The following is a 126,047-nucleotide window of genomic DNA, read 5'->3' on the forward strand; positions in this document are numbered from 1 at the left end:
CCCTGTGCTATGCGGCTGCTTCCCACTAGCTATCTACTTTACATTTGGTAGTGTTTATATGTCAATGCTACTCTCTCACTTCGTCCCAGCTTCCCCTTCCCCTTCCCCACGTCCTCAAGTCCATTTTCTACATCTGCATCTTTATTCCCGTCCTGCCCCTAGCTCCTTCAGAACCATTTTTTTTAGATTCCATATATATGACATATGTTTCTTGCTTAAGGAGTTTTCATAAGAACTCTTGCTATCCTTAGCACTTTAAAATTAAGAGGGAAAAAAAGTATCCTTCTTAATCACATCCATCTACTAATTACCTAAACTATGCAACATTCATGGGTTTGGCCTGGTTTCATTTTTCTCTATATGCCACTGATCCCATCTTTGGCAGGAAAAAGACCCTGCATTTCTAGAGGCAGCACAACTAATTATACTAGTTTATCTCCTGTTACCTTATCAAACAAATAACCAAAACGAAAATGATACTATGCTAGAAAAGAACAAAAACACAACGTCCTCAATTTTATTTGCCAATCAACAGGACCTACAGAGCCACACAGCACAGATGGACCAATTTCTGCCTCTGTGAATTTTAAACTGCCTTTTACAACATTTCTCTGGTTCTGATGAGCCAGGTTCCACAATATGTCGGCTCGTGAAATTCAAGCAACTGTGCCTTCCTGTAAGCTCCTTCACTCAGCCTCAGCCATAAACTGCACATTGCCTATAAAAGAAACATGAAGTTATTCCAAACTGCCACGCACAGCAGAAACAGCATACAAATGTGTATGGGACGCCTGCAAGTGTTTTTGCTCCTACAGGATGCCCAGAGACCACGGGCCTGCAGCGTCATCCTGAGGGACACAGCACGCGCTGCTGTGACTCTAAGGAGTGCCAGAGAGGGAACCGCACTCACACGTCGTGACACCTGTGAGAAATGGAGCACATCCTCCTCTGTCCTCTGCAGTTGAGAAGGACACATGGTGAGGGGACCTGGTACACATACCCGTGCACATTGTTTAAAGAACTCCAAGCAGCTGCATGTGCTCTGATCTATGAGGCCCTTGTCATGATACTGAAAAACTGGACTCCTGAGCTTATAGCCAAAGGACCCAGAACAATGTAAGGAGAGGTTTTCCCACCAACCACGTGTATGCATTGTAATATATACCTTCCTAACATCAAGTTTATAATATTTCAGAAAACAATAGTTGTAGCACACCAATGATTCTTGTGACTTTCTTTACTCAAAAATAAAAGAGGCACAAAAATACAGAACTAAAATGTCCAATATCATCTGAAATAGCAGGTTCACCGAAAGATTTAAAGGTAAACTTGAACTGGGTTGGGGGGGGATTAATTATAATTATTAGAGAGTGAATGAATTGTTTTTCAAGAAAGGTATCTCAGGAAAACGCTGACCAACGGGGTAGGCGGTTATTCAACCTTCCACTTTTAGGGGGGAACCGACAGGTCTCAGGGTCTCCTGGGCAGCAGGAGCCGCTCTGAGAAGGCCCTCTTCCGGATGCAGCTGACGTGGGTCTTCACAGAAAAATGGACCCTTTCTCAGGCTCACCTCTGGCAAGATTAACCAACCACCCACAAGCACGTTCACTTCCAGGAGCAATCAGATAGATACATCTCAATACACAGCCATCTCTAGGCATCACATTTGCTATCTGTAACACATGGCACACGGCTGGTGGCTTTAGAAGACAAAGTGGGGACCCAGGGAGAAGATGCCGGCGCTGAGCACCCCTACGCATCACGCTCCAGAGTGCGCAGGTCCTCCAGGAGCTCCTGGGCCACGGCCTGCAGGTGAGGGTTGCGGCTCTTGGCCATGGCCAGAATGCGCTGCAGGGGCAGGGAACTCCGGAACTCCGAGGCCAACCTGGAGAAGACTTCTGGCTCCAGAACCACAGACTGGACAAGGCGCAGCACGTGAAGACACACCTCTGTGTCTGCATCTAGAGGGGAAGAGGTAACACTTCTGGTTAGAATAAAATCTTCTACAGGGACCTTGGGGCAGAATCCACCCCTCAGGGGTTCTTGGCCTCTCTGAACGATGAATGTGACAGTTTAGTAAACTATGAGCTGACCCCAAACAGTGCCACTTCTTTTTTTTTTTTTTTAAACATCTTTATTGAAGTATAATTGCTTCACAGTGGTGTGTTAGTTTCTGCTTTATAACAAAGTGAATCAGCTACACATATACACACGTTCCCATATCTCCTCCCTCCCGCATCTCCCTCCCTCCCACCCTCCCCATCCCACCCCCCCAGGCGGTCACAAAGCACTGAGCTGATCTCCCTGTGCTATGCGGCTGCTTCCCACTAGCTATCTATTTTACATTTGGTAGTGTATATATGTCCATGACACTCTCTCACCCTGTCACATCTCACCCCTCCCCCTCCCCATATCCTCAAGTCCATTCTTTAGTATGTCTGTGTCTTTATTCCCATCTTGCCACTAGGTTCTTCATGACATTTTTTTTTCCTTAGATTCCATATATATGTGTTAGCATACTGTATTTGTTTTTCTCTTTCTGACTTACTTCACTCTGTATGACAGACTCTAACTCCATCCACCTCATTACAAATACCTCCATTTCATTTCTTTTTATGGCTGAGTAATATTCCATTGTATATATGTGCCACATCTTCTTTATCCATTCATCTGTCGATGGACATTTAGGTTGCTTCCATGTCCTGGCTATTGTAAATAGAGCTGCAATGAACATTTTGGTACATGACTCTTTTTGACCTACGGTTTTCTCAGGGTATATGCCCAGTAGTGGGATTGCTGGGTCATATGGTAGTTCTATTTTTAGTTTTTTAAGGAACCTCCATACTGTTCTCCATAGTGGCTGTATCAATTTACATTCCCACCAACAGTGCAAGAGTGTTCCCTTTTCTCCACACCCTCTCCAGCATTTATTGTTTCTAGATTTTTTGATGATGGCCATTCTGACCGGTGTGAGATGATACCTCATTGTAGTTTTGATTTGCATTTCTCTAATGATTAATGATGTTGAGCATTCTTTCATGTGTCTGTTGGCCATCTGTATATCTTCTTTGGAGAAATGTCTATTTAGGTCTTCTGCCCATTTTTGGATTGGGTTGTTTGTTTTTTTGTTATTGAGCTGCATGAGCTGCTTGTAAATCTTGGAGATTAATCCTTTGTCAGTTGCTTCATTTGCAAATATTTTCTCCCATTCTGAGGGTTGTCTTTTGGTCTTGTTTATGGTTTCCTTTGCTGTGCAAAAGCTTTTAAGTTTCATTAGGCCCCATTTGTTTATTTGTGTTTTTATTTCCATTTCTCTAGGAGCTGGGTCAAAAAGGATCTTGCTGTGATTTATGTCATAGAGTGTTCTACCTATGTTTTCCTCTAAGAGTTTGATAGTGTCTGGCTTTACACTTAGGTCTTTAATCCATTTTGAGTTTATTTTTGTGTATGGTGTCAGGGAGTGTTCTAATTTCATACTTTTACATGTACCTGTCCAATTTTCCCAGCACCACTTATTGAAGAGGCTGTCTTTTCTCCACTGTATATGCTTGCCTCCTTTATCAAAGATAAGGTGACCATATGTGCGTGGGTTTATCTCTGGGCTTTCTATCCTGTTCCATTGATCTATATTTCTGTTTTTGTGCCAGTACCAAACTGTCTTGATTACTGTAGCTTTGTAATATAGTCTGAAGTCAGGGAGCCTGATTCCTCCAGCTCCATTTTTCGTTCTCAAGATTGCTTTGGCTATTCGGGGTCTTTTGTGTCTCCATAAAAATTGTGAAATTTTTTGTTCTAGTTCTGTGAAAAATGCCTGTGGTAGTTTGATAGGGATTGCATTGAATCTGTAGATTGCTTTGGGTAGTAGAGTCATTTTCACAATGTTGATTCTTCCAATCCAAGAACATGGTATATCTCTCCATCTATTTGTATCATCTTTAATTTCTTTCATCAGTGTCCTATAATTTTCTGCATACAGGTCTTTTGTCTCCTTAGGTAGGTTTATTCCTAGATATTTTATTCTTTTTGTTGCAATGGTAAACGGGAGTGTTTTCTTAATTTCACTTTCAGATTTTTCATCATTAGTATATAGGAATGCAAGAGATTTCTGTGCATTAATTTTGTATCCTGCTACTTTACCAAATTCATTGATTAGCTCTAGTAGTTTTCTGGTGGCAGTTTTAGGATTCTCTATGTATAGTATCATGTCATTTGCAAACAGTGACAGCTTTACTTCTTCTTTTCCGATTTGGATTCCTTTTATTTCTTTTTCTTCTCTGATTGCTGTGGCTAACACTTCCAAAACTATGTTGAATAATAGTGGTGAGAGTGGGCAACCTTGTCTTGTTCCTGATCTTAGTGGAAATGGTTTCAGTTTTTTACCATTGAGAATGATGTTGGCTGTGGCTTTGTCATATATGGCCTTTATTATGTTGAGGGAAGTTCCCTCTATGCCTACTTTCTGCAGGGCTTTTATCATAAATGGGTGTTGAATTTTGTCGAAAGCTTTCTCTGCATCTATTGAGATGATCATATGGTTTTTCTCCTTCAATTTGTTAATATGATGTATCACGTTGATTGATTTGCGTATATTGAAGAATCCTTGCATTCCTGGAATAAACCCCTCTTGATCATGGTGTATAATCCTTTTAATGTGCTGTTGGATTCTGTTTGCGAGTATTTTGTTGAGGATTTTTGCATCTATGTTCATCAGTGATATTGGCCTGTAGTTTTCTTTCTTTGTGACATCTTTGTCTGGTTTTGGTATCAGGGTGATGGTGGCCTCGTAGAATGAGTTGGGGAGTGTTCCTTCCTCTGCAATATTTTGGAAGAGTTTGAGAAGGATAGGTGTTAGCTCTTCTCTAAATGTTTGATAGAATTCGCCTGTGAAGCCATCTGGTCCTGGGCTTTTGTTTGTTGGAAGATTTTTAATCACAGTTTCAATTTCAGTGCTTGTGATTGGTCTGTTCATATTTTCTATTTCTTCCTGGTTCAGTCTCGGTAGGTTGTGCATTTCTAAGAATCTGTCCATTTCTTCCAGGTTGTCCATTTTATTGGCATAGAGTTGCTTGTAGTAATCTCTCATGATCCTTTGTATTTCTGCAGTGTCAGTGGTTACTTCTCCTTTTTCATTTCTAATTCTATTGATTTGAGTCTTTTCCCTTTTTCTCTTGGTGAGTCTGGCTAATGGTTTATCAATTTTGTTTATCTTCTCAAAGAACCAGCTTTTAGTTTCATTGATTTTTGCTATTGTTTCCTTCATTTCTTTTTCATTTATTTCTGATCTGATCTTTATGATTTCTTTCCTTCTGCTAGCTTTGGGGTTTTTTTGTTCTTCTTTCTCTAATTGCTTTAGGTGCAAGGTTAAGTTGTTTATTCGAGATGTTTCCTGTTTCTTGATGTAGGCTTGTATTGCTATAAACTTCCCTCTTAGCACTGCTTTTGCTGCATCCCATAGGTTTTGGGTTGTCGTGTCTCCATTGTCATTTGTTTCTAGGTATTTTTTGATTTCCCCTTTGATTTCTTCAGTGATCACTTCGTTATTAAGTAGTGTATTGTGTAGCCTCCATGTGTTTGTATTTTTTACACATCTTTTCCTGTAATTGATATCTAGTCTCATAGCGTTGTGGTCGGAAAAGATACTTGATACGATTTCAATTTTCTTAAATTTACCAAGGCTTGATTTGTGACCCAAGATATGATCTATCCTGGAGAATGTTCCATGAGCACTTGAGAAAAATGTGTATTCTGTTGTTTTTGGGTGGAATGTCCTATAAATATCAATTAAGTCCATCTTGTTTAATGTATCATTTAAAGCTTGTGTTTCCTTATTTATTTTCATTTTGGATGATCTGTCCATTGGTGAAAGTGGGGTGTTAAGGTCCCCTACTATTATTGTGTTACTGTCGATTTCCCCTTTTATGGCTGTTAGTATTTGCCTTATGTATTGAGGTGCTCCTATGTTGGGTGCATAAATATTTACAATTGTTATACCTTCCTCTTGGATCGATTCCTTGATCATTATATAGTGTCCTTCTTTGTCTCTTGTAATAGTCTTTATTTTAAAGTCTATTTTGTCTGATATGAGAATTGCTACTCCAGCTTTCTTTTGATTTCCATTTGCATGGAATATCTTTTTCCATCCCCTCACTTTCAGTCTGTATGTGTCTCTAGGTCTGAAGTGGGTCTCTTGTAGACAGCATATATATGGGTCTTGCTTTTGTATCCATTCAGCCAGTCTGTGTCTTTTGGTGGGAGCATTTAGTCCATTTACATTTAAGGTAATTATCGATATGTATGTTCCTATTCCCATTTTCTTAAATATTTTGTGTTTGTTATTGTAGGTGTTTTCCTTCTCTTGTGTTTCTTGCCTAGAGAAGTTCCTTTAGCATTTGTTGTAAAGCTGGTTTGGTGGTGCTGAACTCTCTCAGCTTTTGCTTGTCTGTAAAGGTTTTAATTTCTCCATCAAATCTGAATGAGATCCCTGCTGGGTAGAGTAACCTTGGTTGTAGGTTTTTCTCCTTCATGACTTTAAGTATATCCTGCCACTCCCTTCTGGCTTGCAGAGTTTCTGCTGAAAGATCAGCTGTTAACCTTATGGGGATTCCCTTGTGTGTTATTTGTTGTTTTTCCCTTGCTGCTTTTAATATGTTTTCTTTATGTTTAATTTTTGATAGTTTGATTAATATGTGTCTTGGCGTGTTTCTCCTTGGATTTATCCTGTATGGGACTCTCTGTGCTTCCAGGACTTGATTAACTATTTCCTTTCCCATATTAGGGAAGTTTTCAACTATAATCTCTTCAAATATTTTCTCAGTCCCTTTCTTTTTCTCTTCTTCTTCTGGGACCCCTATAATTCGAATGTTGGTGCGTTTAATGTTGTCCCAGAGGTCTCTGAGACTGTCCTCAGTTCTTTTCTCTTTATCCTGCTCTGCAGTAGTTATTTCCACTATTTTATCTTCCAGGTCACTTATCCGTTCTTCTGCCTCAGTTATTCTGCTATTGATCCCGTCTAGAGTATTTTTAATTTCATTTATTGTGTTTTTCATCGTTGCTTGGTTCCTCTTTAGTTCTTCTACATCCTTGTTAAATGTTTCTTGCATTTTGTCTATTCTATTTCCAAGATTTTGGATCATCTTTACTATCATTATTCTGAATTCTTTCTCAGGTAGACTGCCTATTTCCTCTTCATTTGTTAGGTCTGGTGTGTTTTGACCCTGCTCCTTCACCTGCTGTGTGGTTTTTTTGTCTTCTCATTTTGCTTATCTTACTGTGTTTGGGGTCTCCTTTTCACAGGCTGCAGGTTCATAGTTCCCGTTGTTTTTGGTATCTGTCCCCAGTGGCTAAGGTTGGTTCAGTGGGTTGTGTAGGCTTCCTGGTGGAGGGGACTAGTGCCTGTGTTCTGGTGGATGAGGTTGGATCTTGTCTTTCTGGTGGGCACGTCCACGTCTGGTGGTGTGTTTTGGGGTGTCTGTGGCCTTATTATGATTTTAGGCAGCCTCTCTGCTAATGGATGGGGCTGTGTTCCTGTCTTGCTAGTTGTTTGGCATAGGGTGTCCAGCACCGTAGCTTGCTGGTCGTTGAGTGAAGCTGGGTCTTGATGTTGAGATGGAGATCTCTGATAGATTTTCGCCGTTTGGTATTACGTGGAGCTGGGAGGTCTCTTGTGGACCAGTGTCCTGAAGTTGGCTCTCCCACCTCAGAGACAAAAGCCCTGATGCCTGGCTGGAGCACCAAGAGCCTTTCATCCACACGGCTCAGAATAAAGGGGAGAAAAAAATAGAAAGAAAGAAAGAGGATAAAATAAAATAAAATAAAGCTATTATAATAAAAAATAAGAAAAAAAATTATTAAGAATAAATGTATTCAGAAAAAAAATTCTTTTTTAATTTTTAAAAATAGATTTATTAATTTTTTATAGTAAAAAATAATAAAAAATTTATTAAGAAAAAAAATTTTTTAATATAAAAAATATGAAAAAACTTATTAAAAAATTTTTTTAATTTCTAAAAAAAGAAAATAAGGAAAAAATTATTAAGAAAACATTTATTAGGAAAAAAAAATTTTTTTAAGTAAAAACAAAACAAAACAAACAAACAAACAAAAAAACACAGACAGACCTAACCCTAGGACTAATGGTGAAAGCAAAGCTATACAGACAAAATCTCACCCAGAAGCATACACATATACACTCACAAAAAAAGGAAAAGGGGAAAAATTAATATATCCTGCTCCCAAAGTCCACGTCTTGAATTTGGGATGATTCGTTGTCTATTCAGGTATTCAGCAGATGCAGGCACATCAAGTTGTTTGTGGAGCTTTAATCCGCTGCTTCTGAGGCTGCATGGAGAGATTTCCCTTTCTCTTCTTTGTTTGCACAGCTCCCGGGGTTCAGCTTTGGATCTGGCCCCGCCTCTGCGTGTAGGTCGCCTGAGGGCGTCTGTTCTTCGCTCACACAGAACGGGGTTAAAGGAGCAGCTGATTCGGGGGCTCTGGCTCACTCAGGCGGGGGGAGGGAGCGGTACGGAGGAGGCGGGGCGAGCCTGCGGCGGCAGAGGCCGGCGTGACATTGCAGCAGCCCAAGGTGCGCCGTGCGTTCTCCCGGGGAAGTTGTCCCCGGATCACGGGACCCTGGCCGTGGCGGGCTGCACAGGCTCCCAGGAGGGGCGGTGTGGAGAGTGACCTGTGCTCGCACACAGGCTTCTTGGTGGCGGCAGCAGCAGCCTTAGCGTCTCCTGCCCGTCTCTGGGGTCCGCGCTGATAGCCGCGGCTCGCGCCCGTCTCTGGAGTTCGTTTAGGCGGCGCTCTGAATCCCCTCTCCTTGCGCGCCGCGAAACAAAGAGGCAAGAAGAAGTCTCTTGCCTCTTCGGCAGCTGCAGACTTTTTCCCGGACTCCCTCCCGGCTAGCACCGAAGCCCGAGCCTCAGCTCCCAGCCTCCGCCCGCCCCGGCGGGTGAGCAGACAAGCCTCTTGGGCTGGTGAGTGCTGCTCGGCGCCGAGCCTCCGTGCGGGAATCTCTCCGCTTTGCCCTCCGCACCCCTGTGGCTGCACTCTCCTCCGTGGCTCCGAAGCTTCCCCCCTCCGCCACCCGCAGTCTCCGCCCGCGAAGGGGCTTCCTAGTGTGTGGACACCTTTCCTCCTTCACAGCTCCCTCCCACTGGTGCAGGTCCCGTCCCTATTCTTTTGTCTCTGTTATTTCTTTTTTCTTTTGCCCTACCCAAGTACGTGGGGATTTTCTTGCCTTTTGGGAGGTCTGACGTCTTCTGCCAGCGTTCAGTGGGTGTTCTGTAGGAGCAGTTCCACGTGTAGATGTATTTCTACTGTATCTGTGGGAAGGAAGGTGATCTCCACGTCTTACTCTTCCGCCATCTTGCCCCTCCTCCAGTGCCACTTCTTGATGCAAAAGCTTAGCTCATACGAGGAGCATGACAATGTCACCCCCTAGTAACATTCCACCTTCCAATGTTACAATCACATAACTTTAAAATGCTCAACTAAAAATACGAGGGCTTTTCATGTAGTTTTCTGTAATTCTGCCCAGTCATAAGATTGTTTTAAGAGGTATTACTTCATTTTCACTCCACGTGCAGCAAAGCCCTGAGAGACCACATACAGATATGGCATCTCTTCAGGCCACTGAGTTCCGCAAAGTCACAGCTGCAACACTCAAAGTGAATTCCGTTTTTCCGTGTGAATGCTCTCTGGAGTTACAGAACCTGGCAGCCCTGCATATACTGTAGCAACCACTAAAAAGCAGCTGGACTGAAACAACAGCCCAACACAAGTTATAACCTTTAACCACCGGGGATCCAATTCTCCTCACCATGTCTCTCTACTGGGAGCCTTTAACATGCCACTGATTCTTGATTAGATATTGTAATTGGAACCAGACTCAAAATCAGTACCTCCTTCTTAGCACTACACTTTAAAAACCTTTTAAGAAGTAAGTGGACTGAGAGAGTAGACTGAGCAAACCCTCAGTGGGAACTGCCACAGCACCAAGGCCCCGGAGCCCCTCCCCGCTGAGCGAGAGCCGCCAGGGCTCAGGGAAGACTGCTGTGCTGGGAAGCGGAAAACAAGCCTGCCCTACCCGGGCCCAGACCGTTGAAGCGCTCCTATCTGGGGAAGGGGAAGGAAACTTGCTCTGGCACAAGAACTGCCAAAGACACAGGCAGAGCGGCTGCCACAGGGAGGAGGACAGGATCACGGGGAAGGCGCCACTCAGATGCAGGTGGATGGGAGCCGAACCAAAACAACAGAGAACTCCCCTGCGTCCTCCAGCGGCCCAGCAAACACCCAGCGGCCAACAAAAGCAGTCTACAGCAGCAGCGGGAGGGGCAATAGGATGGAAGGAGACCCCTCCGAGGCACAGACCCAGAGGAAAGGCCCGCAGCTGGGGGTGGAGGCTGACAAAGGACTCTGGCAACTCAGTCCTCACCCGCAGCACAACGAAGGAGAAGACTGGAAACCAGCGGCACAGAGGTCACCACAGAGACAAAACCCACACCAGCCCAACGCCCACACCGACAGCCCTGCAGAACAGGAGGTGTAAACACTCTCTATGTACCTCATTCTCTCCTGCAGAGGTTGGTGCACTGCGGCCCAAGGGCCAAATCCAGCCCAGGACCTGTTTCTGCACAGGCTGTGAGCTAAGGTTGGTTCTTACATTTTAAAGAGTTATCTTAAAAGAAAACAAAACAGAAGACTAATATGCAACAGAAACCACAAATGACGCTCAAAGCTCAAAGTATTTAATAGCTAGCTCATTACAGGAAAAGTTTGCTGACCTCTGCTCTACTGCCCTCCACACAATGTCCAACACTCAATCAGTAATTACAATGACAAAGCAAGGGAAACAAAACCCCACTGCAGTAATAAAGTAATCAGCAGAGCCAGACTCAGAGATAACCCAGATTTAGAAACAATTAGAAAAGGAATCTGAAATAAATATGATTAATAGATGGGAAAGCACTGTTTTAGGGTTCTTTCAGTATACCTGGAGCAGTACAATATTATTTAAAGATTTTTAATGTTTCAATTGAAAATCTTTAACTGTGATTAATTAATTAATATAATTAATTAATCACAGTTAATTAAAGATTGTATTGTAAACCCTAGGAAAAATACTAAAAAGAGTTTTTAAAATGTAAATGATAAGCCAACAGTGCAGATAAAATAGAACATTAAATACTCAATCCAACAGCGGACAAAAAAGAGGAAAAAAGAAACAACTAGAAATATTTCTGTATTTCTAGATACATTAGATGAAAACTGTATAAACACATTGATTAAAAGACAGAGAATGCACAAAACATCAAGACCCAAATATACATTGTCGACAAGACACCCAAGATAAATATAAAGACATAGGTTAAAAATAAAAGAATAAAAAACATGCCATGCAAACACTGATTAAAAGAAGTCTGCAGAGCCTATATTATTATCAGACAAGTGGACTTCAGAACAAAAAATATTACCATGGATAAGGAGGGATTATAATTGTATAATTATAATTATAATTGTATAATTATAAAGAAGTCAATGCATCAAAAAGACATGACAGTCTTAATTAGGTAGGTACCTAACAACAGAGTTTCAAGAGAAACAAAGCACAATATGCTAGAAATCCAAGTGCAAATAAATTCACAATCAGAGGTTGGAAACTTTAATACTTTTATTTCCATTACTGATTTTAAAAAAGAAAGAAAATCAGTGAAGATACAGAATCCCTGAACAACACTATCAACCAACTTGACCAAATATACATTCAAAAGGATTCAAAGTACATTCTGTGACCACAAGGAATTAAGTTAGAAATCACAGAAATACATAATAAATAACAGAAATACAAAATAAATAACAGAAAAATATGCGAAAAAATCTCCAAATATTTGGAAATAAAACAACACACTTCTAAATAATGTATGGATCAAGAAGGAAGTCATAAGGAAAACTAGGAAATACTTTGAATGAAATGAAAATGGAAACACAGTATCATAATTTATAGATGCAGTTAAATCACTGCTTATCAGGGGAAATTATAGCACTGAATGCTCATACTGGAAAAGAACAAAGGTCTCGAATTAGTTACCTTAGCTTTCATCTTAAAAAAAAAAAAGAAAAAATCAAACCCAAAACATGCCAAAGGAAGGTAATAATAAAGAGCAGAAATCAATACAAATGAGGACAAATAAAACACAACTGGGGAAAAAACAGTAAACCCAAAAAGTGACCCTGTTTAAAAAAAATCTATAAAATTGATAAAACTCTAGCCAGGCTAAACAAGGAAAGGGGGAAGGAAGAAAAGACAGACACAGATTACAAATTTGGGGAATGAAAGAGGAGAAATCACTATAGAACCTACAGATATTAAAGGAATAATAAGGGAATATTATGAACAAATTTGTGCCCATAAATTTTGCAACTTGGATGGAATGGACAAACTGCTTGGAAGACAGAAACTACTAAGATTCATTCAAAAAAAGAATCTCTGGAGCAGGGGACATTAGGAACAATTGAAGATGGAGGTTCTGTCTGGAAAACACATTGGATTAAGCTAAAACATACCCACAAATTCTAAGATGCTCCTTCTTCCCCTTCTCCGTTTCTAGAGTTGGATGAGTCTTCTCTGGGCAATCTGAGCAACCCAAGAGGAAACATCTAAAGATACTGACCTGTGGGTTCCCAGTGAATGGCTGAGAATGGCTGAGCCAGCTCACACTACAGTGAAGTTCACAAGCCCCACTCACATGCTCAGGGCTTCCAATCGGCATTATAAATCCCACCCTTAAACACAAGCAAAAAACGATGTATTACCAGACACCTGAGAAGAAGATAATTATCATTTTCAACAAAAACAAAAGGAGGGCAAAAGAAAGACTATGCAATGAGAAGAAAACTTTTTTTAAACTTTATTAATCTGCTACTCAAGGAGATTTTTTTAAAAGTTGTATTATCCATTAAGCAAGAATGGGATGCTATTTTTTTAATTCCAAAAAAAAAAAAAGGCAGCTGGAAATTAAGTGCATGATAGTAGAGATGAAGACTTCAATAGGCAGTATGGAAAATAAAGTAGAGGAAATCTCTCAAAAGTGGTACAAAAGACAAAGGGATGCAAACACTTCCAAAAAAACTGAGGAGGAGGGAATGTCTCCTAACTGATTTTATGAAGCCTATATTACCCTGATACCAAAACCAGGCAAGGACAACACAAAAAAGAAAACTGCAAGCCAATATTCTCTGATAAACACAGATGCAAAAATCCTCTATAAAATATTAACAAACTAAATACAAAAAATACATTAAAAGGATCATACACCACGATCAAGTGGGATTTATTCCAGGGATGCAAGAATGGTGTAACATCTGCAAATCAATCAATGTGTTACATGACATTAATAAAATGAAAGGTACAAATCATATGATCATCTCAGTAGATGCAGAAAAAGCACTTGACAAGATTCAACATTAACTTATGATAATAACTCTCAATAAAATGGGTAGAGAAGGAACATAAATCAACATAACAAAGGCTTACGACAAACCCATAGCTAACATCATACTCACTGGTGAAAAACCGAAAGCTATCCCTCTCTGAGATCAGGAAAAAGACAAGGATGCCCACTCTCACCACTCTTATTCAACATACTATTGGAAGTCCTAGCCAGAGCAATTAGGCAAGTAAAAGAAAATAAAAGGCATCCAGTTTGGAAAGGAAGAAGTAAAACTGTCACTGTTTGCAGACAACATGATTTTATATAGAGAAAACCCTAAAGATGCCACCAAAAAAAAAAAAAAATACTGTTAGAAATAATAAATATAGTAAAGTTCCAGAGTATAAAATCAATATTAAAAGATCTGTTGGGTGTCTTTACACTAAGAACAAACTATCAGAAAGAAAAATTAAGAAAACAATCCCATCTGCAATTGCAACAAAAAGAATAAAATACCTAGAAATAAATTTAACCAAGGAGATGAAAGACCTGTCCACTGAAAACTATAAGACACTGTTGAAAGAAACTGAAGAAGACACAAAGAAGTGGAAAGATATCCCATGCTCATGGATTGGAATGTTATACATTGTTAAAATGTCCATATGACCTAAAGCAATTCCTATCGAAATTCCAATGACATTTTTCACATTAATAGAACAATCCTAAAACTTATATGGAAACACAAAAGACCCTGAATAGCTAAAGCAATCCTGAGAAAAGGAAAAAATCTGGAAGTATCACATTCCCTGATTTCAAATTATGTTACAAAGCTATAGTAATCACAACAGTATGGTTTGGGCAGAAAATCAATGGATAGATAGACCAATGGAACAGAATTGAGAGCCCAGAAATAAACCCACACATAATATGGAAAATTAATTTACAACAAAGGAGCAAAAAACATAAAATGGAGAAAGGATAGCCTCTTCAATAAGTAGCGTTAGGAAAACTGGACAGCCATATGCAAAAGAATGAAACTAGACCACTATCTCACCCAACACACAACAATCAATTCAAAATGGCTTAAAGATTTGAATGTAAGACCTCAAACCACAAAACTCCTAGAAAAAAAAAAAACACAGTACATTCTTTGACATTGGCCTTAGCAATATCTTTCTGAATATGTCTCCTCAGGCAAAAGGAACAAAAGCAAAAATAAACAAATGGGACTACATCAAACTGAAAACTTATGCATAGCAAAGGAAACCATCAACAAAAAGAAAAGGCAACCAACCAAATGGAGAAGATATTTGCAAAGCATATATCTGATAAGTGGTTAATATCCAACATATATAAAGAACTCATACAACTGAATATAACACACATACTCACACACATAAAAACCTGATTTAAAAATAGGCAGAGGAGCTGAACAGACATTTTTCCAAAGAAGACATACAGATGGCCAATAGGCACATGAAAAGATGTTCAACGTCACTAATTATTAGGGAAATGCAAATCAAAACCAAAATGAGATACCACCTCGTGCCTGTTAGAATGGTTATTATCAAAAGGGCAAGAAGTAAGTGTTGGTGAGGATATAGAGAAAAGTAACTCTCATGTACTGTTGGTGGGAATATAAACTGGTGCAGCCACTCTGGAAAACAGTATGGAGGTTCCTCAAAAAATTAAGAATAGAACTACCAAATGACCCAGCTAGTCCACTCCTAGGTATTTATCCAAAAAATAGGAAAACACTAATTTGAAAAGATATCTGAACTCCTATGTTCATCACAGAATTATTTACATTAGCCAAGATATGGAAACCTAAGTGTCCATTGACAGATGAATGGATAAATAAGATGTGGTGTGTGTGTGTGTGTGTGTATATATATATACACACATACATATATATATATATAATATATGTGTGTATATATAAATATACACACACACACACAATGGAATACTACCCAACCATAAAAAAAGATGAAATCTTGCCATTTGAGACAATATAGATGGACTTTAGGGTATTATGCTAAGTGAAATAAGTCAGACAAAGACAAATACTGTACAATTTCTCTCATATGTGCAATTTTTTAAATGAACAAACCAAACCAAACAAAAACAAACACATAGATACAGAGAACAGAGTAGTGGTTACCAGAGGGGAAGTGGGTGGGGAAGAGAAAAATGGGTAAAGAGGGTCAACTGTATGGTGACAGATGGAAACTAAACTTTTGGTGGTGGGCACGCTGTAGTGTATGCAGAAGTCAAAATATAAATTTGTACACGTGAAACATATAATGTTATAAACCCATAAAAAATAAATAACTAAATCTCTTTTAGAGAAAAAAATTCCTATTGGCATTTTTTCCAGTGTTTGTCCTTTTTAAAAAAAATATAAAGAATTTTTTTTATTGAGGTATAGTTGATTTACAATATTAGTTTCAGGTGTACAACATAGTGATTCAAATTTTTATAGATTATACTCCATTTAAAGTTATTATAAAATATTGGCTATATTCTCTGTGATGTTAAATATATCCTTGTAGCTTATTTATTTTATACATAGTAGTTTGTACCTTTTAAACTCTACACCTATCTTGCCCCTAACCTGCCCCTCTCCCCACAAGCAACCACTATTCTTTTCTATATATCTGTGAGTCTGTTTCTGTTTTGCTATATTCATTCATTTGTTGTACTTTTTAGACTCCACATATAAGTGATAAAACAGTATTTGTCTTTCTCTGTCTGACTTACTTCACTAAGCATAATGCCCTCCAGGTCCGTCCATGTTTTTGCAAATGGCTAAATTTCATTCCATTGTGTGTATGTGTATGTGTGTGTGTGTGTGTATATATATATATATATATATATATATATATATATATATATATATATATATACACCCCACATCTTCGTTATCCATTCATCTGTCGATGGACATTTACATTGCTTCCATATCTTGGCTACTGTAAATAATGATGCTATGAACATTGGGATGCATATATCTTTTTGAATTAGTGTTTTTGTTTTCTTCAGATATATACTCAGGAGCGGAATGGCTGGATCATGGGCTGGTTCTATTGGGTTGGCCAGAAAGTTCATTTGTTTGTTTGAACGAACTTTCTGGCCAACCCAATATCTTTAGCTTTGAGGTACCTCCATACTGTTTTCCACAGTGGCTGCATCAATTTATATTCCCAGCAAGCATACAAGAATTCCCCTTTCTCCACATCCCCACCAACATCTGTTATTTGTGGTCTTTTTGATAATAGCTATTCTGACAGGTGTGAGGTGATAGCTCATTGTGGTTTGGTTTGTACTTCTCTGATGATTAGCAATGCTGAGCATCTTTGCATGGGCCTACTGGCCATCTGTATGTCTTCTTTGGAAAAATGTCTATTCAGGTCTTCTGCCCATTTTTTAATTGGGTTCTTTGTGTTTTGATATTGAGTTGTATGAGCTGTTTATATATTTTGGATTTAATTCCTTATTAGTCATATCATTTGCAAATATTTTCTCCCATTCAATAGGTTGTCTTTTCATTTTGTCAACAGTTTCCTTTGCTGAGCAAAAGCTTTTAAGTTTAATTAGGTACCATTCGGGGTTTTTTTGCTTTTGTTTCCTTTGCCTTATGAGACAGATCCAAAAAAATATTACTATTATTTATGTCAAAGAGAGTTCTGCCTATGTTTTCTTCAAGGAGTTTTATGGTTTCCAGTCTTACATTTAGGTTTTTAACCCATTTTGAGTTTATTTTTGTATATGGTATAAGAAAATATTCTAATTTCATTCTTTTACATGTAGCTGTCCAGTTTTCCCAGCACTACTTATTGAAGAGATTGTCTTTTCCCCATTGTATATTCTTGCTTCCTTTGTCATAGATAAATTGACCATAAGTGTGTGGCTTCACTTCTGAGTTCTCTATTCTGTTCCATTGATGTGTCTCTTTTTGTGCCAGTACCATACTGTTTTGATTACAGTAGATTTGTAATATAGTCTGAAGTCAGGGAGTATGATTCCTCCAGCTCCATTCTTCTTTCTCAAGATTGTTTTGGCTATTTAGGGTCTTTCTGTTTCCATACAAATTTTAAAATTATTTGTTCTAGTTCTGTGAAAAATGCCATCGGCAATTTTGATGGGGATTGCACTGAATCTGTACCTTGCCTTGGGTAGCATGGAAATTTTAACAATATTAATTCTTCCAATCCATTAACATGGTATATGTTGCTTTCAAAATTCAGAAATAAAAAGTAATTCTAACCTGGAATTCTATACCCAGCCAAACTCTGACTATTATAGGTGAGGTAAAATAAAGACATTTCAGACATAAGATATCTTAGAAATTTTGTCTCCTCAATTATACTTCAAAAACAAACAAACTCATAGAAAAAGATCAGATTTGTGGTTACCAGAGGCAGGGAGTACAGGAAGGGGGAACTGGATGAAGGTGGTCAAAAGTACAAATGTCCAGTTATAGGATAAATAAGTTCTAGGGATATAATGTACAACATGATAAGTATAATTTATACTGCTGTATGCTATATATGGAAGTTAAGAGAGAAATTCCTAAGAGTTCTCATCGTAAGGAAAAATTTTTTTTTTCTATTTCTTTAATTTTATATCTGTACGAGATGATGGATGTTCACTACACTTACTGTAATCATTTCATGATGGAGGTAAGTCAAATCATTATGCTGTACACCTTAAACTTATACAGCGTTGTATGTCAACTACATCTTAATAAAACTGGAATAAAATTTTTTAATTAAAAAAATAAAATAAAACCACAATAAAATAGAGCTTCCCTGGTGGCGCAGTGGTTAAGAATCCGCCTGCTAATGCAGGGAACACAGGTTTGAGACCTGGTCTGGGAAGATCCCACATGCCGTGGAGCAACTAAGCCCATGCGCCACAACTACTGAGCCTGCGCTCTAGAGCCCATGAGCCACAACTACTGAGCCCACGTGCCACAACTACTGAAGCCTGTGCGCCTAGAGCCCATGCTCCGCAACAAGAGAAGCCACTGCAATGAGAAGCCCACGCACCGCAATGAAGAGTAGCCCCTGCTCACCACAACTAGAGAAAGCCCGTGCACAGCAACGAAGACCCAATGCAGCCTAAAATAAATAAATTTACAAAGAAAAAAAAACCCACAATAAAATAACCCCCATCAGACTGGCTAAGGTGAAGAAGGCTGACAGTAGCAGGGGTGGTGAGAATGGAAAGGAGCCAGAAGGCTAACATGCTGTCGGTCAAATTTACACTGGGTACAACCATCTTGGAAAACAGCCCTGCACAAGCTATAGAGTTGAAGACACACACTTCCATAGATCAAAACTTCCATTATTTTTTAAAAAATATGTATTTATTTTATTTATCTGTTTTCCTTATTGTTTTGGCTGCGTCGGGTCTTAGTTGCGGCCTGCGGGACCTTTCCTTATGGCGCACAGCCTCTTCTTTGCGGCACTCGGGCTTCTCTCTAGTTGTGGCGTGTGGGTTTTCTCTCTCTAGTTGTGGTGCGTGGGCCCCAGGGCACATGGGTTCTGTAGTTGTAGCATGCAGACTCCGGAGCATGTGGGCTCTGTAGTTTGTGGCACGCAGGCTCTCTCGTTGAGGCACGCAAGCTCAGTAGTTGTGGCGTGCGGGCTTAGGGGTCCCGCGGCACGTGGGATCTTAGTTCCCCAACCAGGGATCAAACCCGTGTCCCCTGCATTGGAAGGTGGATTCTTTACCACTGGACCACCAAGGAAGTCCTGAAACTTCCATTTTTTTAAGTAGACACCCAACAGGAAAATATGCATGTTTACCATAGATAGGCACAAGAATTTTTGGTGCAGCATTATTTGTAAAACCCCCAAACCTGAAACAAGTGTCCAATCCAAATGGTAAATGGATAAACTCATATAATGAAATATTATACAGCAGTAGTTCTCAACCGGGGTGGGGCACTTAGCCCTGCAGGGAACATGTTTGGTTGTCACAACTGGGGGCGGGGGTGCTACAGGCACCTAGTGGCGATACGGCAATGAACAGGCAACAGCACCAGGAACCTACAAACAAAACATAAATGAGGACGCCGACACAAAACATGAGACTCCACTGACGTCACGTTCAATGGAGGAGGGAGCAGTAGGGGTCAGGAGGGATAAAGGGATCCCAGCGTGCTGGCGACTTCCCACTCCTCAGCCTGGGCGGTTTTAATAAGTGCTCCTCGCAACAATTCTCTCAGCTTGGCCTGTACGTTTTGTGTACTTTTCTCTAAATATGTTACACTTGTTAAACTTATTTTGATAAAGGAAGGAAGAGAAAGAGGAAGAAAGGGGAGAAGGCAAGGAGGGGGAGAGAAAGAAAAATAACAACTTGCCAAAGTCAATCCAGAGACGCTCTTCCCAGGCCCCCCAACTCCTGCGGTCCACCCCGCCTACCCACTCGGGCCCACACGGATCTCTCTCCTCCCTGGACCCCTGCTCTGCTGGGAGTGCCACTGCCTGGCTCAGGTCCCAGCCTGACCACTTGATCCCTGGGTGGCATTAGTAGTGACCTCACAGGGCCGGCAAGGGGATGATATAGTTAAATGCATGTAACAAGCGCAGGATAAGGCCTGGCACAGAGCAAGCACTCAGAAAGGTTAGTTACATCAGCATCTCATCAAGTACTCTGTACCATCTCAAATTAGTTCTTTTAAGTCTTGCCTTCTGTGATGGTCAATTCTATGTGTCAAATTGACTAGGCTAAGAGATGCCCAGAGCTGGCAAAACATTATTTCTGAGTGTGTCTGTAAGGGTTTCCTTGGAAGAAATCAGCATTTGAATCCACAGACCAAGTAAAGAAGATCACTCTCACCAGTGTGGGTGGCATCAACAATTCACTGAAGGCCTGAATAGAACAAAAAGGCAGAGGAAGGGTGAATTTGCTCTGTCTGCTTGAGTGGGACGTCCACCTTCTCCTGCCCTTGGACATGGCGCTGCTGGTTCTTGGGCCTTTGGACTTGGGACTGAACTACAGCACTGGCTTTCCTGGTTCTCTGGCTTGCAGACAGCAGATCATGGGACTTCTCGGCCTCCATATAAATCTCCTCATATCTATTGATCTATCCATCCTACTGGTTCCATTGCTCTGGAGAACCCTAATACATGTTCCCTGCAAATTTCAAGTTCTTGAACATGGGAGACAAGGCAGTAACCCTCACAGACCCAGAGCCAGTGCTATGCGCACCCCAGATGCTCACCGGGAGTCTCTGCAGACTGGCGGATACTGCACCTGAGTACCCAGCACATGTGCTGTGCAAAGCTTGCTGGTCCGCAGATGCACCTGCATCACAATGAGTCCCACTGTATACAAAGTGCATCCAGTTTCCCAGGCAGGCAGGAGAGCCGTGGTTCATACCCTGCAGAGGGGCCTCTGCTCCTGGGAGCATGGCCCAGACTGACTGTGTATTAGACCCAAGTCTGACCGTGGACAGATTCTGAAAAGAAATAAGGCCAAACATGCCTTCAAAGTAAGCTACACACCACGCAGCAGCTCAGCCAGCCAAGAAATGAAATACTTACTTGGTTTTCCTTTGTTGCTTGTAGGCCTTGTTTCCTTAAGTTAAAGAAATAGGTGCCTTGAATATTAAACTATTAGGTACAAATATCTCTCAGGTCACCAGTGTCATCAACTAAAATCTAAGTAGGAGTAACTCAATTCGTGCCGTGTACGCTACTTGTCCCAAGTGACAAGTGAGCATTTTACAAACTCTTCTACTGTTTCACGTCCTCTATGAATCCTTCCGGCCGTCCCTGCGCTGCCCCCCCAGCAGTGACATCAGCTGGTGACATCCCTCAGTGCTCACAGCACCACCGGCCTTCACCTAAATGCAAACGTATGCAACTCGCAAGAGAAACGACACTGAGGATTTCTCTGCAATTACTTCTCTGTGGTAAAGGAGGAATTCACTGGATAAAGGAAAAAATCCCATCAAAATTAAACAAAATCCATCTTCACAAATCAACCAAAACTTATTCTCTGGTTCTCTAACCAGGAGATAGCTATTGAGCCTTAACCGTGAAGACAGATCAGATTCATGACATTTAATATCGCCACAGAAGCCTCATCCTGAAACAGTATTTGAGCCCCTTTAGCACTCTAACATAAACCAGCGAGCAAACACCTTTCCTCCTGGCGGCGTCTCAGCACCCTCCAGCTGCAGCGCCCTCCTGCCGCCGGGCTCCCCCAGCGCCTGAGCTCTGGAGCCCAGCACCTTGCCCTGTCTTCCCGCAGACAGCGGATGAGAGACAAGCCTACAGGCCTGGGGAGCCTGGGGAAATGAGCAGTCATCTGGACGAGCGAGCAAGGAAACAGGGAGGGCGAGCGCGCTTTGGCTTGTTTGGAGTAAACTATAAGAAGAGAGCTTGATAAGACATCAATTTCAAGGTGACTACAAAAGGTTTGACCATAGAATCTTGTTAAATTACAAGAACAATTAAAATATAATTTGATTTTTAATTCCTCTCCAGGAAAATCCAATCTACTGAATGCAACAAAACCAAACAGAAGGAAACTGGTCCCTCCGTCAGTATAGTTCAACATGGCAGGAGAGGCTGGGGGTCAGCAGCTGCCCACTCCCTGGCTCCAAGAGCTGGCTCTGCCTCCCAGACAGGGCATCTCCAGGGCACTTCAGAGCAAGGAGAGGAACCATTCTACCAAGTTCCAGAACTCTCACAACCCAGAGCCTGCTCTCCACCGAAGCAGTCAGCTGGGAGGGCTTCAGCTTCGTTCCAGAAATACCGTCATTGTTCAGAAGGTTTCTGGAACGCCTCCTGGAATTGCCTTCAGAGCCAATCTGTGAGCCACTCCCAAACATCGGTGTCACCGCCTTAGACGCCGACGCCACATCCGCGTAAGGACTCTGACGCCCGCTGTGCACTGAGTCAGGCCGCACTGACCTGGCCGCTCATCGCGAGCCCTGCTGAGGAGCCGCTGACGACCCAGCCTCAGGCTCCCCCCGAGCGGCCCCCAGCCGGGCCCTCTCCCCTCCTGGCCTGCAGGCTCCCCCGACTGCAGCTCGGCTGCTCAGGGGCGTGTGACGCAGTCGCTCCGGGCTCACGACCTTCAGGGACCTCGAGGACACCACGTCCTCTGGGTTCTCCCCCCTCGTCCCGTTTCCGTCGTGCTCCCTCAGCGTCTCCTTCGCTTCCTCCTCCTCTTCCTCCTGCACTGAAGACGCCGGAGCGGCCCAGGCCCGTCCTCAGAGCCCTGTCACTCCCGGAATGATGCGGTCCACTGCTAGGGCCACACGTGCTTCCCACACCATGACAGCTCACAGAGTGGTCTCCAGCCCCAGCCTCTGCGTGAACTCGGTTCAGAAACCCAACCATGCACTTCCGCACCCCCCTTGGAAGGTCAAACAGGCATCTCGAATTTCACGTGCACCAAACTACTGGTTCCTCCCCGAGTCCTGCTAATAGCACCACCAGGGACCCAGCTACTCAGCCCCAAACTCAAGCATCACCTCGGCCCGCCCTCCCTCATATCCCCCTCCCCTCCAAATGGACCCTGAATCCGCGCACGTCAATCACCGCCGCTGCTGCTGCTACCCGCAGCCGCCACACCCTCCCACCCACACCCTGCACCTTCCCCCCAGGCCCCGGCCCCAGCCACGGCAGCCAGATGGAGCCCTGTGACCGCCCCTCAGACCAGGGCTGCCCTGCTCTGCCTTCACAGCCCACTCCAGGCCCCAGGGAACCCGGCCCGACGGGCTCCCTGACCTCCTTCCTGACACTCCCCTGCACCTCTCCACCACACCGCCGCTTCACCCCTACATTCTCACGGCCATGGCCACCGCAGGGCCTTCCCACTGCCCCTCCTCAGCCGGGGATGCTCTGTTCGCAGAACTCTGATGGCTTGTCCCCCACTTCACTCAGGTCTGCACTCACACGCCCACAGAACAGCCCCACCTTGTGCCTCGAGGCCCTCACACCACCCCATCTTTATTTGTATTACACGATCTCCGCCATCCTGCTGGTTGTCAAGTCTTTCACCTGAATATAAGTTCCACAAGGGAAGAGCTCTGTCTTGTTCACTTCTGAACCTCCAGTTCTTAGGGCAGGCTCGGCGCTCAAGGAACACCTGTAAAATATGAGCTTCCCGAGTGCTCCAAGCTGCAGTGCACCCTGCCCGTGGCGCCAGCCACCAGCGGGGCAGGTAAAGCACTGAACCACCAGGGGGGCAGGTAAAGCCCCCAGCTCAGCAGCAGAGTCTGCAGAGGGGATGCCAAGCCCCATCAGTGTACTTTGTGGGAGACAAAAGAAATACGACCTCTAGTCTCTACTCTCTCAACTACTCTGGGATTTTTTTCAATAAAATAGTTCCAGGCCATTAACAAGCAATAGATTAGAAAGTACACATATGAGTCTGTTTGTAATATCCACCATGAGACCCTAAAGAAGGAATGATCAGTCTTGGGGGTGGGACATCTGGAAAGGCTCCCTAGAGAGTGGTTTCTAGTTGGATTTTAAAGATCTGGGAACGTAATGTGTCTAATCATTTATCACATTCCTAATTTCTTCTTTCCAAAATCATGTTATAACTTCAACCTCTACCAATTAAAACTCCCTCCAAATGGATGTGAGCATCTTGGCTTCTTCCATCAGCTCATCTGTTTCTGGATCACACTCCAACACAGATTCCTCATTTCCCTCTTTCCAAAATCACTTCTCAACTTTCTCGACACAATACTTTAGACAACAGATCACACACAGAGGGAAGTGGAAAAAGGGTTACTTAGCCCAGCTAGGAATTTGCTCCTTTTCTAAAATATACTTGCACGGCAGATGGGCCAGCTCTGACACATACGCAGAGCCTGAATCACAACCGAATTAGTCCCACTTCAACACATGTCAAAAGACATGAAAATAAGCAGATGTTAGTAACCGTAACAGCAATACCACTGGAAAACAGACTTCTCAAAATGGTATATAATCTATTAAATGGAGGCCACACAGAATTTTCACATTTCAAATTAAATGTAGGTTTAAATCATAAAGCCAGCATAGCCCAGGAGAAAACACACAAGCTCAGGGTTTGGAGTCAGAGGGCCAGGATATGAACACCAAATATGGTACCTTCCGAACTGCCCGGCCTTGGCAAGTAAGGATTTCACATTCTCTGAGCCTTGGTTTCCTGGTCAGTAAATCAGGACACACACCACATCAAAGGGTTTGAGAGAATGCATTAGAGAACGCACGTAAGCACGTGCTGGCTAGAGTAAGGGCTCAGTACGCGTAGCTGCTGGAACTTTGACCGGCTGCTGCGCTTCCTTCAGCCATGAGGAATATCTCACACCTATGGCCTGACAGAATTTAGGCATCTTATCTGAAAGATCTTTCCAAGAGTTACCTTTTGGGTTATTTTTCTGGAAAGATTAGTTTATGGGCAGTAAGTTTTAAACATACGGGTTTGTGCCAGCAGCTGTCTCTGTTTCCTGTGATGAGGCAGTGCGGGGAGAAGCGGTGGCAAGGACGTGAAGAGGACGCTGTGAGCTGGACGCCCAGACAGGCTGCTCCTAAGTACTTCTTGAGGAGCAGGATGGCCACAAGCCCACGGGAGAACATAAAGCTACCGAATTCCCTCATGTTGTAGTTTTCTTCGATGAACTTTTGCCCTCACACAAAGAGGAAAAAATATTGAAAGGAAAAAAAAAAGCAAAAAGCACCAGTGACCGGTGGAACAATATCAAGCTTGTTACTGGAGTCCTAGAAGGGGAGGAGGGGGAAGACATAAAAACATTTTGAAGATATAATGGCCTAAAATATTCAAATTTGAGGTAAACCACAAACCTACGGATCCAAGAAGGTAAAGGCACATCATAATCAAATGTCTGAAAACCAGTGATAAAGAGAAATTCTTAGAAGCAACAAGAGGGGAAAAACAACATGAGGTAGAAAGAAAAGGTAAGAATGACAGCAGACTCCTGGTTAGAAACCATGTGGACCAGAGAACAGGGGGCAACATCTTTAAAGTAATGAAACCTCAAGTCCCATACCCAGCAAAAATATCTTCCAAAAATAATGGTGAGTAAACACTTTGTAAGACAAACAGAAACTGAGAGAATTCTACACCAGCAGACCTTCACCCCAAGAAATGTTAACGTGATACCAGGTGGAAACTGAGATCTACACAAAGGAACGAGAGCACCAGAAACAGTAAACCATGGACCTTTTTCTTCATATCTTTTCAATCTCTTTAAAAGGTAGCTGTTTAAAGCAATAATAATAAAAATGTATTTTGAGGTTTTCAACATACACATGACAATTGTAAGAGAATGGAAAGGGGAAAAAGAAGTCTACTGCTGTAAGCTTCTTACACTACACATGAGTGGTATTTTGAGTGGACTATGATAAGTTAAATATGTATATCTTATACCCTAGAGTAACCACTAAAAGAAATATTTTTTTAAAAAGAGAAATAGCGGCTTCCCTGGTGGCGCAGTGGTTGAGAATCTGCCTGCCAATGCAGGGGACACGGGTTTGAGCCCTGGTCTGGAAAGATCCCACATGCCGTGGAGCAACTGGGTCCGTGAGCCACAACTACTGAGCCTGCACGTCTGGAGCCCCTGCTCCGCAACAGGAGAGGCCGCGACAGTGAGAGGCCCGCGCACCGCGATGAAGAGTGGCCCCCGCTCGCCACAACTAGAGAAAGCCCTCGCACAGAAACGAAGACCCAACACAGCCAAAAATAAATAAATAAATTTTAAAAATTTCACCCCCAAAATGAATTTAAAAAAAAAACAAAAGAGAAATAGCTAATAAGCCAATAATGGAGATAAAATGGAATCACACAATAATACTAAATTCATCCAAAAAAAGAAGGGTGAAAAAGAACAAGGAATAGATATGACAAGTAAAAAACAAATAGCAAGATGACACTTAAACCCATAGAAATTAATAATTACATTAAATATAAATTATCTAAATACTACAATTAAAAAAGCAGAGATTTTCAGATTAATTTTAAACATGCTGTTTACAAGAAATCCACATTAAATATAAAGACACAGGTAGGTAAAAGGATGGAAATATATTTTTTAACATTTTATATATAAGTATATTTTATATATGTATATTTTACATATGTATTAAAATATACTAACACTAATCAAAAGAAAGATGCAGTGGCTATACTGACCTCAAGCAAAGCAGAATTCAGAGGAAGGATTATTACCAGGGATGAGGAAGGACATTTTGTAATGATTAAAAAAAAGTCAATCTATTAAGAGGACATAACAATTCTAAATGTTTATGCACTTAATAATAGAGCTTCAAAACCCATGCAGTGAAAACTGACAGACTGAAAGGAAAAATAAATCCACAGTGATGGTCAAAGATTTCAATATCCCTCTCTTGATAACTGATAGAACAAACAGAAAATCAGTAAGGATACAGAAAATCAGTAAGGATACAGAAGACCTGAACAACATTATCAACCAACTTGAAAGTACTGACAGTTAAAGAACACACTACTCCAAAACAATAAAATACACAATCTTTTTCAAGTGCAGTGGAACACTGACAAGAGAGACCACACTTGGCGCTATACAACCAGTCTCAGTAAACTTAAATGGACTGGAATCTGCCACAGTATGTTCTCTGACCACAGCGGAATTAAATTAGAAATCAAAACCGGAAATATACCTAGAAAATCTCCAAATATTTGGAAATTAAACGTCACCTTAGATTAGAACATGTGCCATACAACAAACATATTAAAGAATCAGGTGGCATCACAATCCCCAGTAGTTAGAAACACTTCACATGCTACATCACGTTCTGTACTGTTACTCAGGCATAATAGATTTTTCGTATATACTCAAAACATACAGATGTATAAGCATTCTCTTCATTGCCAATTATCCAGGGGTCCTCAAGAGGCCACCCAGATACACCTGCAGACCCCAGAAGGCCCACGAGGTCCTGTAGGCCGCACCCCGACGCTCTGGCCTCCTCCGTCACTGCCTCTCCCTCCCGCGGGCTCACTCCTCTCCTATCCCCACCCCTACACAGCTGCTGGGGTGCTCCCTCCACCTTTCCACCCCTAGCCCTCCAGCACAGTTTCTGTCCCCACAACTCTACTGAGTGTGCTTTCCCGAGGACTCCAGGGACATCTGGACACTGGATCTAATGGCCCTACTCAGACTCTCGAAGGATGCCCTGGCCCAGCTCTCTCCCTTCCCTAGGGCAACCCTACATCCATCACCAACCCTGCTCTCCCCAACTACAGCCGAACAGAGAGGACACGTTAAGGCTCCGCCTTCCTCACCTCACTTCTTGCGCCAGGAGCCTACTTGGTAATCAGTAAGCGCTCAATAACATCTAGAGAATGAATGAATGAATCCATGAGCGAGAGACTGTCGGGTGAGCGTGCACCTGCCACACCCCTGCAGGGGGAGCCAAAAAACCAGGGTTCGATCGGGGTTCCCCCACTTGCTAGCACTGTGACTACAGAAAAAAACACTATCTGGTGTCACGTTTTTCCCCCAGGTGACTGATGGGGTGAATACGGCCCGCTCCACACGTGGCTGTGAGGGTGAGTCCCATGTGCAGTGGGCCCGCAGCTCCATAAACTGGCTGTGCAGGCCACGGCCCAGAGGACACGGGGCTCCCCCAAGGACTTGTAAACAACGCTGCCCTCTCAGAGTGAAATGAGGAAAACCCACACACTTGGAATGTACAGATTAGGAACCTAAGTGAAAACATATTAACAGAGAGTCGTGGACCTTGCTGCAGCCTCCAGAGGACAGACCCAAATTCCCTCCCAAATCTGACAAATGCCGATGGGGCTCTGATCTAACTGCAGGTGACGGCCGGGTATCAGGCAGGGAACAGGACGTGACACCTCCGCCCTCAGAGGGCACAGACAGTGTGACAGTCGTGGCAGGCACCCTGGGAGGTGGACGGTGGGAATGGAGGGGCTGGCCAGGCTCAAGCGTGGCAGGAGCTGGCAGAGAGGCAGGGTGAGGGGGGCGCTGAGGACCGTGTAGACCATGGGCCCCTCTCCGGAGCCGAGCGCCGCCGAGGGACGGGGGACCCCGAGGGTTCTCGGCTGATCTGCGTCCATGCTCTGCACATCCTTCCCTCTGTTCTTACGCCCAGGGCAGCTCTGTGACACATAGTTTGGCTTGCTAAGGACTCAGAAATCAGGACGAAGGCGCTCTGGGTGGGGACAAGAGCATCCCAGCCACTAGCCAGGAGCGCCCCGAGGTCCAGTACTCCACTAGCTCCCTGCTCTGCAGACCCTGTTCCTGTGAGTGAGCATGACCAGAGGCGGCCCTCAGTATCCAGCACATCCTGGGCCCTGAAAGAGGGGGGAGGCCCAGACCGCGGGCCCAGCTGGTCTCTCAGCTGACGGGCTCCAGCAAGCCTTCCCCTGGAAAACAGCAAGGTCACTCACCAGGCCCTTTCAACCCGTGATCCTATCTAGCACTTAAATTCCATACAAACCAACAACCATGCTCTTGCCCCATACCTGCTGACTCTTCTGAAGGCACCCAGCAAATCTACAAGTTGGGCGTTTATCTTGCAAGCAACGGTTCTTACCATCTTTTTTTGAGTTAAAAAACCCTCTTCAAATTCTGATAAAAGCTGTGAATTAATCCTCCCCAACACCAACACACACACACACACATACACACCCCCCCCTCGGAGGAAGCTGGCAGTCTGCTGGACAGATCTCCTTGCTGGGAGACGGATGCCTTCCTTGGGCCTGCCGGCAAAGGGCCCAATCAGAGCTGTTCCGCCTTCTCTCCTGCTTAGGGAGTGGCTAAGGGGGCAGCAGGATGAGCCGGCAGACACGCAGAGTTCCGGGCACCCCCTCTGCTCCTTCTCTCCTCCCGGGCCTGGGGAGCCCACAGGTGTGCATGGGACGGTCCAAGTGCAGGAGCCACAGGAGGACTTCGCTCCCCTTCCTCATTTCTAATCAAGTTCCCATGGTGCTTTTAAAATAGGCTATTCATATTTTCTTTCTGATTTAAAAATCAGACTCAAAATATTTGAACCTCCAGGGTTTGGCAGTTTTCAAATGTTACAGTGTTTATATCACAATGCTGGTAACAGGCCATCAGCCACTGACAAAGTTCACAGCATATGAAGATACAAAGCTTCGTTCAGACCCACGGGTACCTCATCCTTCTAGGTGCTAGAGAACCACCTCTCTACCCTGAAAATAAGAGCAACTTCTTTCAAAGCCCGCGTGTTTCCACGGAGAAGCCATAAACCTGCCGCAAGGATTCCATCGTTCACCTGGGCTCTCAGGCTCCCTTCAGGAGTCAAGAAAACACTGGATCTCTCCAGCCGTGAGGTGGGAGGAGCTGAACCCCAGCTGCTGCAGGACCAAGTGTAGCACTGGCCACCCGGTGCAGGTCTGACTCTTTCCAGAAGGAGATAACGATAAAAACAACTTACATCTGACGAGCAGTTCACCCCTTACTCAGTGCTTTCACACCCAGTACTGCCTCTTTACTTTGGGACAACATCTCTTCACCGTCTGCTGTCAAGTCAGCCTGCCAAAGTCAGATGTCCTTCCTCCCTGACTCAGGAGGATGGAGTGGACTGCTAGAGCCCCGCCGCAGAATAAGAAAACTCCTTAAGGAGCTTTCTTCCTACTTGTGGTGAAGAGTGGCCAAGATTGGGGCCCATTGAAAGGCAGTGGCAGGTCCTAAGGATATTCAAATCCGAACTCAAAAGTCACTTTCAGGTCCCCATGTGCAATTATGCGTAAGGAGACCAACCTCAGACAGAGCCACTGCCCTCCTGGGTCCAGAGCTCAGTGACTTAAATTTCCAAGTGGAGAAGCAGTGAAGGTTTTGCTGTTCGTTCTACGCCTTTGTGACCATCCACAGCATTAAACTCGCATTCTAAAGCACCACATTCCTAGCTGCGTGGCCTCAGAGAACCCTACGCTTCCATAAGCCTTAGCATCTTTGTGTATAAAATATACCTGCTGTAAAGACTACACAAAGCACAGTAAGCACAGACTTTGGTCCAGTGGCCGTCACGTAGCAAGTGCACAGAGAACGTGCTGTACCCATGTGCTCCACTGCTGTTCACCACAGAAGCACCGTGGGTGTGGGCCCTGGATTAAAAATAAGCCAGTCACATATATTTGACAAAACAGTACATAGAAGGCAACCCTCCACTATCACGTCTCACAGATGAAAACCCTGCCTCGGTGAGGCTGAACCTTTTAAAGAATGGTATAATTATAATCTGTCTTCCTAAGAATTAAGTACTCTGTGCACAGCCTTGAAAATTAAACATGTAAGTTACTTCTTTGGCTGAGGTTTTAAATTCCATGAAGTAAAGTGAAACATGGCTAACTCCATTTAAAAAAAAAAAACCAACTTTCACTGAACATTATTTGAGGCCAAAATAATGCTTTTAATTATCCTGATGACATCCCCAGTTCCCAATTTTCACTTATTATTAAAAATGTGTTCAGCTGAACCATGTGAAACTGTCATTTTTATAGGCGCAAAATGGACAAACACTGGCAATTCCACGTGGCTCAGGCTAGCCCCAGCCCCGCGCACTGTGCCGGTGCCCTATGCCCATGGATGGACTAACTGAATCCCTGTAACCGCCCCGAAGCAGATGCCACTGTCACCATTTTACAGGTGAAGAGTGGGAGCAGAGGCTGGTCAACGAATGTGCTCAAGATCAACAACTAACAAGTAGGATGTGCACCCCTAACCTACGACCGGCACTTCTGAACCACATGCAAAGAACTCTGCTAAATCTTCACATTTTGTCAAGAAGAGCAAAGCAGGTACGCTGATGCTGGCAGGGTACACTTTCAAGGCAATGCAGATGTTACCTCCGACTATCACACCTTCTTTGTATCCCTTCATTCTGCGTATCGAGAAACTTGGAACTGATTTAGGAAATTCTACTGAATTTTACTACAGAAACAGTGAGTCAGAATACTTAGCAGAAAATACAAAACTACAACTCAAACTGGCTTAAGCACTAATAACATTGATGATGTCATTTCGAGTCCATTATAGAGCTGGGTTCACTGGCTCAATCATGCCATCGAAGACCTGGGTCCGCCTTCCCCCCACTCCACGCTACACAGCGTCACTGTAAGGCTGGCGCACTCAGTCACAGGGAGGCGCAAGCAGCATGCCGGGCTACGTGCTTCCCTGTTCACGTCCGGTGAGGGAAAAGCCTCTCCACCCTCCTTGGGGTCTGGACGGGCCTAACTTAGCTCAGGCATCCACTTCCGGACCAGTGACCGTGGGCAGAAGGAGGCCCCGCACTGAGTGGAGTGAGCCCTGAACCCTAAGCCAGTCACTGGCACGATGACAGCACTGCCATGACTGCCTCAGACCACTAACCCTCAACCCTGTCTTTCGCATCAGAGTCACCGAGAAGGTGTGAAAACCTCGACATCTGGGTCCCGCTCCCAATCAGTTAAATTACAGCCTCTATGGATGGGGACCCAAGCTTGAATATTAGGGCACAGGTAGGTTTGTGCGTGTGTATGTTCTCCTTTTTTTCCCACAAAAGCCCCTACTGGAGTTTAGAATCTCTTTCCCGGGGTCATACGGTCCATGAAAGGGAGAGTGAAGCCCTGAGTAACAGATACGAGCGACACGACATGGGGTGCTGGATAAGTCATGCACAGTGTCCAGAATATACAGACACAACCAGAGAAATCATGGGAGAAAGGCAAAGTGGCTCCGACCCCAAGTGCTACAGGCTCAGGAACTGCATCACTCTCAGCACTGCGTAGTGCACAGTTTCACATCTTGTAAAACAGGGGCAATAATCTTTGAGTGCTATGATTTGATCCAACTGTAAGAGATGACTCAAGAACCCTGTGCCTTGCACGTAACGTAAGCAGAGCTCTAATGGGCACCTTCCCATGCTAAATGGGGGGACGGGTCCCTGCCTTCTGTGCTGTTCCTGAGCTGAAGTCACGGTGGCCTCCTGGTGCCCTGGCATTGGCCCCTGCTCTGCAGAAGCCTCTGTGGCCTGGTGGACATTCTGGCTGGGAGGGTAATGCAGGCAAGATTAGAAGATGCTCTGGTCGTGTACCTTCATGTTCTAGCCAGGCTCTCTCCTGGAGCCATATGACCTTGGGACATGCAAGTTTTTCTCTATAATTTTAGCACTTAAAATGTTACATTTGTGTCCACAAAATATAGCCCAGCAAATATATAATAAACACTAACTTCCCAATTTTCATCTTCTAAAGGCTTTCTTTTGATTCCTGAATAAACTGGCTTCCAAGATGTTACGTAACTCGTGTTATCAGTAGAGTGTGTTCACCGCTGGAACGTTTACAAATCATATGGGAAATTTCATTAGCTGAGGTTGAATAATCTTATGAAGAACAATAATCCTAAGCATTGGATCTTCCATCAGTGAATTAGTGAAAAATACTTAATGATGTCTTTTCTTAAAGAATAATGCAGAATTCATATAGAAAGAATGATTATAAAAACTATTCTAATATTAGCAGACTATATGAAAACAAACCACCAAAAATGAAGCAAGTATCACATTTTAGTAACCTACTTTTATGCCAGAAAAGAACTCACCATTTAAAGATGAACTGCAAGAGAAAATAACTCCTTGTCCAAGAAAATGTTATGGTCACAGTGTGTTGTAAAGTAAGATATATTAATTCTTGGGGGTTTTTGTTGTTTTTTGTTGTTGTTGTTTTTTGGCCAAGCACTCGTCATGCAGGATTCTTAGTTCCCTGACCAGGGATGGAACCCGCGCCCCCTGCAGTGGAAGCGCAGAGTCTTAACCACTGGCCCGCCAGGGAAGTCCCTAATTCTTATTTTTAATTATTTCCTTTCTATTTGAAATTCAAAACCTGAAAATTAGGACCTGATTACCCTTAATACCCTTAATACCAACACACGAAGCCCCCCTTTCACTAACAAACTCCCGCCCAAGCAGCATTACCCTCACTACTGCTCTCCTTTCCCCATCCTCTCCTTCAATCTCCTTTGTCCTTAATTCTGTACTCTACAGAAAATCTTTTCAAAGATCACCAAAGCCTTTTCTCCATTCCTGTTTTCTTGATCTTCAACATATATCTGACACTATTAGACTCCTTTCTTCACAAATGACTATTTTCTCCTTTTTTTAAATTTATAAACCATTTCCATTTACTGTTACACTAAATTCTCATGGCCTCCCTTTGAGGAAAGCAGAGACACATTTGCAGTTCTACTCTGTAGATGACAAGCCTGATTGTCATATAATCTAAAGGACTCGCCCAGAACCACAAACCAGGAAACTGCCAGAGAGGGGCTAGGCCCACCTCTGCCCTCGGCCTGCCTCTCCTCACTCCAGGCTCCCGGAGACCCCTCCTCGGGGCTCAGGCCTCTCCGCATGGCCCTGGGGGAGCCAGCTCTGCTGCATGACAGTCTCCACACTCCCAGTCCTCTGTTTTGTTACTTCTCTAATAATGACTCCCAAACCCATGCCTCTGGCCTATCACATGAACTCCAAGCTTCTCATCTCCAATGACCTGTTGGATAGTTCCCTTCGGATATTTTCTTTTTTTTACTGTTACCCCGAACGGAGCATGTCCCACACCAAACTCATCTTTCCATATAAACTACCTCTCCTTTCTAAATTGTGACCATGAATTAATTATACCTCTATCAGACTAGAGTAAATTTTCGATTGTTCTCAGCTTGTTGGATTTGACATATGTAAGCCAAATGTTTTCTGACATCCTTCAGGATACGAAGTAGTCATCTGACCACTCAATTCTATCAACAGCTAAAAATCAAACATTTAGACTGTGTTTCTGGTTAAAATTGTTACATAAGGTTTGATTAATCAAAGAGAACAGGCCCCACAATATCCTGTGGGGAGGTTGACTTCTTTGTCCTACTGGACCTGAAGGCCAAGTGTCAAGTCAATAATATTTGAGAGTTTTCCATGTTTTTTTTTTTTTAAAGACAAATACCACACCTGTTGCACTGACAATCTGAACACTGGGCTAATGCAAAGTATTAGGAGAAATATTTAACCAACATAATAAAAGTTATATTGAAAATCTTTGTAAATAACCATCTTAAATGTTTTGCTTTTTGATCACATGGTTACCATCATTGTTCACGTAATAAAGATGTAGCTTACTAGAATCATAACCCTTGCAAGGCCACCTATTTGGGCTAACAGAAATGCTGAAGATACGTAACTAAACTTTCACCAGCATGCAAACCTCTCAGCCTTTCTCTGTGCATATGACCCAAATATATATAACCAAATGCCAAATATTCTCTGTGATATAACCAAAGTCCAAATAAGAGCGTTGCATCTCTGTGTGAGATGATGGACAGCTGCACACAAACTGAAGTGTTTCATTCATTCATTGGAGATGTGTTTTTGAGCACCTCCTACATGTTACAGGTGCTTGGGATCACCTGTGAGCCAAACGAGATCCCTGCCCTCTTGGAGCTTTCATTCCCGTGTGGAAGAGAGACAATAAACAACAAGCAAACCAACCAGGGGAATTACACAGTATGTCAAAAGGTGACTGGTGCCACGGGAAAAGAGAAAGTGACACCACAGTGGGGTAGGGAGGTGTGAGTTAGAGGACGGAGGTACTGAAAGGAAAAGGAAAGGAAAATGATGAAAGGAAAATGATGAAAGGAAATGATGATGCTTAAACTAACTGAAAGGAAAATGATGCTTAAACTAACTTTAGAAAAACGAGAGGAGCTATTCACAGAAGCTGCTGGAGTAACTCAAAATTTGAGAAAAAGCTAAACAACCAAGCTTTGGGAAGGGCAGGGCGAAGCCAACTGCAAACTGGAGGCTCCCTCTTTGCGTCCCTGTGTCAGCACTCTGACCTGGCTTCAGTGACCAACAGCACAGATCAACTTCCCCCAGGTGGCCAGCCACACAGCCACAGGCAGCTCTGGATCACACCCAATGGTTCTATGGCCCAGACTGGGAAAAATACTCCTCTTCAGCAGCTCCAGCCAGAACACTCCCGGAGGACGACTGTGGTCTGGCTCAGGCCACGTGCCCTTCGCTGAGATCGTCGCCATGGCACCACCAGGCCCCACGCTGACCAGTGGTCAGGGCAGAAGGCAGGAGCATGCCAAGCAGACCTAAGCAACAGCCCCACAGAAACTGAGTCAAGCCCGGGGTCCCAGCACGCCACCAACAGTGAACCTGGGGACCCCACCTCTGCCTAGGCTGGTGACCAACCTGAGGAGTGTACAGAACAGGAGGAGCGTCCAGGCAATGTTGGGCCAGAGGTGGCCACTAGCTTCTTGCAGGTCGTGGCAAAAAGACCCAGACGCTTGGGCAAAGTGGTGGGGATTCAGAAGATCCTCAGAGACCCAGTCAGGGCTCAGTTCAGTGAAGAATTGGAAAGCAAATCCAGAACAGAGGCAGGAGCCCACGGGGAAAGCTAGAGAATGCATGAATGGCCTGAGGGAAACCGGACACCGTCTCCTAACAGACGGAGCAGCGCAGGGCGGCTCCTGCAGCGGGTGGAATGCAGACCACGGCCAAGGGCAAGGGGAGAGGCAGGCTTTCAGGCAGGCTTTCGACAACAGGAATTGTGTGGAAACCTAAGATCTGGTTCCAAACAAAAGGAAACGTACGGTCTAGTTGGATATGACTGATATTTATGAAACAAGATACCAAGAAAATGTTAAATTAATATGTCTCTAAGTAAAATGGGAAACCAAAGGAGACAGGACTTGACGTGGGCTAGAGCAGCAGCAGAAAGCTCCTAAGAGGCATGACCCAAGCTGAGCCTGCAGAGACAGCAGAACAGCAAGGGTGGACCGAATGCGGCGGTGTTCAAAGTCGTTGGGTTTGATGACTTTGGATGCCTCATATAAGGGGGATGGTGCAGTATTTGTCTTTTGGTGACTGGCTTATTTCACTCAGCTACCTCGATGTCCTCGAGGTTCAACCACGTTGTGGCAGGTGTCAAACCGTCCTTCCTTTTTAAGGCTGAAAAATACTCCACTGTACGTACAGACCACAGTTTCTTTATCCATTCATCTGTCGATGGACATTTAGGTTGATTCCTTATCTTGGCTATTGTGAATAATGCTGCAGTAAATATGGGTATGCAAATATCTCTTCAAGATCCTTTTTTCAATTCTTTTTGGATATGTACCCAGGGATGGGATAAAATCTTTCACTCTTACTAGAAGTCTTTTAAAACAACAGTTTCAACAGAGAGCGCCTCTGAAACACCAGCCTTACCCATGAATCATACTGAGCCCATGGCAAGGTGGCCTCCACCAATAACCCTGGATTGGAGTTATGCATTGGGGTCATTTTCTCCTAGCCTTAAGAACTTCCTTTCTTGTAAAGAAAGTCTGCTAGCAATAAAATCTCTCAGTCTTTGCTTATCCAGGAATGTATTTTGCCTTCATTTTGAAGACTAGTTTAGCTGGACACAGAATTCTTGGTAGGCGGTCTTTTCTTTCAGAACTTTGGACACATCATCCCTCCACTTTAGAACCACTGTTTCTGAAGAGCAGTGAGCTGTCAATCTGTGGTTTCCTTGTACGTGTTTCACTGATTCCGAAATGTTCTCTTGGTCCTAAGTTTTAACAGTGTGACTGTGACACGTCTACATGTAGATCTTTGTGTTTATCCTACTTGAATTTCACATATCTTCTTGGATGTATGGATTGTTTTTCATCAAAGTTGGGATGTTTTCAGATGTTCTCTTTTCAAATATTTTTTCTGCCCCTTTCTCTCAAGTATTTCCTTCAGGGGCTCATACTGTGCTTATGTTGGCATGCTTGATGATGTCCCAGAGGTCTCTGAGCTTTGTTCATTTTCCGTCATTCTTTTTTGTTTCTGTTGTTCAGACCAGATAATCTCTACCTAGCGTTAAGTTTGCTGATTCTTCCTACCAGCTCAAATCTGCTGTTGAGCCTGCCCAGAGTTATTTCCATTTCTTAAGTTCTTATGTAGATGTTCAGCTCATTCATTTTTCTGCTTTCTTCTTTAAATTGATAAACTTTCTACTAAATACTGATTTAAATGCATTTCACCATTTTTGATATGTAATATTTTCATTATGCAGTTCAAAACATCTGATTTCTATTATGAGTTCTTCTTTTACTCATGGGCTACTTAATTTCTACATGCAGGATTTTACTAATTCTCTTTTTGTTATTAATTTCCCCCTTCACTGTACTGTGGTCAAAGGAGATATCCTATACGACTCTTATCATCTGAAATGTGAGACTTGCTTCAAACCCCAGGAAATGATCACTGTCATAAGTTGTCCACGTGTAACTGAGACAAGTGTACAGTTGGAGTCTTCTACGCATCCAGTGGGGCAGATTGGTTAACTGTGTTTTTCAAACCATTCATATCCTTATTGAGTGTTTGTTCTGTTTTAGTTATCAAGTATTGAGTGAAGTGGGTTAAAATGTCCCTGATCATGGGGGATTTATGAATTCCTTCTTATACTGTTTTTAGTTGTTTCATTTTTGAGACTATATTAGGAAGTGTTTATATAAGTTCAAAATGTTATATCCTGGTGATACAGAATCTGGTGATGAGAATCTGCCTAGTATGTTTTCCTTTTATTCTCAACCTTTATGTATTCTTACGTTTTAAGTGAATCTCTTATAAACAACATATAACTGGATGATTATTTTAAATCCAGTCTGACATTACTATCTCTTAACTGGGTTATTTGGTCCATTTATAGTTGTAACTGTACATATTTTTGGATTTATTGCTTCCATCTTATTTTTTCATTTTTGCTCTCTTTCTTGCCATCTTTTGAATTATTTTTCACATTGCATTTTATCCTGTATTAACGTTATAGGCATATGGTCTACTTCTATTATCTCCACGTGATCCTAGAAATTTTCACCTGCATACTATCAAGGTCTGAAATTAGCCACTATCTCGGCTCTCAGTTTTGAACAGGGCTGGACCTCACAATGCCGCCGCTCTTCCTATCCTCCTCCCAGTGCACATGCTATTACTCTGCTCTTGGTATTCTACTGTTTGGGTTTTCTGTTCGTCAGTGTTTATTTTGACTTATTGATACATATGCTACCGTCTCTGATCATTGTTCTCACTTGCATCTCACACTTTCCATCTGAGATCAAGCTCCTCCTGAAGTGTATGTATATATATATATATATATATATATATATACACACACCCTTTAGAAGCTCCTACTGGGAAAGTCTATTGGTGACAGACTCTCTCAGTTCTTGTTTGTCTGAAATGTCTTTATTTCACCCTTGCTCTGAAAGCTATTTGTTGGCGGGGGGGAAGAAGCATACAAATTCGTGTTCACAGTTATTTTCTCTCCGTGCTAAGATACTGCACTGTTGCTGGGAAGGGGTCAACTGTCAGTCTACGTGTCTATCCTTTGAAGGTATACATCTTTTCTGTCTGCCTGCTTCTCAGATCTCCTCTCTGTAATGTTCTGGTTTTCATTACAATGTGTCTTGGTGCAGATTCCTTGCCCTTCATCCTGCTTACAGTCAGGTGGACTTCTCAGATTCAGTGTAAACAAGGGGGGGGAGCTTCTCAGTCATTACCTCCTCGAACGCTGCTTCTGTCTCACCCACTCTCCCCTCCCTTCCCAGAACGCTGATGCGTGTGCTCAGTCTCTCCTCTGTGTCTCTTGCCCACTCCAATTTTCCATCTCTGCCTCTCTGTGCTTCACTCTGGATAATTTCTTCAGAACTGTCTGCATCAATCTAATTATCTCTTCAACTATGTCTAATCTGCTGTTAAAGCTGTCTAATAAATTTATAATTGCAATCATTATATTGTTCACTTCCAGAAATATTATTTGACCCTTTTTCAGATCTGCCCAGTCACTTTCACAATCTCTCACTCTTTACTCATATATTAATCCCTTCTTCTATTTCTTTAAACACAGTAAACATACTTATTTTATATTGATTTGATAACTCATAGATCTGAAATCTTCTTTAGGGTCTATGTCATGTTATTTCACTAATGATACTTCCCATGCTTTTTGTAATTTTTAATATGTGAGCTCTGACTCTTGGAACCTTATCTGTATGAACTGGTTGGAGTCAAAGAATCCTCCAGAAAGGATGTGCATTGTTCTCTAAACGAGGACCGCCTGGGTGGTTTGAATTCAGGCTTCGAAGCTGCGTGAAAACCAGTCTACAGTGATTAATTCTCAGAGGACATTTTTCCTCCACTACAACCTATGGTTATTCTCAGAAGAGATTTTCCCCCACTGTGTTCAGTCCCTAAGGTCAAACAGGCCACCTTCCTGTAGTCTCCAAGGGCCGGAAGAGTACCTTCAGTCTACCCTGACAATGCTGCTAAGTACCGTTGGGAGTCCCCTACCCGGCTACTCATTTAGGGTGGTAACTGAGCTTTGTTTCCTGTCCCCACACCCTGTTAGGACACGGAAACTAAAGGTCATCTTGACAAATGCCTTCAGAACAGGAGTTAGCTCAGGTCTCTGTTAACCTCTCTGGCATCTCACTTTCACTTGGCTTTTGTGCTCTGGGTATAATCACTATTTTTCTAGCTCAGAGGAGGACTTTTAAAGTGTTTTTTATATCTCACCAGACATTTTGACTGTTTTCAGTAAGGAGACTTGTCCAGGACCTATGCCATCATACCCCTGCCTCCCAATTCCTGGTCTACAAGGATGGACTGACGGGAGATCTGCAGGAGGTGACTTGAAGTTTTTAAACAGAAGATGAGGGAGGCTCAAAACCTGGTGGTAGTGGTAGACTGTGGTCAGGTTATGGATGCATTTTGAAAGCAGGGCCATCAGAATTTCCTTACAGACTGCACGTGGGTGTCAGAGAAGAAGGAGACAAGAATCACTCCAAGGTCCTTACAGGCCTGAGAAACTGGGAAAATAGAGTTACCATCAACTAAGACTGGGAAGGCCGTGGGTAGAGTTAAATGGAGGAAGATTAGGAATTTAGTCTGAACACACTGAGTTTGAATGTCTATTAGATGTCCATGTGGAGATGTCAAGTAGATAGTCAGATATATGAGTCTGGAGTTCAGGAGAGAGGTCTGGGCTAAAGATATTAATACAAATTGGGTAGAACTATCAATGTTTCATATTACTTAGATAAACCAAATAAATGTAAGATGGGAAGCAAATGCCTATATGTCTGTTCAACATTGTAAATATGAGTAGGAAATGCAGCACTAAAAAGTTACAGGTGTGATCTTAACACCAGTTTGCATTAACGGTTACATAACATATGGCCGTCCTCCCAAAACGCTCTGTCCTCATCAGCTATTTGCTAGAGTTCCATGCCAGTTCTTTGGCTTAAGAGGAATGTGAAGAATTTGGAGAAAGCCTGGGAAAAAGCCAGCCACACAGTTGAATAAAGGGAAGGAACATGAAACCCAGCAAAGGTTAAAGGAAATGAGATTATTTAGTCAGGGATGATTAACAGCAACTGGTCCTGTACTCTGGATCAAAGAAGTCCGGATACTTGAAAGCAACCTGCCACCTTTAGGTCAAAGGAATTAAAAGGAAATGAGCTTTCATAGTGGCCTAAAAGATTTAGATTATAAATAAACAGCGAAACTAACACCTCTTTAGCACCTACTATGTTAGGTATTGGCCCAGGCACTACTGCATTTTGATATACAGAAGACCCTTGAGGTAGAAATCCCCATTTTGCAGAGCAGAAAAGAGGGATCCCAAAAGGTAAGTTCCCAAGTAGACAAGCTGTAATTTCAGTCTGGGTCTAATGAATCCAAAGTCCATATTCTTTAAAACACATCAAATTTCCTAACATGAAAACTGACAAATATAGGAACCAATTACTGAAAGAAGTAATGGAATCTTTTTTCCTAAATCTTTTAAAAGTTAAGAGAGATTCTTATTTTCTAGTATATTTTCATAAAGCAGATCTACCTAGAAGCAAAGAAGAATAAGCCAGTTTTAAAATTCTCTTAGTCCTAAGCAGTTATGACGGTCTAGAATTATGAAAACAATCACACCACCACTGCCAGGCACCAAGATGCACATACTTTTTTCAGAGAACTATTTTTGTTTCTATTTTCCTATTCTATAATAAAATATATATTCACCTTGCTAAAAGACACACCAAATTCTATAACAAATTTCAATTTTTAAGTTAAATTAATTCCATAGATAAATCAGGGGACAAACATGCTGGGCTTGATAGACCTTGTCTTTATTTGACTGTGATAGCAAATAACATCAAGTATGATGACCTTTCAAAAGATTTATTAGGCTTTGGGCTGTGCACACTGTCAAAAGAACCAGTAACTGTCTTCATAAGCAAGAAAGCCTGGTGGCCCCGGGGCAAAAAGTGGCATTAAGGCAACTTCACCCCAGCCCCCACCGTACAGGACCCAAAGTTCAAGCAGGAACAATCCACCCTGGTCAAAGCGCGCCATCCCTGGTGAGGGTCAGGAACCGATACTCTTGGGTTGCTGGCAACCTAGAGAGCTGCCTAAATTAAAATGAAACTGTAAGGACTGCCACTCGGCCCTGGAACATTTCTGGAGCACCAGAGCTAGAAAAGGCCCTAGAGAACATTCAGCCTAAGGCCCGCTTTTTACGCAAAAGTAAACAACTGGCAAAAGGTGCTGGAGGATCGCTGGCTGCAAGCTAGCAGAGAGGGGCGTGAGGTTTCAGGACATCTATCTCTAAGTCTGAGCCACGCCACACCAGGACACAAGGAAAGGAGAGAGGTCATCGGGAACTAAGCATCCATCTCAGAGGCACTTCCTGCGGAGCGGAGGTCCACAGAGTGGCTGGGAGAAGAGACCTGGAACCCAACTGCCCGGACTTCCACCCAGAAGCTGTATGACCTCGAGGAAGTCACTTCACCCCTACGTGCTCCAGTTTCCTCATATATAAAACATAAATTGTAATATTTGCCTTATAAGGGTATTTAGGGAAGTAAATCTGTAAATACACATCGCCTGGCACTCCAGGAGTGTTAGGGACCCTTATTTAATTATCCTCACCCTCTCCCCACCCCCACCCCTGCCGACTGACACCATCTGCTTGCACGTGGCCCACAGCGACCAGCCGGGATAGCTACCCACCTCTAGCCCGAGACCCACCTCTGATTCCATGGGTTCCTTGGCTCACGTTCTCAAGAGAATAAAGCTGTCTGGTCAAATATCCAACCCTAGTGGGTAGGAGGCCTCCTAAAATACAAACACAGCCCTCTCGGCCACCTCCTTACAGCTTTGGAAGATCTGGGGTTTTACCCTACTTGCAAGTTAATAAGCCAGCATGTGAGAGTCTCACGGATGCTGGCAGGAGAGACAAGACCCCTGTGTCCAAGGTAAAGAACAGTATTCCTCCACGGCAACAGCCATATCCAGAGGGTCAGCACAGTTCAATGAGACCCAATTCCACAGGGCCAGGCATATGCCATGGGTTGCATTACAGAAGAGAAACCCCAAGCTCAGGGAACCCAAATCGTTCATAATGGGAGTAATCCTGCCAGACCTTTTCCCCAGAGGGAAGCATTATCCCTATTGCATGAGTGTAAACAAACCCACCCTTTGTTCTGGAGAGAGACAGTATCTCTACCTTCATGGGTATTTACTACATAAGCAGCCTTGAAAAGATAACCAGAAACAAAGGAGGTCAGTTCCTCTGCTCTCCCAACAATATCTAAATAAATGGACATACATATACTATTTCATTGACTGGAAGACTCAGTATTGCTAAAATGTCAATTCTCCCCAAGATGAACTGTTGATTCAACACAATCCTAATAAAAATCCCAACAGGATTTTTTGTTGTTGTTAGAAAGTGACAAGCTGATCCTCAAATTCGTATGGAAATGCAAAGGACTTAGAAAGAGTCAAAACAACTATGAAAAATAGGAACAAAGTTGGAGGATTTACACTACCTGACTTTAAGATTTATTATAAAGTATGGTATTGGCATAATGCTACAAAAATGGATCCACAGAACAAACGAATAGAGTCCAAAAACTACACCCTCTCATATAATGTCATTTGATTTTCAACAAAGGTCCAAGGGCAATTCTGTGGAGAAAGGAGAGTCTTCCAAACAAATGGTGTTAGATCAACTAGGTGGCTTTATGCAAAAAAAACAAAAAAACAAAAAACAACTTTGGGTCATACCACTCAACATATATAAATATTAACTCAAAATGGATCACAGACCTAAATGTAAAATGCAAAACTATAAAACTAATAGAAGAAAACACATTTTAAAAATCCGTGTGGCAAAAATTTCTATACCAAAAGCATGATTCATAGAAGAAAAAGAACAATAAATTAAACCTCACCAAAAAAATTAAGAACTTCTGTTCTTTAAAGATGCTCTTAAGAGAATGAAAAGACAAGCAACAAACTGAGAGCAATTATTTGCAAACTACATATCTGACAAAGGATTTGTAGGCAGAATATACAAAGAACCTCAATAGTCAATTGAAACAACCCAATTTTTTTTTATACAGCAGGTTCTTATTAGTCATCCATTTTATACACATCAGTGTATACATGTCAATCCCAATCGCCCAATTCATCCCACCACCACCCCCACCCCCACCGCTTTCCCCCCTTGGTGTCCATACGTTTGTTCTCTACATTTGTGTCTCTATTTCTGCCCTGCAAACCGGTTCATCTGTACCATTTTTCTAGGTTCCACATATATGCGTTAATATTCGATATTTGTTTTTCTCCTTCTGACTTACTTCACTCTATATGACAGTCTCTAGATTCATCCACGTCTCTACAAATGACCCAATTTTGTTCCTTTTTATGGCTGAGTAATAACCCAATTTTTTTTAATGGGCAAAAAGGTGTGAACAGACATTTAATCATAGAAGATATATGGATGGGCAAATAAACACAGGAAAAAATGCTCAACATCATTAGTCATAACATAAATGCAAATTAAGACCAAAGTGAGTGAGGTATATCACACCCCTCCCAGAATATCTAAAATTAAGAAGAAGGACCATGCCGAACACTGACGAGGATATGCACAAGCAAGGCGGTAACTCTCTGCCGGGCGGGGGCTGGGGGTGCAAAGCAGGGCCGCCACTTTGCAGCACAGCCTGGCAGTGCCACAAAAACACCTACTACGCGAGCCAGACAGTCCACTCCCAGGTGCTGACCCAAGAGAAATGAAAGCCGGTGTCCAGGCAAAAACATACAAGAATGTTCACAGCAGCTTTATTTATAAGACCCAAAACCTGGAGACAACCCAAATGTCCATCAACAGCTGAATACATAAAGCAATTGCAGTCTCTCCACATAACAGAATACTATTTAGTAATAAAAAGGAATCAACTATTAATACACACAGTATGGATAGATCTCAAAATAATTATGCTGAGTGAAAGAAGAGAGGCAAAAAAGAATACACAGTGCATGTTCCATTTATATAAACCTGTAGAAAATGAAAACTAACCTGTAATACAGAAAGGAGGCAAGTGATTTTCTGGGAAGAGGGGAACAGAGGGACGGGAAGGAGGGACCCAAGAAGCCCAAGGTACCTCTCGAGAGTGACAGGTATGCTCATTATCTTGATTGTGATGATGATTTTACAGGTGTATAACTTACATCAAAACTTATCAGTCGTTTGCCTTAAATGTGTGCAGTTTATTGCATGTCAATTATACCTCAAAAAACCTGTTACAAAAAATAAGCATTTACTACCAAATGGAACTGAAGCTCAAAAATAGAGATTGATCTGAATTACAAAAAAATAAGGAAAGGTAATTTTTTTGCACACTTGAATGAAGTATGTTCCTACTGAAGACATGGTATTAAAAAGTATGATGAACAGGATTTCCCTGGTGGCACAGTGGTTAAGAATCTGCCTGCCAATGTAGGGGACACGGGTTCGATCCCTGGTCCGGGAAGATCCCACATGCCGCGGAGCAACTAAGCCCATGAGCCCCAACTACTGAGCCTACGCTCTAGAACCCGTGAGCCACAACTACTGAGCCTGCGTGCCACAACTACTGAAGCCCGTGAGCCACAACTACTGAGCCCGCGCGCCTAGAGCCCGTGCTCCGCAACAAGAGAAGCCACCACAATAAGAAGCCCGTGCACCACAACGAAGAGTAGCCCCTGCTCGCCACAACTAGAGAAAGCCCGCATGCAGCAATGAAGACCCAACGCAGCCAAAAATAAACAAATTTATTTTAAAAAAAAGTATGATGAACAGATTGGGACAAAATTTTAGGTTAAATTGGTGGTTAGGGAGAAAAGCAGGAGAAACAGTAAAGACAGCTTTTTATTCCAAAGAAAACAAAAAAAACACATCAGATGGATAGATAGATAGACAGATGGAACTTCAGAGCTGCAATCTCTCAGATTTCTTTTTTCCCCACGTTGCTTAACGACGGGATTTCCCTATACCTGATGTTCAGAGCCACAGACAACATACATAGTGCTGTATCGTTCACAGTGAAAGGGACAGGTTAATGCCACTTACTAGCTGTTTTATTAGATAATTTTTCTTTGTGTCACAGAATCATAACTAAATTGAAAGCAATACTTCAGAAACAGAACTAGAAATAACTTAGCATACCAGTGAGTTTTCTATAATTTGAAATCTTTTTTTCGGAAGGCATGAGAACACCTTGGGATGACCAACCCTCATCTCTAATACTTTACGACCTCCTCCCGCCACAGGGGAACAGGTGTATAAGGAGACGCACAGGTAAAGCCCCTCCTTACCGCTCAGAAGCCACCACAACAAAGGGATGAATCCTGGACTCTCACTAATGTACTTCAAGCCTTTCAAATTGATGCTCACGTTGTACAGGGACATCAGCATTAACCTGAAATGTAAAAGAAAATGGTGTTGACACGCTGGCCCCTCCACACTGCAGCACCCTAAATATATCTCCTGGTTCATAGGACCTTAACATATTTAGGGGTGCCCTCACACTTCAGATGTCCAAGTCTAACACAATCTGGATGACAGGTATAGTAAGCAGAAGTATGTGAAATAATATTTGTCTCTGTGAGGCTACCTGAAAATGGGAAACTTCAGCAATACTGCCACATAACACCACCTCTTATAAGCTCACATAATCAAGAGACACATATGCAAAATGGGCACAGGAAACCTCAAAACCAAATTTATTGAGTAATCTCTTTTAGTACCAATCCTGCATTTATATACAGATAACCCTCCATTCATAAGTATACTATACTCTAAAAGTTCAATTCACTGTTTAAAATCCTACCTTTCATTCAATGAATGCTACCGATGATGTCTGGGTGGCCAGGTCAGGCCATACAATCCTGTTTAATCCACAGCAAAGGGATGAAGAGCACCACAATCCAACCATCCCTAACAACCAACAATCCTACAGACCTGGAGTTAAATAGGGTTTTACAAGTGGTCTTGGGAACTGACCACAACTAGTAATACAGAGTCAAATATTATTAAAAACTGGAAAACTATAGGACTGGTTTCTGATAATACTGCTGAATACAGAGACCCCCAAAACTTCATACTGTACAGTAATAGAAAAGGCTACACAAATATTTTGCAAAGTCTTGAAAAAAAATGAATGACCTTGCAAGAAATGAAGGGAAAACATCTCTAATCAGGAACTTAGTGAGAGCTCAAATTCAGAAAGGTGAGCCCTAAAGATGACAGATTCCAGAGACACAGAATGTCAGCGTTAGTGCCTTTGTGCAGAGGGACAGAAAGAAAAGCCTCAGACCAACACAGGACAGGACTTCAGAGCACAGACCCCTTCAGAAAGCCAGGAAAGAGTGAACTGTCAAGCTTGGCATGAATGCATACTTTTTGTATGGCCTGAAAATCCACAAGCCAATAATTTTAATAAGAAAGTAGACCTGGGATGGGAGCTTCTCCAGCCACCCGGCCACAAGAAACATTCTCTTAAAGGAAAGGACCCTCAACTGGGTCCTCAAAGAATTCTCACAAATACAGTGCTAACAATTTTAAGTTCATAATAAAAATCACAAAACACATGAAAAATAAGACCTTAAAGTAACAGCACAAAGAACCAATGACAGAGCCAGCATAAAAAAAATTATCAGATACAAGTATCAATTACCAAATAGAAAACAGCTATGTTTAATAGGTATAAATAATTCAAAAAAGAAATTTAAAACATCATCAATGAGCTACTGAGTATTATAAATAACCAGGCAACTCAAAAAAGAACCTAGTAGAACTTACAAGAATGAAAACTTTAATAATCAAACTGTAAAACTCAAGGGTAACTGACACCTGGGAAAGGAGAAATACTAAACAGAAAAGAGCTAAAGAAGGGCTTCCCTGGTGGCGCAGTGGTTAAGAATCCGCCTGCCAATGCAGGGGACACGGGTTCGAGCCCTGGTCCACGAAGATCTCACATGCCGCGGAGCAACTAAGCCCGTGCACCACAACTACTGAGCCTGCGCTCTAGAGCCCACAAGCCACAACTACGGAGCCTACATGCCACAACTACTGAGCCCACAAGCCACAACTCCTGAAGCCCAGGCGCTTATAGCCCATGCTCTGCAACAAGAGAAGCCACCGCAATGAGAAGCCCACGCACCGCAAAGAAGGGTAGCCCCCGCTCACCGCAACTAGAGAAAGCCCGCGCGCAGCAACGAAGACCCAATGCAGCCAAAAAAGAATAAATTAAATAAACTTTTTAAAAAGAGAGCTAAAGAAATTGCAGCAAATGGAGCAAAGCTAGGGAGGAGGAAGCCCAGAAAGGCAGGTGCCAGACAAGGGGAGCACTAGCGAGCATGCAGAATCTGCCCAGGCTGCGGCCGGCTCTGACCTGGCCACTGGACGAGGCAGACACTAAGGAGCCCAGTGGAGAGTGAGAGGAAACCACGGAACGAGGCACAGATTTGGCACTGACCACCTCAGGGGAGCCAGGGTTTAGGAGTCAGGAAGAGCTAACTGCCTGTTAGGACAAACACCAGTTCTCTTCAGGAAAAGGTACCAGAGCCCAGAGCCCACAGCCCATCTCCTGCAGTGTCCTATGTGTGCACAACCGAACATTTAACCAGCAGGGCCGGCCAGGGTGAGGAGAGCAAGGCGCTTGCTTTGGTTGCAAATGTAAGGGGTGCCAAAAAAGCTTAGTAACCAAGGTTTTTAAAATATATTGTAATGCAACTTTTTAAAATCAGAACTACTGCAAAAATTCCATAATAAGCAATATATCAAAATTTAAAATCAAGATGGGATCAGTAACAGTACCATGCCAAGACATATTAGAGCCTGAGGCAAAAGGAAAATCAGTAATAGCGATTCAGTCCATTAAGAAGGGATCAATTAAATTATGGTACACGCATACATGCATGCCATGAAAAATGTTTATTACAGTTTTCTGTTAAAATAGCTGGTTTCCCCACTAAGCTTTGTTTGTCGAAAGCAAGCTCCACGGCTGATTTGTCTTTACAGACACATAGGCTGGTACAGTACCTGGGACATGAGAAGCGCTCGGGTTCAATATGGAAAGCGAACCAGCTCCCAGCGACTGAGAGCCTCAGCAGGGCAGCGTGCGGAGACGGTCTGTCTCTCCTCCTATTTCCATGGGCATTTTCAAAGTCAAGGCAATGCTACCGTCCAAGAAGATAACACCAGACTAGCACCCTTGAGAACAGTAATGCCCAGGCCTCAAATTACGATTTTCAACCTCCCCACAGGCCACAAAATGAGCCAAAATTACAAATGTTTTCAAGTTTTCCTGACAATTTTTACACATATCCAAAATCTATGCACTAGTAACCATTTAATGAGTTATTAAGGGATGTTCAAATGTCATATTCATGAGGAAACTTCAACACATTAACTAGAATTTTCTGAGATCTCTAATCCAGGATCTCAAGAAGAGAAAAGTTCAGATCACCAACACAGATAGTTGGAATTCCTTAAAATTCAATGTATTTCCTATGCTGCTTTCAGGCTACAACAGCAGGAGTGAGTCACTGCAACAGAGATCGCCTGGTCCACAGAGCCTAAAATATTCTATGTGGCCCTTTAGAGGAAAGCTTGCCAACCCCTGCTTTAGAGAATGAAAAGAAAATAAGCCAATCTTCTCTAGATCTTAAAAGGCAAAGTTAATATCTGGGTGATAACTGACATATGGGGCAAACTCCAGATAATATGTCTAGCTGAAATTCTTCATTGACTGCTGTTTAACTTTGAGATGGCAAAAACACAAACTGACAAATGTCTCTAAAATTTCATATTTGGTCACAATCAGCCAACCTTAAGAAGCTAAAATGAGGGACTTCCCTGGTGGTCCAATGGGTAAGACTCTGCGCTCCCAATGCAGGGGGCCCGGGTTTGATCCCTGGTCGGGAAACTAGATCCCACATGCTGCAACTAAGATCCCGTGTGCCACAACTAAAACCCGGCACAGCCAAAATAAATAAATATTAAAAAAAAAAAAAAGCTAAAATGGAACAAAAGTAATTGCCACGGCCATGGTGCCACCTGACTTCATGTTACTGCCAGGCTACATCTTTCGGAAGACCAGACACTCCTCCAAGGTCACACCACGACTTAGCAAACAACAAACCCTGAACCACTTCCTGTTTCTTATGCAAATGCTTTCTATTCCAACATTTCTACTCCAACCAAAAGTACTCTGTAAATAATATATCAAAGTTCCAACTGTCAGGTCAAAAGAGACCGCCCATTCAATTCACTCTTCTGCTACTTCAGTATTAAAAGGAAATGTCATTTCCCAAACTACTGTAGTACTAGGAGTCATTTTTTTCTTCCAATGACAAAAAAAGTAGGTAAATTCTGCTTCCTACCATGAACCTAAGCAGAAGATACATTATAAATGGATTAATGGGCTGCAAAAGAGTGATTTCCCCATCTCTGCAGTCTTGAGAATTTTAGAGGCATCTGACATTGATAACAAAAGGACTGAAAGCAATGCTAAAATAAAGATAGTAGTAAACTTAAAATGCTACGAAAGTAACTCTCCTTGAATAGACAAGGCCCTCTCTCCACCTAGATACACGAGGCCTGCGCCTGGAAGCTGAGCTGGCTCTCCTGGTGGGAAGTCAGAAAGCCCTCCAGACAGTCTGAAGTCCAAGGCTGAGGCACTCAAAGTAAAGGTGATGCAAGTGAGCTACCTTATTCTTCATTGTAAAAGAAATTATAACTTGTAACCTAGAAGCAACAAAGAATAAACACACCCAGTACTTCAAAACAAACCAACAATAAAAATAAACCAAAAGGCATGACTTGTGATGTCTACTGGCCTGAAACAAAACCCACAAATCAGTCATCCAAAACTGACTAAAATCTAAAGTAGCCAAATTAGCACCATCAAGTAATTTTAAGGAACAAAGAGTAATAAAATTCTTAGAGAAGACTGCGCATGTTACATGAGAAAGAAGCAATTGGCAGAGCAATACAGGCAGACACTTCAGACCAAATGACGGACAGCAACTCGCAGTTAGAGGCCCATCGATTTTTAAAGAGGATACAGTAACCGACTAGTGAACATGCTTGTTTTAGACTCGAGCCCCCTCCCCAGTCAAGGCAGAGCTTAAAAATCTGTGGCCTATACCAAACGTAATCCTAATCAAGTACCTTAGATTAATTTTTATCCACTACTTAACAGAGAAGACACACAAAAAGGCAGAACAACACGACACCCACCTCCCTGGTTAAGAAAGAAACCTCCTCACCAGAGTCAAATCCCCTTCGTGAACTCCACCTGAACTCGGACTTCAGGCGGGTGGGAACCACCATCCTCGTTTGCTGCGGGAGAGAGGCGTGCATCTCCACATGCCTTTCCGGCAGATGCACAGAGCCTGACGATCCTGCTCGCCGCTTGTATCAGCAGCGCCTACCGCAGTGACCTTCCCCACCACCGTGAGACGCCTGTCCGTGTTGGTTTGTATAGCTCGAATGTATTTTCACTGATGTGTCCCAACCTACTGATCACAACTTACTTCTCTATTCTCCAGCTGACAGAGGTTTAGGTCAGTTCCTAGTGTGTGCTATAACAAACACAGCTGCTATGAGGCTTCTGCACACGTGTCCTGGGGTTTATGGGTAGAACTTTCCCTGGAGTAAGTATGCAGAAGTGGGTTACCTGTCCCAGGCCTGTGTCAATAAGGACTGGTAAAATCATAATGAAGGATGGGCAATGAGACAAAGTTAATGAGAAAGTTAAGTGCAAAAGAAAACAGGGAGAATTTAAAAGTCTGGAAGTAATCCTAATTCCTGAAATCCAGATCTCCGATGAGAAACAAAAATTGTGTTTGTCCAGCTCTTACCGAGTGTCAAGGGGAACGGCAACACCAGTGTCACATGACAGCAGTGGGGAAACAAGCCACAACCAGGAGTTTCTGAGGGTCCATCGTACCAGGCTCAAGGCCAGCATGACACCTGGTGGCCCTCGGAATCCCAAGGTCAGCGTGCAACCCCAGCACAGCACAGAAGCTGCCTGTACCAGACGTTGTGTGTGCCAGGCTGACACCCCATGGTTGGAGGTGGAAGGAGAAGGACCGATGCTGGTGAGGACGGGGAATCTCTGGACACTTCACGCCCGAGTGCTGGCTAAGTAAGAAGAAATGCACAGAGAAGAGGTGGACAAGAGCCCCTGCCAGGCAGCACTGACCTCCCCAGCCTTGGCAGACAGAGCCTGGTCTAGGGCCGGCCTGGGGTTGCCCACAGTTCTATCAAGTGGCCATATGGAGCAGACACCTGAGAGGCTGATGTGAATGTTAAAAATTATCAACAGAGAACACAGACCTGGTTGGTGTAGCAAGAAGGTCAACCCCTTGGAGGTATGGAAGCCAAGGCTTAAAAGACACACCACCACAGCAAGCAGCGACCCAGCCCTCCTGCTGGCAACAAAAAGCACCGTGAGAGGCCCTCAGGGCCAGCTGGTGTCTCACCACCAGATGTTGGAAGTTTCTAGATTTGGAGAGTTTAAAAAGGGTCTTCCAAAAAAAAAGGCAGATAAACTGGAGCTATCGAGAAATTAAATGGCCTGAGAAGATGTAACCCTGAAAGAACTCACAGAGACCAAGTCACAATGTCCCACTTGTCACCAAAGAAGTGGCCCTGGGGCCCCTCGGTAGAATCAAGTCTGTTATAAGGGGCCACTAACCCCAAGGGCCCACGGGGACTTCAAGGGAAGCAAAAGGAACAGGGCAACATAAGCCAGCCCTTCATTCCAGGAAAATGTGTCATGTCGTGGAAAATCCAAAGCCACCCAAATCCTAGCAGAGCTGGCAAATGCTCTGATATGGACCCTAGGGCGCTGCTGAAGGTGATCACAGCACAACTGGGAGAAAGTCAGCTGAAAAGGAGCCAGTGGGAGGGAGAACTTGGAAATGCCGAAGCAAGAGATGACAACTAATAGAGCAAAATCCCAGAGGGCAACTAATCAAAAGCACAGCTAATCAAAACTAGAGTTGGAAACCCCAAAAGGCCCCATGAGAGAAGAAAGTGAGGGTGAGAGGGTGTAAACAAGTGAGGCAGTGAGATGAGAAACCTCAGGCCCACAGCCCTCGGTTCTCCCTGGGGAGCAGGAAGGAAAGCTACCTGCTGGGATAACTGCCCCCGCCCCACAGAGGACCTAAGAACAGCGCAGTGGCTGGCGTCACAGAGAGAGTCTGAGTCTGACCCAGCCACTGTGGAGATTAAAGTGGCCCTGATAAGGATGCAGAGAAGGGTTCCAGGGGGACTCAGGACCAGGCGAGGGTGAAACGGCATGACTCTGTGCGTTTGAAACCTTCTCCTCAAGCATCACCACAACCAGGAAGGGAGAAGGTGGATGGCTGGTCCAGGGTCAGAGCATCAGGAGGTGGCGGTGAGGGACGCAGGTTAGCTGGGCGGAGGGGAGGCCGTGGAGGAAAGGGAAGCAGGGAGCAGCAGGTGTCTGAGCGAGGCTCGGGGAGTGGTGGGAGGAGGGAGCTGAGCAAGAGAGTACATGTCCAAGGACCACGGCGGGGCCACCACCTCAGAGGCTGGAGATCACGTGATGATAAACCCAGGGCCCTCTGTATGCTATTGTAATAATGAATGTGTGTCACAATGTACCTGTCCAAATCCACTGAATGGACAACACCAAGAGTAAACTCTCAGGTAAACTATGGTCTTTGGGTGACTGTGACGTGCCAAAGTAGGTTCACCCTCGGTAAACAATGCACCATTCTGGTGAGTGATGGTGATAACAGGGAAAGCTACGCATGGGGGGCGGGGGGAGAGGGGTATATGGGAAATCTTTGCATCTTCCTCTCAATTTTGTTGTGAAGCTAAAACTGCTCTAAATAATTATTTTTAAAAATCCCCATCTCTGGGTCTGAGGCACCCAAGCTGCTGAAAATAAGCAGCCTTTGATCATGAAGGTGGCAAGGAAAGCAAAATCCCCAAGAAAAAGGCAAACTACAATCAAGGGGTGGAGAGGCCAAAAAGAAAAGGAAGTTTGCTTGTAGTACAAGAAGGGTCCTAGTTCCGGAGGACTCAAGGCTGGACATTAGCAGCGATGGAGAAAGTGGGTAAACAGTGTGCATATCAGAAGGTGGCCACAGAGAACGGAGCGGCAAGACCTGCCTCAGGCCGCTTTGCACAGGGATCCCAAGAGGGGTCTGAGGCTGACAGCCCGCACACAGCTGTGCTCGGGGGTCAGATGGAAGACTGTCAAGTAAGCAAGTAAATGTCTCTGCAGGTGGATTGGGAAGAAGACCAGAATTTTAAGAACCACCAAACCAACAGTTTACCACTCAGCCCCCAAACCCAGGGTGGCCCTGACCCACACAGAGAGAGACATAAAACACCCTGGTCACATTAAGTTGCCTGGTCAAGGCAGTGAGACTCTGCAGATGCAATTAACGTTACTAATCAGCTGGCACTGAGTTAATCAAAAGGGAGTTTATCCAGTTATGCCAAATATAAACCCGTGACCCCATCAAAAACAGAGAGTTGTCTCTGGCGGGTAAAAGAAGAGGAAATCCAAGAGGTTCTGAAGTGTAAGAAAGGTTCGGCGAGCTGTTGTGACTTGAAGATGGGGTGAGGTTACGTGATAAGGAATTCAGTCAGCCCTGGAAGCTAAACGCGGCCCCGCCTGACAGCCAGCAAGGAAACAGGGACCAGAGTCCTATCAACACAGGGAATTGGATTCTTCCAGGAACCTGGATGCACATGGAAGAGATTCTTGTGCAGAGCCTCTGGAAAGGAGCCCTGCCTGGACAACCCCTGATTTGGGCCACTTGAGACACTGTAGGGAACCCAACCAAGCCCACTCAGACCTCTGACCTTGAAGTAGGTGTTGTTTCAGCCAATAAGTTTGTGGTAATTTGTTAAACACCAGTGGAAAATAAGTCCGGATTCTGGCTCCTGGAAGTGGGGTGCTGTCAAAACCATGACCTATTCTAAGTTCACCCTGAAGTTCACCCATGATAGCATTTGGGACTCAGTGATTGCCCTAAGGCGGGAACATTCCTTTTGTTTATATTATTTTCCTAAAATAGTACTGAATAGAGAGTGTATCCCTTAATTCTCCGGGAAATTTGTTTCTTCTATTTTTTAGAACTATAGCCAAATTAAGTGCATTTGCTTGAAAAAGGGGCCCAATCAGCAAATTCTAACTACTATGTAAATAAACATGAACTTTTAAATATTATCCACCGTACACTTTGAGTTTGGTGCACTGTCCCGGCTTCAAGTCTCCCAGAAGCTGCAGTATGGTGTCCAAGAGCACCCGACTCGAGTTAACCAGGAATTCACGACCACTTGCTATGGCAGCTACATCTGCAACATAAAGATGAAACAAAGCGTCAAAAGTCTGTCCAAGATAGAGGATGTGTTGCTGTTTTTCTCCTAGCAGACCTAATGAACACACAGAATAGTTATCCACAGAGCTGACAGCCCAGATAGGGTAACTGACAACCACAGCAGTTACTAAAACGGTGAGTGACGTCCGCTGTGATTAGCAAATGCCTCGGTAGTGGTACAGAGCACTGGGTCTAAATATGTCTGCAGCCTGACCACAGCACAGCAAGTGGACACCAGGCTCCAGAATACTGGATTAAACAGCTATGGGCAGTCAGGGTCCAAACAGAAGGCAGGGGCTGATTACTTTATCTGGGACCAAGGACACTAAAATCCTCTTTCAACCCTGGGAGTGAAATCCTAATGACTCTAAACCAGAATACCAAACTGAAATCATGAGGTCAAGAGAGAATACAAAAACTGATTCCAAAAAGAAATTTTTCTAAACCGTACATCCTGCTGTGGGTCAGCAAGTATCACGTTTCTTCATGCTTGAGGCCCCACAGAACCAGCGTGGGGACCAGACCAAGTCACTACACGGGCTCCCTTGGACACCGCTGCAGATAACGCTGGCTCCATCACATTCCCAAATACCTGTGAGGACACGTCAGTGGTCCAGAATATTTACGTATGTGTCGGTAAGATTTTTCTTTAGCTAGGTCTAACAATAAAGCATGATTCAAAGTGACTACAATTCCCAACCCAAATGAGCCGGCCAGGGTGGAGACGAGCAGGGCAGCAGCAGCCTTGTTCTCCTGACTTCAGTGGAAATGCTTCTAGTAATTCACATTTAAGTGTGGTGTCTACCGGATGATTCCAGCAGAGACCCTCTACAAGTTTAAGGAAGTGTTTTCTATTTTTAGTTTGCTAATAACTATCGAGAATGGAAGATGAATTTTATCACTGATTTGTTCTGCTTTGATTAACGGTAACCTAATGGCACAATATAAAATTTCATCTATGCTACCAAAACAACTTTATGGAATCAGATCCCGGACATTCCTATTTATTTTTGTTTATCTGAGCTGAGGAGGATCAAAAGAGATATATTAAAGTTTCCTAAACCTAACACATTTTATTTTCCCATTTCTGCTTGTCCTTCCAGCACTTTTTGCCTCTTTCCTTGCATTGGTGCTATTTGGTATATAATTTCATGACAGCTATAACTTTACTGAAGACAGGACCCTTAACTGATACAAATGTAACCTTCTGTGTTCAATGAATTTGAACCTGGTGACTCTATTTTCTACCATATGAAACACTCTAGTTTTACTAAAGAAATACTTGGGGGGAAATGAAGCATTTGGCATCATAAACTCAAAGTCATTTTAAGGTAGTTTATTGGGGAAGACATTCTTCATGTTAAGACTACATACAGGAACCCCCCAGGAAAACATACATTCTAGCTACATACTTTAGTAGTTTCCAGAGACGACATCCCAGCAAACCACGGCTCTGGTCTGCAGACCTTGGGTTGCTCCTGCCCTAAGACTCAAGTGTGACCAGCAGAAAGCAGCGCAGCTGCTGCGTGACTTTCCAGGCAAGACAGAAAGAGCCTGGCAGCTTCCACCTCCATCTCTCGCCACTTGCTCTAGGAGCCCTGGATCGCTAGGAAAGAAATCTGACTCTCCTGAGGCTGCCGTGATGCAGACTACAGAAAAAGCACACAGTGGGAGAAGCCTGGGACTACACTAGGATAGGAAGATGTCCCACTGGCCCCCAGCTGTTCCATCCCTCAGCAATCTGAGTCACCCCAGCTGAGGCCCCAGACAGCAGAGCAGCAGCAAATCCTCCCTGCCAAGCCCTGAGAAAGCTGCAGGTTCCCGAGCAAAATAAATGACTACTGTTGTTTAAAGACAAAGTTTGGGGGCAGTTTGTTACCCAGCAACAGATAACAGGAACATCACTAATACATCACTGAAGGAAAAAAGTACACTGTATCAGAGCAGGCAACAACACCCAACAAAACACAACAAATTTACTGGTAAATGAAGTCCCCTATCATGTATCCAGTATTATAATAGCAAATGCCAATGCTACATTCCAAGCAAACTATGAAGTAAAATAAACGTGAATAAATTCCTGCTCAGATAGCTCCAGTATTTGTCAGTCTGTCTGGGATGCTTATGAGTCAACCATAGGACTACAAAGGATTGCTGGTTTAATTTTCTGTTAAAATGTACTTTTTTTTTCTAGGTTCATTTTTCTTTAAAGTTTATAAATATTTCTAGAAGTTACCATAGTAATTATATAATTTAAGAAATGAAACTAGTGTGAATTATGTATGCTGATAAAAAATATAAAGAGTTGAGACATATTATGTCTGATATTTTTGCTTCAGGTTGTAATAATTCTGTCTTATTTTCGACAATAGAAATAATAATAAGGTACTGGCATAATGACAGTCATACAGATCAATGGTAGAATTGAGAGACCAGAAATAAACACTCAAATTTATGATCAACTGATTTTCAAGAAGGGGATCAGGACAACTGAATGCAGAAAGGATAAAAGAATAATCTTTTTAACAAATGGTGCTGGGACAACTGAATACTCACATGCAAAGAAATAAAAACTGGACCCCTACCTCACACCATACATAAAAATTAACTCAAAATGGATCAAAGACCTAAATGTATGAGCTAAAATTATAAAACTCTTAGAAGAAAACACAGGAGTAAATCTTCATGTCCTTGAATTAGACAATGGTTTCTTAGATATGACAACAAAAACACAGCAAGTAAAGAAAAAACACACTGGATATCATCAAAAATTAAAACTTTTTTGCTTCAAAAGACACTATCAAGAAAGTGAAAAGACAACCACAGAATGAGAAAAGTTTTGCAAATCATATGCCTGATAAGGGACTGGTATCTAGAATATACAAAGAACTCTTATAACTCAATAATAAAAAAACAAATGACAATTTTTTTAACATCTTTATTGGAGTATAATTGCTTTACAATGGTGTGTTAGTTTTTGCTTTATAACAAAGTGAATCAGTTATACATATACATATGTCCCCATATCTCTTCCCTCTTGCATCTCCCTCCCTCCCACCCTCCCTATCCCACCCCTCTAGGTGGTCACAAAGCACTGAGCTGATCTCCCTGTGCTGTGACTGCTTCCCACTAGCTATCTATTTTATGTTTGGTAGTGTATATATGTCCATGCCACTCTCTCACTTTGTCACAGCTTACCCTTCCCCCTCCCCATATCCTCAAGTCCATTCTCTATGTCTGTGTCTTTATTCCTGTCCTGCCCCTAGGTTCTTCATGACCATTTTTTTTCCCCTTAGATTCCATATATATGTGTTAGCATACGGTATTTGTTTTTCTCTTTCTGACTTACTTCACTCTGTATGACAGACTCTAGGTCCATCCACCTCACTACAAATAACTCAGTTTCGTTTCTTTTTATGGCTGAGTAATATTCCATTGTATATATGTGCCACATCTTCTTTCTCCATTCATCTGTTGATGGACACTTAGGTTGCTTCCATGTCGTGGCTATTGTAAATAGAGCTGCAATGAACATTTTGGTACATGACTCTTTTTGAATTACGGTTTTCTCAGGGTATATGCCCAGTAGTGGGATTGCTGGGTCGTATGGTAGTTCTATTTTTAGTTTTTTAAGGAACCTCCATAGTGTTCTCCATAGTGGCTGTATCAGACAATTTTTTTTTCTTTTTATTTGGTTGCACTGGGTCTTAGTTGCACCTCGCGGGCTCCTTAGTTGCGGCTCACCAGCTCCTTAGTTGTGGCATGAGAACTCTTAGTTGCAGCATGCATGTGGGATCTAGTTCCCTCACCAGGAATTGAACCCAGGCCCCCTGCATTGGGAGCAGGGAGTCTTACCCACTGCACCACCAGGGAAGTCCCTCAAATGACTTAATTTTGAAATGGGCAAAGGACTTGAATAGACATTTTTCCAAAGAAGATACACAAATGGGCAATGAATACATGAAAAGATGCTCAATGTCATTAGCCATCAGGGATATGCAAATCAAAACCATGACAAAGTACTACTTCGTACCCACTAGGGATGGCTATAACCAAAAAAATAATTTTAAAGTGTTGGCAAGTATGTGGAGAAACCTCATGCATTGCTGGTGAGAATGTAAAATGGTGCAGCCACTGTCAAAAAATGGTCTGATAGTTCCTCAAATGCTAAAAGTCATATCATATGACCCAGCAATTCCACTCCTAGCTGTATATCCAAGAGAAATGAAAACATATATCTACACAAAAACTTTTACACAAATTTTCACAGCATCATTATTCATAATAACCAAAAGTAGAAACAACCCAAATGTCCATTGATTGATGAATGGATAAATGTGGTATAGCCAAACAATGGAACATTATTCAGCCATAGAAAGGAATGAAGTACTGGTACATGTTATGACATGGATACCTTGTAAACACTATGCTAAATGAAAGAAGCCAGTCACAAAGGACCCCATGTTATATGGTCCCATTATATGAAATGTCCAGCACAGGCAAATCTATAGAGACAAAAAGTAGATTGGCTGCCTAAAGCTAGAAGAATGGCAGGATTGGGGAATGATGGCTGAGGTTAGCAGGGCTTCTCTTTGGGTGATGAAAATGTTTAAAAATTGATTGTGGAGATGGATGCACAATTACATGAATGTACTAAAGCCATCAAATTATATACTTTAAGTTGGCAAACTGTATGGTATATTTTTATCTCAATAAAGCTGTTAAAAAGTAAATATAGTAATAATAACAGTGGGGATATGATTGTCATGTTCAGTGGATTACTCAGTCTCTACTGCTCATTCTGGACCTGTTCTCTATAAACCACTCATCTGAAGCACTAACGCTACATCACATTTTTTGAAAGAAACATAAGAAAGTTTCCTCTATGAATACTGTGACTCTGATTTACTGTTTGGTTTTTGTTTCTTTGCATTTGCTGTGGTACTTTCTTATCAAGTCAATTATTTGGCTGTCAGGGTGGGGAGTGGGCCAAAGGCCATGGGTAATCTCAATCTGGAAACTGCCTCTGTACACTATGTCTGGAAACCCCCTTAGAGCTGGAGGGAATGCCCAGTCCCACTGGGAAGTGGCTCCCAGAATCCAGTTTCTCTCCCACTTGAGGGATCTGGCTTCTGTGGTGAGAAGTCAGGCTAGAGAGAAACACCCTGTAACCTGAGGGCCAGCTGAGAGGGGTGAGTCGACTGTCCTTCCCTGCTCGCTGCTGTCAGTCTGCAGTGTCAACATGACTCCTGGGAAATGTTCCCATACCTCCTACGACCTCCTCGCGCTTTCACCTGCCAAACCTGCCTCACCGGGCTGGATAAGTTTCCACCGTGGAGTGAGCACGCTCTGACTGTTAGGACGCCCAGTCACAGAAAACTCAAGGGCAAGGCCTATGGTGACAGAGTGCCACTGCCAGCCAAACGCTATCACCTGCTGACCCACCATGACGGAAGCAGCTCCAAGCAGAACCCCCAACTTTCCTACGGCTCATCTACAAGCATAGTTCCTGTTCTTTCAATCTGTTCACATTCTTTCCCTTAACATGCAACTGCACCCTCAGGAAAGAAAGACTCCCAGCATCTTTCTTTTCTCCCAACCTGTAACTGTGACTCTGAGACCATTATCAGAAAGATACTCCTCCCTTCTCTGGGACACAGCCCCTGCAAAGTTTAATGGACAGATGTTTATTTTGTAAATGGAACAGATAAAGAAAAGGCACTACAGAAGGATAATTTTTAGAAGTCCCAGAAAATTCTCCTATACACAAATTATAGCCTCTCTAAATATTATTTGCCCATACTATGTATGATTCAAGAAATAACCAAAAAATTAACTATAGTCCCAGAATCCCTATCAGTAAAAGGTTCTATGGACAGAGTTAAACAATTGGGGTAAAAGCCAAAAGACTCCAGATGATTCTTCTCATCTTTACCTCATCTTCTCTAGAGCTGAAGCCATGGAAGGCCATAGGCCACCAATGACCAGCTTAATAGAAAAAGGACTAGTAATTCCTTGTACCAGCCCCACAACCGCTTAATGCTACCTGTTTAAAAAAACTCTAATGGTTGAGGATATGGATTTGTCCAAAATCTGTGAACAATTCCTCTTCTCTGTCCTGCCTGGAGCCACTTCTTTACAGGAACAGATTAATGCTCAGGTCTCTTTAGTGTCACATTCTATAAAATTGGCCAATTTACTTGCCTTCACCTAGAAAAATCAACAATTCACCCTGAAAGTTATGTCCCCAGGGATTCACTGAAGTTCTATCCTACTTCTCTCAAGTCTTAATCCCAGATCTTAAGGATACAATGGAGCTCTTTGTGAGGTCCTTCTGATCCAACACATACATAACCTCCTCTTACATTCCATTAGTCTGGAAAACTCTAAGGCTGACTGTGTTTATCTCCTCACTGAGCTAGATAAAAGGGACATGAGCTTCCAAAGAAACACTCCAATTCCACAAAACAACAGCTCATTATCTGGGCCACACTCTGTCAACTGAAGGAAGGACATTATCTAAGGAAAGATTACACAGTAACTCAAATTATCCAAGACAAACCACTGAAAGACGATTAAGAGAATTTCTGTGATTAACTGGATATTGTAGACAACAGATACCAAATTCTCCTGAATTAGCAAGACCGTTATATGACTAGACTAAATCAAACATGTCAGAAGCATGCCCAGGGGACAGAGAAACCAAAACAGCCTTCAGCAATCTCAAAATCTCTCTCAACAATTACCTCTAATATCCAGGAGTATCATAAACCTTTCTGTCTATGTACATGACGGGTTAAGGTGGTGCTCTAGGGCAGTAGTCTCAAAGTGGCAAGGGAGGATGATTTTGCCCCCAGGAGACAACTGGCAACATCTGGAGACATTCTCAGTTGTCACACCTGGGGGTTGCTTCTGGCCTCTAACGGGTAGAGTCTAGGGATGTTTCTGAACTCCTACAATGCACAGAACACTCTCCATAACAGAGAATTCTACTGCCAAAGCTGAGAAGCACTGCTCTAGGGACATTAGCTCAATGACATGGCACACACCAAAGACCCACTGCCGCTCAGAGCCTGTCACCTGATCCAGGAGGCAAGGCTCACGGCCCCCTTTTCTCAAAGCAGCCACACAAGTCCAGGGCTGGGGCAGACCTTAATCATCATCTGGGGTCTAAGACTCTTTCCTCAGAAGATGAACCTGAGGGTCACAGAGTCAAGAACACAGGGCCGGTCAGTTGCAGAAGCAGAACTGGACACTGGGCCTCAATCCCACCCACCCACCACACTGCTCCCCTGAGGTGGAGGAGCCAGGAGCACTGCTGCTCACTGACCCAGGGTGCTCTGCTGTCAACTCTGTGGGACTGTTACGTCCACAAAAGATAAGCTGGATCCAGTCCTGCCATAAATTATCAACAATCAAGAAGTAATCTGGGGGAGTTCCCTGGCGGTCCAGTGGTTAGGACTCGGTGCTTTCACTGCCAGGGTCTGGGTTCCATCCTGGTGGGGGAACTAAGATCCTGCAAGCCACGCAGTGTGGCAAAAAAGAAAAAAAAAAAAAAAAAAAAGGTAATTTTGATTCTGTAATCGTTACCTAACATCGTTTGAATGAATAAACCCAGAATTAAGAGGCAAGGAGTGCAATTATGACTTTCAAATAGTCAAAAAGTAGTTCGAAAAATAAGTTTTCCACTTGCAAGCTAAGCAAGTTAATCTTCACAGGGCTGTGATAATAATTTACCATCTTCTTTTAAGTTCTATATTTGTCCACTTATAAAAGTTGTTGGAGGGACTTCCCTCGTGGCACAGTGGCTAAGAATCCGCCTGCCAATGCAGGGGACACGGGTTCGAGCCCTGGTCTGGGAAGATCCCACATGCCGTGGAGCAACTAAGCCCATGCGCCACAACTACTGAGCCTGCGCTCTAAAGCCCGCGAGCCACAACTACTGAGCCTGCGTGCCACAACTACTGAAGCCCGTGCGCCACAACTACTGAGCCTGCGTGCCACAACTACTGAAGCCCGTGCGCCTACAGCCCAAGCTCTGCAACAAGAGAAGCCACCACAATGAGAAGCCCGCGCACCACAACGCAGAGCAGACCCCACTCGCCACAACTAGAGAAAGCCTGCATGCAGCAATGAAGACCCAACAACAAAGACCCAATGCAGCCATAAATAAATAAATAAATTTATTTTTTTACAAAAGAGTGGTTGGAAACAATCGCACCCCCATGTCAAACAAGACCTTGGTTTACAATGTGTTACCACTTCACCATAGCTCAGTAACATTCACAACAATGTGTAAGGTAGTCAGAGCAGGTATTACTATTCCACTTTGCAGATAAGGAAAATAAAGTCCAGACAATTTACATCCTGGGAAGTGGACTAGCTGGGCCTGAAAATCCAGACACTTTATACTATTTTAATCTATTATTAAGAACAGTGACTATGGATGAGTAAGAAATTTCATAATTTCAATGTTTAAACAAATCCTTGACATCCAGTTTTTGCTTAGGATACAGTAAACTGAAAAGAGCTACACCTCCATTCTTTAAAAGGGGCAGGTTAGATAATTCAAAAAATCACAACTTATCTCGAACACATCAGAGTTGAGGCTGAAGGTCAACCAACTGATATGAAAAATAAGAAAAGGCAGGTGCTACAAGGAGAGCTGTGAGGCAAGCACTTGCTCACCTGGGGCAGGCACTGGATGCCAGATAAGCCAGCCAGAAAAATCAGCTAAAAGGTGTAGGAAATTGCCAGACGAGCGGCTGCCTGGGGCTGCTGGTGGGCAGAGGGGTCGGCTACAAAAGGAAGGGGTAGGGCAGATGGGGAGATGAGGCGGAGGTAGTGGAACTGTTCCATGTCTTCACTGTGGTGGTGACATGACTGCATGCATTTGTCAAAACTCACAGGACTGCAAAAAGGTGAGAAAAAAACTGTAATGGGTGAGTTTACTGTAGGTAAACTTTGAAGAAGAATCGTTGTTTTAGAAGGCAGAGGATCTATCTGACAGCTAACCAAGGTGTCTGCTGTACTGCCTGCTCCCCGCGGGACAGAGTCTTGGTATCTGACACACATAAGGCCCCAATGCCTCTGGAGAGCAGCACCAGCGTAGTGCGTAATCATCCCGTACGATTCACCAGCATGTAAGGGGAACGTGGACATGCCCACGACCAGGCAAGGAAAAACAAAGCCAGGTTGAGCTTGTCTGCTGGGCAACAGGTTGGCAATTCAAGCAGCTCAAACTCACAACTCAGCAGAATGAAAAGTCACATACATCATAGACCTCTGAGGTCACTTGCAAATAGCAGAAAATCTAACCATCAAATCTGCAAATACCTTCCGCTAAAAAAGAGACCTTAAAGGAATATTAAAAGGTGGAGCAGTGCAAGCCTCCACCAGCTGAAGGCGCTATGATGAAAGTGCCTATTGCCGTCCTCCAGCAGATAAAATGCCGGGCTAAATCAGGACTGGCCTGAACACCATCCGGGTCTCAACGTCTGCCCCAGAAGAATATCACCAATTTCTAAGGGATTATGAAGAAATCATCTACATGAGATCTACTTCGTGAGGATTTCAGTAGATGAAGAAATGTAACATTTCCCCTCTCATTAACAGCAGAGAACAGCATAGCATACAGCAGAGATGAAAAAGCAATGTAAAAAAATAAGTCATAGCTCTATATTTAACTATTTCATTGACTTTAGAACAAAAAGCCTTAATACTCCCTAGTATATACCACCTCCTACTATATGAAGATATTAGTATTAATTATATAGACGTCTGGCTTTATCCTTTATAGCAGTTTTGCCATAGAATTCTATCTAACTATAATCTTTGGGAAAAATTTACTAAAGAGACAATTTAGCGTTTTGGAATTCTTTAGTTACAACACCAAAACAACAGCAAGAGTTTAACTTAAGCTCTGCTTAAGGCTTTCACTTTAGCTAGACATTAGGAAATGATGATGATTCCAAATAACAAGTAGCTAAACTTACAGTTTTGACTTCTGTCAACGTAGAGAACTGAACAGAACATGCAAACTCTTCCTGTGCTCCCTAAGACTACTCGTTCTTACTCACTGACACTTATCAGAATCACCTGGAGTGATATTCCACAACACACACCTGGTCCCTACCCCCAATTTACTGAGTCAGATTCTCCAGGGCATGAGCCTATTTGAAAAGTTCCTGAGAGGTGTTTATGCACACACACCCCGACTGTGATCACTGCTCTGGAACTCACTTCTGAAAGTCACTACGTTTGAAGAGAATTACTCACTTGTTACGATTCCAGCCAAAGCAAAAACAAACTGATTTTCATCAGAATCCAGCTCCTTGACATCCCCATCCAGTGACTTCACAAAACTCTCCATTGTTTGACCAGTGATGTTGAAAAACTTCAAAGCTTTATCCTGAAAGTTCAGAAATGGAAATGTCACACCCTTTCACAAATACCAGTAGGAAAACACTTTCAAAGTGCAGGACACAGAGGGAAGACTCTGGTTTTAATTACAGAAGCCATGTTCTTAAATCTATTCCCTCATTAAAACTTCCCAATGAAAAGATGAGAAAAAAGAAGTAGTTCGGGGCATGTAGAAGAATTACCCTGAAGACTGATATAGTAAAATACATGAGGGAAACAGTTCAAATTTATACAATGATAGAAGTACTGGGTTGAATTCACCCAAAAATATACTAGAAATATACTAGAAAAATATATTCTCTATTCTAGGCATGAAACCAGAGGTTTTCAAACCTTTGGCAGGAATTGTTTTTCAAATAAAATCTTAACTGAAACCGCAACATGTAAAATACAGCAACAGGCCCATCTGACAGTTTCAGTCTTCATTACTCGGCAAAAAGAGTTTCCAAGTTCGCAGAACCTTGAAAGCGCTTCCTTGGCGGGGGCAGGGTTCTAAGGAATAGTTTGAAAACCAATGCATTTACACGTCACAAGGGAACTGCATGGGGTGATATAAATATCCTAAGACTGGATTATAAGGATGATTACACACCTCCAAAAATTAGCTAGAAAACACTAAGTTGTACACTTACAAAAAAATGAATTTTATGACACGTAAGTTATACCAAGAAAGCTCAAGAAACTTTAAAATACATTTAGTCCCTCCACTGTTTTTATTTCTGCAAATGATGAGTAACATACTACTGGCCTCCCGCCAACCATCCGCCCTTGACGGATGGTTTGCCATTCAGGACCACTCGATTCTCCCAGAGTCAGATAACAGTCCTCCCGGGCTCCTTCTGTCCTCTCCGCCATGGAGACCACCCTGTCACGAGTCCTGCCTCACCCACACAGCTCTCCCACCCCCTATTCTACTGGGGGGCGGCCTTCCATGTAGTCTTCCTGGCCAGTCTCCACACCCACAACCCCACCCTCCCTCCATCCTCACTGTCAGGTTGAGCTGCCCAAATTCCCCTCCTGTCCTATCACTTTTTCACTCAAGAAGCCTTAAGGAATCCCGTCCTAGCACCCACTGGACAAATCATCAACCACACTGACCCTCCACCCTGTGTCAGATGACCCACACACTGTCCCTATGTCTCACTCCAGGTCTCTGACTGCTCTACTTCTCCTCTCCTGAGGGACCCTCTTCACTTCCTGCCACTGCTGCCTCTGCAAGTTAATCAAGGTTCATTTAAAATCTCTCTTCCTCTGTGAAGTTCTTTGATGTCTGTGTGCACGCACATGCTATTAAATATAACATATAACATTCAGGCAATTGAATATTATATTACCCCTGGAATAACATACGTAAAAGCACTTTAAACTTTGTTAAATGCATATAATGTCAAGTAATAATACTGAAGTGGAACTATCTCCACAAACACCATACAGATTCTGGGAGAGAAGGGATCTTATTTCATTCATTTTACATATCCCCCGGAGACCAGTTACAGTGGGCCCTACACAGATGGTATTCCAAAACTATCTGATGAACAAAAGAAATGGATTTAGTCTGTAGGCGCCTTAACAGATGCACTGTGTCCTCTAAGTTACACAAGCACTAATCAACAATGTCCAGACAGCCCGCGGGCGTGCTTACTCCTCCCAGAATGGCTTTGACCACTTCCTCACTGCTGGAGACACCCCACAAAATGGTACAGGCTGCTGCGCCCATTTCTGTACAGTACTCTGCCTGCTGCAAGAGTTGCTGCTTTGCTTCATTCAGCTGCTGTCGAAGAGCCAGTTTCTCCTGAAATCAAAACAAAATAAGATCAGAAAAATGGACAGCATTCAACCTCAAAATACCTCTATTGTGTTTCCTCTTTCAAAGATATTTTTAAAAAAAAGAAATCCACACAGAATAGAGTAAACAGTTGGCAAATGTAAACTAGCCCTTAGAGAGGCATAATGCATAATTTTTTTAAAAACTTCAGAGGCAAAAATAACAGCCACAGAAAAGAACATACTACCGCATTAGCGTTTATAAATACCACCAAAGACTTGAATTCATCTTCTTTAAGTAAGCTGGACAGTGAGGCATCTCGGGTCCCGGGTGGCTATACCCAGGGCAGCACCGCCTAGGACACCCGAAGAAAGTAACACGCTAGCACAGCAGTCCCCACATAGAGCAGTATTCCTAAAAAAGGCGCCGGCCGCCGCCAAGTGGCTCACTCCACTATAAAAGCGCCACGTGACACAGCCAAGACCAGGCAGGGAAGACGGGAGCAGAGGCAGGAGAGGAGTGAGAAGGAAGGGCCTCCCTGGCGTGCCCTGAACCAGCAAGCTAAGCAGCAGCGTAACAAGAAGACGGAGGCCAGGCAAGATCTCTCAGCCTCCCCCAGCACTGGGCTCCTGAAGCCAGGGCTCCTAACAAGTGAACTGTCCCCCTCATGTCACCTCTGACCACACAAGCACTCCTAAAGGTTCACCTTCAGGTGGGTCTTGGGTGATGTGGGGCTTCCTGCCCGCCCCAACTGTCAACACCAGTTTCACTATTCCTTGTTACCTGAAGTTCCCTTAAAAGATGAGAGCATTTCCTTACTTAATAATAGGTAAACTCAAAAATACAAAAACCTGGTACCTCCCTGGTGGCGCAGTGGTTGAGGGTCTGCCTGCCAATGCAGGGGACATGAGTTCAAGCCCTGGTCTGGGAAGATCCCACATGCCACGGAGCAGCTGGGCCCGTGAGCCACAACTACTGAGCTTGCGCGTCTGGAGCCTGTGGTCCGCGACAGGTGAGGCCGCGGTGGTGAGAGGCCCGCGCACCGCGATGAAGAGTGGCCCCCGCTTGCCACAACTAGAGAAAGCCCTCACACAGAAACGAGGACCCAACACAGCCATAAATAAATAAATAAAATTAAATTAAAAAAAAAAAAAAAAATACAAAAACCTGGTACCTCCCTGGTGGCGCAGTGGTTAAGAATCTGCCTGCCAATGCAGGGGACCCGCGTTCAAGCCCTGGTCCGGGAAGATCCCACATACCGCAGAGCAGCTAAGCCCGTGCGCCACAACTAGTGAGCCTGTGCTCTAGAGCCCGCCAGCCACAACTACTGAGCCCTCGTGCCACAACTACTGAGCCCGCGTACCTAGAGCCCGTGCTCCACAACGAGAAGCCACCGCAATAAGCCCGCGCACCGCAAAGAAGAGTAGCCCCCACTCGCCGCAACTAGAGAAAGCCTGCACGCAGCGACGAAGACCCAATGCAGTCAAAAATAAATAAACTAATTTTTAAAAAAAGAAAGAGCTATCCCTCTCCTGCAACCGTGCCTATGGCCTTAAAAAAAAAAAAAATACAAAAACCTAACTACATTTATACCGAAGTATAATTAGCTCAATAGCCCACAAAGTTAAAGCATGTGAGATGTTTTAGCTTTTTCTTCTAGAGAGGTGAGTGCAGGACAATTAAAGTAGAGGGGACTTTTCGCCTAGTGGTGAAAAGGGAGCAGCAGACCACAAATCGAACTTTGTTGACTTTGTAACTTGGCCTAGGGTGGCATTCATATCTACCTGGCGACAATGCATTTGGTAATCAGAGCTTCAAACACCTTCATAAATATAATCACAATTACTTTAGGAGAAAAATGGTCACTGAGCCTACGACACATGCTAAAACTGCTTTACATGATTTATTAACTCTGGGTTTTTAATATCTGGCTTCATCACAACAGTTGCCTAGATTCCTAGATTTGCGCTTCAGCCACTCAAGCCGAGGTGACATATGCAAAAACTGTATCACAGCATTTCCTTCAGAATTCTGGCTTTTCTCACAGTTGAAGCAGGCTGCATTCTGATTAGTCTGGTTACGGTGGCTCTTCTCTAAGATCAACAAGAACTGTTGAGAGTGACCGTCAGAACTGTCTTCTATGGTCACATTTGGTGGTTACAGGCAGATATGCCCTGACACAGGGCTGCACAAACAGTACAATGATATCAAGAGGAACTCAAAGAAAATAATTCCATTCACAATAACACCAAAAATGAGAAAATACTTAGGAACAAATTTAAGAAAATTAGTTCAAGCCCTGTACAGCAAAAACTACAAAGCATTATTGAGAAAAAGTAAAGATCCAAATAAATGGAAAGATATACCATGTTCAAGGGTTGGAAGATTCAATATTGTTAAGAGGGTAATTTTCCCCAAACTGATCTACGGATTCAACACAATCCCTATCAAAATTTCAGCAGGCTTATTTGCACAAAGTGATCATCTGATTCTAAAATTCATATGGAAATGCAAAAAAAAAAAGTTTGAAAAAGAAAAGCAATGTTAGAGGACTAACACCACCTGATTTAAAAAAACAAAACAAAACAAAATAAATCTACAGAAATCAAACCACTGTGGTAATGGCATAAGGATAAACGTATAGATCAATGAAACACTGACACATATGGCAATTGATTTTTTAAAAGCTGCCAAGGCAATTCAATGGAAAAAGTAGTATTTTCAACAAATGATGCTGAAACAACTGGATATTCATACGTGAAAAAAAAAAAAACTCAAAATGAATCACAGACCTAAATGTAAAATTTCTAGAAGAAAACCTCTGTGACCTTGCATTAGGCAAATGTTTATTAGATATCACAACAAAATCATACCATTAAAAAATTATAAATAGATGGGAATTCCCTGGTGGTCCTGTGGTTAGGACTCAGTGCTTTCACTGCCAGGGTCTGGGAACTAAGATCCCGCAAGCAGCACAGTACAGCCAAAAAAAAAAAAAAATCATAAATTGAACTTCATCAAAATTTAAAACTTTTACTCTTCAAAAGACACGAGTAAGAAGGTAGAAAGACAAGCCATGGACTAAAAGAAAATATTTCTATATCTAAAAAAAAGACTTGTATGAAGAATATATAAAGAACTCTTACAACACAAAAATAAGACAAATTAAATTAAATTAAAAATAGGCGGGACTTCCCTGGTGGCGCAGTGGTTAAGAATCCGCCTGCCAATGCAGGGAACACAGGTTTAAGCCCTGGTCTGGGAAGATCCCACATGCCGCGGAGCAACTAAGCCCATGTACCACAACTATTGAGCCTGTGGTCTAGAGCCTGCAAGCCACAACTCCTGAGCCCTCATGCCACAACTACTGAAGCCCAGACGCCTAGAGCCCGTGCTTTGCAACAAGCCACCACAATGAGTAGCCCCCACTCGCTGCAACTAGAGAAAGCCTGCATGCAGCAACGAAGACCCAACTCAGACAAAGAAAATTTTTTTAAAAAGGCAAAAGATTTAAATACACATTTAACCAAAGAAAATATATGAATGGATAATAAACACATGAAAAAATGTTCAAGAAAATTAGTCATGAGGAAAATGCAAATTAAAACCACAATGAGATACCATTACATCCACTAAAATGGCTAAAATCTAAAAGACCAAAAATACCATGGACAATCATAGGCGAAAAAAGTAAAAGAAAAGAAAAAGAAAAAAATGTGCCTCAATGTTAAGCTCACATCTTATACAAAAATTAACTCAAAACGAATCATAAACAAAATACATAAAAATATAAAACTGTTAGGAAAAAAAAACAGGAGAAAATCTTTGGGACCTAGGGTTAGGTGAAAAGTTCTTAGACATAACACAAAAAGTACAATCCATGAAAACAAAAATCAACAAGTTGAACTTCATCCAAATTTAAAACTTCTGCTCTGTGAAAGATCCCGTGAGGAAGAAGAAAAGACGAGCTACACACTGGGAGAAAATATCTGCAAACCATATATCCAATAAAGGACTTTTATCTAGAATATATTAAGAACACTTTAAATTTAACAGTTAAAAAAAATCCAACTAGAAAATGGGCAAAAGACACAAACAGATATTGCACAGGAGAGAATATATAGACAACAAATAAGTACATGAAAAGATGTTCAACATCATTAGCCAACAGGGAAATGCGAATCACTACAACACATCTATCAGAACAGCTAAAATAAAAAATAGTGAGAACACCATATGCTAATTAGGGTGTGGAGGAAGTGAATCACTCATGCTTTGCTGGTGAGAATGTAAAAGGGTACAGCCACTCTGGAAAACAATTTGGTAATTTCTTACAAAACTAAACATGCACTTGACATGGAACCTGGCAATCGCACTCTAGGGCATTTATCCCAGAGTAATGAAAACATATATTCACACCAAAACCTATACACACATGTTCACAATAGCAAAAAATAAAAAAATTTAAAAAAATAAAGGAAACAACCCAAATGTCCTTCAATGGGAAAATATTTAAACTGCGGTATTTCCATACCCTGGGATGCTATGCAGCAATCAAAAGCAGCAAACTATTAATACATGCAACAGCTTGGAAGGGTCTGAGTGAAAAAAGTCAATATCAAAAGGTTATAGGCGGAATTATCCCATTTCTATGGCATTCTTGAAATAAGAGAATTAGACAGATACCGTGTGGCAACTATGTACGTCAGTGGCTGCCAGGAGGCAAGCGTGGGGAAGCGGCTGGGCATGGGTGCACCGGGGTAGCGCGACGGGGTCTCTGTGGTGATGCAACGGTGCTGTATGTTGAGTGCGGAGGTGAGTTCATGGATCTACACATGATAAAACTGCACAGAACTATGCTCACACACATAAGTAAGTGCAGGCAAAACTGGTGAACTTCAAACAAGTCTAGGTAAAACTGGTGAAACCTGCACAAGCACTGTGGATGGCACCGATGTCAGTCTCCTGGTTTCCCTACACTGTAGCTGTGAAAGCTATTTACCACTGGAGGAAACTGGGTAAAGGGTATTGGGCTTCCCTGGACTTTCTGCAACTTTCTGTGAATCTATAATTATTTCAAAAAATGTCTTAACTAAAACACAAACTGGTTTGGGTGACAGTTGTACAATTGTATAAATCTAGTAAAAATTATCAGACTAGACTTTTACAACAGATGAATTTTATGGTATACAAAATACACCTCAATAAAGCTATATTTTAAAAAGAAACAATAATCAAACTCTGATATATCTACCTAAAGCGAATACTCATACATAACAGGGTAGCAAGCACAAAATTTTAAAGATTCCTTTAAAATCTTTGTGTAGTTCATTTCTTTCTTTTTTTTTTTAAATTTATTTATTTATTTATTTTATAGCTGTGTTAGGTCTTCGTTTCTGTGCGAGGGCTTTCTCTAGTTGTGGCAAGCGGAGGCCACTCTTCATCGCGGTGCGCGGGCCTCTCACTATCGCAGCCTCTCCCGTTGCGGAGCACAGGCTCCAGACATGCAGGCTCAGTAATTGTGGCTCACGGGCCCAGTCGCTCCGCGGCATGTGGGATCTTCCCAGACCAGGGCTCGAACCCGTGTCCCCGGCATTGGCAGGCAGATTCTCAACCACCGCGCCACCAGGGAAGCCCTGTAGTTCATTTCTGATTATAACTGAACTATACTATCAGTTAATTTTTCTTTAAAAACTTTCCTGAAATAATATACAATGTTTGCAACAACTTCCCATTTATCATCACAAATGCAGCAACTCTTTCCTAACAAATTAAAAATATAGATAATGAAAAAACAGCAGTCCATATTTAAGTTGGTTTACTGACTATGAAAGATGCTGCCCTAAGAAAACACAGAGAGGATGAAGCCATAGGTAAGCCGGGGAAACACGGCTCCTTGGAGAGAAGGCTGCGACTCTGCCCGTTGTCTGAAACAAGTCCACGCGCGCAGGAAAGCCGGCCAGGCACTAAATGCTGTGCCAGCAGAGACGCTGTGGAAGGCCTCAGCTAACCCTACGGTAGCAGCACAGTCCTTCAAATAGAAATTCAGACATCCTCCAACAGCTTCACTGGCGCTTTCTTCTCTTGAGTTCAAAGGCTGCTGTTGCCAGGACTCTCCCGGCCCACCCCTTAGATCACAACAAGGCCCAACTAGGCCCAAACTGACCCCGTTCGACTGTCACTGAGGAAACACCTCAACGGAGGGCACGAACCAAGCTTTTCTTGTCCCAGTGACGAACCTCTAGAGGGTTAGGCGCTGCTTCTCACCCAGCATCTCCTTTGTAATTTTGAGTCCACACTTTGTTTTCTGATCTTTCCTTACATGCTGGATTCAGTGATGTCTGCCTTCTCCTTAATGACTTTTACCCCAGCTGAAGTACTTACTAGCAATACTGTAATTTAGTATCTAGCCCTGGATTCTTTCCTAGTTCCTCAACTCTAAAATAAGCTTCCAGAGTCCAGCCTCACGATCTGTACAGACCTGGGCAGAAAAGGCCACAGAAAAGGGAACTGCCAGTTCCCTACAGCAGGAAGAGACAGGGCCTTGTCACAGCAAACTTGCAGGGGCTCCAACCTGTATTAAATTGGCGGGACTATTAAGCAGGAGACTTAACTGGAAATAGGTAATGGTTTAACCTAAAATATTCCCACATTTTAACTAAGGTCAAAGTGTCTGGGCAATAACATGCTGATGATCTGACACTACTTTACCACAGCCATTTCTTCCTCTATCCTGGCATTTTCCCTGAATGGCTTATTTTTAAGCATTACATCTAAAATGCCAGCCAAACATGCATTTTTTCCTATGCTTATCAATTTAAAAAAATAGGATATCTAAGATTCTGCCCAATTTAGGCTTCAACCTTAACAAGAATGTCTTGGCATTTTAAGGAGTACAGAACCAATGGATTGCATTGGTCACATTTATCAAATTCCTTCTTGCCTGCTGGTCAACTTCCTTCAGACAATGAAACTTTTAGGTCCAGACAAATTAACCATGCGTCCATCTTAATATATCATGATCTGAATAGAACATGACTGAGCTAGAATTTCAGCTTTCAATGTGTGACACTCAACCTAACTCAGTTTCGAGACTAAAACCCTTTCCCTGGTCTTCTCTACTTGCTCGGTATTAAAGTCTACACAGTCCATTTCTCCATCAGTCTGGAAAGACGTTGTTGAGCCCTCTTTTTCAAGGAGAAAAACTACCATGGCTTCCAGTTCTTTGATGAAACCTCAGATGCATGGCCTTCTGGCCAAGTGTCTGCGATTTCATATTGCTGGAGCATTCACTGTATCTCTGGGAGCTGCAGCTTTCTATAAGTTTGCTGTGGCTGAACCAAGAAAGAAGGCATATGCAGATTTCTACAGAATTTATGATTCCATAAAAGATTTTGAGGCGATGAGGAAAGCTACTGTCTTTCAGAGTGCAAAATGATTTTGGAAATGTAAAGAATGTCTTTGGGTTGATTTCCATGGCAGTTTGTCACTTACCTGTGTTCCTAAACTATGAAACTAAGAACTATGAATATCTGGGCTAAGGAATAGTTTTTCTTGATAAATAAACAATTAACAAATACGTGGGGGAAAAATAAAGGCTATACAAAATCCACCAGTTTTGGAAAACCTCCACTGTAGCCACAAACCTTCAGAATTCCTCCACATGAGGAGGTAGCACGACACAAAGCTTAGCACGCGGCAGTGGGACCTGGGACCAGCCTCCTCACACTCCTGCAGGCTAACACACATGCTGATCCAGCTGTGCTGGGAGAAACAAGTGAGATGCATGGACAGCTGCTGACCACCTGCCAGCACACAGTTAACAACACATCCTAGCTTCTGTCACTAGTACTATTACTACTTTACTCTTCAAAAATAAAAATTCATTCAAGCTCCAAATTTCAGCAGAAGTGGCAGAAGAGTTCTAGTTTTATAGAAGAGGAAATAATTTATTCCATGCAAAAAAATGTATAATTTTTAAGAAATATTATTAGTCTCCCCAAATGTTAAAATGAAATATAATTGATTATTTCTAAAATATCAGTAAATGATGTGCAAAGTTGATTACAAATATTTCTATTTAATATATCTATCTCTGATTATAAATCATTGTACGCATGATTTTTTCAAGATTATTATGAGTTTTAATAACTTGGATCGGGCTTTTAGACACTGAATTAACAGTAAGTGACTATTAAAAGGCACCAAGTAAATAATCCCCCACATTAAATGGTTGTAAATTCAAACGATCAACTATTTTCCAACCCATTCGGGATAAATACATGTAAAAATGCAATGTCTTAAAAAAAAAAAAAAAAAATGCAATGTCTTGAGGCTTAAGGGCTGGAGTGTGGCCTGCACCGCTTTGTGGTCACGGCCACAGAGCTGGCACTTTACACGGACCCTGTGAGCATCATACCTTCTTCTCGCTCACGCTGTCCTCTTGCACAGACTCCAGGCGGGCTTTGAAGTGCTCACAATCCATTCTCAGTTGCTCTAACTCTTGCTCTTTCCTTTCCAGGTCTAGAAGAGACATAAGAATACTCAGTATTTCAAATCACTAATCTCTCCTAAGCATCCATTTTGCTTAATCTTCTCTTAGGAAAACCTGATTTCTTAGATAGGATTATTCACATAACACCAGTCCTTGAATAACCAATATTCTAAAAGTCCTGCTTTTTAAGTTTTTGTCAGTTTTTTGCCCATGGCAGAAAGCACCTTTTTGTTTTCTGTTTTCTGTTTTTAAGACTTCATTTTACTGCCAGACTTGCACTCAAGGTTTTAAGAAAGCATGTTATTTAAAGGATTGAAGGCAGGGCTGAGCAGCCGACTGTCTCATGGCACAGACTTGTATCTGCTCCATAAAAAGCAGAAGGCAGCTCAGTGAGGAGACGGTGCCAGTCGGGCTGATTCACAAAGCTCGCCTCACCACGGGCAGACGGACTGCACAGGAACAGCTGCCGCCGCAGTCAATGGAGAAGCGAAAGCAGCGGCAATGGAGACAAGAGGTGGCCACAGTGAAAGATGGGAGGTAGGGAACGCTCCCGCTCCACCACATTCGTTCAGGTGAGGATTCAAAGGGCCAACAAAAGTCCCAAAAGACATCCATGTTAATAAATCTGAAATCAACCGTACTGTCAACTCTAAATAAAAAATATTATGCTACAGAAATACTGACATTCAAAACGCAAAGAAACAGGTACTTTAAAGTTTTAAGTGCCTTGACTTCAAGGACTAAGATATCATCAGTTTTAATGCTAACATATACCAAGATTTGAGGGGGGGCTTGTGCTCAGAGCTACTGGTGTAACTTCTTAATTAAAGTAGCACTGCTTGGGGGCAGTGACTCTCAAAACTTTCCTGTGCATCAGAATCCCCTGGAAGGCATGTCCAAGCACAGCCTGCCGGGCCCCATCCTCAGTTTCGGACTCTGAAGTAGGCCTGAGAATCTGCATTTCTAACAAGTCCCAGTGAGGCTGATACCGCTGGCCTGGGAACAGACTTTGAGAGTGACTGCTTCAGGGCAACAGCCATATCTCTCACCACCAACAAAATGAGATCAGCACACAGCCAGCAAGAGCAAACAGCGGAGCCCGGCCCCAGGGGTGTAGAACAGCGGGAAGTGGAGGGCAGTACAAGGCAGCCTGCCCTGAGGGCGCCGCATCGGGCAGCCCCGAGAAGCAGCTCCCAGACACTGCCTCCGACGGACAGAAGAGAAGGGGTGTGGCTTTATGACCTGGGGGTCTGGGACGGCAAGGAAAGCCCAGACGAGACACTGGCAGTGAGGGGCGGGGATCTGTGCCAAGAACAATGCAGGCATTCCAAAAGCTCTGGAACAATAAAGAGAGTCCTACATTTTCTAGAGACCCTTTGCCCTAGAAGGGAGATTAAAACCTAAAGCTAAATATTCAGTTAACGATTGTGAAACAGCTGGCAAAGCTTCTCTTAAAACGGGTTTCTTAGAAACTGGGGTGGGATGTATTATGCCACAACATGACTTTCACTGGAATTCTTTATTTTGTCCCACTAATCCTGGCCACCCAAGAAACCAACTATATCAATCAAGTGCTTACTTTGAAAAATACATATCTGCCTTTTGTAACGATGTTAAAGGAAAACATATAGTTATGAATGACATGTGAACTGCAAATGGTCACAGACAAAAAGAAAAATGAACAAAAACTGAGATAAAATCATTGGTGGCGTAAAACTTTTTCTTTGCAGTTAATTTTTAATTCTTCTCTTCTATTACTACACTGTATATTACTCAAACATGGTAAAGAAGACAGGAAATTACATGGCTCACGTGTAAAAATATGTAGGAATTAATTATGACCACCCAAAAGACTCACTATGGTAATTTCATAATCTCTCACTCTATAGAGCTGCTTATGACCTTACTGTAAGTTAACATAACAAAGGGACGGGGTTAAACCATCCCACTCTACCCCCCAGAATTCAAAGGCAGTATCAGGGTGGTCAACCCACCCACCCCAGGCTCTCCGGGAGGCAGCTGGTGGCTTTGTGCTGAACAAGGCCACCGCCTTGTGGCGAGAGGGGAGCACTGCCACCACCTTCCTGCATTTTCACCTTGGCCCACACGGCATGCCTGCCGCCTCAAACGCGAGGGCAGGGATCTTCACGTGTTCTGATGCATCTCACGAGCCTAGAACAGTACACGGCACCGAGCAGGCACTTTATAAATACTTGTCACGTAAATGAATTTCACTTCTTTATACAGCCAGAGCTAATCCTTGGATAAAGAAAAAAACTCAGCTATTCTGATTATATGTCTTATTCTTCTACAAGAGGATATATTGCTTCTGCAATTTTTTAAAAAAATCAGGGACAGAAATAATACATATATAGTACATTATACATGGTCAAGACATTACCTTACCCAGACTCAGTATTAGAACGAGGAAGAGGATGCCACCCAGCCTAGATTGTATTTCACCTGCTAAGCTTTAGCATTCAAAATGAAGGAGAAATCTGAGTAAAAGGGTGGCCTAGACAGACTATCAGTATATAGAAACAACCTAAATCACAGGCCATTTCAACATCTATATATCTTCTGAAACTTAGAATCCTTTTTTGATAGCTTTAATAACATGGAATGACTATCAACTTATTCACAGGAAGGGTACAGAGAGCCATAAATGAAAAGCGGGGTGACTAAAACCCAGCTAAAGAAATTTAAAGTATAAAAAAAGGGATCGATTTCTCCTACCCTTTACCACCTGGCATGTTTATAATACATTATTAATTGTAATATTTAATAAATTATCAGATATTTCATGTAATAAGAAAAAAGAAAATATTTGTTTTTAATCAAAATAGCTCAGTAAAGAGTCTCAAATCCAAAATAAGGGCTTTTTAATAGCCATCAACTTTTACATTCTTCTCACTAATAGGTTTAGAAAAGAATTTAGAATTAGCTACTGATGGAATCCATCTTTACTATGAGCTGAGATTTGGAGGGTATGTTAGTTTCCTAGATCTGCCATAACAAAGTACCACAAACTGGGTGGCTTAGAACAGAAATGTATTCTCTCATCTTTCTGGAGGCTACAGTGTGAAATCAAGCTGTTGGCAAGGACATGCTCCCTCTGAAATCTGTGGATGAAGGATCCTTCCCCGTCTCTTCCACCTTCTGGTGGCCCCAGACGTCCCTGGGCTTGCAGCAGTGTAACCCCAACCTGCCTCTGCCTTTGTCTGGCCTCCTCCCTGTCTCTTCACATTATTTTCCCTCCGTGTACTTCTGTCTCTGTGTCCAAATTTCCTCTTTTAAGAAGGATACCAGTCACATTGGATTAGGGCCCACCCTAAAGACCTCATTTTAACTTAATCGGCCTGTCAAAAAATATAAGTTGAAAAAGTGAAAAGATAAGAATATTCCGGGATTCATTTAAACACACAAAAAAACCTCAGTTAAAGAGTTTAAATGCATTTCCAGCCAAACGACACTTTAATTAGCTGTCAAATTTTTAAAACAAACCAAAGGGAGTGGGGGAGGAGAGTTGGAACCAGAATATGGAAATAGAATTTTTTTTTTCCTGCGCTGCCAAAAATCTGCTTCGTTTTCTAACGTAAAGGCCACTGGAGCACTCTTTCATAAGAGGAAGAAAACGTGTGACTAATAGGAATCTGTCCTATGCTGGCACCGTCAATGTACTTGGCACTACGTTTTCACACCTCCACGTTGGAGCTCCTCAGCCTGCCCGTGAATTATCAAGGAAAAGGATATGATCTTATCCTTTTTATATCCCGTCACCTAGCAGAGCTTGACACATACCAGGCATACAGTGAATACCTACCTGACTGATTTTCAACTGAGTTCTATCGCAGAAAACTAAGATCAACCTTGCTGAACTCAAACGAATTCTGTTAAAGTTATTTCCCAAACCAAAGAGTCAGGGACTTCCGCTTTTCACTGACTGGCATAAAATACAACATTAACAACTGGGTGGTTGGTAGTGATCTGTCCAAGTAGCGTATGTCTCCACCCCTCCACCCGGCTACCTTTCTGCCCCTCAGTCCGCTAAGCCCCCAGCAGTAGTCCATCTTCTCCTTTCCCAGTCCCCAGCATTCTGGACAGTCTCCACGCGCCCTTCAGATCCACTCTCCAACCTGCTCTGTCCCGAGAGGTAAGAGGTTGAACTCAACCTCCATAGCGACCGGTTCCCTTGCCTGTTGGATTTGGACAGTGGGTCCCCACAGGAAACAAGGACAGGAGGCAGGGTGGGACATCGACTTCCCCACTACATTACCCCTGCCAGGCTCAAGCAGCAGCGGTTTCCTCCTCCGAGCTGAGGCATGGTCCTGCCCAGCACCCACCCTCCTGCCAGTCTGGCCGCTCGCTGGCAGGCCACGGCGCCCCACTCTTCCAGGTTCTGGGCCTTCGCCTCCCTTGTGCTGGTTCCCCAAACCCTGCCCACCTTGGTCTGTCATCTCTTCATGATATGCTCTGTTTACCCCTTCTGTTTCCTGCCAGGAGCTGGACTGGATACACTCTGGTATTTATTATCTCATATGGGCCACAATAAACCTTTGGTCAAATTAAATAATATCTTCTTGGCACTCACTCTTTAATGATTATCCCACTCTCTAATGATTCTCTCTCTAGTTCATGTTTCTTCTTTCTTTTTCCTTTTTTTGGTGGCCGCACCACTCGGCTCGTGGGATCTTAGTTCCCCAACCAGGGATCGAACCCGCGCCCTCAGCAGTGAAAGCGCGGAGTCCTAACCACTGGACCGCCAGGGAAGTCCCTAGTTCATATTTCTATGGGCCAGAATAATTCTTCTCTGAGCTGAAACAGAGGTCCCCCTCTCTTCTCATTAATATCAAACTCTTGGGAAATTAATCTCAAAACACCCCACAAATGCTTTAGAAATCACGTAGTGCAGTGCTTTTCAAACCCCACTGCTAAGAACCTCAGGGATGCTTATGGTTCTGTAAACATTTAATTAGTATTTCCATTTTACAATATGTTTTTCACTGTTTTATTTGGAAATAATTTCAAACTTACAAAATGTTGCATGAATAAAAATAATACAACGAATACCCACATACCCTTTACCCACACTTACGTACTGTTTAACATTTCACCACATTTGCTCATCATTTGGACCATACACAAGCATACACACAGTACATTTTTTCAGCCAGTTTAGGGTAAGTTACATATATCATGGTCCTTTACTTCTAAATACTTCAGCGAACATTTTCCAAGAATAGGGATAATGTCTTAGTTACCCAGTATACACAGTTGTCAACCTCAGAAAAATTAACATACCTTTACCTAATCTACCATGGATATTAGAATTTTGTCAAATGATCTAAAATTGCCCTTTACAGCATTTTCTTCCTTCAAGGTACAGCATCTAGTCTAGGATCAGGTATTGCATTTAATTGTCATGTATCTTTAGTCTCCATTAATTTGGAACATCTCCATAGCGTGTCCTTTCTGTATGACATCACAATACATTTTTAACAATTTAAAAGTCATAACAACATACATGGAAGAACCATTTCCAGCTAGCATGGTGATGTAGCAGATCAATCTTCCCCCCCCAAGAATAAGTAGGAAAGCAGAATGTGAACAAACCAGAAAAAAGTTGTTTCAAGGTACTTGAGAGCCAAGACCTAGAGAAGAGGGAAATGCACTGACGTGAGCAAGCCCAACCTTCCAGCCCACTCTTCCCCAAGGCATCTGCATACGCAAAAGCAGCACAGGCGAAGAGGCAGCGACGACGCTGAGCAGAGCATCTCCCACGGAGTACAGAGCTACTAGGCAGCCGAGCCCTGGGGCAGGCCGTGATCCTGCAGGAGGTGGAAGCTCAGGGAAAGCGCAGAGGGGCTGCAGAGGGAGGCAGGCGGGCCGTGAGTGGAGAGAGGCCAGGAGGCCAGGCAGAGCTGTCATCAACCTCATGGCGCTGGAGAGGTCAGAACAGAAGGTCAGGGCACTTCCCTGGTGCTCCAGCGGGTAAGACTCTGCGCGCCCAGTGCAGGGGGCCTGGGTTTGATCCCTGGCCGGGGAACTAGATCCCGCACGCATGCCGCAACTGAGAGTACGCATACTGCAACTAAGACCTGGTGCAGCCAAATAAATAAATGATAAATAAATAAATATTTTAAAAAAAGAAAAGAAAAAGAAAAAAAAACTGAAGGCCAGGCAGGACCCGCCTAGATGGAAGGACTCTGGGAAATGACTCAAGCTCTCAGTTAGACCCCCTTGAAGAACTAAAACCCTAAGAGGGAGAATGAACTAGAAACAGGCCAGCTCGAACTAAGACTGAAACCAGCCGTGAACCAGCTCAATCCCTAACTGGATTTAGGTGAACTACTCTGACTCCATTCTAACTGACTGAGAGAAGCCAGGGGGAAAAAGTCCTTGCTGGAGAAAAATATCAACATCCAGAGCCTCTACACACTTCATTTTTTAAAATCCATTAATCAATTAAAAAAATTACCAGAACTACCAACAGGAAAAACAGACAATACAAGCAGATCAACAGGTGATCCAGACAATGGATTTATCAGACTTAGACTTTGAAATAACTGTGACCAATACGTTCCAGAAATAGACAACAAGAGAGTTTCACCAGGGAGCAAGAATAAAAAACAACCTCGTAGAAAATGAACACAAAAACTAATAAATACTAGTATTTAAAAAAAATTTTTAAATAAATAACAGAGCTGATAAAGAATTGAGAATCAGACCCACATAAAACTAGCTACTATGACAAAAGACACTGTAGCACAGGAGGGAAAGACTGCCTTTTCAATAAATGGCACTGGGTCAGTTGGCCACAGATGGCTAGTGGCTATTTTTAAAACAGACATAGACAGCATAGATCATACAACACCTTCATCACCACACAAGGTTCTACTGGACTATGCTCACAGAGGTAAGGTGCTGCTGTACAGATTTCAAATTACACAAAGTAACTTTTTTTCTCTGCTAAAAACCGAGTCAAATATCTCTCCAGTATATCATGGCTGCACTTCTTTGTATTCACTGCTGATATGCGCTCTACTAACATTTAAGTATATTTATTTAAACAAATAAATTTTTTAAGTTAAAACTAATGTTGCAGATTTTAAAATGTCAGTAATGACACTGTAGTTTATGTTTGGCGTCAACATGTAAAATTAAATAATTCCAACGCCTCTGAGACTCTGAGCGAATATCTGACAGACTGCCACTAAGGTGGCAAGTTGTTTTTAAATTATATCATTTAACATCTCAAATGCAACGTAATTCATTTGGAAAGTGTTTTCTATAAGACAATGAAAGTTTAAATGGGCTGAGTGGCTTTGCCATCATCTCTCTCCAAAATGAACACCTGCCAACCAAGAAAGGCAAGAAATTCTTAGACTTGGTGACTTAATTGCGAAACAAAAATATCTGACCCCTCTGATTTCAAGCTTCAAGATCAGTTTAATTGAAACCTGTCCTCATGTTGAAAGGTGAGCTGTTTAAAACATTTCTCATTTGCAATTCCTTATCTCTGGGATTTGTCTTTTTCTTGCTACTTAACAACCACAAATGAAAATAGAAACTGGACACTGAGGATGGTACTGCAACCGTCTTCCAAAATGTCTAATGTTAAATTTTTGTTTTCATCAAAACACCTTCACTGGGGACTTCCCTGGTGGCACAGTGGGTAAGAATCCGCCTGCCAATACAGGGGACACAGGTTCAAGCCCTGGTCCGGGAAGATCCCACGTGCCACGGAGCAACTAAGCCCGTGCGCCACAGCTACTGAGCCTGAGCTCTAGAGCCCGCGAGCCACAACTACTGAGCCCACGTGCCACAACTACTGAAGCCCGCACGCCTAGAGCCCGTGCTCCGCAACAAGAGAAGCCACCGCAATGAGAAGCCCGCGCACCGCAATGAAGAGTGGCCCCCGCTCACAACTAGAGAAAGCCCGCGCGCGGCAGCAAAGACCCAACACAGCCAAAAATAAATAAATAAATTTTTAAAAAAACACCTTCATTGTACCCACTGATTTTAAAAGTAAATGTTATAAAACTGAATTTTTAAAATAATTATGCAGAAAATACAACTTTCATTTATTTTACATATTGAACAACCATATACTATATAAAATTTTATTTTTTTGAAAAAAGCAGGATTCTCCCAGTTTAAAACAAATTCGTGCCATGCGCTGATGTAGTAATAACTCCTTCACTGTTGGAAGAATGTGCACCAGAAGGGATGAGAGAAAAGGGGGGTGAGCGAACTTTTACCGAGTACGGTTGAGCCCTGAACAACACGGGAGTTATGAGTGCTGATCCCCCCCCGCGCCCCGAAGTATAGCTCTGCAGTCACCGCGAGGAGGGCCGTGCAGCGCTGCAGCATCACGGGGACCCGCTTACCACGCGAGGGTCCAGGGCCCCTCCACCCGCGGACGTCCTCGTCCTCTCCGTGGAGGGCGCCCCAGCCCCGCCTGTACCAAGCACGTGCCAAAGGGGAGCTCACTGTAAAGCTTGATGCCTCCAGTGAGGCAAGCGCGGCTGTCCTCGTCCTAGACAGGGGAATAGCGGAGACGGCCGACAGCAGCAGCGCACTGACCGCTCCTACCTCCCCGTTTTCCCCGGCTGAGCTCTGCGCCCACCGCGGAGCCTAACCAGACCAACCATTTCTTCTCACGTCCTGTCCACCCCACCCATGCAGCCACAGCCCACACCCTAACGTCAAGGCCACACCTTCCTTGATGAGCACTTTGCGTTAATTTTTCTTCACCTTCCAACCAAGTCCTCAACCTATCCTAACTTAGATGCAAAAATCATTCCCCTGAAAATGTCATTTTAATCACTATTTTGAAGTCATTTCCATGTGCTAATTTCCAACTGCCTCTCCTTCCAAATTTAAAACAATAATCCGTGATTATTCTGTCTTGCATAAACTGCTCACATTCACTGACATCTGCTATACCCCAATCTCTGCTCCACGTCAAGCAGAAAAACTAGCTTATTAACCCACAACCAATCCTGCTCGCTCCCATTTGTGACTTTCCTACATGCCTTATCCCAGCCTAAAACATCTTTCCATTTCCCTTCTAATAAATCATGCCTCTGCCCTCAATGTTCATCTATTCCCCAAAGATTCTCAGGCAACACCCTTGGAGGATTATTCCAAACTCCACCACCTACTGCCCAGTTTCCCAAAGGAAACTAAGTTACCGTGCTAGAGGCAGAATTAAGTCCCATTCACGACCAGACACCCATCACACCGTCCTAAGTCCTCTGGTTGGCTTGTACAGCCTGAGCCCATCCACACCATCCAAAGATCCACACCTGTTCTCCTAAAGAAACTTGCCCTGAAGTCAGGTGTATGGCTTCCCTCTCCTTCCTCCCTGCCTGCATCCACTCCTACGTTGCCCTTTCTCATTGCTTAAGACAGGAGGCACACAGCAACTCTGATACTGGTCAAAGCCAAGAACCGTCCTGGACCACAGGCCAGGGAGAGGGTGGATGAACCCACATGTCAAACAGCTCTTGCTGCCACCGCGTGATCCTTGGATTGACTCTAAGGGACCCATTCTCAAAGCAATGGCCCCTGTGTAATCCCTCTGGGAAGACAGGCCCTTGGGAAGGCTGAGGAAGGGCCATCAGACCTAGTCCTCGCAAAAAGATAAAGGGGCGGGGGGGGGGGTGATTTTTGTTTTCTTTCATGTCACCTGAGTGATAAGAATTCAAGAGCCAAGGAATTCTCTGGCGGTCCAATGGTTAGGACTCTGCACTTTCACTGCCAAGGGTCTAGGTTCGATCCCTGGTCTGGGAACTAAGATCCCACAAGCTGCGCAGTGCAGCCAAAAAAAGAAAAAAAAAAAAAAAAAGAATTCAAGAGCCAAAATTAAGTGAAAGATGCCTCTTAGGAGGCCATCTTCTAGGCCAGGCCTCAGACCAGAGAAGCAGAAGTCTTCAAGGGCCAGCTCGTGTTCAAGGTTCACAGTGAAGCCCACCACAAGCACTCCGGTCCACTTTGACCCTCCCTTCCTATACACCCAGTGACCTGTAGCACACGCTAGCCTCACGAGATACCACAGCAATTTTAAAAAAAGAGCATGCAGGAACGGGAGGCTGGGTGGTCCCTTAGGACCAAATACTCAGCCAGGCACAGAGAATATAACGGGAGACCCTGCCCTTCCACCAATTTATATTGTAAGATGGGACTAAAACCATTCTGTCTGAAGGAAAAGTACAGGATGCTATGACAACATCCAACAGGAAGACAAATCTTGTCTAGGCAGTCAGATAAGGAAATGAGTCTGGGCCAGAGCTACGTCCAATAATACAAATCCTTTCAAGCCATGGTACAGTTTTAAAGTTTGGGGTGGTAGGGGGTTTGGGTCAGGGTTTTGTTTGTTTTTTGGTCTTTATCCTAAGAGCAAAGAGAAGCCACTGAAAACTGACTTAAGCAGGGGAATGACATAATCAGACTGAATTGTTAAAAATTACTCAGGCTACAGTATACAAAGCAGACTGGTGAGTGGCAATGAGTTAATGCTATCAGGAGCAGAGATTCTGGCAAAATGACAGGGGCCTGGACTCGGTGGAGGCAGTGGCAATGGAGGTGGCTGATGAATTCTGGATGCATCCATGAGGGGAAACGTACAGGACTTACGGGGAGACAGGCCGGGGCTGGAAGGGGAGAGAACAGTGAGAGGAGAGGTGGGCAACAAGGAGGATCCCAGGTCTCTGTCTGGATGGTGGTGCCCTGGGGAGGCTGGGAAAGCCCGGTGTCCAGTGGGGTAGGGACGGGATAGCATGAGTCAGATGTGAGAAAGTAAAATTAGCCTGCTCTGAGAAAGTGAAAATCTGTCCTGCAATTTGCTAGGCTGGGATAACAGACACAGAAAGCTGGCTGCCAAGTTAACAGGAAACAACATTTCTCCCAAGGACACACTGCAAGAGTAAAGTGTCATGATGAACCCTTCTTTCAGTGGCTACTGATTTCTTGTTCAGAGAAAGTTTACTCTCTAAAATCCTAGACTATCAGAAATTGTGCTGTTTGGAATTATACTAGTAAGAAGGAGGAAACATCCACTCCCGCCTGCAGGGTCGCAGTCACTGTGACACAGAGCAGAGCCTTGATAGCCAGCCAGCTGCAGAGCTTCAAATAAAGGATTTCTAGACCTGATGTGCCACCATCTACCTAAATTTTGTAGTTTTCAAGGAAGCAGGACCCGGGGCCACTGCAGTGAGACCTGATGCTGACCCCTTCACACACAGACCTGCTCTGCTTGGAGCCCATGAAATCACAGCTCCATCTGCACTTCATCTAAACTCGGCCCTGCCTCAAATCCTACAGCAACTCTGTCCTTTCCTTTGTTGGCAAGATGCCCACAGTCCCTCTGGTGCGTGGTCTCGCTCACTGCAATGAGCCAATAATCTGCCCTTGTCAGAATACAGGTCCTTCCTGATGGCTGCAGCCTGATAACGCTAAGACAAACACTTAGAATTTGAAATGAATGTGAAACAAGCGAGAAGAAATGCCAAGTAGGAGTTAGATACAGGGCCCTGAGCCTGGAGAAGAAGTCAGGCTAGAGAAAAACCTATGAGACCCTGGCATCGAGATGGCAACTGAAGCTATGTGTGTGCAGAGATTGCCCACGGAGAGGCCACGGAGTGAGGAGAGAAGGGGGCCTAGGCCTGAGCCTCGAGCACCTCCACGAGCTGAAAGGCTGCTGCAAAGAAGGCTGACTCAGCAAAGCAGACCGAGAAGATCAATGGAAAAGAGGTGATGGCGTGGCTGGGGAAGGCCAAGGACTGTGAGGCAAGATCTCCTAGAGCCTCACTTTGATCAGGTCGCCATGGAGTCATTTGTGGGCCTCGTTTTTGTAACCACCAGCCTGATTTTGACAGAGGACTAATCTCCAAAAACTGACTTGTGCTCACCAACTCATGAGAAGACCCTGATGTATTTTTCAGAATGCCAACTGACTAATTTTCAGTGAGAAATACAACTACCCAGCAGGCTGACATACTCAGCTGCTGGTCAGCACTTTCCTTCCCTAAATGAGCATGAGATCAGGACTAAGGAAATTAAGAAGACCATGACCTGGAGCTACAGTAACCAGTGACAGAGAGCATACCTGGCGGCGTCCCAGCAGGAAACAAGGGAACCCTGGTGTGCACTTTATGGAAAGGACTACTTACAGAGGGGAGAGCAGGGGTCAGAGACCCAAAAGGGATGGTAAGGCACCCAGCAACTGGCAGCAGCCCTCCAGCTGAAAGAATGAGGGGGGGAAACAGTGCTCCTGGAGCCCAGTGAGAGCTGCGAGTGACTCCTGGGTGCGAGTCATAGCTGTGGAGGGAGCAGGAGGAAACACCCCGAACTCCTTCTATCGGAGAGCACCGCTGGCAGCCAGCAAGGAGGCAAGAGGCAGGCAGCCTGCAGGAGCCCACCTCCCAGAGCACACCACAGGTCCAAGAGCGGATCTGAGGATTCCAAAGAGAGAATAACAGGCAGGGAGCCATGGCAACCATGAGCATTCTCCCCTCTAACTGGATATGGCTGCCCCCTTGACCAGATACTTTTCCACTAACCAGAAACTTATACTGTTGAGTCCAGATACCTTCTTGTCTGGACTAGCGCTAAAGACATGACCTGGGCCTCCGAGATACACCTCTTCTAGAGGCCAAGCAGTGATGGCAAACAATCAAACACAACGGTAAGTTAGCCTTAACCATTGAAGGCTGATTTGATAGTAACTCGGCCTCGATCAGGCAAGTACTGAATCAATCCGAAACAGCTCCAGGAACTTCAGTAGGACTCCTAGACTGATACCTGACACAATGGCCAAGCTCAAATCTCAGAGTCTGAATGGACAAGTCCTAGCAACTTAAATCAGTGCCAGAACTGACCCGTTCCTCCATCGAGAGAAGTATCTCTATAGACACACGTGACCCCCTGCAAGGTTGCTGCATGGCAAGATCCTTAAGTTACACAAAAAAGACTTAATTTTTGGAATAGAGCTTTTAAATGATAAAGCATAAAATTCTTCCGCCAAAGATGAAAGGGAGAGAAAGGAGAGCTGGTAGCAGATACTCAGAAAGCTGGCAGCCCTTTCCTCCAACACAAATTTGCACACAGCCAAGTTGCTCATCGTGGGCACCTCCCTCCCTTGTGCCTTATCAGACTCTCCCAAACGTAATTACAAAGACGGTAACAGTACCTTAACGTTTATTTATAGTCACTTCACAGCTACGGAAGGCAAACCTGCTGAAATAGACGGCTGTCACCATCAGACACTGCTAAAGATGAAGTAACACTCACTTTTTTCTACAATCTTTAATCTCTGGAAGCTTTCCAGCACTTCCCCGTTTAGTATTCTGGGTAAGAAGTCCCGTATTTGCATCACTTCAGTTGTCAGTCGTTCCAGGTCCTTCTTTCTGACTTTAACAAATTCTTCTTTAGTTCCCATATGCTAAAAGAACAAGCACAGCTTAAGATTACTACACTTGACCTCAGATGACTAAGACCAGCAGCCCAAGTGAGCTTGCCTCCTTCAACACCTCCTGGGTTCACAGTTGTTTCAAAAGCACGTCGTCACCTAACGTGCCCTCCACTATGTCCATTACAGCTAGAGCGTGAAGCCCCGGCCTTCAAATGGCGAGCCAGTTTTTCCAAGCGCAAACGAGGCCCTACTGCTGAAAGCCCAGGGAAACACCAGCAACTTTTTCTTAACGCTCCGCCGGCGCCACGCTAATCAGAAAGAAAAGGAATTTGACTGGATTCCTACTGGGTGCGCCAAGCCCCTTGCTGGCCAGCGCGCTTCGTGTTGACCACAGCCCTCAAGGCTGTCCCGCTGGGAAACGGGGGCACAGGCAGGCTAGGTGACTCTCAGGAACCCCAGGACCAGGGGACACCAGCAGGATCTGAACCCGGATGCGGCTCCAAAGTCCATCCCCCGGCTCGGGCACCACCACGTGCGGCGGCTGTGACAGCCGGGCAACCGTGAGGCGGAACACGCCCGACCCGGCGACAGGGCCTCGCGGGCGGGGACACAGAAGGCACAGGAGCAAGCCCACCGCCCACCGCGCAGCCTCCCGGACACGCACGCGCGGTTTCCGGGGCTGGGGTCGCTGCCCCCCATCCCCGGCCCAGGCCATGCTGTCCGCGGACGACGCCCAGGGCCCTCCCGAGCACACTGGGCAAGGCCCAGGTGGGCTGCGGTGCGGCTCAGCGCGGGGGAGCGGAGGGCGCCACAGCACGGACCCGCGGGCGGCTGGCGGCCCGGGCGCCCACACTGACCCTGCAGCTCTCCTCAGCGCCGCCCACCTCCCCCATGGCCGCCGCAGCCTCGGCTCCGTGCGCCTGCGCGGCGGCGTGCCCTCTGACCCTCACGCCAGAAAGCGCGGGAACGCGTCCACGCCGAAAGTCAGGCACGCAGAGCCGCGAGAGTTGGGCACGCAGAGCCGCGAGGTTCAGGCCTCGCAGAGTTTGGGCAGCCTTCTCTGCGGGAAGTCTGGGGTCTCGGTCGGCAAGATCCCGCGTTGGCTCTTCTGGCTTAGCCGGGATTGTAAACTTGTTAACTGCGAAGTAGAAGGACAGTGAGACCCACGTGTAAGTGTCCTGTGAAGTAAATCGAATCAGGCCTCTCCTGTTTGGCGGGGGATGTCAGACCAAGGGGCGATGCGTTCAAGGGAACCAGCGGCCGGCGGCGGCCCGGCACCCGCGCTCAGCCCAAGCTCCATGAGCAAAGGCCGAGGCTTTGCGACCACAGGCCGCTCGGGAGGTCTGGCCCGGTAGGGGGCCTTCGTGCAGCCGGCTGCTACGTAACTGAGACGACCACCATGAACTGGGAGACATCACCCAGTCCATTGCCCTGCCCCTACACGCCCACAGAGTTCGCAAAACAAGGTGCAGCCTGTGCGTTCAAAGGTAACGGTTCCCGCACAACTAGGACTTCGTCTGTCTGAAGCCGGCCGCGAGCCGACACCGCCGAGTCCCCGGCGTGCGTGCCCTCCAGGCCCGCGGGCGGACCCACAAGCTCACGCTCTCAATCCTCGCGGCAGGGACCCGGGCACTGGCGGTCGCCGGTCGGAGAGGTGAAGCCCGGCCCCCGCCAGGGCGGCCGGAGAGAGAGCTGCCCGCAACATCCCGCCAAGATCCCCAAGGGCGGCCTCTCTCCCCCGCCTCCACCCCGCCCAGGCGGCCCGAGGAGTCCAATGCGATTAAAGACTCGGTGCCGCGTATCCCGGGGAACAGCTGCCGATCGGATGGGGACTTCGTGGAGTAGGCGCAAAAATGCTAGATGACGTAACACTGGCCATCCGTCTCTTCCTGGCCAACACGCAACGCCGGCTAACCTCGCAGTCAACGGCCCCGACCTTTGGCGACCGAGAGACTGCGGAGCCGGGAAGGCGCGACGCGAACCCGAGCTGCGCGAGTCCACCCGCTGCCCAGGCAGCCGCGCTTACTCCCAGAACGCGCTGCGAGCGGCGTCCGGCGCCTTTGTGACGCCATCAACCCGCGCGCCGCCGCCCGCCCCGCTGCCTTCTGCGCAGTCGCGGCCCGGGCAGCACGGCGGCGGGCGCTCGGCGGCGGCGGGCTGCGGCCGGGGATGCTCCAGCGGGCGCGATGGCCCCCGCCATGCAGCCGGCCGAGATCCAGTTCGCTCAGCGGCTGGCGTCCCACGAGAAGGGCATCCGGGACCGGGCGGTGAAGAAGCTGCGCCAGTATATCAGCGTGAAGACGCAGAGGGAGACAGGTGGGCTCCCGGCGGTCCGCCGCGCACATGGCGGCCGGGGCTGGGGAGCCCCGGGTGGGCCGGGGCGTGCGGGGAGGGGGGCCGGGCCGGGGGAGCCGCCGGCGGAGCGGGGGGAGCGTGCGGCACTGATTCGCACTCCTGCATGTGCTTCTGTGTCCGCTTCCTGCTGGGTCTCGTCCGGTTCTACGGTTGAGGGACTGCGGCCGACAGGGTTAGGTGGTCTGCCGAAAGTCACAGCGAGTGGGCAAGCTGAGAATAGACCCTTTCTGTCCGGTTGGATCAGTGGACTCTCCTGCTTGCTTCTGGTGCGCTCTTCATTGAGTTACGTCCTCACTTGACCAACACCTTTAGGTGCTAGGGTTACAGGAGAGAAGATAGAAACCCTACCCTCGAGGAACTTGTCCCGGGAAATCCAGGGAGGAATAGATAACTGAAACAGAGCTTGTATAAGTGAGGTAAAGAAAACGAAAACCAAGGAAAGAGAGAGTTCCTCTATACAGGCTGTTCCACGGAGGCCTCTCGGGGTGACGTTCAACAGGTCTGAGAGGAGGCGAGAGGGAAGAGCTGGAAGGTCAGTAAGAGAGGGTGAGGGTGTTAACAGATGAAGTTGAAAAAGTAGGCAGTTGCCAGGTCACACGGGGCTTTGTGGTTTGGATTTTAACTGCAGTGGGGTGCCATTGACGGATTTTGTTACCTGATCTGTAAACCCTTGAAGGCATGAACTACTGTACGCAGTGGAGGTTTTTATTGCACTGAGATAAAGTCTGATTTGTTTATTGCTAGTATTAATACTTTGAGTCTATTTGAAAGAATTGATATTATTTATCCCTGTACTGACATCCTTAGTTTGTTTTATTTTGACGAGAAATCACGAAAGACTACCCAGGAAAAAGAAAATACAGTTTCGTGGGAAGTCTGCTAGAAAGAGGAATGAAGCCAAGCTTTCTGACTTCGATTCTGTTAGGGGTCTCCCCGACAGATTTAATTTATTCTTATCCCATATACATATGCTAGAGGTTCCTAACCTTAACCTTCTCTCCCAGACCTTTGCTGTTTTCAGCTCAGTTAGGCCCTACTCACCTGACGTCTCCACCTGCATGTCCTCAAACTCAGAATGCCCAAAAGTGACTCATTTTCTTCCCTCCAGAACCTCCTCTTCTGGTGCTTCTCTGCTGCCCGTGGTCTTTTTAATTTGGGGGCACACTGCGCGGCATGCGGAATCTTAGTTCCCTGACCAGGGATCAAACCCACAGCCCCCGCATTGGAAGGCAGAGTCTTAACCACTGGACTGCCGGGGAAGTCTCTCGTGCTCTTTTATTTTGGATGCCAGTTCCCATCCTCCACTCAGACTCTAGCTGGACACGTGCATTGGCCTGGGCTACTCTTCCTCATCCTCTCCCTGCAGCCTGCATCCACTGTCCTTTGGTCTTCCCTGTCTCCTCTCCTGAATTACTCTGCCCTGACTGAAGGCCCCTCCATCTCATCTAGACTTACGCACTTGCTTACTTCCTGGCTGATCTGACAACTCCATTTGGGCCCCCCTTGAACCCATGCTCCACAAACCAGCCTGGGCTCATCTTCCTAAAACAGCTGGATCACATCACCACCTTCCTGGAATTCCAGGTCTGCGGACCGTGATCTGTCCTCTCTTTCTCCCCACCTCAGCCCCTGTGTGACTGCTCCACACCGATTCCTGGTGTACAGTGCACCATTTATCACCTCTACCTTCACTTCTCCTGTTCACTCAGAAAAGGTTCCCAGCCTTGATGATCCACTCCCAGCATTCAGTTCACCATCGCTTGCCCCTAAATTCCTTACCTATCACCTCACCCTGCTCCTCTAGGATTTGGAGATATCCAGTATGTCTCTGTTGTGGCACTTAGCTACACTGTTTCGTATTATCAGTAGATGTGCCATTCTCCCCCCAAAACACTGTAAGCTTCCGTCTGTTTTCCTAGCCGGAAGTGGGCGCACACCCAGACATACGAGGGCCTTCCTGTGTACAGGAACAGAAGAGGGACCAGATGCAGTACATTTGGGCTGAGGCAGCCAGACAGAGCCTGGTGCTCAAACCCCTTTGGTGAACAGGCTCAGGGTCCGAAATGCCAAGGTGATGCTGAGGGAGGAGGCCGGGGGTGTGTACCAGTGCCCGGGGTCTGGTCTGGTTAGCTCCCATCCCACCTGAGTTACTTGTCCTGTACTCCTTTTCACCACCACGCCCACACTGCAGGGAATGTAGCGGGCCTTCCAAAAAGTAACTGCAAAGTGAATGTCTAGACAGTGATGATGGGACAAAATAAAACTATCTGCCACAGCTGTGCTCGTCAGAATAGAAACACAAGTTTGGAAATAACTTGGCCTGACAGTGAATCTCATTGACAGACTCAAGTTTTCTGTGTCGTCTTCGGCATAGTAAAGGCAGTCTGAAATTTTACTCTTGCTGTCTGTTAGCAACACAGAGAGCTTCGTGATTTCAAAAACAAATTGAAAATCTTTGTAGAACTTAAAGCAACTCAGTGTTGCTCTGCTACTTTAAGTGTTCCTGTTGATCACTCACAGTTGTAGAATAACCATGGTTTTATTCACAAGGGCTCATTTCGTCCCTGTTTATTCATTCATATATTCAGCAAACGTGTGGAGCACCTCCTCTGTGCTACTATTATTTCGTGCACTACTCTTGGCACTGGGAGTGCAGCAGTGAACAGAACAGACAAGCATCTCTGCCTCTTTTATCTATTCTGCAGGTTTAAGCATTTAACATCCAAAATTGGGATAAATTTTAAAATCAACCTTGTGACAGTTTCGTTTGCGTTCCTGCTTTCTCTTGGCAGCACATAAGATAACAGTACATCTTATAGTTGATGGTGTCTTAGAGCCAATGGCAGTTATGGGGGAAACAAGTGTTTCTTCATACTGGCAGGGTTGGGGTCTCTCAACTCAGTAGTTAGAGAAACGGGGAGCTGTGGCTGTTTCCACACAGGCGTGGGGTCACGTGTTACCGGCTAAGCTGCCTCCTGGGCTGATTCGTGATGAGAGCAGCTGTTGGACTTGCTGTATCCACGTCTCACTTTCATGCTCACCTCATTCATTCTGGAGCAACTAAACCTATATTGTTGTTAGAAACTTAGTTGTATTAAGTTTAAGAAAGTCAACCCCCAAGAAAAAAAGACAAATCCAAAAAGTAATTGTGGGACAAAACTGCTTCAGATATGTCGTACTTCATCTTCAGGGTCTTGAAGGAAATTAGATGATGAGCATTTCTCTGTTTTGCTTTACATGCTTCAAAGATTGGTACCTTGTTTTTACCAGTTAAATTCCTGGGTGAAAATGAGGGATATATATATATATATATATATGTTGGAAACAGATGTTTTTTAAGGGAGAAGAGCTCTACTAGGCTATGGGTAGAGAACATGGGACGATCACAGTGATACCCGCCCACCACGTAGTGCTTTGCTCTTACAACATGCTTCTCATTTGTACACTTAGTTTTGACCCTAAGCATGAACCTGACACGTGTCACAGGTGAGGAACAGGAGGCTCAAGGCCTTTCTAGGAGTGACAGCCAGGAAGGAGCTGACCGGGGCCTGACCAGTGCTTCGCTTCCGCTGTACTTGGTTGCTCCACGTAGGATGAAAGTCAGAATATGCTTTCACGTAAAAAGGGGCTTTCAAGGAAAGCCCCTTTCCTGCCCGCTGTCCAGGATCTGCTCTCACCTGTTTCTTTGTCGAAATGTGCTGTTTTCCCTCACAAAGGCCTCTGTAGTGCACCCTAGCACACCTTTGCCTGGTGCAGGTGTGGGTCATCCAGAGATGCTTGAGCGCCTCCCAGGATCACTTCGAGGTGGTCTGACGTGCTGCTGCCCTTAGCGGGGCCATCTGGAGGTGAACACACACTGTGCTCTGTTTAGTGAGAAGGCTTCTGAGCTGGAGCACACACGCCTGTGCGTTTCTCTATCACACGTGAGTGTTGTGTAAACACACACAGGAAAGATGCCACCAGGCAGAGAGCAGTGGTCCCTCGGAGGGGGGGGGGACTGGGTTTGGGAAGCAGTGAATAAGCCACTTTCAATTGTGTACTCTGATATAGTATATGACTTTTTTGCCATAAATGTTCTTATTGGTTAGGACTCTTTTTCAGTTGGAACTTGACAGAATATCCAAGCCACACTAGTTTTCAGGGGAAAAAAAACCAAAGCACAGCTTTATGCAGGAGCTCCACTGATGGCACCAGAGCCCAGCTTCTCTGCAGACAACTCTGCTGCCCCCTGATGCTTCCATTCTCAGACAGGCTCCCAGCCGTGTGGCGGGGTCCAAACCGTGTCTTCTCTTCAGGTCTCCCGGGAGAGATCACGAGTCTTTCCTGAGGCCTGAGCAGGAGGATCTTGTCCAGCAGTGGCGTGACCGGTCCTTTCTCGCGCCAGCCCTGTGGGCACGGGGATTCCTGCTGCTTTGGCATAAGCCCAGCTGGCTGCTTCCCGCCACGTAGGTGAGCCCTGCCCAGCCCTGCCTTGAAGGGGGGCAGCCCTGGAGGGGGAGACCATGTAGCTGCTTGGCAAAAACAAGGATGCCCAGTCCCAAGCCTCATGCAGGAACTGGTGTCATTTAAATCCTGTTTCATCAGTGGTCGTGCTTTTCCAGTTACGTTATGATGAGTTTTCTAAACAGTAAAAAGAAAGAAAACAGCCCGTGATAACATTTTGATAATCTCATGCAGTTCTTTTTTTTCTTCTTTTAATTAAGGAATATTTCAAGTACATAATTTCAAATATCAGTACTTAGCTTCAGTATTTATTCGTTACCTGGCCGGGTTGTCTAATCGGCCCACTTCCTCCTTCCCACGAGATTCCTGGGAAGCAAACCCCCAGCATCTCATTTCATCTCCTGATACCTCAGCGTGTATCTCTAAGATAGGGACCCTTCTAACCTAACCACAGCACCATTATCACACCTTCTGAACATTTTTCCTTAATATGAAATATCCAATCTGTTGAGTTTTTCCCATCATTCCATAGATTCTTTATGACAAATCAGAATCCAGACAAGACCACCCATTGCGTTTGGTCGATATGTCTACAAATATCTTAAATTCCAGCAGGCTTATCCTCCTTTTTTTCCCTTGCAGTTTATTCAGTGGAGGAACTGGGTCATTTGTCCTATAGAGTTTCCGACATCTGGGGTTTTGCTGGCTGCATCCCATGGTCTCATTTGACATGTTCCTCTGACCCCTATATTTCCTGCAAACTGGTATTAATAGTTAAGATTTGAAGTAGTGTAGATGAGCTTTTTCGTTTTTGAGAGAATACTTAACAAGTGACGCTGTGTTCTTCCTGTTGCATCACATGGGACATCTAATGGGCTTGGGTGTTGTTGGTCTGACTCATCCATTCATCATTCATCCATTCATCATTCATACGCTCCTCAATATTTTTTCACCTAATATTTTGGCAGCCATTGATGATCCTTACCCAGATCCACTAATTCATTAGTCTTTACATGATTGGTTATAAACACAGGTGACTATGACAAAGTTACTACGGTCGTGACTGCAGTTGGCTCTGCTCTGGTGGCACTTATCACTTACGCTATAGCTGTGTAGTCGGGTGTGGCTTATTTATTACAAGATGGGGAGGAAACCGGTTGGCACATCATTCGCCCGACCCCTAAAGGAAAGACACTTTAATAAACCAACGTTACTGTAGTTTCTGGTGAAGTGAGAGCCTATCACAAAGAATCAAAATGCACTATAATGAAATTGTTGGTATGAGAAAGGTCTTTAGTAACCTGGAAATCAACACCTATAAAGCTCTAAAGCATTACTCTGAATAAAATAAATAAACCTCATTCTATCAAAGGGGATCTCTTTATCACTTTTAACTTAATTATGCTTTGGAGTATTGAAATCACATTGATTTCAAATACATACTTGTTTACACTCACCTAGTTTATCCTTTGCTCCTCCAAAAGGTTCTTCGTAGTACCTAGTAATATTTCTAGTGAAATATTAATAAAGACCATTTGTAACAGTCATCAAGGCTTGAGGATTCTGTTTGTTCTCCATAGGCTTGGAAACTGCAAGGGTGTACACTACACTTACCTGATTTTGTGGGTTCTTATTGTTACTCAGCAATTGTTCCGTGACACCTGGGGTCCACCCAGGAGACAGAAGTCTGTGTGCAACTTGTGGCTTGGCCATAGGCGGTTCAGGCAGAGGTGGGGGGCTTGAATAATGAGCGAGAACAAGGCTGACCAGGGTGATGCCACTTAAAACAAGACCACGCTTGCCCAGTAAATGAAAACTAACCAGGAGAGAGGGGGATCAAGGTACAGCCGAACGTCCGATCCTTAAAAAGGTCATCTTTGGGCTTCCCTGGTGGCGCAGTGGTTGAGAATCTGCCTGCCAATGCAGGGGACACGGGTTCGAGCCCTGGTCTGGGAAGATCCCACATGCCGCGGAGCAACTAGGCCCGTGAGCCACAATTACTGAGCCTGCGCGTCTGGAGCCTGTGCTCCGCAACAAGAGAGGCCGCGACAGTGAGAGCCCCACGCACCGCGATGAAGAGTGGCCCCCACTTGCCGCAACTAGAGAAAGCCCTCGCACAGAAACGAAGACCCAACACAGCCATAAATAAATAAATAAATAAATAAAATTTAAAAAAAATAAATAAAGCAAATAATTTAAAAAAAAAAGGTCATCTTTGCAAAAATATCCCAAAGCTTTGCCAGTTTCCCTGGGCTAGTTGTACGGGACCTAAGCAAATCCTTCATCTTTTGTACGATTTGCGGTTTTGCTTTGCAAGACCAGTGAAAATGTTGGTGTGCAGGGTGAGGTGCTAGTTTTAGGCAGAGGGCCACTTGGGGGAACTCGTAAATGACCACTGAATTAGTTAATGTCTTGTTGTGATGACATTTGCTTCTTTCCTCAGATAATAAGAACACGCCACCACTACCGCCCTGCCCCATAGCTGATAAAACTGCCTAATTTATGTGTGTTTGTTTTGTAACAGCAAGAAAATGTATGCTTCACATTTAAAAAGACATTTGCAAGTGAAAGAATGAAAACGTATGCAGTATTATTTTCACGGCTTATGTGGCAGTTCTAAACTTAGACAGGAAATGTTTGGACTCTAAAATAAGATTTTTATGCTGTTTTACCCTCTAGGAGGTTTCAGCCAAGAAGAACTTCTAAAAATATGGAAAGGGCTCTTCTATTGCATGTGGGTGCAGGACGAACCCCTTCTACAGGTAATCTACAGTTCCCTTTGTCATATGACTGGATTTTTGGCACAGGTGGATAAGAGACCTGCCCATTTTATGCTGTATCCATCCCTAATGTACGGAAACAAACTGAAAACCATTGCTTCAAGGGTTCACTTTCTGACCTCTTGTCCGTGTAGAAGGGGATGCAAGCAGTGAGGTTAATTATCTCTTCAAAGAGCAAAGAAGACACATAAATTAGATTATTTCTCTGTCACAGTTTCATAGGTTCCACAGTAGGTTTTATTTATATTATTTTAAAGTTTCTGTTATATCTTTTATTATTTGTGGTCAGAAACAGCATGGCACTAGTCTAAGATCTTGTGAGCTACCCCGGCTCCAGGCCCACCTCTGCCACAGCTAAGTGGGTGCCCGGGACTGGGCAGCCCCCATGCTGGGGGCAGGGTCTTTGTAGAGTGAGCAGCGGCCCCGGATCTGACGGCCTCACCCGCAAAGGCAGTGGAGACTTGTCACCGGTGTGCGTGCTCACCTGGACCCCTGTCTGCCGAGCACACCGAGCCCCGCCACCAAAACTATCAGAGAAAATGGTTTAGGCTCTTTAAGAGCTTTGTTCTGACGTGTAAAAGCAGACCTGCCTTTGCAACAGTAGAGGGTCAGCCTTAGGAAACGCTGTTTGCAGCCCCCGACACGTCGTGGGTAGGTTTTACTCGGCTGGGTTTTACCATGCGGCTTTGCCACTTCCCCTAAGCCGTGTAATGACTCACTTTGATTTATTGCCTTTATTCCACTGAACATGTTTTGAGTAGGATAGCGGAGCAAAATATTTTTAAGTTACATTCAAAGTAACAACCAACAGCTTTAGTGGAGGAAGAAAACAGATGAAAAGGAACATCACTTGCAAGTCTGGGAGTTCATTCAAAATGCGTAAGAAAGACTTGAGTCCAGGTAATATCGACAAGGATTGGTCTTTCTTTCTGTAACTCATAAACAGTTATTTTGTTGACACTCCCCAAGGCAGGTTTCTTCATAGACCGAGACACCAAATTCTCCCCAGCGAGCTTGTGTGGCTCAGCAGGACGGGCTCTGCACGTGGCATTGGATGCCCTTAACCTTTCCCACCGCCCTGCCTCTGCAGCCTGTCTCTGAGCAGGCCAACGAGAGGACTTCTGGGTTCCACACGGAGCCTTGTGGAGCGACAGTCCCGGTGTCTGCCTGCCGGCAACTCCCCCTCGTTGGCACCTGTGTTTCCATTATTTGGGGGTTTGGATGGAATCTCAATTCAAGTTGTATTTTGACAGCCAGGACTTGTTGACAGCTAGTGTGTTTCTTCTGTAGGTCATTTGAGCGCATAGCTAGAGATGACTTGCGTAAGCGTGCGGCTTAGACAGTTCTCAAAGGCATGTTGAGTTGGCACAGTGGTCCGTCGAAATTGGGAATTTCACATTTGGTGAAATCCAGATATCCAGATACACTCTTCTTAGTGGAAGTGACATTGAGAACAAGAGCTAGAGACGCCCCTCCCCTCAGGCCGTGATGCTGTCGTCTCAGTGGTACCACGCAATAACCCCGATGTTTTTCCCCAACCCCACCTTTGCAGGAGGAGCTAGCGAACACTATTTCCCAACTCATCCATGTTGTTAACAACTCAGAGGCTCGTAAGTCCTGATATTTTCATGACTTTCAAAACTTCCTTGTTCATCAGATTTGGTAACTTGCCTAAGAAATCTAGTCAATATTGTTTCTTCTCCTTCCTTCAAAGTTTCCATTTTCCAATGGGCTAGCTTCACGTGAACCTGGGCTGCTAGTGTGTAAATGTCAGGAGACAAACCATCCCATGGGGAAGCTGTGTTAAACACACTGAGAGGGTGACGAAGGAGGTGTCCTGTGGGACACCACATTTGGCATCTCAAAAATTTCAAAAAAATATTTTAAGAAATAGTCCTCCAGAGTTTCCAAATCCTGAGTTACTTTAGCACTCTTAGAGGCTGTGTGTGAATATGCTGGTGTTTGCAGTAACCTCTGGATGTAGAGGATGGCTTATCCTCCTTAAGACTAGAGCCGTTTAAGGTCGTCACTGGTAACAAGCTGTAAAGTAACCCCTCTTGACCAAAAAGAATAAACAAAGGGAGGAATTAATTATTTCCGAGACATTCAGGCTTTGATAAGTTACAGAGGAAGAGAAAGCAGAATTCGCTTCTTTTGCTCAGCCCTCCTCAGAACACAGCCATCCACTGGCCTTATTAACCCTCAGTGGTTCTCTGGATTTTAGCAGGGTCTCAGCTGACTTCGTAAGGACCAAAATTCTACACGTGGAGTATACTGTAGCTTTTCATATATCAAGAGAGAATTGTGCAAAAAGAAGTAAATCAAAAAAACCAAATTATTTTGGGGTGAAAAAGTGCTAATTTCATGGCTCAGAAGAGAAGAATAGAATGTTTTGTTAGAGCTCACCCAGCTGACACTGAACATGAAAAAAAAAAAAAAAGCCGAGTTTCTACATGGATCCTGCAAGTGTTCATCAGAATTAATGGCTTTGGATTGACTGTTAGGTAGAGACGGGCTTTGAAAAAGGGCCAGTAGCTGTGGCTCAGGAAATCTTTTGATTTTTAACAGAAACGTGGCTTTGCAGTGGATAATGAAACACTCTCCAGACAGCATTCGAGTTGAACATTAAGATATTACCAGCCTTCCTGTTATTAAAATATGCTTTTATTTAAATGTAAAAGAAGTTATTGAGCATACTTAGTTACTGACCAGATTTTCTAGCTGCCCGAGAATTCTTGAGAAGAGTGAATAAACAATCCTAGTCTGTTTCCCTTTGTTACTTTCTTGCTCTGTGGTAACATGGTACCCTGTAAACCAAGCGTTCAGAGCCTCTTGTTCACTGCAGAGCACCTGTTCCTCCAGACCTTCTGGCAAACCGTGAACCGGGAGTGGCCAGACATCGACGGGCTGCGCCTGGACAAGTACCACATGGTGAGGGCCCGGCCACAGCCCCTTTTCTCGGGGCCGGGGGCGGGCAGCAGCTGGTGGACTGTGCCAGGGTTGGTTGGTGCGGTGCACGGTGAGGTGACCAGCGGAGAGCGTTGGAAGATGTGCTCAGAGCCGTCTGTTTTGTCTCTTTCAGCTGTTGGGGATGAGTTTGGGGATCCTTAGTGAGCAGTTTTTGTTCTAGAAGCTAAATATGATTATTGCAGAAGCTTTTTCACTTGGGGGATGCAGGCCATACCAGTCACTCCGCTCAGCTGATGGGTATTTCTCGCTTTCCCTTTCTTTGTAACAAAAGTTGTCTGTCTTTATAGCTGATCCGTCTGGTCCTGAGGCAGTCCTTTGAAGTTCTGAAGCGAAACGGCTGGGAGGAAAGGTTGGTAAACTATTTGGGTTAGCGTTTGGGGGCCTTAAAACTTTTAAGGCACTAGTGTGGTTTCAGGTGTTTCAATTAACAAGTTTGAATCGCCTGATCCACGCCTTCCACTCTGCGTACCAAGAGCAAAACATCCTTACGCGTGGAGAACTTCAAATCCAGCAGAGCTGAGCACACGTGACAGTTAGCATTTTATACTCCTTTCAGTGGTTGTCAAACTTTTTCCGCCTCGCGTTGCTTGTTAAGCAGGGGGGCATGAGAGTGTTGCCAGTTTCTCTGGGGGAAGAGAGGATGTTGGCAGCTGGGGTTAACAGAACCGTGTGTGTTGTTTCCTTTAGCCGAATCAAGCTTTTCCTAGACGTCTTGATGAAGGAGATCCTACATCCTGAGAGTCAGTCTCCGAACGGAGTGAAATTCCACTTCATTGATATTTATCTGGATGAACTGTCCAAGGTGGGAGGGAAAGAGGTAAGAAGTGGGCAGACACCCTGCAGCAGTGTAATGTGGCCACAGCTCCCCCGAACAGGCAGGGCCTTGGCCCTGCTCTGAATGTTCTGTGAGCTGGGGGTGAAAATGCTTTTTGCTGGCGCTCAGGGTTACCAGCCACAGTAGCAGCACGGATGGGTCAGCCTTTCTTTTGACGTAGTTCTTCCCCCATCTAGGAATGTGTCCTAAGCAGGTGATGGGTCATGTGGATAAAGATTTATGCAGTAAGGGTGTACATGGCAGTCTTATAAAACAGAATTGAAAACAGCTTATGCAGTCCAACGAAGGATTCTGTAACATGAGGAAATGCTCGTGATGTTGAGTTTTTAAAAAGCATTGAGGGGGGACTTCCCTGGTGGCGCAGTGGTTAAGGATCCGCCTGCCAATGCAGGGGACACGGGTTTGAGCCCTGGTCTGGGAAGATCCCACATGCCGCGGAGCAACTAAGCTCGTGCACCACGACTGCTGAGCCTGTGCTCTAGAGCCCGCGAGCCACAACTACTGAAGCCCGCGCGCCTAGAGCCCGTGCTCCGCAACAAGAGAAGCCACCGCAATGAGAAGCCTGTGCACCGCAGCGAAGAGTGGCCCCCGCTTACCGCAACTAGAGAAAGCCCGCGCACAGCAACAAAGACCCAACGCGGCCAAAAATAAATAAATTAATTATTTTTTAAAAATCAGTAGGGAGACATCCCTGGCGGTCCAGTGGTTAGGACTTGGCGTTTCCAACTGCAGGGAGCAGGGGTTCCATCCCTGGTTGGGGAGCTAAGATCCCGCAAGCCATGAGGTGCAGCCAAAAAATAAAAATAAAAAGCAGTAGGGAAAAAAGGCCACAGACAAAGCTGGGCAAATGGCGTGGCTTTTTCAGTATATATTCATCTGTGAACAGACAGGGCTAGAAAGGAAATACACAATTTTTAGCATGCCGGTGATTATCTGAATTTGGGATTAGGAGCAGTGGTTTACTCTCTTCTTTCACGAGTGTTCTGTGGTGAACATTTGTTTTTTAATTCCTTCACCTCAGTGTCTGGGAGTGTCTGAGTAGGACTTCTCCGTGGAGGAGGGAGTATGTGTTGGGAACGCTGGGAGGGGCAGTCTTCTGTGGTCACTGTGCCGAGATGCCCAGGTGGCTGGATGGCGGCCATGACCTTCAGCGGAGTGTGTTTCAGGTGTTGTGAGACACGTGTGGGTCTGATTCAGTCTGTGTGAGAAACGCGAATGGTTCCTTTCTCAAGGACACATCAGAAAGGAGAAAGGCTCTTTTTCTCCCCCTCATTGTTTTTCCTCTTTCTAAATTACAGCTGCTGGCCGATCAGAACCTCAAGTTTATTGACCCATTCTGCAAGGTGGCCGCCAAGACTAAGGAGTAAGTAGTCCACGTGTGTTTTTACTGCTTCGGTTGGTGCTTCATTATGGGAGGTGGTGGTAAAATTGTAGGTGCAGCATGGCGCACAGGCCCTCCAAAGCTAAGAACAGCTGCGCGGCGTTGGAAGGAAGCTCTGAGTCATGGCTGGGGCCCCCAGCGGCTCTGGGGACCTCGCCCTCCCATCGCCCGGGCTTCCTCCCACCCCCGGGCCCTCCGCCTCGGCACACGGCGCCGAGCTGGCCCCTGGCGGCTGCAGCTGGTTGGCGTGGGGGTGTGGTTAGAAACGCGGGTGCCGGCCGCTGGTCCCAGCGGGTCCCGGGGGGGCTGGACGGGGTGTGCGGTGACTTCCTCCACCTCCCGGCCCTCTGTGCTCCTTTAGGGAACCAAGTCCAGGCCGACTGTTAACCACACTCTCTCTGCTGTGCTTCCGCCCTCAGCCAGACTCTGGTACAGACTATAGCTAGGGGTGTTTTTGAAGTCATTGTAGATCAGTCTCCTTTTGCACCTGAAGAGACGGTCGAGGAACAGAAAACCAAAGTGAGTGACAGTGACCTCTCTGAGGAAGAGACGTCTGGAAAGGAGATGACGTGGAGAAAAGCAATCAGGAGAAAGAAAACAGGTAACAGAATTTACTTGAAGAGTCTTTCTTAGGTAAAGTTCACTCGAAGGAACACTTTTTAATACATTTGTTGCCAGCTCACTGACTACACCCTGGAATTCATCAGAGGTGCCTCTGCCTTGGCCGCCACCTGAGAAAGGAAGTAGGGCTGTGTTTAGACACTTGTGGGGTCCAGGGCCCCTGGTTACACTGGGGCTCATGCACAGTTCTGCAGTTCCCAGGGTCGCAGGGCTTTCTTCGAGGGTTTTGTCATTTTCGTTGCCGTTGCTTCGGGTTTTGTGTGTTTTTGTTGTTTCGGCTTTTTTTTTTTTTGGCTGCGTTGCAAGGCTTGTGGGATCTTCGTTCCCCGAACAGGATTGAACCCAGGCCCTCGGCAGTGAAACCACCGAGTCTTAACCAGTCTTAACCACTTGGCTGCCAGGGAATTCCTTTGGCTTTTTTGATGTGTTTAAAAATCCTAATGTGGCCTTGTGTCTGTAAGAGGGTCCCTGACGGGAGACCTGATTTACTGTTGCATTGGGAACGCGTGCTTGTTTGTGCGGCCCTCCTTTCTGTCTCCGAGTTCCTCCAGGGTTCTTTTCCTTCGGGTGTATAAATAAGCACTGTGGATGGACCCTGTTCTCAGCGCCGTTTGTATCCGTGGGAATTGCGCGGGGCATTTAAAATGCAGCCTCATCAGAGCTCACGGTGGTTTTCAGCATCTTGGTGCCACAGTGTCAGGTAAAGGGCTAGTTCAGGTTGTACCCGTGCTTTTGAAATGTTCTAGAGCCATTGAAAAGGAAAGTTTTCAAAAACTAATAGAGAAAATATAATTTTTAAATTTTTTTATAGCAGGACCAAAAAACTGTGTAGAAGGTGCCTGATTTGTATATTTAAACATATGCATATAAACACATATGTATGTATCTGGAAGGATATGCACCAAGGTGGTAAGAGCTAGCCCTGCGTGGCAAAATTGTGGGTGATTTCTATTTTCTTTGTACTTTTGTCTGTTTTTTCTAAGTTTTCTTCAATGATCATATATTCTTTAGTCAGGAAAAGACAAATCTTTAAAAAAGAAAAGATAAAATATTCTAATTGTAAGTTCAGCACGAGAGACAACTCACTGAATGGCCTTGAGCACATTTTGACTTGGCTGTGGCCCGCCCCTTCCGCCACGTCTGTGTCTGAACTAGAGCCGTTCCCCCTCTTCGCTGAGCGCTTCCCAAGATTCCCCCCCAGGTTTTTCATCAGCCGCTTGTGGGACCCGCCCAGTCTTCACCCAGTCTTCTCCGGGCTCTGCCCTGAGGCCACACCAATCAGGAGCTGATAGGATTCCAGAGACGGGACACCTTTGAGAGCTTGTGTGATTTCAGTAGTAATTTCTCTCTGCTTCTCCATGGGCTTTAATGCTCTTTCGATTATTTCTTAAATGCCAGAGTCACGTAAACATCAGCCTGTTGTGTTTCCTGAGGCGGCCCCCTGAGAGTCAGTGTCCTACTGTAGAGAGCTCACCACAGCCTCAGCTTTCCTGAGACTAGCGACAGACCCTGTCTGTCCTCCTCCCACTGGCCTGAGCCCCGGCCCACAGGTTTCCCGTCCACCTCCACTGCACTCCACAGTGGGGTTTTGTCTACGATGTAATTAAAAGGCAAAATGTGTGATTTCTCCCAGGTTTTTTTTTTTTTTTTTTTTTTTATGTCCCAGGACTAAAAAACCAAAACATCTTTGGGAGATTATAAATGTACTTGCAGGGTTTTGTCTGTAAAGAAATGTCCTTTTTGGGACTTCCCTGGTGGTCCAGTGGATAAGACTCCGAGCTCCCAATGCAGGGGGCCCAGGTTCCATCCCTGGTCGGGGAACTAGATCCCAAGTGCCTCAACTAAGACCTGGCGCAGCCAAATAAATAAATAACTTTTTCTTTTTAAAGAAAAGAAAAAGAAATGTTGTTTTTCACTAAGAGGCACCTAATTGGACGGTAGGTGGCTCTTTTGGGGGTAGCCATGGCCATGTATTTGAGTTGTGTCTGTGGATGTGTTCCTTGATAGCACTGGGCAGATATCACTCCAGAAAAGAGGAAGTCGGTGAGGAAGGCGGACGGGACGGCGGCGGAAGCGTGGAGGACGCCGGGCTGCTTCTCCAGGTTGGTAGCAGGTGTTGCTTTTTGTAGAATATAGGTTTGCTGTGGAGCCCCCTGGCTGCTGGGGAATTGGGGTCAGAGCTGATTAAACCACATGCCTAATGCGTAAGGTTTTTTTTTTAATCCCTCAGTCACTGGTGTCGCCTTTCTTGTAATGAGCTTACTGGAGACAAAGAGATTTAAGTACGATGGCAATTTGAAAGATGTCAGTCTTCGTTCTGGCCTGAATTACGAAGATCTGTTCTGTTCCATACAACAAAGCGAGCCCAATGGTACTTTTCAAATAAAGGAGGTTTACTACGTTACCAAGTACAAATTGAACATCTAGATTAAATTTACAGAACAGCATACCCAACTAAATTTTCAGGAAGAAGAAATAGAACAAATAAAGAGTAGCTTCTTCTGAGAACAAATAGAAGGAAGTTTTCAAAGGCAGTGCTTAGGCTTCTGGCTGGCAGGCCTTAGGCATGCTGTGCGCACCATCCTGTTGGGGGATGCTTCCAGAATCCCGAGCTCTGGGTTTCCTGTCTCTAGTTGATGTGACTTCCAAGCCAGGCAGCGTTGTGCTTCGGGCTGATGTTCAGTTTTTCTTCTCACGTAGTTTGACTACAAGGCAGTTGCTGACCGACTCCTGGAAATAACCAACAGGAAAAACATCCCTCCCTTCAACAGGAAACGTCTCTCCAAGCTCATCAAAAAGTAAGTGATCGGGGAAGAAGGTTTCACCTGATCTTCGTTCGTGTTCAAGTCCAGCGCTTTGGTTTCTTGGCGTGAGATGAGCTGTCCCCGTGCTTAGCTTTCTTCTGGGCCCTTTAATGTTATCACTCATAGCCTTGCAGTGCCCATACGCTGAAAGAGTCTGTGAACACAGCCGCCCCTGCCCCTCAGGTTCATTCTGCGGAGGCGGCTAAACCCACCTCTTAGCTGTTTTGTGACGATGTAGAAGGAAGCCTGTGGAGAATGTGTAAAGTCTACTAATCAAGAAATTGCAGTGTGGTTGGGGTAGCGGTTCAGCTATTTCCCCCTCCCCACCCCCCAGCTCCCAGTTTGTCTGCCAGAAGTGTGGTGGTGACACCATTACAACCATTCAGGTAGTTCACCGTGCAGCCCCGGGGCTTGTGACTGATGACAGGTAACAGCTGACCTTGATCACACACTCTGTGAGCCGACCCTGTTCTGAGCACTGCACGTAAATCGTTTCATGTTCAGGAGAGCGCCCCAGGCCAGCTTCTGTCACAGCCCCATTTAACAGATGAGTTAGCTGGGGCACGGGAGGCGACCGATGGCCCGGGCTCGCAGCCGCCAGACGCAGCTGGACGCGGGCCTGTCTGCTCCCCGGCGCTGCCGTGCGGCGCACGCGCCCCCCACACGCACACGCCCCCTCACGGCACACGCCCCCTCACGGCACACGCATCCTCACAGGACACGCCCCCTCACGGCACACGCATCCTCACAGGACACGCCCCCTCAGGGCACACGCATCCTCACAGGACACGCCCCCTCACGGCACACGCATCCTCACAGGACATGCCCCCCTCACGGCACACGCCCCCTCAGAGCACACGCATCCTCACAGGACATGCCCCCTCACGGCACACGCATCCTCACAGGACACGCCCCCTCACAGCACATGCATCCTCACAGGACACGCCCCCTCAGGGCACACGCATCCTCACAGGACACGCCCCCTCAGGGCACACGCCCCCCTCAGGGCACACGCCTCCTCACGGCACACGCCCCACACCTCCTTTTGTTCTAACGCAGCTGTCGTGTAGAGCAAAACACGGCTAGGCTGTCTCCCCTTGGTAACAAAGCAGAGAATGGAATGTAAGTAGAGATGTAAGCTTTTTCAGCCTTAAGAAACAAGAAGAAGATTTTAATTTCTCCCTTTCACTTGTATGTGCCAAGACAAATCTTTAGATCCTTGTGTCGTTGATGATATGATGACACTTGAGGGCAGTTTTGTCCTTTGTTTCTTGCCCTTGCCTCACACCACCTTCCTCTTCCACCTCCCCTTCTGGAAGAGAAGGAAGCTGAGTTAACAAACTCCAAATGTCACTTACCCTTTAAGCTTCTATATATAAGATGGAAAACAACAAGGCCCTACTGTATAGGGCAGGGAACTATATTCAGTATCGTATTATAAACCATAACGGTAAAGAATGTAAAAAAAGAATGTATATATGTGTATAATTGAATCATTTTGCTGTATAGCAGAAATTAATAACGTTGTAAATCAACTATACTTCAGTAAAAATATATTGATAATAAAACATTCAGTTGTACGCTTTAAATGGGTGAATTGTTTGGTATGTGAATTATATCTCAATAAAGATTTTACTTTAAGAAAAGACAAGTATCACTTATATTATAAAAGGTTAGTGCATATGTTTATAGAAGACAGAAAGACGGGGTTTCTCTAGGAACCTTTCTTGTTTTCTGTTTCAGATTCCAAGATCTCTCTGAAGGTGAGGAAAATGAGAAGATTATAATTGGTGATGTTCTCAATAAGCGTGGACCCCACAGAGGGCGCTTGTGCCAAATATTGAAAAACAGGGTTGAGAGACATGAATTGAAAGCATGAGAAAGTAGCCTGCTCAGCTGAGCAGAGGCCCTCGCAGGAACCCGGCGTCGGGTCTTTTCCAGCCCGCCGCCCACTCCCCGTCCAGAGACCAGCGCGGAGCCAGACGCGGGCTCTCCCTGTGGGTGCCAGGGCGAGGGCTCGAGCCCCTGGGGCAGGGTGGATTCTTCATGAAGAAGACAAGCTGATCTCTCAGAGTCCCTTTCATTTGCTGTGTGATCAGCCGTCCCCCAGGGGAAGCTGCTGCCTGTGAGCTTGGTTGCATTTGAGCCAAGTGGATGGTCTGCTGCCCCCGTCCCTCGTGCACGTGGGAGGCTTAGAACTGGAGGGCCCTGCAGACCTGGCTGAGGTGTGGAGGGTGTCACCCCAGGTCTGCAGTCCCTTGCCTCTTCTGAGAGATCCACAAAACTTTTTTTTTTATATATATATATATATATATAAATTTATTTATTTATTTATTTTTGGCTGCATTGGGTTTTCGTTGCTGCGCGCAGGCTATTCTCTAGCTGCGGCTAGGGGGGGCTACTCTTCGTTGCAGTGCACGGGCTTCTCATTGCGGTGGCTTCTCTTGTTGCGGAGCACGGGCTCTAGGCACGCGGGCTTCAGTAGTTGTGGCTCGCGGGCTCTAGAGCGCAGGCTCAGTAGTTGTGGCGCACGGGCTTAGTTGCTCTGCAGCATGTGGGATCTTCCCGGAGCTGGGCTCGAACCCGTGTCCCCTTCATTGGCAGGCGGATTCTTAACCACTGCGCCACCAGGGAAGTCCCCACAAAGCGTTTTTCAGTCTGTACTTCCTGTGTCCCAGCTTTCGGGTTGGGGTCGGAGGAGTAGAGAGGGGCCTTATGGCAGAAATCAGGGTTAAAACTCTCCCCTCGTGATGTGGGGAGGGGCGTGGCTCGGAGGCCCTGGGGACAGAGCGGTGCCGGTCTCAGAAAGCTGACCAATAGGGGCTTTGGTGTCCAGCAGGCAGTATCTCTCACCTCAGTTTTGCTGAGGACACTTCTGCTGATGAAGATGACCAAACCCTCAGTCAAGGGAGGCATAAGAAGAAAGGGAACAAACTTTTGGAGAAAACGGACATGGAAAGAGGGAGAGGTGAGCCGCCAAGCCCGCAGCCTGCGAGGGCGGGGGTGAAAGGGGGGCGGCGCGGGGACTGCCTTTGCCGTCCACCCGGGTCATCGCAGAGCGGAAGCCGTCGCTCTGAGGGGCTGGCTGAGACAGAAGGTCTGTCCGAGTGTTTTGCTGTTCCCTGTGGAACCACGTTGAGCCTCCCTAGAGTAAAGGCATTTACTGACCCCTAGTGGAGGAAGTGGGTGGGGACGTGGAGATGTGGGGACGTGGAGATGCTGGGTGGACACTGCCCTTCGGAGCATTTGTTTTATTACTGGGTCTGGGCCTGAAAATTAGTAGAAGTCTGAACACTATTTCAGATCCATTTATATCGAAGCTGGCCTCAGGAAGGCTTCCGGTCACAGCTGGCGCAGGGAAGAGATGGGGCCAGGGGAGAAAGCTCGTGGGGTTCGAGGGCACGGAGGAGGACCTGCTGGGAGACCGTGGGGATGTGCCCTGGGATCCCCCCGCGAGGGCGGCCTGGGCGCCGGGGCACTCACTGACCGTTTTGTGTCTCTAGGAACGAAGTTCTCTCCTGCCGAAGAGGAGGAGGGCGCTGGCGGTATTCCAAAGAGAAAAAGGAAAAAGAAGAAGAAGAACCACCTCCGGCCCGAACACTTCGGGCCCGGTGGTGAGGCCACGTGTCCGGAGCAGAACGGCAGCCGGGAGCCGGAGGCCGGTCCCGGGAGAGCCCGGGAAGCGAGAGCCCGGGAAGCGGGTGCAGCCGAGCTGGGGACGGTGGCCACGCCCGGCCCCCAGGAGCAGAGCGGCTTGGAGCCCACCTCCCTGCACAGCCGGAGGAAACGACTGAGGAAGAGGAGCCTGAGGGTCCAGGTGGAGGGCCCGGAGGGAGCGGCCCCGGCCCCGGCTGGCGGCGCCCCAGTCCTGAAGAGGAGGCGGGAGCTCGGGGCCCTCCTGGTCAACGGCAGCGGCCCGCCCACACCGGCCTGGCCCCTGCCCCGGAGGGAGGGCCCTCCAGCGAGCCCAGCAGACAGAGGGGACTGCCCTGCCATCCCGCCCCAGGGCGGGAAACTGAAGAAAAGGAGGGGGGAGCCCGGCGGCCTTGACCTCTATGACCCGTCTGCTCAGAAAGCTGCCATTTTGAAAAAAAGGAAGAAAATGAAAGAGATGTCAAAGTTGGCAGAGCACAGAGGGGTCAAGCTCGTCCAGGCTCTGGTAAGGCGGCTGCGCCCAGGGCGGGGGGGCTGGAGCTCCCCGGCAGGAGTGTCAGCGCCCTACCTCCTCAGCCGCATGGATGGGCAGGGCAGGGGACAGCCAGCCCCTGGCCCGGGGAGCGGTCATGGCTCCGGACAGCCTCTGCCAAGGAGCAAGCAGTGACCCACCTCGGTGGCTTCCTCTGCTTCCCCCCCAGCCCCCACCCCTCCGGCTACGCAGAGGCCAGGGCGGGGCCAGCCTCAGGCTGGGGAACTGTCCCAGTGGCCAGTCCTAGCAGATAAACAGGCAGGTGTGTGTCTCCATCACACGCTGATCTCATTTTTCTTCTTCAACTCATGGCCAGCCCTGGGCTCCTTTGGCAAAGGCAGAAGCCCCAAATTCTCTTATCTCACTGATGTTTTGAATGAAAAAACTTCTTGTCCACTTGGATCTCTAGAGCCACCTATAGACGGGGACCTGGGCTCTAGGTCTGCGTCTCGCACCCTCCTCTCTGGACGTGCAGTGCGTCTGTGCCAGTGGTTGGCAGACGTCGTCTCTCTAGCACACAGCCCGCCAGCGGCGCCCGTGCCGGCCTGGCTGCTTCTGCGTCTCACGGCAGAGCTGAGGAGTGTGACGGAGACCTCACGGCCTGCAGAGCCAGAATCGTTTACTCCCTGGCCCTTTCCAGAACAAGCTAGCTGACCCCTGCCCAGCGCGTGTTTCTGCATCTCCTGCTTTGCAGCAGTTACGACATCAAGGCCCTTGTCTACGGAGCTTGTGTGGACGGGGTTAAACGCTGCTTTCAGGCCTCAGAGTGCAGGATCCCGAAGTGGGTCTGTAGTCGGTCTGAGCCAGGGCAGCAGGGCACTCAGCTCGGATTCAGGAAGTCTGTTCTCACCTCAGGCCTTCGCTGACTGCCAGGTCACCTGTGTCACCTTCTCTGGGCTCTGCAGCCTCTGCCCTTCACCCACTAGTCACTGATGCTCTTTCTTCACTAAGAATATCAGAGGAATTTCCTTCTCCGAGTCTCGTTTCTCTGGCCCCCAGTAGCCCTCGGAGAGGATTGGAGTGGCTGCTAAATAAGTCACAGGGTCGAGGGAGGTTTTCCTCCCCAAGGGGCGGCGTGTCTCGTCCATGTCTGCGACACCGTGGGTCCTGGCCAGGAACACCACGGACTTGCCAAAACCACCAGTGGGCTGCCTTGGGCTTCCCAGACCTCTGAGACCCCAGGAATAGAGCGGGGCCGCCGTGGGGTTGTCAGTGTAAAACATCCAGGGGACATTCTGTGTCTGCCTGTCACGGACCCACAGAACCTGGTAGCCTCACACTCCCTCCCGTGCCAAGCTTTCCGTGGGCAGCGATGTCTGATCAGAAATGAGAGAGTGAATTACCGCTTAGTAGATGGTGTCTGAAAGGCAGAAATCTTCAGAACGTGGGCATAAGTTTGAAGATGGGTAAAAATGGGTTCTCGTGGCTGAGAAGGTAGACCTCTAGCCGTCGGCATGGTGCCAGCGTGGGGAGGCGGGCATTCGTGTGTGTGTGGCGTCTGCTCAGGAAGCGAGGTGTTTGCACACCTGAAACAGGAAACGGGGGGCTTGGGGTGAGCTGGTAAGCAGGTCCCACGTTGTGTCTGCTCGCTTCCCGCATTCACGGGTGGCGTGACCCGCATCTCGCCCTCTGCACGCAGGGGAGCAGTGGGGCGCTCAGCCCTTTGAAGAAGCAGCTGAGGACCCAGAAGGACTTCGTGAAGTTTGACGCAGCCTCCTCCCCGAAGCCCCTGTTCTTCAGGAAGGCCAAGGGCAGCGGGGCCGCCACCTTGCCAGGCCCCAGGCTGCAGGTACCCGCCCCGCCGCCCCGCTGTCCCTCTGCCCCCCGGCCCACCACGGCCACCCGAGGCACGGACAGGGGCCCCGCTTCCGGCCTCTGCTGCTTCCCGCGGCGTGCCGGCCTTGTTCAGGCAGCCATTCCGGCCCCGGACAGCCCCAGGGCTCAGCGGGGAGCTTGAGGTGCGGTCAGTGACACCGTTCCGCGTCGGCGGGCCTGGGGTTCCATGTCCGGGAAGTCGCGGGACTAGGCAGCGAGGGGGAGGACGGAAGCTCTGGGGAGTCTGGGTCTGCAGATCCGCCTGGGACACGAGGGGAGTGGTCAGAGCGAGTCGTGGCGGTGGGAGAGGGCGGTCCCTGTTTCAGGGCTCAGGAAGGCAGGGCCAGCCGTGCCAATGCCCAGGCCGGGCCGCTGGGCGTGTGTCCGGCCCACCCCCAGGATACAGAGGTCCTGGCGGAGCCGTTGTGGTGGGCGGTCCGAGCTGGCCCTGCTGGGGACACCCCGGCAAGTTCACATTTAAATAGCATCCACTCGAACCAGCAGGGTGACCACTGCCTGTGTTTATTTTTTTTTTATTTTTTTAAAGCAGAGGTTCTTCTTTTTTTTTTAATTAATTAATTTATTTATTTTTGGCTGTGTTGGGTCTTCGTTTCTGTGCGAGGGCTTTCTCTAGTTGCGGCGAGCGGGGGCCACTCTTCATCGCGGTGCGCGGGCCTCTCACTACCGCGGCCTCTCTTGTTGCGGAGCACAGGCTCCAGACACGCAGACTCAGTAGTTGTGGCGCACGGGCCTAGTTGCTCTGCGGCATGTGGGATCTTCCCAGACCAGGGCTCGAACCCCTGTCCCCTGCATTGGCAGGCAGATTCTCAACCACTGCGCCACCAGGGAAGCCCCTGCCTGTGTTTATTTTAAGGTATTTTAGGGATATTAGTTCAATGACTCAAGGCTCACACAATCCAAGTCCCTCTCTTAAAATGTTGATATTAAAGCAAAAATGGTATAAAGTAGAATTATGGGATTCACACAAATTTAGAATTCTGAGAAGGATTTAAGTGTTTCATAACGCAGAAGGGGGATGCTTCTAGGAATTTGGCAGATAGGAAGCAGTTATTTAATTTTGATGAATTGTTAGAAGATCCAATCCGCTTGGAGTCCGCCTGCACAAGAAGTTGGGAAGTGCCCGTCCATTGCCCCCAGAAGTCAGGTGCCATGACAGGAGCGGGCCCATCGCTCCCCTTACACGGTCACAGCGGGGCTCTGGGACGAGGTGGATGGAGTTAATGGTGAGCTTTCTCTCGTTCCCGGGAGGTTTCAAGCACCGTAATTTTGCTCTGCTCTCCTCCCCGGAGCCCCAGTGACAGGCGGTTACTGCAGAGCGGGGCTGGCCCGCCAGTGTTGGGCCTGCGAGGCGGCCCCATGGGCTCTCGGGGCGGCTCAGCCGCTATCCTTTACTCCTCTCGGTGTCGTTTTCTTCCGCAGCCACACGGGACGCCATCCAGCTCCAAAAAGGTGACGTTCGGGCTGAGCAGGAACACGACGGCGGGTGAGTCGGCGTCCGCTCTGCGGGGCGGGGAGGGCCTGGGCCCGTTGCTGGGTCAGCGGGCAGCCCCCGGCTGGGCTGCTCACGGGGCGGCGGGAGGGCCTCGGCTTCCAGGCCTGCCTGCCCTGATGCAGAAGCCCTGTCAGCCCGCGGTCTGGCGGTCTGTCCTGCCTCCGCGAAGGTCTGCAGGCTGCCTGCCCCGGGGGAGAGGGGAAGAGGGGCACGCTTGTCTTACCGCTTTCAATACGGGTGTGATTCACTTGCTTTGCTTTGTCTTTCAAAGGAGGAAACTAAGGTTTTTACAAGTACATAATGAGTTTAGGTCCTGTTTTTAAGGACCGCAAGTAAACTGTGTGTGCGCGCACGTGCGCGTGTGTGTGTGTGTGCACACATACGCACGCGTGCAGAAGGGAGGGGCTGTCTGGAGAGGACCTGAGACGCTCTCACCTTCAGCGCTGGAGAAAATGGGGGGAACAAATCCAAGAAGGAAAGGCTCCTCCTTCAACTGTCTAAACCTGGGGTTCATCCCAGACCCAAACTGGGGGTTCACCGAGTGCCCATGTTCCGTAACCACCCCCCGCGACCTGGCCCGCCTGGCGCTCCCCCACGTCCATGCAGGCGGCCTCAGGGCGTTTTCCGTGGAGGATTAAAGCCCGAGGGAAGGAGCCCCCCTGGTGACTCCATCTCCTCCCGGGCTCTCGGGCCCTCTCTGCGGGCCTGGCAAGGGCACCGCCCTGCCCGGGAGTGAGCTCACGGCTCGGGGCCTGCGGGAGCCTGCGCTGCCGGCAGCACCGAGGTGGGCGGATCGGCAGGAGAGAGGAGGCGTGCGGACCCTGTTAACCTGTGGCCTTGCTTTCATCCGGGGCAGAATTCAAGAAGACGGACAAGAGCATCTTGGTCAGTCCCACGGGCCCCTCCCGGGTGGCCTTCAACCCTGAGCAGAGACCCCGCCACGGAGTGCTGAAGACCCCCAGCAGCTCGCCGGCCAGCACGCCCCTGGGGGCCAAGAAGCCGCTGACCAGCGTGCCAAAGGGGAGGCCGACGGCTATAGACTTCTTCTAGGGTAGTCAGTCCTTTCAGAGACTGCTTTTGCACAGAGTATTCTATAAATTATAACGTTTAAAAGGTGGGGCCTTTTTATTGTTTTATAGATTCCTGTGAGTTGAGTGTACGAGGTTCTGGGTGAGCCGCGGGGCCGCGGGCGTCTGGGATGAGCTTCTGCTGCAGACGTCCGTGCTCGAGCTCTCCACTCCCCGGGTGTTCCCAGCTGTGGGCGACCTCAGGGCCCCCCGCCGTGGCGGCGAGGCCCGTGGGCTGAGAGCACGCTGCCCGGTGCCCTTGCACTGATGCCGCGCGCGGTGGCATCCCGGGGCTCCGTTCCTTGCCAGCCCCGCCCTGCGCATGTGGAACTGCCAAGCGAGGCTGGTTTTCTGGCGGTCTTGGGTCTAACAGTCTGTCTTTCTTCTTTTTCAAAGCATGTAGGGCTTTGTTCCCGTGTTCTGGGGGTGTTTGGCAGTTTGGGGTAGAGGTGACTTGTAACCACATCAGCAATACCGCGCTTTTTCTACGCACTCTCAGTGCGTGCTCAGCGGGGGTGACCCTGCGAGTTGGGGGCACCAGGGTTGGAGAGAAGAGCCTCTGCCCTCGGGGGGTCAGGCACTTCCTTCCCTCTACCTTGGCCTGGTCTCCTCCCTGGTTTCCTACCTCTGGGCCAGCCTAGGGTGTCCTCCCTGGGCGCCCGGGTCCTCGTGCTGTGTGAGCCGACACCCTCCCTGGCTGGCAGCCCCAAGAGCAGCTTCCCCATCTTCAGTCCCAACTCACGTCTTCAGAGGCATGGCCGCCGTGTCTGAAACCTGGGTTCCTGCTGGAAGGCAAAAGAAGCAGCCTTTAAGAATTGTCTGTGCTTATTTATTTGTTCATAGCTACCTTTTTTCAAATGTTGAAGCTTGCACTTACAGATCTTTATAAAGCTCTAATTTTAGTTAATTACAGCAATCAGAGGTGGAAGGCGCTCAGACTTCAGTTGGAAAAACAGAAATGCAGCTTAGAGCAGTGCTGGCTAGGCGTTTGATCTGTCTTAGGAAGCTGTGTCTGTCCCTCGAGCCTGAGTAGCAGGTGGGACACAGACCCAGAAACCTTAGAGAAGCCCCTGGGGCCCCTCCCGGCTCTGTCTGGAGCTTACAGCCCTAAGGAGGTGGTGCAGAATTTGCGGGGAACATAGTTTCAGCTCTTGGCTCAGGGCACCTTGGGCCTTCTCCCTCCCCCTGTGCAGGAGCCCCAGTTTCTCACCACAACCCAAGCCAGCCCCCTTCGCTACTCCCCAGCAGAGGACCCCAGCGTTGCCTTGGTGGTCCCAGCTACGACTTGGGGTGACAGGGCCTCACTGGGGTTTCAGGGCTGATGTGACTTTGGTTTCCTCGATCACGTGATCAGGGTGGGGTCCTCTGCAGAGACCACAGCTGACAACTTGCAGGTCAGGTGGGCTGGCCTGCGGGGGCCCTGGTGAGAAGGAGGACGTGTGAACTTTGTTCTTTGCCCGCTCTCTAATAAAGCTTTATCATAATCAGGCCACGAGAAAAGAAATCATTAACATCATGCTGTTAAATAGTCATTGTAACCTTGTGGTGGTTGCATGGTTTTTAGTGTGCTGCCTTTGATATAATCCATCGAAACCAAAACTGATAGTGTGAAAAGGTTAGATCTGAATACTCAGATATTTTTAACTTTTTGTTTTTAAAAAAAATGTTTCGTTATCCTTGGTCAAATTATTTTTCTAACAATTTTTATTTCAGCGTTCAAGATGGGTCATATAGCCAAATGGGCCGTATAATCCAACGATGTTAAGATGTCTTAGCAAGACATCCAACGGCAAAAATGGCTCGCTTGTCCTGCAATTGAGGGCGGGGGCTTTCTTCCTCGCTCTGATATGTCATCTGTCGCTCCTGAGGCCCCAGTGGGGCGTCCTGGGGACGTCCTGCCTGAGGACTGGAGCCCAGGAGTGACAGTGTGTCTTGGATTCCATCTGTCCTTCTCTGAATCTGTCCTGACTTACTCCATTTTGTGGGTAAGCTCAGTAGGTTTACTGTGGCTTATTTCTAAAGCCTAAATTTTGGCAACAAAGAAAGAAAAAATACAATTTTTAAAAATTCTCATTCCATACACTCCAAGAATGTATCACATAAGGAAAGTGTCTTTAGAATACCAGTTTTCTATTGGATGCATGTTATTTTCCTAGCTAAAGTTGCCAGGGGGACTTGGAAGTCCAGAAAAGGAAATAATTTAAATTAATGCTGGTGATCTTACAGTCTTTTGTAAAATGATCATCTTCCCTCTTACCCCATAGGACTGATCAGTTTTGTACAATTTGGTATCACACTTTGCAAATGTATTGTCCTTTCTAACTTTTGCTGAACTGAAAGCACAAAGAAAAGCATAAAGAAAATCGGGAAGCAGTTGCTAGTGTTGGAAGGAATATGGAATTGAATCTGTCTTTTGACTAGTGTGTGTGTGTTTTCTCTGAATTTTCCTGACTGCTGGCAAGGCCTGTTTGTTTACAATCATTTTGTATTCGTGTCTGCAGGGTTTGTCAGTACTCGTCAAAGCCAAATCCAATAAAAAAATCAGTCTTTGCCCTCAGGTTTGTACTTGATCTTGACTGTCAGCGTATGTAAAAATACGCCTCTTTGGGAACTATTAGAATGCAGCCGGGGTTCGCCGACGTTGGGGACAGTGGTAAGTGTTTGAAAACAAGCGTCTTTGGGCACCCGTCCTTCTGTTGTGCGTCCGCCGCCCAGAGCCGGCAAGGGGGTGTGTGGCGAGGCTTGCCCTGCGGCTGCTCACAGACACCCTCACTGCCAGGCCTGAAGCACCTGCTCCTCAGGCCTCGGCCCGTGAGGATGGTTGCAGGGGACGCCGGTGTCCTGGGCGGGGACTCCCATCTCCACCGCGGAGAGCTGCCTGCCGCGGCTCACCTTCCCCGAGGGGAAGGGTAGACAGCCCTGTCCTGCTGGGCGTCAGCGTGGCCCGCGCCCAGGCAAGCAGGACACCGCCATCTGCTCTTGGCCTTGACACACACGTGTTCCCCGAACAGACGCTCCTCAGTCGCGGGTTGGATCCCAGACACGTCCACAGAGGGTCACTCAACCCGTAAAATAACACCTGGAACACCCGTGAGACCCCCACGCCCTCATACGTCCTCCCCGACCCCCGTCTCAGCAGCAGGACCACGAGATGCCTGTATCCAGCCGTTCCTCCAGCGACGGGCGTTTGGTGCCAGGCTCTTGCTGTTATGAATGGAGCTCAGATGTCAGCCAAGCTTTCCAGTCTGCCCGGTGCCAGTGGGGACTTCTCCCCGAGGTGAATGCAAAGTCCCAGCAGGGTCTGTGTCCTCGGGCGCCCACACCCGCTGTCCGCCTCTGCCTGTGTCCTGTTCCCCATCCCTTCACCTGAGTGTGGGGCACGGGGCCTGAGCCCGGCCCGCCCCTCCTGAGATGCTGCAGGCACCAGGGATCCAACCTGTTCTTGCAGGTTCGGGGTTAGGGGCAGAGTTACGTCACTCAGCCACCACTACCTAAGATCACCTTGAAACACGGCAGTCCTCAGAGTGGGGTTTCTGGGGATCTCTCACCGTGTCCATGCCTACAGCTCTGAGCCAGTACCCATGCCCTCACCCACAGGCTCATCCATCTGTCAGCTCCTGTCAGCACCCCCTGGCATGCTCAGTGCCCTCCCCTTTCCTACGTGGCAGACGATAGGCTTGCAGGAGCCACCCTCCTTAGAAGACGGACTTCGGAAGTTCCCTGGCGGTCCAGTGGTTAGGATTCGACACCTGGGCAGGGAACTAAAATCCTGCGAGTCGCACAACGTGGCCCAAAAAAAAAAGACTGCGAAATGGGTATCTTTCCCTCCAGTACTGACACTGTGTATCCTCTGTAGCAAATCACTCATTCATTCAGCAAATGTTGAGTGCCTGCTGTGTGCCAGGCCGTGTTCTGTGCTACGTGCTGCAGCGGCAACAGTCAACGCAGACCAAGTCATTGCCTGACGATGCTGACCCAGGGACCGGGGGGAGCAGGGGTGAACAAACAGATAAAATGCATGCCTGTCACCTGGGGACAAGAGCTCCATGTGGAGAAAAATAAAGTGGGGAATAAAAATAAAGCATGTGGGACTTCCCGGGTGGCACAGTGGTTAAGAATCCGCCTGCCAATGCAGGGAACACGGGTTCAAGCCCTGCTTCAGGAAGATCCCACATGCCGCGGAGCAACTAAGCCCGTGCACCACAACTACTGAGCCTGCGCTCTAGAGCCCGCGAGCCACAACTACTGAGCCCGCGAGCCCCAACCACTGAGCCCGTGTGCCACAACTATTGAGCCCATGCACCTAGAGCCGGTGCTCTACAACAAGAGAAGCCACCGCAATGAGAAGCCTGTACAGCACAATGAAGAGTAGCCTCCTCTCGCCGCAACTAGAGAAAGCCCGCGCACAGCAATGAACACCCAACACAGCCAAAAAAAAAAACCGTTTTTTTCTTAATTTACCTGACTCTGCTAGGAAGAAGGAAACATTTGAACAGAGACCAAAAGAGATTGAAAAGGGAGCCATGGTATGTGAGGAAAGTATAGCCAGCAGAAGGAACAGCCCGTACAAAGGCCCTGGGGCAGGTGCACGTGCAGGGAATTGAAAGAGCAGCCAGGACAGCTGGGACCTGTAGAACAGTCATGCCAGGAGCTCAGGGAAACCACTCCCAGGAGAGACCCGACAAGCTGGTCACACTTAGTAAAGAACCATTCAGAGTCCCTAGAGATCGATCAAAGGGCTTAGGACAAACTGAGAAGTGTTTGTTTGATAATATGTACAGAAGCTCGTGAGAACAGAGGAAGCCGTGGCGCTGGAGCTGGGGCCACACCCACGCCTCACAGGGACGGCTTCAGTGTGTCGGCAGCCGCCTGGCAGTTCCCAGCTCCCTGCTGCCCTGGGGTGGAGGAGCTTTTCCTGGGAGACTCGGCAGCTGAAGAGAAAGCTTTACCTTCGCTGCTTCCACAGCTCCAGGGAGCACAGGGAGGGCCAGGGCTGCTGGAGTGCTGGTGTAAGGGCTCTGGGGGTAGCACCTTCTAAAACTCGGACAGAGGGGGACTCTGCCGCTCGAGGCAAAAGCCTGGGTCTCCCTCCAGCCCCAGGAGGTGTAGGAGCTTCTCCCGGGGGGCCCTCTCTTCTGCCAGGCTCTCTGCCTTACAGATGTCCCTGCATCTGGTCCTCAGCGTCCCGGCAGGTGCGTTGTGATGGGTCCCCGTCACAGACGAGGAAATGAGGCCTGGAGACGCACGTGCAGAGCAGGGCTCTGATCCCAGCTCACCTGCCCCCCACGCCGCCAAACCCTGACCCCATGGTGTGGACCCCAGCCGGCAGTTAGGGGTTAGTCGCCCCCAGGCCCGGTGAATCGGCGCCAGGGGGTTAGGGCACACGCAGCGGGGGGAGCCCTGGTGCACAGATCAGCGTCAGCGCAGGGCTCTCGACGCAGGGGGTTCCTCGGCGAACGCGCTGAGCTGAGTCGACCCCAGCTGCAAACCCACCAAAGCAGAGGGGTTTCCTCTGGTCTGCATCCACCAGGTCCAAGCTAGGGGACCCCCGCCGGAGCCCTGGGCCTCAGCCCGCCCCTCAACCTTGAGGTTTTTGAGCTACACGAGAGCAGAACAAATAACCCCACAAGCTCCCCGAGAGCCACCGTCTGGAGTGAAGTGATGCTGACATTGGCCGCGGGTTTGTTTATGTTCTTTTGGACTGAACCCTCTCAAATGATGGACAACATGACGTTTTATCCCGAACAGCCCAGCCTGCTCTGCCGGGGAGTGACGCTCTCTGTAACCACATCACCGCAGTCCCGCCAACACAAATGAGACCCCCAGCATCCTCTCACACAAGCCCACGGTCAAATTTCCCCCCAGTTGTCCCCAGACATGCTTTTTCTAACCAGGAAATCACCAAGGATCACACGTGGCATTTGCTTATCGTGTCATAAAGGTTCTTATTCTGGAGCATCTCCTCCCTTACTTTTCTCTCACGACCTTGGATTTGGGAAGAGTGTGTCTAAGCTTGACCCTACAGCTCCCAGGTAGACTGTGATTGCTCTGGGGATGGTCTAGCGGGGGTTGTGACCTTTCTGCTTGGTCTCGGGACCCCAGGGTGGGAAGCCCCCGGCATCGCTGGCCAGGTGAAGCCTTGGATTGGGGGGCCAGTTGCCGTGATCTCCAACATCAGCCTTCCAGCTTTCTCAGGAAGCTGATACAGTGAAAGGCTTTATTTTCAACTCCGGGAAAGGATGAGTTCCCCCAGCCCAGAGCCAGGACTGGGTCCCCAGAGCACAGGCTGGTTTTCTCTGAGAGCTGGGCCCAGGGGCAGCCCAGGACTGGCGCACGATCTGGCCCAGTTCTCTATCTCTGGGGAAACAAACCCAACGAGGAGGCCAGTTCTCACCTGGCCAGGCGCTGAACCAGGCACCGTGGGGACATGGCAGACCCCAAAGAAATCATCTCCCCGAGAGGTCCTGCCTCCACATGCACAGATTATCACCTGATTTTCATCTTTAAGCTGTGGATCCACCTAGGACGTCGGATAAATTCTGGGCTTAGCACACGGGGCAGCAGGCCCGGACGCGGCTGGATTGTGCAAGGAGTCAACGGAACCCTGGAATAAACTTGATTATTTTACCAGCACCCTGACTAAATACACGAAACATAAGCCAAGTCAAAGTTCTGTTTACAAGCACAGGATGAATGCAGAGAAGTGACAAGGCTCAGCTCTGTTTGCTGAACCTGCAGAGCCTGCTGGAGCCAGGTCTGCACACTCAGGTAGTGACCCTGCTGGGGGGTCGGAAGGTGGGAGAAGGCCCAGCTCCCACCCTGCGCCGTCACCACCCCGGCCACGTGCAGAAGCTCAAGATGCCCCCCAAGCTCCCTCGTGGAAGGAAGGGCCCCGCAGAGGCTGGCAGAGGGGAGGGCCCTCTGTCTCCCCCAAGACCACCTCGCCCTTCCTTCCGCGGGGGCTGGGAGCCAGGCGGCAGGCGGGCCTGGTCCTCACCTGACTTACAGAACGGACTGGCCTTTCGACCCAGCTCCCAGCCTGGTCGAGCAGCAGGCCTGAGGCCACTCCCTGTGGGGCTTGTGAGATAACATCCATATTTTATGGTAAGACAAGAAAAATGTAAACAAAAAGTTCTTCTCTGCCCTTTGGCGTCCTCTCGCCCGCACTATCCGCGTTAGGAATCGACCAAGGCTCCCCATCGGCAGAAATTCCTGCTCAGCCAAGAAGAGCAACATTCTCCAGCATCCACAAGACAACTCCTTAAAGATAACATTCCTTCCTGATCTTGTAAGGGACCACACGGCCCAGCACAATGATGCTTAGACCTGGATTACGTAAAGTGTCAATAATAGGTCATTTGATGTACAGCCCTCTGTCTCAAAAACCTTACATAACTGTGTCTTGACTTCTAATGGGCAGAACAGTCCCCAGAGCTTTCTGAGATGCTCTTCCCAGGTTAGAATCCTCAAATTTGGCTCAAAACTTCCCATTTCTTTCTTAGATCGACTGATTAACTTTTCTGTCGACAGGATTTGGGGGGAAGTGACAGGTGAGGGGCTTCCACAGGGAGGTCCCTTTCAGGGCCAGCAGGTGTATGCACCTCGGCGCCCTCTGACCTTTCTCTGGGAACAGCTACCCGAAGAGGGCTGTCCCCACACTGCCCACGAGGACGGGCCTGGCTGCTGGGGGCTGGCGAGGGCAGGAGCCGGGGCCTGGCGTGTGCGTGCCAGGGGGGCTTGCTCTAGTCCCGACGGCCGGGGCTGCAGGTGGGCGGGACTCTGGTTGACTCAGCCGTCCCCCCTCTGCGGGTTCTGACGGTACGTTTCCCTTTGGGGAAGCAGCTCTCACTGAGCCCCGAACTCAGACCGTGGAAGCAAGTGGCACGGGGGCCGGGCCGCCTGCATTTAGGCTCAGTTCAGCCTCGTGTTCATCAGATGCCTGGACAGCCCTTTGATCCCAGGACTCATGGCCTCTGCGGCCCCATCTAAAAACGACTGCAGTTCTTCCTGGCATTAGTCACTGCCAGCTGACTAAGGCTTCAGGCCGTCAATCTTTTCTTTTTTTTTTTTTTTTTTAACATCTTTATTGGAGTATAATTGCTTTGCAATACTGTTTTAGTTTCTGTCGTACACCAAAGTGAATCACCTATACGTATACATATATCCCCATATCTCCTCCCTCTTGTGTCTCCCTCCCACCCTCCCTATCCCAGCCCTCTAGGCGGTCACAAAGCACCGAGCTGATCTCCCCATACTACGCGGCTGCTTCCCACTAGCTATCTATTTTACATGTGGTAGTGTATATATGTCCATGCCACTCTCTCACTTCGTCCCAGTTTACCCTCCTCCCTCCCCGTGCCCCTCAAGTGCATTCTCTACATCTGCGTCTTTATTCCTGTCCTGCCCCCACGTTCTTCAGAACGATTTTTTTTAGATTCCATATATATGTGTTAGCATACAGTATTTGTTTTTCTCTTTCTGACTTACTTCACTCTGTATGACAGTCTCTAGGTCCATCCACCTCACTACAAATACCTCAATTTCGTTTCTTTTTATGGCTAAGTAATATGCCATTGTATTCATGTGTCACATCTTCTTTATCCATTCATCTGTCGATGGACATTTAGGTTGCTTCAATGTCCTGGCTATTGTAAATAGAGCTGCAATGAACACTGTAGTACGTGACTCTTTTTTTTTTTTTAATTTTATTTATTTATTTATTTATTATTTATGGCTGTGTTGGGTCTTCGTTTCTGTGCGAGGGCTTTCTCTAGTTGCGGCAAGTGGGGGCCACTCTTCATCGCGGTGCACGGACCTCTCATTATCGCGGCCTCTCTTGTTGCGGAGCACAGGCTCCAGACATGCAGGCTCAGTAATTGTGGCTCACGGGCCTAGTTGCTCCGCGGCATATGGGATCTTCCCAGACCAGGGCTCGAACCTGTGTTCCCTGCATTGGCAGGCAGATTCTCAACCACTGCGCCACCAGGGAAGCCCATGACTCTTTTTGAATTATGGTTTTCTCAGGGTATATGCCCAGTAGTGGGATTGCTGGGTCGTATGGTAGTTCTATTTTTAGTTTTTTAAGGAACCTCCATACTGTTCTCCATAGTGGCTGTACCAATTTACATTCCCACCAACAGTGCAAGAGGGTTCCCTTTTCTCCACACCGTCTCCAAGGCCGTCAATCTTGAAATCCTATTAGTACTTCTCAACCTAGGATTTTAAGAATAAAAGTTGACAATATACTCAACTGGCAGCTCGCGGTTTGAAACCTGTTTTATAGGCACCTTCCCTTGAACGCCACTGGTAGCTGTCACAACGCGGATGTCCTGGCCCGTGGCTCACACTGACAGTGACTCCAAAAAGATAGCAGATTCTACGCTCAGACTTTTCCCCAATAACTGGCTTCCTGTCCATGAGAGGAGACATTGCTCTTTCTTCCCCAGGAGCAATTCTGCCAACGCTATTTACTTATTTTGGTTTTTTTTTTTTTTGGTTGCATTGGGTCTTTGTTGCTGTGCACGGGCTTTCTCCAGTTGCGGCGAGTGGAGGTTACTCTTCGTTGCAGTGTGCGGGCTTCTCTTGTTGCGGAGCACTGGCTCTAGGCATGCAGGCTTCAGTAGTTGTGGCACGAGGGCTCAGTAGTTGTGGCACACGGGCTCAGTTGCTCCGCAGCATGCAGGATCTTCCCGGACCAGGGCTCAAACCCGTGCCGCCTGCACTGGCAGGTGGATTCTTAACCACTGTGCCACCAGGGAAGTCCCAACGCTATTTACTTTTAACACAGTTAAGCTGGCAGCTTTATCTTAAATGATGGTTGCATAAATACGTGGTGAAATCTGCCAATGAAAACGCTGCAAAGAATGGGGATGAGACCGGATGGCGCTCAGGTGTGTTATGCCACAATTTTTTCCTAAGGTGCTGGACAGAGTCCCCCTTCTTTGCCTTCGGAGCCATCGAGCTCCCCACACTCAATCA

The 126,047-nt window shown here is 46.1% G+C and overlaps 3 protein-coding genes across 9 annotated transcripts; 2 read left to right on the forward strand and 1 right to left on the reverse strand.

Moving 5' to 3' along the window:
- Nucleotides 1-1,258: 1,258 nt before the first annotated feature.
- HSF2BP (heat shock transcription factor 2 binding protein) lies at nt 1,259-91,323 on the reverse strand. 6 transcript variants are annotated; one of them, XM_059922312.1, is made up of 10 exons: nt 91,215-91,323; nt 90,250-90,437; nt 89,179-89,329; nt 75,808-75,911; nt 67,266-67,415; nt 65,957-66,115; nt 65,480-65,612; nt 55,061-55,178; nt 46,142-46,245; nt 1,259-1,961 (listed from the first exon to the last, which is right to left on the reverse strand). In XM_059922312.1, exons 3-10 carry the CDS (start codon nt 89,324-89,326, stop codon nt 1,753-1,755), a joined length of 1,125 nt encoding a protein of 374 aa, XP_059778295.1. In that variant the 5' UTR covers nt 89,327-89,329; nt 90,250-90,437; nt 91,215-91,323; the 3' UTR covers nt 1,259-1,752. The 6 variants fall into 6 exon arrangements, with proteins under 6 accessions (XP_059778295.1, XP_059778294.1, XP_059778289.1 ...); XM_059922311.1 differs by having other exon boundaries at nt 90,244-90,437; XM_059922306.1 differs by lacking the exon at nt 90,250-90,437 and having other exon boundaries at nt 90,467-91,323.
- LOC132365583 (cytochrome c oxidase subunit 6C-like) lies at nt 74,599-74,826 on the forward strand. The gene has a single exon (XM_059922305.1). It carries the CDS (start codon nt 74,599-74,601, stop codon nt 74,824-74,826), a length of 228 nt encoding a protein of 75 aa, XP_059778288.1.
- A 103-nt stretch (nt 91,324-91,426) lies between the features above and the next one.
- Nucleotides 91,427-118,617, forward strand: RRP1B (ribosomal RNA processing 1B). Of its 2 annotated transcripts, none has more exons than XM_059921675.1 (16): nt 91,427-91,615; nt 98,777-98,859; nt 100,430-100,487; nt 101,723-101,808; nt 102,135-102,196; nt 102,535-102,664; nt 103,981-104,045; nt 104,483-104,664; nt 106,692-106,786; nt 107,385-107,482; nt 109,232-109,251; nt 110,325-110,456; nt 110,992-111,647; nt 113,314-113,463; nt 114,930-114,993; nt 115,859-118,617. In XM_059921675.1, exons 1-16 carry the CDS (start codon nt 91,486-91,488, stop codon nt 116,050-116,052), a joined length of 2,205 nt encoding a protein of 734 aa, XP_059777658.1. In that variant the 5' UTR covers nt 91,427-91,485; the 3' UTR covers nt 116,053-118,617. The 2 variants fall into 2 exon arrangements, with proteins under 2 accessions (XP_059777658.1, XP_059777660.1); XM_059921677.1 differs by having other exon boundaries at nt 110,328-110,456.
- The last annotated feature ends 7,430 nt before the right edge of the window (nt 118,618-126,047 follow it).

Source organism: Balaenoptera ricei, chromosome 4 (assembly GCF_028023285.1).
Source record: "Balaenoptera ricei isolate mBalRic1 chromosome 4, mBalRic1.hap2, whole genome shotgun sequence".
Lineage (NCBI taxonomy): Eukaryota > Metazoa > Chordata > Mammalia > Artiodactyla > Balaenopteridae > Balaenoptera > Balaenoptera ricei.

Bases quoted from the DNA above. Each gene is read 5' to 3' on its own strand.
- LOC132365583 (XM_059922305.1), top strand. From the start codon at position 74,599: ATGGCTTCCAGTTCTTTGATGAAACCTCAGATGCATGGCCTTCTGGCC.
- HSF2BP (XM_059922309.1), bottom strand. From the start codon at position 90,192: ATGGGGGAGGTGGGCGGCGCTGAGGAGAGCTGCAGG. The intron at 66,116-67,265 runs GTAAGCACGCCC...ACTATTCCTTAG, and splicing joins TCAAAGCCATTCTGGGAGGA to AACCCTGCCCCCGCCAAGGA. The intron at 65,613-65,956 runs GTTTGAAAACCT...CTGAACTTTCAG, and splicing joins AAAAACAATTCCTGCCAAAG to GATAAAGCTTTGAAGTTTTT.
- RRP1B (XM_059921675.1), top strand. From the start codon at position 91,486: ATGGCCCCCGCCATGCAGCCGGCCGAGATCCAGTTCGCTCAGCGGCTG. The intron at 109,252-110,324 runs GTGAGGAAAATG...TTTGGTGTCCAG, and splicing joins ATTCCAAGATCTCTCTGAAG to CAGGCAGTATCTCTCACCTC. The intron at 110,457-110,991 runs GTGAGCCGCCAA...TTGTGTCTCTAG, and splicing joins GGACATGGAAAGAGGGAGAG to GAACGAAGTTCTCTCCTGCC.